This window comes from Lynx rufus, unplaced genomic scaffold (assembly GCF_022079265.1).
Source record: "Lynx rufus isolate CCGP_SWC_20201006 ecotype Redwood Valley unplaced genomic scaffold, mLynRuf1.p SCAF_2, whole genome shotgun sequence".
NCBI classification, from domain to species: Eukaryota; Metazoa; Chordata; class Mammalia; order Carnivora; family Felidae; genus Lynx; species Lynx rufus.
Window position 1 is genome coordinate 116,116,113 of NW_025814834.1, and position 144,179 is coordinate 116,260,291.

At 43.3% G+C, this 144,179-nt stretch overlaps 3 protein-coding genes, 1 long non-coding RNA gene and 1 other non-coding gene across 6 annotated transcripts in view; 1 reads left to right on the plus strand and 4 right to left on the minus strand.

Annotated features, from left to right (window-relative positions):
• Positions 1-3,605: 3,605 nt before the first annotated feature.
• On the minus strand, positions 3,606-73,029 carry SNX27 (sorting nexin 27). The gene is made up of 12 exons (XM_047085468.1): positions 72,540-73,029; positions 45,473-45,704; positions 29,114-29,306; positions 27,469-27,533; positions 25,440-25,544; positions 21,734-21,812; positions 19,990-20,153; positions 17,201-17,290; positions 9,415-9,564; positions 8,986-9,114; positions 8,567-8,626; positions 3,606-7,454 (listed from the first exon to the last, which is right to left on the minus strand). The coding sequence occupies exons 1-12, from the start codon at positions 72,848-72,850 to the stop codon at positions 7,407-7,409; spliced, it is 1,626 nt and encodes a 541-aa protein (XP_046941424.1). The 5' UTR covers positions 72,851-73,029; the 3' UTR covers positions 3,606-7,406.
• A 3,260-nt stretch (positions 73,030-76,289) lies between these two features.
• On the plus strand, positions 76,290-78,454 carry LOC124516089 (uncharacterized). Its single transcript, XR_006962981.1, has 2 exons — positions 76,290-77,194; positions 78,106-78,454. It is a non-coding gene; the product is annotated as an uncharacterized LOC124516089 (long non-coding RNA).
• Positions 78,455-91,956: 13,502 nt separating this feature from the next.
• Positions 91,957-133,770, minus strand: TUFT1 (tuftelin 1). Of its 2 annotated transcripts, XM_047085712.1 has the most exons (13): positions 133,708-133,767; positions 112,619-112,693; positions 112,123-112,224; positions 108,441-108,527; positions 107,810-107,899; positions 106,237-106,302; positions 103,862-103,975; positions 100,173-100,301; positions 99,494-99,588; positions 97,657-97,762; positions 95,296-95,379; positions 94,154-94,254; positions 91,957-93,583 (listed from the first exon to the last, which is right to left on the minus strand). In XM_047085712.1, the coding sequence occupies exons 1-13, from the start codon at positions 133,765-133,767 to the stop codon at positions 93,517-93,519; spliced, it is 1,176 nt and encodes a 391-aa protein (XP_046941668.1). In that variant the 3' UTR covers positions 91,957-93,516. The 2 variants fall into 2 exon arrangements, with proteins under 2 accessions (XP_046941668.1, XP_046941669.1); XM_047085713.1 differs by lacking the exon at positions 112,619-112,693 and having other exon boundaries at positions 133,708-133,770.
• Positions 130,237-130,344, minus strand: LOC124516752 (U6 spliceosomal RNA). Its single transcript, XR_006963156.1, has one exon. It is a non-coding gene; the product is annotated as a U6 spliceosomal RNA (small nuclear RNA).
• A 1,365-nt stretch (positions 133,771-135,135) lies between the features above and the next one.
• The window catches only part of CGN (cingulin), an 18,239-nt gene continuing 9,195 nt past the window's right edge, over positions 135,136-144,179 (minus strand). The window contains exons 10-20 of the mRNA XM_047084301.1: positions 143,621-143,821; positions 143,084-143,290; positions 142,471-142,728; positions 141,355-141,525; positions 139,923-140,084; positions 138,625-138,714; positions 138,091-138,174; positions 137,862-137,980; positions 137,450-137,558; positions 136,898-137,061; positions 135,136-136,587 (exon numbers count right to left, since the gene is read on the minus strand). Of these exons, the coding sequence (XP_046940257.1) occupies positions 136,449-136,587; positions 136,898-137,061; positions 137,450-137,558; positions 137,862-137,980; positions 138,091-138,174; positions 138,625-138,714; positions 139,923-140,084; positions 141,355-141,525; positions 142,471-142,728; positions 143,084-143,290; positions 143,621-143,821 (1,704 nt within the window). The 3' untranslated portion in view covers positions 135,136-136,448. The remainder of the gene's footprint in view (positions 136,588-136,897; positions 137,062-137,449; positions 137,559-137,861; positions 137,981-138,090; positions 138,175-138,624; positions 138,715-139,922; positions 140,085-141,354; positions 141,526-142,470; positions 142,729-143,083; positions 143,291-143,620; positions 143,822-144,179) is intronic.

The window sequence follows — 144,179 nt, forward strand, 5'->3', positions numbered from 1 at the left end:
GTTTATTTTTGAGAGAGAGAAGGCACACAAGCAGGGAAGGGGCAGAGAGGGAGACACAGAATCCGAAGCAGGCTCCAGGCTCTGAGCTGTGGGCATACAGCCAGATGTGGGGCTCGAACCCACGAACGATGAGTCCATGACCTGAGCCGAGGTCAGATGGACACTTAATGGACTGAGCCACCCAGGCACCCCTTCTCCAGGTATTCTGATGGCAAAACATAGGATGCTCAGAGACAGAAAGGAAGCTCTGAACTGTTTCTTGTATAAACAGATTCCTCAGGCATCACATGGGCTTCAGATAGAGTAGGAAGGGTGCACAGGAGGGGTAGTTCTGTTAGCTACTGGAGTTCACTACCACCTCTTCTGAGAAGAGGCTGGCAGTAATAAAATGGGACCATAGAAGAGATAAGAAATGAGGACAATGTGATACCCTAATTCAGACCAAGCAGGATGAAACTCCACTTCTTTGAAAATAATCAAGTTACTGTTCAAACGTTAACGGCAACATAAAGAGGAGGGAGAAGGGAATGAACCTCTTGAGGCAGAAGAGTGGAGCTGACAGGTTAATAGCAGGGATTGGGAGAAGCCTTCCATTTATAGAAATGAAAACAGACATTTAGAAAAATATCCTGAGGTAGGGGGGCTCCAGGGATGGGAGTGTGGCAGGGACAAGCCAGATAATTCCTCCAATGCATCCGTGTGCCCTGGCCATATTTTTAGAGCTTAGAAATGTACAAATGGCAGGCAAGGGGTCTCCCTTTCCCCCACCGCAGACCCTGCACAGCCTGTCCGACCTGCAGGGTGCCCTTTGTCTTTTCATTCTCCAGCTAAAATTTCAAAGCCTTCACAGCCTTGGCTTCTAGTATTTATGACTGCAGGCATTCCCACTCATGACCAAGACTTACGCTCTTCTCCAAGTCTGACAACCTGAGCCAAATGTCTGGTCCTTTGAACATTCTCGTTCTCTGGACCTTATCTTGGTCTACTTCCCTGAGTAATCAGGCAGCTTCCTCTTGCCCCCCACAAATGGAGTCTCCCTCCAATATATTGCATTCATCCGCTCAATGATAAGGACTCCCAGGTGTGTATTTCTAAGTGAACTTTTGTCCTGAACTCAGTCTAGGTACGGCCTTCCTCACAGGCACCACTGTTTACCCTCTCACGCCTCCTAGCCAATCCAACTGCAAAGTCCCACTCGTCCCCTCTCTCAAATCTATTGTTGACCTAGGCACACATGCCTCTCCTCTCCATTGCCACCAAGTCCAGGCCACCCTCGTCCCACCAGCACCCCCTGATATCTTCATCTGTCTTTGCATTTCCCCTTCTATAACCACTGACCTACAAATTCATTCACAGACGGATGTTGAGTACATATTCCACTTTGTTCACCACTGTTTCCCCATCACCCTCAACAGTGCCCAGAACATTGGAAGGTGCTTAACAAATAAGAAGTAACTGCTACAGGGCGCCTGGGTTGCTCAGTCAGTCAAGGGTCCGACTCTTGACTTTGGCTCAGGTCATGATCTTATGGTTTATGAGTTCGAGCCCCAGCCGACAGCCTGACAGCACAAAGCCTGCTTGGGATTCTCTCTCTCCCTATCTCTTTGCCCCCTCCCCAACTCGCACACACATATGCTCTTACTCAAAATAAACTAAGAAGAAAAAAAAAAGTAACTGCTGGACATCTATATACCTAGATTTCTTATCCACGCCTAAATCATAATAGGTCCAAAGCTAAAACATTTTCTCCCTGTTTCAACTCTGAAGTATTTCTATTTTCTAGCCACCACCTAGACATGAAACCTTGGGAGTCTTTTACTCCTGATACATGCAATGTTATTCAATCATAAAAGATTTTACTTCCATAATTTTTTTTTCTCACACCTATGTTCTTCCTTTCAATCAGCACTGACCAACTAATCAGAACAGGGTCTTAATGGATTCTTCTGCATGTATTCTGAAACAGCAATGTTTCTAAACTGCAGCTGATGAAAAAAACCACAAACTACTTTGGCTCTTTTTTTTTTTTTTTTTTTTTTTAATGTAGAACGCTTCATCCTGGCGTCCATGGCTCTCCAAAGCCTCCCCTTCCATCTTATTCCTACACATTCCTGATTTCTAATCAAATGGGACTATTCACTGTTCATCTGGACAGGTTTGATCCTCCCCCTCCCATGGTTTTTCATTCCCAATTATAAACATCAGGCACATATGGGCTCAGTAAAGTTTGCTGAACACCTTATTGAAATCCTGCTCATCCTGGATGATTCACCTCAAACGCCACTTTCTTCATGAAGATTTCCTTAACTGCGCCCCTGCAGAGGTCCCCCCCTTTTCCCAGTCCTTATGGCACTCCCACCTTCCACTGCCGCACACGGTATCATCGGTTCGTCTCTCATTCCTCTGCTGGACTGAAAGCTGACACAGTGGCTCTTGTCTCCTTTGTTCTGCTGCCGTATCAGACACGATGTCCTGCATGTGGCAGGGAGCCAATAAATGTTTGTGGACTTAAGCTTCTGTAATTCAACTCTGCAATTCTATTTCTCTACAGATTCTTTCCTTGTTAAAGAAAACAAATTCTGCATCATCAGGTTCCACAGATTCCAATTATTCAATGCTGATGGCCAAGTGAAGGAGACCCAGAACAAATGTCTCTCCCCAGACTGTCAAAAGAAATGTCGGGGCGCCTGGGTGGCTCAGTCGGTTAAGCGGCCGACTTCGGCTCAGGCCATGATCTCGCGGTCCGTGAGTTCGAGCCCCACGTCGGGCTCTGTGCTGACAGCTCAGAGCCTGGAGCCTGTTTCGGATTCTGTGTCTCCCTCTCTCTGACCCTCCCCTGTTCATGCTCTGTCTCTGTCTCAAAAATAAATAAAAACGTTAAAAAAAAATTTTTTTTAAATAAAAAAAAAAAGAAATGTCAATCTAGTCCTTGCTTTCATGGTCTTCAATCAAGGAGCAAAAACCCCTTCAATCAGGGGTAAAAAAAAATAAAAAATAAAAAGGTTTACAAATATATCCAGCCTAATACCAACGCTGAGATTTTGAGAACAGATTTGGCCTAGGAGCTCATATACAGAGAGGAGGGGGCCAAACAGGCCACAGCACCTGAGATTCCTTGGTAACAACAGAGGACATCCAGGGCTACCCTGTCGGGGCTGTGGGCAGAGGAGGGGCACAACCACCCAGCGTGCCTGTCACTGTGCTGGCACTCATTAGGTCCCAGACCCCAGTTTCCTACCGAACTTGAACAATGAAACAGTGCATCACGTGGCTGGGGCTGGGGACAGTGCCAGGCTCTATTGGCAGAGGCCAACGAGCTCTGTAAGCCTTGCCCGTGGCCCGGGGCCGGCTGGCACAACTAATACAGACACACCTGAGGGAGGAGAAGGCATTTTCATAGGAGTCACTGGAAATGGAACTTTAGGCAAAGGGCCTTCCGGCTTCTCCTCTTCCTGCCTGACTCTATCTCCTGCCCTCATAGGAGGACCAGCCAGGTGTTCCTTCCCATCTTCAGACAGATCTTTCTAACCCCAATCTCAAAGGCCCCTCCTTCACTCCTTCCCACACAACCCAAAGGATTGGTAGTCTAGGAAGGCATAGACTAGTTTCATCAATAAATCAATTTATTTAAAAGAATATGTTACAATTAATTACACTAAGTGACATTACCAAACAATTTTAGAGTGGTTAGCTGTAGAACAAGGAATGAAAGAAACACTGTTAGCCATTATGTGTCTGTGTATTTTCTCTTCACATTTCTTAAATCACAAATAAAAAATACAAGATACTGCAGTGAAAATACAATTAGAGTTTGTCAAATAAATTAAAAGTGTGCATGGCCTGGGGAAAACTGAAGCCCAGCTCACTGGCTTAAAAAGGGGACATGATATAAAACCGGGGTCTAATTTAGCAGCTGGCCAAGTGCCTCCAGCCCACAGCACTGCCCTCTTTGCTCCTGCCCTTCCCCAGAACCCTAAGCACCCCCACACTCGAGATTATTGCTGAGGACTGAGCTGCCGCCCCGGGGTGAAGCCTGGCACGGCGCTGGGGGGCAGAGGGGAGGCAGGCGGGTGGTAGGACTGGAACGCGCGAGTTCCGCCGCTGTCACTCTTCTCTCTCCGAGCACCAGCCACACTGTTCCCCCACCCCTCTTCAAAGGGAAGCTAATGGGACACACTGACTCTGGCAGGGGAATCTAGTGGGGTGCTGGGCTCCAACAGTCCAAATGGTCTCTGAACTGATCCAGCCAGAAAGCACGATGGAGACAAGGGGGGCACAGTAGTCCCTCCAGGTCTGGAGACTTTGGGTCAGCCAGGATACAGACCCCTTGAGGAAAACTGTCTCCTCGGAGCCAGGCTGTAAGGGGGCAAACTCTGAGAGGAGAGAGATGTGTCCCCTCCTGTCAATGCCCTGTACTGCAGCTCCAGGCACTAGGTTTGGAGCTAGAAGGGGATAACCAAAGCTACTAGCCTGGGTGACGACAGGAGAAAACTAGACAGGCCAGGCCTAGGAGCTGCCCTCAGCAGACAGCTGGGCTGAGCTTAGGCAGAGGGCAAGAGGAGGGCAGGAAAATGGAGAGTAGAATAAAAATATAAAGAGCAGAGAGCCCAAAGCATGGCCCAAGGGAACCTTTCTGCAGGGACAGGTTTCTCAGGGCCTGCATTTTTCCCTGATCTATACAAAACTCTGAGCTTTTACCAGAGGATAGAAACTGAGTGGTAGAGGGGAGGACAACAGATCAGGAAGACCCTGCAGGCTCTGCTGGGGCAAAGGAGGGGGGGGAGGGGAGCCCCTCCATTTTCCAGAGACAAACTGCAAAAGAAGACTGGGCAGAGGGCTCCCTGGGCAGAACCCAGGACTGAGAACCATAGCAGGGATTAGGGAGAGGAAGTACAGAACAAGGGTGTGGGGGGGGGGGCGGGGAGGAGTGTCACACCAACACTGCTTCATGCAAAAAAGAGCTTGATCCTACGGAGCCACAGTGACCTCTGCGCGCCGGTCCAAGAGGCCTGCTGTGGGAGGAAGGGGGAAAGGTACTGTTGGCCAGGGGCTCCCTCCTTCCCCGTCCTCACTGCAGCTTTTACTGGTACAGCCAGTAGGGGCTGTTTCTAAACAGATTCTGCCAACAGGCCAACCACCCATGCGTGGCGCCCTTGCCCAGTCTCCAAAGCACCGAGTGCGTGCTCTGCCAAAGGAACAGAGTGGCACCCGCTCCAAGGGGCCTCAGACCCAAGGGCACCCTCCCCCCATCTGACACCTCACACCCAGAGGTCAGCAGTGGGAACATTGCACGGACTCCCAGATTTGTCCATTCATCTCCCAGTCTGAGGGCACAGGGGCAAGCCGCTGCTGTGTTTGCAGTGGGAAAAAGCTGGCACCAAAAGCCTCTTTGGCGTCTTGGAGTGGGGAAACAGATCTCCTTTCTAGGGCCCTCTGGCTCATTATTAAATTCACTTAAGCCAAAAGAAGCTAATTCTGTATCAAAACTTTCAAATCGGGGATCGCTCTCTGCACCTTTAAACATTGAGCATTCCTACGTTCTGCACTGTGATCCCAACTGGGTTTGGAGAAAGGGAGGGAAGACAGATGTCCTGTATGATGGACAACTGTCCTGGGGCAAGCAGCCGCCAGGGTAACAGAGTGAGAAAGGAAAGTGGCCTCACAATGATCTGCAAAATCAAGTCACCAAAACAGAAACTTCAAACCACTCCGCCACTGCTCAGTGGAGTGACTAAACCTGGTACGGTGGCCTCCCAGTTAGAAAAAGCCAAAGATGCCACCCAGTGGAGGTTTTGTGTAGAGAGTGGAGAAGGGAAAAAGAAAAGAAGGCTCGTGGATGTGTTTCAGCAGCATCAGAGTCTGACTTCGAGCTCCCAGTGCAGTATCTACAGAGCCTGCCTGAGAGTGTTGCCCCAGCTGGTGAGCCCGGCCCCCCAGGCCCTGGGGTGCAGCTCTTAGGGCTCAAAATCCCAACATGAGATGCCAGCTGGTAAGCCTGGCCCCCCAGGCCCTGGGTGCAGCTCTTGGGTCTCAAAATCCCAAGGTGAGACGAGGAACTCTTTGAGAGACAGAAAGGCTTTCCTTCAGTCTCCTTTTCATTAGAAGTTAAGATCCAACCCAAACCGACCATATCCCTACTGGTCCTTCCTGGGTCCTCAGCTGGCTTGGATGGGCACTGGTTTGGCTGGCCCAGACCACTGACTAAATTTCCCCAAGGCCTTGGGGACACTGTCAGATTCCTCCCCAACACAGCTGTTTAAGGAAGTCACAGAGAATGTAATGGTTATGGATGGTTACTGGTCAGGAATGGAGTGGGGAAAAGCTTAGGTACACAGGGTATTCCTTCCTTCCTTTCCCCTAAGTCCAATCTTTGTGCCTAAAGGTATTGGCTTTAACTCTGGTCCCTAGTACTCTGCCTGCTTCAGGAGAAATGGGAAATGACAACCATGAAATGTTTCAGGTTCCTGTGGCATCAACCTCCTGAGCCCACCTCTCCCCTCCATTCTAGGTCAGTGGAGAGCACACAAGGGGCCCTCGGGAAGCAAGAAGGAGATGGGGAGTGTGGCTAGAAAGCCGTGCGTGGGAGAGAGCTGGGCCAGGAAAGCTGTCTTGGAATCGAGGACCACACCAAGTCTTCAGACTCTCCCTGCAGATCTGCAAGTCTTGCTGCCCTTGAGAAATACACCTCAGTCTCCTCCCAGCAGCTTCTTGGAAGATAAAGAAACTATGCTCCTTGCTCCTCAGACTCTATGCCAACCCATAAGCCAGAATCTTCACTCAATACAAAAAAGGGGGAAAAAAACCCAAGCAGGTTGTAAACTTTTCGAGTCCTTCATGAGGAGAGGTATTTTCCCAGTAAAATATTTTTTTTTCCTTTTTAAAGTTTGTTTCAAAATAAAGAGAGCAAGAGAGAAGTCATGAATTCTAGTGAAAGGTGTGTAAAAACACAAGCTAAAAAAGGTACTGCCATCAATATGAAATTTAAAAAGAAATATATATATGTATATACGTGCAGCTAATTTGTGTATATATAATTTTTACATACATACATATATATGTCTGAACAGTGCAAATGGATGGAGTTCATAGTTCCAGTTTTAAAAATATAGTACAAGGAGAGTCTGTTGGTGTGAGGCCCAGGTGAGAGGATAAAGACACCTTTGGCGCGTGGTTGGGCTTAATTTCCTGTCTGAACTCAGCTGCTCCCGGTGCAGACCAATCTGTCGTTCTCTACCAGCTCAATTCCAGAGACATGAAACTCAGAGGGATTATTAATAGTATTTAGTTTAGGGCTTTTGAACATAATGACTTTTTTCCTTTTTCTCTTCTTTTGTGTTAATGGTTACTCTGACACAGGAGACGGAAGGGGTGAGAGGATGAGGGTGAAGAGGAGGGGTGAGGGAAGGCTAGGTGGCCACATCCCTCTGCTGTGACCTCGCCATCCGGAAAATGTTCTGAAAGGAAAACAGAAAACAGTCACTGGGAAGCCTGAGGTATCTGCATCTCTCCCCTTCTGGAGGCCAGCCTCAGACAGACACACAGACGCATGGCTGAATGACTCCACCTCACTGGCCTCCACCTCTGCTACAACTTCCCATGTGGAAGCATAGCCTTTTAGACCCAGAGAGGAGCTTAACTATTAATAATCTGGTTCAGCCTTCCCATTTTACAGATGAGAAAAGATGAGAAAACTGAGATCTAGGGGAGGCTCACTTGCCCAACACTGCAGGGAGAAAAAATGCTGGGAGGGAATCGTCGTCTGATTCTCAGAGCCCGGTGTTCTTCCTACTATACCAAGAATATGAATTTCATGTTCTTGACTTTACCTTCTGAACTTCAGAAACATTTTCTTTGAGAATAAGTAACTAATTATTCAGAATCTTCCAAATTCTCCAGCACTGGCATAAGGACAGCAGTAAAGCAATAGTGGAAACCTTCCCACACACATGCATCCCTGGATAGCCCCGACGGGCTGTCAGGAGTCATCTAGTCAGAACAGCTAAAACTGGGGACAGCTGCCCTTCTGGGTCAGGAACAACATAGGCAGTGATTGGATTAAAAAACAAAAACAAAAACCAGGCAGAGGAGGGTCCATGAAGTCACAGGAGGTGGAACAGCCTGCAGCCAACAGCTACCCTCTAGACAGAGGAAGAAGCAGGGCTTTTCTCGTATAGTCTATTCAGCATCCAAAGGCTGGAAGAATAACCAGTCTCTAACTAGTATTCCTAGAAAGACAGATGGAGGTGAGGGTCCCAGATATCTGGCCACAGGCCTATCATTTTAAACAATAAAAGATTGGGGCGCCTGGGTGGCGCAGTCGGTTAAGCGTCCGACTTCAGCCAGGTCACGATCTCGCGGTCCGTGAGTTCGAGCCCCGCGTCAGGCTCTGGGCTGATGGCTCAGAGCCTGGAGCCTGTTTCCGATTCTGTGTCTCCCTCTCTCTCTGCCCCTCCCCCGTTCATGCTGTGTCTCTCTCTGTCCCAAAAATAAATAAACGTTGAAAAAAAAAAAAAAAACACAAAACAATAAAAGATGAAAAGGCCAATTCAAGATTGCTTCGAATTACCTCTTTTCTCCACTTGAGCTCACAGAACACCCTCTCGAAGCATTCGTGCATATAATTAAACTGAAAAACAAAACAAAAAACATAACAAAGACAAGATAGTGACGCTGACTTCTTATGACCCACCAGGCACCACAGGGCCATGCCTCTGAACCCCTGCCCCCAGTCTCCCCACCTTCCCAACCTTGCTGAGCACCACAAGAACCCCTTCACTAGTCTGGGGCCCCTCCTAGTGGCAGCTGTGAGTCAGGCGGGAAGTGAAGCTGCCACTCCCAGTCTGTCCTCAGGACAGCCAGGAAGAACCTGGGGCTCTAAGGCTCAAAGACAACTGCTATGGCTGCAGCCCTCCCCATTTATGCGCTCAGCTGGAGAACATCAAACCCAATATACTTTCCCAAGAGTGCTTCCAGTCTACCACTCACATATGGTGTGAAGATTTTAACCCATCGAGGCTTCTTCTCTCCTCGTGCATACTCGAAGCAGAAGGCCATTCCTTCTTCATCCGTATCCCATCGCTGCATCTCGTCCCATTCAAATGCTATTACCTGGTTCTAAACGACCAAGAACAGAGTGTTAAGTCTGAGAATGCTGGGCACCTGAGCTGAGATGGTTCTGGGCCAGACAGCAGAAGACAAGGGAGTGAGTGTCTGAATCATGTCAATAAGACTGAGGGAAGAATGAGTCCATGTGAGCAGCCAGGAAGGTGAGGATCCTTGTGGACCCAGTGCTGATTTACCTGCCCCATCACCATAGTATGGATTTCATCTCCCCTCCTGACAGGAACGAAACCAGAGTGGGTAAGTGGCAGTGTCCCCAATGCTCCCAGCCCTGGCCCCATGCTGAACTGTCACCTCCAGCTGTCCTTCTTCAGTGCAGGCATGCAGTTTAAAGTGCGTGATGCTGATGGCTGTGATAACGTGCCCCTTCCTCCTGGAGTCACAGGCGCAGTGGGGGAAGATGATTTCATTGTAGCCCTCACAAGTCCTCAGCATGTTGAGATACTGGAAAAAAAAAAAAAAAAAGGTGTGTGTGTCTGTGCGTGTGTGTGTGTGCGTGTGTGTAACAGGGTTACTATGGAACTAAACCACCACGAAGAGCTGCTGGGATGTCACCAGAGAAAGAACAAAGAGAATCCTCTCACCCAGCAACCTGAAGACTCTGGTCTTCACAGCATGACCAGCTCTAAGAAGGGCCAGGACTCCAAGCCTATTCTTTGTTCCACTTCCAGCCCCACCTCCTTTCTCTGCTTCAAAAAGTACACAAACGAAGCCAGAAGAGGTGCTGTGACCAAGACCCGTATGTCGAAAGGTGAACTCACAAGGCTGTTTAGGCTGCCCCTCCTTTCACTAGCATCCAGGAAGGGACTCAAACTGATCTACATGACTGAGTAAAGGGAGCTCATGTCTCCTCACAAATCAAAAGTTACAAGAACCTCAGTGACGAGGAGTAAGCTACCCCCAAATCCCATACTCATAACATGTTTAAGCCAGTCATTTTACAGAAACCCAGAGTCACAGGAGACTTGCTGAAGGTCACAGGTAATAGTAAGTGGCACAGTCAGGATTAGAAGCTAGGTTTAATTTCATGGCCACTGGTCCTTTATCGCCAACTAGGCCCCAAATCAGCACCACCATCCCCTGATCTCCAGTACACACGCCTCCTTAAACATCATGTGGACCAAAATCGAGTGGCATAAATGACCCTCAAAGGTACAATGCTACAAGACTGATTCAGAGAGGACTCTAACTCAGCTCTCTGTCCTTTCTCCTCTACAGTGAAGACTGGCCTCTCTTTCACTCAACTCACTATTTTGAGTTGAGATGGGAGAGTAAAAGATGAGTGGGAAGGAGAGTAGAAGAGAAATAAGGAAAAGATGATTTAAAAAAAAAAAAAAGACACATGGACTCTGAGCCGGTTTCTCCTCAGGGACTGCCTAGGAAATAAGTAAAGAACCTTGAGTCCCTGTACCCATGGCTGCCCAGCACACAGGCCAACAGGGCGCACTAGGAACATGTGGGGAGTGTTGGAGAGAAGACAGAGGCACAGCACCCTAGCTGATTTCAGCTAGATGGGCAGGGAGACTGGAACACATTGGAGGGTCACCTTTTGCCCAAGAAAGAAGAGACCAAGGGACCTAGGTACAAAAAGGGCCCTGGGCAACCGGCAGCTCTAGTACCAATGAATGGCACTAAAGACGGTCACTACTGCCCCAGAGATGGTCTGGGAGGACTTAAGGACCTAGGGAAAAATCACACCACATACTCCCTTTCCTACCTTGTACTTATTTCTGTTTAGGTAAAATAATGGCAACCTTGAAGGAGAAACATTATAAAAGGACAGCAAGAACACAGCGACAGGATCAATTCAGAAGTGCCACAATAACCGACTTGCTTTTTTCTCAGTTCTCCTTCCTTCTATCCCACTCCTCCACCCCCTATCTCATCACCCTTCCTGTACCAGGGAGAAAAGTAGCCACTGCTTGGGCCTGCCAGTGGCACTATGAACAAAAAATATCTCTGGCCAGGGACAGGCAGTGCCACAGAATAGAACTCTTCTAGGGTTGAGACAGGAAGCAGTACGAGGAGTGGTCAGGAGCCTGGGCCCAGACCACCCTGGGCTTGAATCCTGGTTCCACCACTTCCTGACTCTGTCACCTTGGATGAGGCACTTGCACTCCAGCCAAATTACTAACTCCCAGGAGCTCTAGTTTCCTCTTCTATAAAAAGAAAAGAATAACAGCACCTACATCACACAGTTACTTGTGACCATTAAAGTATTTAGCACAGTACTTAGTACATAATTAGGTATTCAATAAAGGATAGCTTAAAAAAATAATTTTAAAGGCTCCATTATCCCTAGCCAGAAGGCTCAACTATTTTCTCTCCAGGGAAAAGCTCATGCGAGTGAGACGGAGGAAACAGGAGTGGTAGAGAGCAGAAGGTTGCTGCAACTGATTAATGGGTACTTGGGGGGCTAAATGGTACTATTCTTCCAAATTCCTTACATACTTGAAATTCTCTACAATAAAATATTAAAGGCAAAGAGAAGAGTCCCTGCATGCCAATGCTCAATCCAAGGCGCCCCCCAACACAGTCATGGGGAAATTTCTGTGTGCTCAACAAGCAGCAGGTACTGCTCAAAGGGGCTCAGGGAGGCGCCTGCGTGGCACAGTAGGTTAAGAGTCTGCCTCTTGATTTCCGCTCAGGTCATGACCTCACAGTGTGTGATACTGAGCCCTGAGTAAGGCTCTCTCTCTCTCTCAAAATAAATAAATAAAATTTAAAAGAAAAGAAAGAAAACAGATTTCAAAATTGCTTAAAAAAAAAAAAAGGGTGCTTAGGACCTCTGCAAACGCTGGAAGGTGTCACGCAGCCTTAAGACTGGTTCTGCTCACGTCCTTTACCAAAAAAGCCTTATGTATAACACATTTCCTGAGAGTTCTCCTCTTTAAGAGGCATCACTACTGCTCTAAAAGTATCTCTGGAGCACCTGGGTGGTTCAGTTGGTTAAGCGTCTGACTTTGGCTCAGGTCATGATCTCACAGTTCGTGAGTTCGAGCCCCGCTTCGGGCTCTGGGCTGACAGCTCAGAGCCTGGAACCTGCTTCAGATTCTGTGTCTCCTTCCCTTTCTCCCTGTCCCTCCCCACTCATGCTCTCTATATCTCTCTCACAAATAAATATTAAAAAAAGTATTTCCGCCTTATTCCTAATGGGGAGCTTGACTTTATTTATTAAAAAGAGAAACATGCAGACAAAGGGAGGGATTAGGAAAAGACACCAGGTGAGGCCTGGTGCTCAGCATACCCTGAACTCTCTGTGACTCTGTAAGTTACTCTGCCTAGGGGCTTCCCCCTGCCATCTGGAAATAAAGGACACTGCTGTCAGCTTCTTTTCCCTGTGACAGCAAAGAACACATGCTTTGAAGCAAGACAGAAACAGGTTCAACTTCTAGTTCCACTTCTGATAAGCAATATGATCTTAGGTAAGAATCGTGATCTCTCAGAATCCACTTCTCCTCTGTAAAGTGGGGATAACACCTGCATGGTTGTTATCAGGAGGAAATGAGAATACACATACTGTGTCTGGCACAGTACCAGGCACAAAGTATGTGCCCCTCTCTCTCACCTTTGAATCAAAACACTGATTATCCCTCCATATTCAAGAATGTAATAGTCCTCGAAAGCAAAAGACCTTCAGAGGACTTCCTTTTTTTTTTTTTACATTTTATTTATTTTTGATAGACAGAGACAGAGCACAAGTGGGGGAGGGGCAGAGAGAGACGGAGACGCAGAATCTGAAGCAGGCTCCAGGCTCGGAGCCGTCAGCACAGAGCCCGACACGGGGCTTGAACTCACAAACCGCGAGATCATGACCTGAGCCAAAGTCAGACGCTCAACCAACTGAGCCACCCAGGCGCCCCCAGAGGACTTCCTAATAGCATTAAGTTCTAAAAATAACCTGAGTGGAATCTGGTGACAAGAGAGAGGTAAAGTCTCATTTGGGAAATATAAGGTTTTTCAAAGATTCTCAGGTCAGGCAGTACTTCTCAGTTTTAGACAAAGTTCTACATTCCTAGATTTGCACAAAGTGTAAAGAGAAGAAATATTTAAATTTTTATATACATCCAAAGGTTGTTTATTTTTTTTTTTTTGAGTTTATTTATTTATTTTGAGAGAGTGTGTGAGCAGGAGAGGGGCAGAGAGAGAGAGGGAACAGTGGAGAATCCTAAGCAGGCTCCACACTGTCAGCACAGAATCTGACGTGGGGCTCAAACTCATAAACCATGAGATCATGACCTGAGCCCGAAACCAAGAGTTGGATGCTTAAGAGCTACCCAGGCGCCCTCTACATACATCCAAAGTTTCTTTTTTTTTTTAATTTTTTTTTAACGTTTATTTATTTTTGAGACAGAGAGGGACAGAGCATGAATGGGGGAGGGGCAGAGAGAGAGGGAGACACAGAATCCGAAACAGGCTCCAGGCTCTGAGCTGTCAGCACAGAGCCCGATGCGGGGCTCGAACTCACAGACCGCGAGATCATGACCTGAGCTGAAGTCGGAGGCTTAACCAACTGAGCCACCCAGGCGCCCCCATCCAAAGTTTCTAAAAGAAGAGTGAATTTTTGTTTTCAACCACATTTATTAAAGTTATATATTTAAAACACAAAATTGTCCTGTCCATTCTCCTTTCTTATTTAAGTTTTGACTGGCTAAATATGTATCCTATACTATCTTCCTTGATCCACGTATCATTTAGATGAGGACCCACATTAGGCCAGAGATGAGGTAAAGTATAGCACAGGACATCTTATAAATGTTCAGTGTTCAGCAAGATAAGTAAATATAGAAACGGGACAATTATTAAAGCAGAGACTCAGTACTTAACAGAATAAATACTTTAGGTTGAGTGGGTTGAGATCCATTCTAGAGAACTCTCTGTTCTCCCAAGCAACCTACTAAGAATCAAACCAGGTCTAAAATTGAAATAAGGGCTTGAAGGGAACCTCAGGAGCCAACTCTCCCAAGCCCCTAGAATAGCGATTCTGAAGCAACTTAAGTTTTAAAATCACCAGGGTGCTTCTGTAAAAATCTTTACAAAGATTCCTAGGTCCTACCCAAGATTTTGGCTTAGTAAATGTGAGATGGGGGTCCAGAAAGCTGCATCTTAAGTAGGTTTCACAAGTGACTCCCATGTAATTGAGGTGAGGACCACACTTTGAAAAACACGGACTTTCACATATATTGCCTTATGTGAAATCTTAATTAAAAGTCATATTGAGAGGGGCGCCTGGGTGGCTCAGTCAGTTAAGCGTCTGACTTCACTCAAGTCATGATCTCATGGTCCATGAGTTCGAGTCCCAAGTTGGGCTCTGTGCCAACAGCTCAGAGCCTGGAGCCTGCTTTGGATTCTGTGTCTCCCTCTCTCTCTCTGCCCCTCCCCTGCTCGCGCTCTGTCTCTGTCTCTCTCTCTCTTAAAAATATATATTTTTTAAAATAAAAAAATTATATTGAGAAACACTAACAGAAATTTTTTTGTCAGTTTAACAATGGTAAATATCAGGCCACTTAAATACAAGAAAAATGTAAGTTATACACATCTACTGTTTGTGTGAGTCAAAAAAAAGAAAAAAAGAAAAAGAAACAAAATCTCTCTTGTATATTATATTCTCAACCATCCAAATTTGAGATTCAATCTACCTTTGTAAATAAGTAGAAAACAAAACCATTTTTTTATCACACTGGGAATGTTTTAAGAATTTTGGGAGTTTTTGTCAAGATTCTACTTGACAGCTGGCAATCTGAACATCCTCATTTTAAAGAAAAGAAACTAAAACTGAGAAGTCTGTTGAATTGTTGGAGGCCTCCCAGTAATTTGGCAACTAACAGTGATTTGGCCTAATCTTAGGCCTATCAACCATATTAAGTTGCTACAGATAATGGAGTCAAGGTGTATGGGCTTGGAAGGGTCCATCTGAGTTGGAAGTTTCAATGTACTGAACATGACCGCTGGCTAGGCTAATGTCTTTGAACACTAATACTTGAATACATTGAATACAATTTAAACTTTTCAAACTCTGGTGGACTTTATATAAAATCTGATTGCAGTATGATGGGGCTAGTACACACTTGTTTGTTGGCACTAGGTTTTTAAGATAATAGAATTCCATTAATGTTTAAGCATATCTTATACTCATTCCAATGACCCAAAAGGAAAACATCAACTGTACTCAGTTCTTAATTGAGTGATAACAAGATACAAACTTGAGTCTAAAAGTAATTTTGTAATAGATTACCATGCTTGTTAAATTCAGATTTTCTATATATTGCCACAGAACAACCCAAATCTACTTATATATTTTTTTAGCACTTTGTACTGTGCCTGGCACACACTCAGTACTCAACAAATATTTTTAGTTGGATACATATATGGAAGTTATTGTGTTTGAAGTACTATATGTACAAAGAAACAATCCCATACTGATAAAAGAAACAATATATATCCCATACTGTCATTATCAGTAGCCCTTATGAAATTACTTTGATTTGCCGCCTTTGGCAAAGGCAAAGAAATATTTCAGAGGCTGATGATCCTTCGGTATTTGGTCCTTTTCGTCAAAGATGCAGAAATGCTGATCAGAATCATGCATTAATATACAGAAGACAATGCCATGATCTTTAAGAACAGGTGGGAATCGAGTTTTAAAAGCCTGTTTCTCACATAGTAAAATTGCCTTTACCAAAATTCTGCCAAGACCTAATTCTATTTAAAAGATTTTTGTGTCTATTCTAGCCTGCTGGGATGCAGAACACTGATAAATGGTTCCCTCATCTCTGGCAGTTTTCTAAGGCAAACAGATTTATTACTTTTTGTCATATAAGTGATAAAATAACTATCTAGACATAAGATTAGGGGCTGAGTTCAATGGCTGACTTGTTTGCATTCTTATTCCAACGTAATTAATTTAGACAGAGAATGTTCCCTCATAAAAAATGCACACAGAGAGGGTACAAAAGAAATTCAAGTGACCTATCAGAATCATCACGAATACAGTAATTGTCTTGTGAGAAACCATGAAAAATTATAATTGGAAAAGTTTCAACTATATGTGAATTTGCAAAGAAAGAAAATTTAAAATGCTATGAGTGAAAGTTTTTGTAAGCAGAGCGTCCCTTACAAAATTTTTTTTGACAATTTCCATCCCTGTATTTATGGCAGGTGCAAATTGAAAAATAATTTTATTTTTTAAGTTTATTTATTTATTTTAAGAGAGGGAGAGAGCACACATGAGTGAGGGAGGGCCAGAGAGAGAGGGAGAGAGAGAACCCCAAGCAGGCTCTGCACTGCCAGTGTGGAGCCCCACATGGGGCTCAAACTCATGAACGGTGAGATCATGACCTAAGCCGAAATCAAGAGGTGGATACTTAACCAACTGAGCCACTCAGGTGCTCCTGAAAATTAATTTTAAAACATTTACTGGGGGAAAACAAAAACAAAAACAAAACATTTAGGTACTACTATAGGCAGCACCCCCTCAGCACTCTGTGATGATGAAAATGTTCTGTATCTGAGCTGTCCCGATATGGTAGGTACTTACTCAACACTTGAAATGAGGCTGGCACATCTGAGGAACTGGATTTTAAATTTTATTTAATTTAAATGAATTTAAAATTAAACTTAAATAGCCACATGATGCTAGTAGCATCTATCAAATCAAACAGCACACATATCACACTGACCAAAGACACTACTGAGCATTTTAAGCAACTGTAGAGAAGGAAGTTGTAAAGACAATTTTGCAATTGCTAAATCACAAATAAAACAATTTCTAATGTTAAAAATCTAAATATCAACTCTTAGAGAATTGATATCTATGAAATGTTTTGTACATCTTTTGTTTTAGAACTTTCTATCAAAAAATAATACTCAGTTATTACTAATAATAAAGCTATATACACATATATAGCAACATATCTTCTCATGTGCTAATGGAGGAACATAATGGGTATGTTACATCTATATCCCCTCCTTTTTTTTTTTTTTAAATCAATTAAGCCACTGACCAGTTGTATTATCTCTCAGAAATAACTGGAACAACAGGTTTAAGAGATATAAGGAGATTATGGGGACATAAACCTACCATGACCATTTTCCTTTGTTCATACAGCTTCTGTAACTGGTAGGACTTTTCCTCTGCTTTGATATAACCTTTTTTCACATCATCAACGGCCTGTCACCAAAACAAGGGCAGGGAAGAAAGGAACATCAAAGTCATTATCAAGCACATTCTTGACAAAAGAGATATAGATTTATTTCAGAATAACTTTTACCCATTTGGACCATCATAATCACCACCAGTGAACTCTGCCACGTGGATATATTTATTAGAATAAGCAGCACTTAAAGAGTGCCCAGTATGTGCTCAAGAACCGTTCTAGGCACAGGAGGGATCTTGTTTCTCATGTTAAGAGATTTAAATTCCACTTAATTTATACAGTGTAAAGATGAGAGAACACTGAAAGATAGTCCATAATTGTTAAAGGTAACAATGAGGTAGCAAAGATGTATGATAGTAAGTGATACATGTAGTCAGGATAGCAGAGCTTTTTGCTAATTGTAGTTATCAGGAAAGCCTTGATTGGACTCCAAAGGTTAGGCGGACAGAATAAACTACAAACAGAAGTCAGGAATGTGTTTGAGCTTAAATACATTCAGGAGACAGATCTGTCTGATTTAAATAAAGGGTATGTGTCAGGGGACAACAAAAGATAATGCTGGATGGGTAGGTTAACAGATTATGAAGGATCCCAGAGAACAGGGACAGGAATTTAAACTTAAGGACAGCAGCACTAAGACTACTGGAGCTAAAATAAGCAATAAAAATGTGTGTTATTTTTAAAAGAAAGATTGATTTGTGTATGAGTGCCAAATGAATCAAGATAAGAAGAGAATGAAATAAGGGAGAATGACAACGTTATAGTGCTTTAAGCATGAAGTGAAACAAGACTGTAAACTAGGGTGGTAGCAACTGGAAGAGAGGAAGTAATAAATCTGAGACCCCATGCGGACAAAAGTCCCCAACAGGACTTGATACAGGCACGAAGGTACCTAGATAAAATACGCTAATTCTAAACTACTCCTGGCTCAGCTATATGAAACGTGCATCCCCTTCCCAACTTCACTCTACCCCAAGAAAAGCTTTTAAAATCCAATAGAAGGGAAAACTCATCTTTGGAAGAAAAAGAAAAAGGAAGGAAAAGAACAAACACAATCATTTGTCCAGGGCACTCGGAATCTAACCTCAGTGTTTTACTACAAGGACAACTTTTGCAGGCACCAGGCAGGGACCCGCTTGAATCTTTACCAGAAGGCTGCTAATTTCCTTAAGGTAGAAATCTATCCCTATATTTAAGGGAAACTATTTGCATAACACAGTGAGTTCAGGGTGCCTGGTGGCTCAGTCAGTTGAGCGTCTGACTCTATTTGGCTAAGGTCATGATCCTGGGGGTTGTGGGATCATGCTCCGTGTCAGGCTCTGCGCTGAGCATGGAGCCTGCTTGGGGTTCTCTCCCTCTCCCCCCGCACCCCGCCCCTCTCCCCTGTTCCCACTCTCTCTCTCAAATAAAAAATAAAAAATAAAAATAAAATAACACAGTGAGTTTAGAGTTAAAGTCAAAAGACTAGTTCAACTTCTACCTCTGTCACCTATGCTTGAGTATGGGTATGGGTATGGTATGTAGCGGGAATGTGGGAGGAAACGTATCTAGAGTCTCATCTTCTATACTAGGAAATCAAGAGATACTGCTTGATTAAAAAATCAAGTAGGAGCAATATAATCAAGTTATAACAGAGAAATGGAAGTAAATATAAAACAAAACCAACAATAACAAACAAAAGCTAAAGGAGGTGAAAATGGTTGCCTAAGGGAGGGGGAGATGAAGACAAACAGGGTAACTAGTATTTTTCACAATAACCTATGTAGAACTATTTGATGCTTTAAACTTTATGTATGCATGATTTTGATGAAAAAAAAATTTTTAACAAACCTGGTTACTTTTTAAAAACGGTGTTTTTTTAACGTTTATTTTTTGAGAGTCAGAGAAAGACAGAGCATGAGTGGGGGAGGGGCAGAGACAGAGGGAGACACAGAATCCGAAGCAGGCTGCAGGCTCTGAGCTGTCAGCACAGAGCCCGACATGTGGCTCAAACTCACAAACCATGAGATCATGATCTGAGCCGAAGTCAGATGCCGACTGAACCACCCAGGGGCCCCTTGATGAAAAGTTTTTTGAAAGGTATATAGCCATATGCTAATTTCCTGTTGTTTAAAAAAACAGTAATAAATTTATTCTTTTTAAAAAAATTTTTTTTATGTTTTACTTTATTTGGGGGGGGAGGGGGAGAGAGAGAGAGAGAGAGAGAGAGAGAGAGAGAGAGAGAGAGAATGAATGTGAAGCAGGCTCCAGGCTCTGAGCTGCCAGCACAGAGCCCAACGCGGGGCTCAAACTCACGAACACTGAGATCATGACCTGAGTCGAAGTCGGAGGCCCAACCGACTGAACCACCAGGCGCCCCAGTAATAAATTTATTCTTAACTCCAGCACATCTTTACTTCTTAAATTTATTTATCTTTTGTTAAATGGGTTAGAATATTTTATTTCTTTTTTATTTTTTAAAGATTTTATTTTTTAAGTAATCTCTACACACAATGTGGGGCTTGAACTCACAATCCCAAGATCAAGAGTCACATGCTATACTATAGACTGAGCCAACCAGGCACCCCGGGATAGAACATTTTAAAAATGTAACTTAACTAAGATCCAGGAGGCAAAGCAGCTTGTCCAAGGATTCACATTGAATTGGCAAATAACTCACTACATACAAGCATAAAAAGCAATCAGGCCTTTCCAGGAAGATCAATTCACCCACCTGATGAAAAAAGTAGGTAACAGCAAGGTCATTGTCATTTAAGAGGATTTCTTCTTCTGTCGTAAAAAGCCACTTTCGAATGGTCAGGCAGGTGCCTGGCACAGCTGATGTGTAATTCTGGACGTAGAGTTTATGAGGAAATTCATTAGGTGCCAGCTTACGTACTGAAGAAAAGACCAAAAAAAAAAAAAAAAAAAAAAAAGGAAGAAAGCTAGAGATTAAAGATATATAAAGAATTTCCCTAGCATAAACTGTGTAAAGCAGACTAAGAATGGCAGGCTATCCTTAACCAGAACATCAGGTTAGATCCATCAAGCAGCCTGCTATGGGACCACAAAATAACCATTTCTCTACCTAAATGTATCCCTTCTAACTATGACTATGGCCAGTTGAGTCTTAAACTGACTGAAATCTATCACCTGTATGACACATCCTTCAGTTAACATGCAGACTGGGCAGACAGCATCTATTCCAAAGTCAATTAAAATATCTTATCTATTATCTGGTAAGTTACAGTGATGTCCACTGAACATCTTTAAAGCAAGCCTCTCCTCTTACCCAGCTATGGAGCAATCAGAGTCTCTCATGTGGCAATTCCCTTGTTTGTTAAGAGCTGAAAGGCTCTCCCCAATCCCCATCCCCAACTCTAAGACATTCATCAAAGTGAAAAATGTCTTCTGAGTAACGTTTCTTCCTCTTCCTAACAATGCACAGGCAGGATAAAACACTATCACATTTAATTTCTATATTGCTTTTCTTAAGAAAGGCTCAGAGTTTTTTCTTCTTTTGATGCTTACTTGACTTCGTAACACTGCAAAAAACAGATTTAATATTTCCCATTTTATTTCTTAACTAAAGCTTAGAAAAAAAGGATAAGATTAGAATCCAAGTGCCCGGTTCCCTAGCAATCCTTTGTAACATTTATATCTGCCTAGTTAGACCATAGGGAGTTGGGAAGATGAAAAATAATAAAAAGATGGCTGCTTCACGGAGAATCAACCTTGTTTTATCTTGACCAGGGATGGCAAGGTCTGATCAATCAATATTATCTATCGTTTCTGGCCTTAGCCCCATGTATATGTGATGTGGAAAAGACCCATAAACTATAGGAAATCTATGTCATTCATAGCAAGCACTCAGACTTCCTCCCTTTTGTGATCTCAATGCAACCAATGTGGCCACCATCACTAGCTTTTATAAAATAACATATGAGAAACTTCCTGCAACATGCAATAAAATTTCCTAGAAAGAGAATGTATATTTATATGGAAACTTAAATATATGCATCAACGCAAAGACTTTTAAGTAATGTATCTTTTTCTGACTCCTGAAAATAAAAAGCTATTCTTAACTATCTACAAAAAGCATAAAGTACACCAAAATAAGTTGTGGCTAGATAGAACACCCCTCTTTTTGGCTATTTCATTGGAATATATTACTTTTGAACCCCTGATTTAAAATAAGTTCATGAAGTATCTGTTTCAGTGCTAGGTATAAGTAAGTTATACTTACAAAAGAGGAAAAAGGATCATCAGTGATCAGACACCTTTCTGACTTGGGCGTAATAAGATTTGCCTGGTCTGCTTGTGGGAGACAGTCCTAATGAGTGTGATCTCCCCTTGCCTTCAAGCTCTTCTTCTCTAAGCAAATAGTTTCAGTCTGACGGCTTCCAGGAGCTTCAGTCTGATAGTATTAGAATAAAATACTCACAAACAAAACTCAGTATTAGCCGACTGACACTTACCAAAGGAATGATTGATCACTTCAAATAAGGCAAAGTAATTCACCGTTGTACTGTCCATGCCAACCTTTGCTGCAATAGCCTATAGGGTAAACAGGATAGATTTGTTTCAGGGTAACTAAATCAGACAAGCTATGGGAAAAGACAGGTATGTGCATGTGCAGGGAGGAGAAGGGAGGAGTTTTGCCATCTCGGCTTCACATGAACTAAATTCATGGTCTATACCTTTTCTTTTTGTATGTATGTGTGCACACACTCATGCATACATATGTATGACATAAAAGGGGGAAAATACCTATATTTGACCGAAATAGATATAATCTCTAAGTATGAGTTTCCATGTCCAATTCAAGCTAATAAGCTATCCTTAAATATCATCTTCTTTCTCTGAAATATGATTTCATCCCACAAAAGTCTTTTTTAACAGCAATTACAAGTAATGTGCTTCACAAGAACAGACCTTAAGAAGAAAATAAATTCTTAAATATCCAGTCTCATACATATAACCTACATTTATATTTATTTATTTGTTTGTTATTTACTTGTTTTCATTCAACCTACATTTCATACAGGCTGTTAACATGCAAAATCTTTATCTTTGGTTCTTGAGCCGAAAAGAGTTTGTCAATTTTGTTCATGTTTCACGAATTGTTCTTATTTATTTTTTGGATGATCCATGCCTCAGGCTGAGGATCTCCATTTCCTAAGAATTACTATCATCGATATCCACATGAAAACAGCAAAATGTTGTGACAACAGAGACATATTAAACAAGTATCAGTCCTCCTCTCTAGGAGCTAATATGACAAAAAGCAATTGAAAGACTCCATGTACAAATAAAACTAAAATTACAAATATCAACAAAACTCAAAAAACACAAAATAGTACCACAATTTCTTTTCAAGATCAATCCCAATATAAATAAGGTATTAATTGAACAAAATACAATTGTGGAATGTCAGTGGCTCAGTAGACCAAGTATAATTATACCATTCTCATTCTCATCCCTGATGACACTATAAACGTTCTAAGTTACCATTCTTTACTGCAGTGAATGGAAACTGAAATGCTCTCTGGGGTTGGAAAATGGTTTATAGCTACAAGTCTCAGTAAGCGGATGAAGAGAAAAGTGCTGCTCCTCACCAAAAGGCCTTGCTAGAGACAATTTGGGGGCGAGAGGGAGAAACAAAGAATACAAAACAAAAACATTAGCAACTTGTAAAATTAACATTTTCCTTGCAATCACTTCACCCTTTTATAATTTCAGAAATACCTTGAATTCTGCACATACCCTTTGCCATGGTATACAGTACATGAGTAAATGTATGGGGAACACATTTTTTGTTTGCTACAAAGGAACAATAAACATTAATATCCAGAAACCTGTTAGTCTCCCTGAAAATCTTGATCACATCAGGATTAAAGACAAAAAGGCCTAGGCCTAAAAGCAATGATTATATCTAGCACCCAGATCATGATCTTTAAATGTAATTTCTCACTGAAAGAAACCAGGACTCCTTGAGGGAAGTGGCTGATTATAGATCTAGGATAGGAAATACACAAAGATGAGGCCAGAACACCTTGTTGTACCAAAAAGCAAGGATGCTATCATAAACAAGTAAGTTGCATCAGAAGAATACAGGAGCAGATATGAAGGAGCTTCCACTGGCCAGAGATGAAACAATCTGAGCATCAAAGATGATACACATGATTGATTAAATAATACTGAATGTCTAAAACCCACAAATACTAAAATAAAATAAAAATAACATAAAATAAAAGTAAAATAAAATAAAATAAAATAAAAATATCTCATTGGATATCATTGGAATCACCAACATCACACTCCAATGCCAACATTACACTCTGAAAACTGGCAATTAAAAAAATTAAATATTTATCCTCTCTTTCCTACAAACTATATTTTAGGATAACTACATACATAGCCTTAGTTGGTAAGGAAAAGTTCTGTATAGAAAAATTCTACCTAACAAATATGAAGAAATGACAGAATTAATGAAATTACTGGTTAAGGCAACAATCATCAGTGTATACACTCATCTGATTACAGGCCAATGGGGAATTTTACAATAGAGAGCCCAGGTTATCACCATCTAAATAAATGCACCGATTAATCTCAGTATCACTAAAAATGGGACAACCAGACAGATACTGTGTACCTCCTGAAAGCAATAGGAAAGATGTATCTCACCAGTTAGGAAGTATTCTTATAAAAAAGCTGAACCTACTCGAGCTCTCTAGACAAAACTTCCATTCATGCAGAATGTAAGGAGATGGACATATTAAATGACACACATAAAAATAAATAGATAAATTCAGAATGTGGGACACTGCACAACACAGACCCAATTTCTGCAACAAACTAATAACATCTAAATAAAAAGGTGGGGAAGGGAAGGGAAGCTGCTTATATTCAAACAAACATAAAAACTGGGGCGACTGGGCGGCTTAGTCAGCTAAACGTCCAACTTCGACTCAGGTCATGATCTCATGGCTCGTGGCTTCGAGCCCCACACTGGGCTCTCTGCTGTCAGCAGGGAGCCTGGAGCCTGCTTCAGATCCTCTGTCTCCCTCTCTCTCTGTCCCTCCCCTGCTCGTGTTCTCTCTCTCTCTCAAAAATAAACATTAAAAACAAAGATAAAAAACAAACCTTGTTTAGATCCAGATTTTAACAAACAATAAAAAATCATTTTTAGACAGCTGGAAATATTGGACTATGGATTTGTTATTAGTTAATGCCAAGGAAATACTGTTAACTTTTTAGGTCTGATAATGGCTTTTGTGTTTATGTAAAAAGAATGCCTTTATTTTTTAGAAATTTATACTGAAATCTATATAGGCCCAATAAAATGGAATTTGCTTTAACATATTTAAACAGGGGCACCTGGGTCGCTCAGTCAGGTAAGCATCCTGACTCTTGATTTCAGCTCAGGTCAAGATCGTGGGTTTGTGGGTTCAAGCCCTGCATTGGGCTCCGTGCTGACAGTGCAGAGCCTGCTTGGGATTCTCTCTCTACCCCTCTCTCTTTGCCGCTCCCCCACTTGTGCATGCTAGCTCTCTCTAAATAAACATTTAAAAAAAATAAAACATTTAAACAAAGGAAAAGAAAAAAAAGATACACGTATAATGCAAATGTGGCAAAATCTTGATGGTTATTAAATATGAATGATGCGTAAATGGAGGTCCACTGTACTGTTCTGTTTATATTAAAGTTTTCTACAATTAAAAAGAAGCAGGGCTGGGGCACCTGAGTGTCTCAGTTAGTTAAGCATCTAACTCTTGACTTAGGCTCAGGTCATGATGATCTCACAGTTCATGAGTTTGAGCCCTGTGTCAGGCTCTGTGTTGAGAGCGCCGAGTTCTAGAGATTCTCTCTCTGCCCTTCCCCCACTGGCACTATCTCTCAAAATAAATAAATAAACTTAAAAAAAAAAGAAAAAGAAAAGAAAGGGGGGGGGCGCTAATTACAACCACTACGACCCAGGATACATACTGTACTTTTCTTTAAAGGAGGGCAAAGTACTTTCACATTAATAACAATATCAATAGTAGTAGCTCACATTTAATAAATTTATTATGTGCCAGATAGCCCAAGCACTTTATTAACTCATTTCATTAACTCATTTCATCCATCCTCCTTAGCTTCATACCATCCAATGTTGAGTCTACTTGTTCAAGTTTAATTTACCTGATACACTTGGTCTGTGGTACTGTTCTTTTTAACCCTGACTGTAACTGTTGTTCCATCTGGTAATGCTACTCTCAGTTCTACGTCGGACACACCATTGTAGTTCTGTGGGAAAAGACACAGAGACATAATTTGTAACTCAGCATATCCTCACTCTCCTTATAACATGCTGACTAAGCAACAATCTAAACATGTGATAGAAAGTTAAGTTCCAACGAAAAGGGGAAAAAGACACCTTAAAGTCAATACATTTTACAAGTCAGAAACCTGACTTCAGGCTGCAGCAAAAGTTAACCTTTAAGATGAACAGGGAGGAAAGAAACATGTTAAAGCCAGTGTGTCCACATTTCAAAATGGAACACTTGTGTGAGGCAGTCTAGGTCAAATACAGATGACATTTTTGGCCTACTTCCAAACATTCAGAACTCACCATTGAGAAAAGAAAACAACTGGAAGTAGTAGTTTTGACAAAAATTTTCTGGTTTTAAATGGTTAGGCATGCTAGATTGGCTCAAGTAGTATAAGTTCCTCCCTGAACTCAGAAGGAATCATGACACCTCTGACAGGAAAAATGGATGAAAGGCAGGAATCTGAGTTAATGTGATGCCTAGTTTTCTTCGAAAGAGTAAACAATTCTTATCCCTTAATTCAGAAGATACTTCTTTCTTATTGCTTTTGATGATTAATACATTCCTCTAGCTTGTAAGTTTGATTAGAGAGAAACTATTGAGGAGCAAGTCCATCTTCGTTTATCATTTGAAAAATGGTGCTATCTATTGTCTAAAACCATCCTAAGCATTAATTATAAGCACTTGTCTGCAAGAAATTTATAACCTAGTTGAGAAAATAAGACATACACATATAAAATAACTAGTAGATAATGCACTATTTAATATAGCAGCATTACACCTTCATTCTTCTATTCAATTAGTATTTATTAATCTATTATACTAATTCTATTCAATTAGTATTCTATACTAATTCTATACTAATATACTAATAATACTAATTCTATACTAATTCTATTCAATTAGTATTTATTATGCTTGACATTATTGTAAGGCACTGGGAATACAAAGATGGCCAAGATTTAGCTCTTGGTCCAGAGCTCTAATGTATAATACCATGGTGACCAGAGTTAACAATACTATAATGTATACTTGAAATTTGCCAGGAGGGTAGATTTTAAGTGCTCTCACCACACACAGGACAGAGGGAGAGAGAGACAGAGAGAGACAGAGAGAGACAGAGAAAGGAAGGAAGGAAGGAAGGAAGGAAGGAAGGAAGGAAGGAAGAAAGAAAAAGAAAGAGAGAAAGAAAGAAAATGGTAACTATGAGGTAATGGATAGGTTCGTTAGCTTGACTGTTGTGATCTTTCACAATGTATACGTACATCAAAACATCAAGTTGTACACCTCAAATATAGATGATTCTTATTTGTCAATTCTAACTCAATAAGGCTAGAAAAAAAGACTTAGCTCTTACCTACCGGTAGTTCACACTGTAGTGAACTAAAAATATAAAGTAATAATTTGATTATATGTACACAAAATGGGAGAATAGGATAGCAACAAGGTGATGATTGAATGGTCTGACTGCAAAGGTTCCTAAACCAAAGACTTGAGGGGCACCTGAGTGGCTCAGTTGAGCGTCCAACTTCAGCTCAGGTCATGATCTCATGGTTTATGAGTTTGAGTCCTGCATCAGGCTCCGTGCTGACAGTGCAGAGCCCACTTTGGATTCTCTGTCTCCCTCTGCCCTTCCCCAATCACGCACGCTCTCCAAAAAAAAAAAAAAAAAAGATAAAGATAAAGAAAAACCAAGGACTTGAGTATCAGGGAAGGCTATGCAAAGAGAAAGTGAACCTAGCGCTAGGTCTTAAAAGATAAGCAGGATACATAAGAAAGGCAACTTGAAAAAAAACAGTCATTGGGGGAATTTACAGCAATTCAACCTATAATTGACATCTTTATCCCCCGCCAGCAAGGAGCCAAGGGGTGAACAGTCACTGTGGGGAGTATTTACCTACCTCATCTGATTCTGATAGGAATTCCTGCATGATGTCACTCTCACCAATGACACGTATTGAGCATACTGTAGAAAACAAAAATTGAATCTGGTATGAGACCCAAAAATGGAGACTTTAAAGTCACAATGTATCAAGGTTTAAGTATAAATCATCAGTAGCAGGCAATGCTGAGGTGGTCATTCCTGATGTATAACACATTAAGGCACAACAAACATTCATATAAATATGAACCACAACAGAGGAAAATTAGGATGTTCAAAGATGTAGCTTGCTAAAAACATTATACATAGCCAAAGGAAGTCATTCAAAATAACACTTCAGTAAATCTAACTTTGCAGTCTCATGTGAACGAAGACCAAGCCAGACAACAGAGCTAGGGTAAGGTCAATCAGGAATAAAGCAAACACAAAACAGAAATACAGAAGGAAAAATGTATACTTGGTCTACCTAGGAACGAGGCCAGTCAGAGAACCATAAGCAGTTAAAAACACTTTGGGAAAAATGGGTAGGTAATTAAGTATTAAGCTCAGCGCATCTTCTCACCTCGCTGACTTAAGCTTCAAAACAACAACCTTTAAAAGGAAGGAAGGAAGGAAGGAAGGAAGGAAGGAAGGAAGGAAGGAAGGAAAGTAGCTAATTGTCTAAATCTAAGAAAGTTAATTTCCTGACACTCTCATGAGGATAATGAGTTATACTGATGACTTCATTTTATTAAAAAAATTTATACCCTTTTTATTTCCCAAGGGCTGTGTTTAGAGGCCATTCCATGTTAGAAAAAAGCTAAAAACAGATGAGGAAGTCTCACTACCTTCTACAGGGGAAACAGTTTTTCTTCAGGGATAAGGCTCTCCACTAAAATTTTAAAAAATTCAACTAGGTCAATTAGTTCTTACACAAGGACACAGAATTAATAAATATCACATAAGACTATTTTTCTATTAAATTAGTATTTTAAAGAGAAGCCTGTTGCACAACTGGCAAATTATATAACTCTATAATGTAGCGAAGCAAGGTCTCTTCTCTGAGCCACAAAATGAACTATCTTATTCCGGAGATCTGGGTCATTTCTCCTTGACTTTCCGATAACCAAATGTTTCAGCATCCACATCCACAAACTCCTGATGTACTATTTGGAAGTCCTGAAATAACAAGTAAAGTTTCAATACTTCCACCTATAACCTGCTTAGATCAAGGGGACTTTAGATATCTACAACTTGGCAAACCTATCCATGGACAACTGTAAGAGGAAAATGGACTTTTCAAGTAGGATATGCCAGTGAACTAAGAGTCATTTCAATAAAAATGTTTTAAATACAGCCCACTTAGTTGCCAAATCAATTCAGCATGTTGATGAGTAGGTCTGTACGTGTTTGCTGGCAAATAACATAACCCAATAAAGGTCCCTAATTCATCAAAAACTAATTATGCATTTTTCTGTTTTTAAGTGCTCAGCAAGTCAATAACATAGGCTATTAATCCTTGTATTGGACATTTCAGTTTTGGCTTCAAAGCTCACATCATTCAACACCAATGGTCATAAATTTGATTTACTTTCACTATTCAGTTTCAGGAAACTTAGCCATGCGGTTTAGGAGTTTAGAATCCAAGTCTACTTAAGGTAGTAGCATTTAATAGGCCAACTTACCTTTTTCTAGATATTCTTCCAACCCCCGACGTCGGGCATCTAATTGCTGTTCTGATAAAGAGAATGGCCACTTCCCTGGAAGTCGGGGAAATGTAAAGTTGGCAAACTCTCTCTTCAGGTTCTGGTGTAGGATAGCAAACTCCCGGTACCGCTTAGAACACAGCTGCCTCCCTGCCATATAAACATTGTATACCTGGTGAGGGGGAAGAACAAAAAAAAAAAAAAAAAAAAAAAAAAAAAAAAAAAAAAAAAAAAGCCTACTTACTACCAATTAAATCACAGAATCATCTAAAGTCAAGCTCAGGCTGATACTGGTGAGGTATATTCTGCTATGCACTTAACAGAGAACATGTTCAAGGTCACTGTCAAGTAAGGCTTACTTTCAATAAGCATGCCAGAAATGATGTGGACAACAGAGTGCTACTCTTTTCAAGTGGCCCATAACCTAATTTTTGCTATTAAAATTACCTCCAACACAGTGTTTTAAATATCTTCAAAGACAATTTTCAGCTTTTAAGGGTGGATCTTTATTTTTAGAAAGTTAAAAGTCATTCAAAGCCAATGGTAAATCTAGTGAATGAATAAGCAAGCAAATTTGGAGAGAGATGGATATACAAAGCGAAGGTGGATTATAAAGCATTGTGACTGATATTTGTGTGTGGTCCAAACTTCTAAAGGAATGTCTAAAAATGATGTAACAGTGGCATTTTGTTAGCAAAAGGTTTCTGTGGCAAAAACTCCTTTCCTGAAGTCAGGTATCCTTAGTTTTGCTCTTCCTTAAAATCGGGTTAACAAAAAGTGGAATAAACGTATTCTAAGGACCATCTTGTAATAACAAAGAGTTAATAATCCTCATGAAGAAACGGTTAGAGATTTTTGTTTATTGTTCATAGATGCCTGTCAAACTTTTAGAACAGGGTGTGGAACATAGCAGGGAGTCAGTAAGTATTTGATGAAGAAATTAATGCATATATGTGAAGTTTCTGAGTATGCACCCACATAAAGGAAAATCTTGAATATGTACCCTCATAAAGTGAAAGAATGTGTAATCCAAAAACATCTAATAATCCAAGTTACCCTGTATTCTCAGAACATATCAAATTAGGCAGAGATGGAAAAAAAGGCCCCAAATCACATTTACTGGTTTTGCAAAAATCATTCTGAATTTTAAATGTGCACAAAACAGATCATCTACACATGGAATCAAGAGTTAATCACTGAGAATGTGTGGGCCAAAGCCTTCCCTTAAAGCTCAAAAAGAATCTTTACCATGCTTCTGTGATTTAGGAAGTATGAGTTAAATGCAAAAATAAAATAATTTACTCATTCAAGACTCCTCTCCCATAACTCTCCAACTATGATTCCTCCCCCAATTAAAGGCAAAATCTCTAATCACTATGAAACAGTCTCCAGGGATGTGTATGATCCTGATCAATGAGCTTTCTTCCTGTGATTATCACTCAAAGTTGTGACTGTCTGTGACGAAGCACATATATTACCAAAGTATTCCCATCACTTCCTCCTGAAGTACAAATGCATAAGAAAACAAGAGTCCCCTTACACAACACCACCTGTTCTCTTTGGAGCAGGCAGTCTTTAAATTTTTTTTTTAATGTTTATTTTTGAGAGAGAGAGAGAGAGAGAGAACATGGGGGGGAGGGGCAGAGAGAGAGAGAGACAGAGACAGAGACAGAGACAGAGAGATGGAAACACAAACTCTGAAGCAGGCTCCAGGCTCTGAGCTGTCAACACAGAGCCCGATACGGGGCTCAAACTCACAAACCATGAGATCATGCCTTGAGCCGAAGTTGGACACTCACCCAACTGAGCCACCCAGGCACCCCTGTAGCAGGCAGTCTTAAGAAGTCTTATTCAGTTTGGTCTTATATACTTCCATCTCAAACTAAACTATCCAAATTTCTCACTAGTATCACCATTCCTTTGCTTAAAAAGCAAGTCCACAATACTATAGGTGATATATATCAGCCTGAATTCCTCATACAATGAAGAAAGGAGGGGAGGTAAAACTAGTTAGTGACACTGCCGGCTCAAAGATCTGCCCCCAAGTCTCTTTCCAAGGAAGAGTACAGTAGGTCCTTGATAACGCACATGAAGACTATGACTGCCTTTCCTCAAAGGTGACCACTTGAGTGATCTCCAGTCCAGTAAAATATTTCCTAGGGTAGAAAGAACTCTAGAGCTTGAGAAGCCTTTGTGATAGTTTCAAAAAGAAATCTGAAAAGTTGATTCAACTTTCAGTTTCTTGATAAAGTGAGAAGAGTTAACATTAAATAGCCTCTCACCTACCTCCCTACCAATCTCTATTTAAATGTGGCATCACAGGAAACAGAAATATAAACAGAATGCCTGACAGTTCTGTAATATTTTAATGCAAGTAGAAATGGCTTCCACAAGAGCCAAAACCACTTTTAAATTAACTGTGCTTAGTAAATGAGAAATATACAAAAAGATCACAACAGGAGCACCTGGGTGGCTCAGTTGGTTAAGCCTCTGACTGGCTCAGGTCATGATCTCACAGTTTGTGGGTTTAATCTCTGCATCGGGCTCTGTGCTGATAGCTCGTAGTCTGGAGCCTGCTTCAGATCCTGTGTCTCCCTCTCTCTGCCCCTCTCCTGCTTGTTCTCTCTTTCAAAAATAAACAAACATTAAAAAAAATTTTTTTTTAAATCACAACAGAGACTGCTTTGTTCTTCATTGGTCCTTAAAATGAACCAAGATCTATTAGTATTCATATTTCCCTGGTTTGGATACACTCATTTGCCCAAAAAATGACCAATTCACTTAGTGCATGCTGAGATCTTCTGCCTAAAACTCATGAATGTCCATGATCCATGAGAAACGCCCAGAGCCTCATTACAAATGAGAAAGTCCATCAAAAAATATATTCTCTGGGGGTGCCTGAGTGGCTCAGTCGGTTAAGCATCTGATTTCAGCTCAGGTCATGATCTCATGGTTTGGGAGTTCGAGCCAACTGTCAGGCTCTGCTGTCAATGTGGAGCCTGCTTTGGATCCTCTATCCCCTTCTCTCTGTGCCCTTCCCTGCGCACATGTCCTCTCTTTCTCTCTCAAAAATAAATAAATGTTGAAAAAAATATATATATATATATTCTCTGGACTTAAAGGAGAACATAATCAAACAGGAACTAAAGATATACATAGGCAGGCCGTGCTTCTAGGATCTTTCCATTTTAATTTAAACCCTAAGACTGGTTGGCTCATAAATGGAATTAGATGAAGTTAATCTAGCTTGTGATAGTACACTGAATTTAATGATCACTGGTCACCTTCTTCTCCAACTGACCATAACCTACAAGACTTCAAGGTGGAATGTTCAGACTGCAAAACCAGTTGTCTGAGAAAACAATTCTTTCTTCCTTTTTTTTTTTTTTTTTGGTTTATACTAGTTTATTTAGGGATTCCATTTTCATTCCTCAATGGACTTTATGTATTTCTTATATTTTTCTTCACTCATTAATTCATCCAATTCTGAAGGATTACTGTTATCTTGATCAGCCAACCATCTTCCTAACAAGATTTGTTGACAAGTCCTGGATTTTCTCTAAGAGCTTCATTAATTTCAGTTACTTCTTCTGATAGAGGAGAATAAGAGTTCACCAGCAGCTTCCACACTGTCCAAAGCACCAAACTCATTTTGTTTGTTCAGTTTGGTCCCAACTTCAGGCAGACTACATTAAACAACATCTCCCAAAGCTTCCTGTGCAAAATTGCTGATTCCCACTGTTCCAACATCATTTCTGTTGTCTGTGAATTCATGCATGGAGAGCAGAGCCCACCCTCAGCCCCAGGACCTGGGCAGGCAGGGCACTGCAGGCATGGATTCCGTGCACACATTACAGGCCTCAGCCCGCATGCTCCACACCACTCATAGCACCATTGAGGGTAACAAGTTTCAGTCCTCTTGAGATAGTCTTTTGTTCAGTAAGAACCCAATACGGAAAAAGGCATGGATTATAGGTGGGGAAAGTGTAAAACTTATCTGATCAGTGATCTTATTTTGTTTCTCTAGATTCTGTAAGTCAAAGTTCCAAAATTCAACTTCAAAATGTCTTCTAAATATGTAAATGCTGAAAATCCATGCTATGCCATTTCTCTCTCCAGCCTCATGATTTAATGCTATGTAATGAATACCAGAAGATGGTAACTGGTAAGTTCTTTTTTCTTTCTTTCTTTCTCTCTTTCTTTTCTTTTCTTTTTTCTTTTCTCTCTTTCTTTTCTTTCCCTCCCTTCTTTCCTTCCTTCCTTCCTTCCTTCCTTCCTTCCTTCCTTCCAAGTAGACTCCATGCACAATGTGGGGCTTGAACTCACAAACCCAAGATGTTGAGTCTTGTGCCCTACTGATTCAGCCAGCCAGCCGCCCTGTAACTGATAAAGTCTTACAATGAGCACAAGCCACTGTGGGAAAGCAATTCTAGTAACATCTGGGTATTCAATAGCAAAACTGAAATCCCAGATATCAGAGATCTTCATTTTGTTGGTTCCTTAACCCTCCCACCTACAGATAAGGCTTTTAAGTGATAACGTCTCAACCTATGTAGGATCTAGATATTAAAAAGTTCTCATTTTTTTCAAACCTTTAGTAAACCGACAGGAATTGTGCTACTGAACAGAGAATCTCCATACATAATCCAAAAGTGAAAAAAAAAAAAAAAAAGTAGAATGATGACATTTTGGCCATGGCAGTATCACTCAAGTTCAGCTTCCGAAAGTCTAGTAGACACTGTCCTGGTTCCTGCCGTTGATCTGGATGAATCTTCAATGTACGTTATGACCAACAAATTGCTTCCAACACCACCCTGCCATTTAATCTTATTTTTAGCTGAAAATTCATCTTAAGAAAACCACATTAGGGGCACCTGGGTGGCTCAGTCAGTTGAGCATCTGACTTTGGCTTAGGTCATGATCTCACGGCTTGTGGGTTCGAGCCCTGCGTTGGGCTCTATGCTGATAATTCAGAGCCTGGAGCCTGCTTCAGATCCTGTGTCTCCCTCTCTCTCTGCCCCTCCCTCCCTCATGCTCTGTCTCTGTCTCTCAAAATTGAATAAACATTTAAAAAAAAATAAAAAAAAAAAAACAAACATTATTGCCATTCATAAGCTGCCTATAAAAGCAAAAGGAGATACAGCACTCTTAGCTGATTTCTGAGTAAAATGGGTGAGATCCTTAACAATGGAACACTGAAATATTTTTCCTAAATGCTGAAGTATTAGGCTCCTTCTTGGGAAGAAAAAAGCATAAAGGCCACAATATGCTCTTAAATAACTTCGGTTTCTTGTGTGTGTATTCTCCCTAACATGGATCATAAATGGTCTCTGTTACTTTTTTTTTTTCTTTATTTGGACCTTGGGTATACAGAACTGGATTAATCATAATCTTTGGTTCACAACATAGTCTCATGGCAAGCTCTTTGGATATTAGTTATTTTTAACCTTGCAAAAAGTAAACTATAAACTAAGACCCTGACACTTATTTCTAACCATAGTCTCTGCCTCCTTCATCCCCTCTCCCTGCTTCCCTGACCCCCAAAATGATCATAATCATGTTCATCATTCCCTCGCTTTTCTTTTTATAGTTTTTTCCTGTATTTATATGTAATACTTAAATTCTTTTTTATTTTAATTTTTAAAGGGCATTTACGTTTTATAAAAAGGTTACCATGCACAGTGAAACCTTCCAGGGCTTATTTTTTCCCTTAGTCTCATCCACAATGTTACACACCTTTGTGGTTTATTCTGCTGTATATAACAGTTGTTTTGCTTTTTATTTATTTTTAATGTTTATTTATTTTTGAGAGGGACAGACAGAGTACGAGCAGGGGAGGAGCAAAGAGAGAGGGAGACACAGAACCTGAAGCAGGCTCCAGGCTCTGACCTGTCAGCACAGAGCCTGATGCAGGGCTTAACCCCACAAACTGTGAGATTGTGACCTGAGCCAAAGTCAGAGGCTTAACCGACCGAGTTACCCACGCACCCCTGTTGTTTTGCTTTTTAAATATCTGTTCTGTTGATGAGCACTTGGGTTGATTCTGGGTTTTTGCTATTGTGAACAAATACTGCTATGAACTTGTACATATGCCCCCTGTTGTACGTATATAAGAGATTCTCCTAGATGTACTCCAAGAGATCATGCCAAACTGTCAGCTAAAGTGGTTACATCAAGTTATACTCCTTTCATAATACATAAAAAAATTCTTTTACTTCTTGCCAATGGGGAATGGGTGGGAAAAGATTTCCTACTGTGGTTCCAATTTACAATTCTCTTAATGTTACATGTAATGATGTCAATCATCTCTTCACGTATTTATTGGCCATGTGAGTGTCCTCTTCTGTAAAAAAACATATTCATATATTTTGTCCAGTGTTGCATTAATTTTTTGTGTTTTTCTCACTGATTTGTAGAGTTCTTTGTATGTTCTTGACATAATCTTTTTCATGTTGTATACACTGTATCTTCTCCTACTGTATCATTTGTTTTGTCACTTTATTAACTTGGTTTTTTTTCTCTTTAATTCTTTTAAAGTTTATTCATTTTGAGAGACAGTGCACATGAGCAGGGGAGGGGCAGAGACAGAGGGAGAGAGAGAATCCTAAGCAAGCTGTGTGCCATCAGCACAGAGCTGGACACGGGCCTTGATCTGATGAACTGTGAGATCATGACCTAAGCCAAAATCAAGAGTTAGATGCTTAACCAAAGTAAGCCACGCAGGTGCCCCCCAAATTTCTCAGTTTTAGAGTCCAATTTATCATTATTTTTATAACCAATGCTTTCTGTGTCTTTTAAACTCTTTGCTATACCCAGGATCAAAAAGCTATTCACCTATACTTTCTACTAAGAACTTTTAATTTTTTCATTTTGTCATTTAAGTCTTAATCCATCTAGAATTGATTTTTCTAAATAGTATGAAATAGGATTCTGTTGGTATGTCTTCTAAAATCAAGAAATAAAATACCCATAAATAAAAATATTCTGCTTTTATAGGATAGTCTGGAAATTTTATGGATGGTCTGGAATTAACCTTCCACTGTAAACACTAGAAACTAGGCAAAACATAGGAAACAACTATTTTTGGACACTGGACAATAGGCAGCTAAGAACTGTGATCCCTGAGAAAAGGAAAACAAACACGATGAGCCCTACCTCAACCTAGGCTTCCTGTCTAGAGGTAACTCCTGAACTACAACTCAGACAGGGGCATCCAAACAATTTGGCAACTTCACGGAGTTGTGGAGACAGAGACTAGAGTTTAGGGAGGCTAAAGCAGCTAGACTTTGCAGAACACAAGAGGAAGGAGCTAAAGAGAGACAGAGCTCTAGAAATCTGCATAGGCTCCCCTTGAATTTTGGCTGAATAGCAATTTGAGGAAAAGAACTATTACCAGGGTGAGTTGTAAAAATAACAATTACCTGAGTCAAAGACCATCTTTAATCATCTGACTTTCCTCCAACCAGAATAGAGAGACCTCCCTTGAATTTCTATAGCAATCAAAAGAACTAAAAAGGGCTATGCTTTAGGAGTAGGGCTAAATTAGTTCTAGAGTAAAAACTACTCTATGCTCACACTAAAAGAGCTTAAAAACAAACCTAAAAAAGAATCAAAGTAATCTATAAGGAACTTAACTGCATGCCAGCAAAAAAAAGAAAGAAAAAAAAAAGAAAAAAAAATTTCAACGTTCTTTAAAGGAATGTAACAAAATCTAACACACAGTAACATTAAATTAACAGTGTACAGGGGGTGCCCGGGTGGCTCAGGATTAAGCGGTCAATTCTTGATTTCAGCTCAGGTCATGATCTCACCTGATGAGTTCCAGCCCCACGTCTGGCTCTGTGCTGACAGTGCAGAGCCTGCTTGGGATTCTCTGTCTCCCTCTCTGTCTGCCCCTCTCTCATTCACAATCTCTTTCTCTCTCTCTTTTTCTCTCTCAAAAATGAATAAACATTAAAAAAAATTAACAGTGTGTGATACCCATCAAAAATTACTAGACATACAAGGAAACATGAAAATTTAACCTGTAAACCAGGAGAGAAATCAGTCAATAGAAACAGACTCAGAAATAACAGAAACAAAAGAAATAGCAAATACATTAAGCAGCTGTAGGATTTAGGAAGGTGCAGGAAGAGTAATCTCATTCCAGACATAAGAGAGCTCCTATGCACATGCAAGTCTTCCCCCTGGGCCTCTTGTGCTCACAAGAAAGACTAGGGACAGGGCAGGAGCCTAGAAATGGTCTACCATAGTAGCCTAGGCATGAGAAAGGTGATTGGCAATTGTTAGGGGACAGACACAATGCTCCACCCACCTCCCCTAGACCTTTCTCTTCTATTAAGCAAAAGCCTTAATCCCTTGGGGGATGGGCAGCAAACCCTTTCATCTGGAGGGCACTGGTGAAGATCCCCTGCTTCTGGGAAAAAAGTAAAAGCAAAAACCCTCCACTCCTGGTGAGAGGCAGGAAACCATCTTAGGCCCAAGTTCCTGATACTAAGTAGAGACTGGCCATAGCTGGGGGAAGGAGAAGAAACTCTTCAAAGACTAACCACAGATACAAGGCAGAGTTTAGTTGTGATAAGGAAGAAGGGTAGAAAAACTAAAAGTCTCACTCCCAAGACATAGGCACAGGGTCTAAGTAGACTGCCTAAGACAGAAGCAGGACCAGATAACAGAGAACCTTATTACAAATCTAGCCTACATAAAAAGCAAGAGTGGTTCACCAGTGGAAGACAGGCAAGAGTATGGAGAGAATTTGTCTGTGGTACAGGCATGCAGGGGTGGCTAAAAGTTGAGAGAGGGAAGAGGAGAACAGTGAGAAAAAACAGAGCCTCTGACCCCAGCCCCCAGTCTAAGCACAAAGCGACTTACTGTTAGAGGGATTTGAACTTTACAGCACAATAAAGGTACCAAAAGCCACAACAACACCCAAATTGAGCTTGACTGGCTCAATCCCCTAACAGAAGAAGATGCCTGCATATTTTCAGATTCAAATACTACTTACCTCAGTCGCTACTGTTCTACACATGATGCTTGGCATATTCAATCACATATTACAGGACAAAAAAGCAAGACATAAAAAACACGTATGTCAAGAGATAAGGTAGTCTCAGAGATATCTAGATGTTAAAACTATCAGACAGGGATCTTAAAATAACTATGATTCAGGGGCGCCTGGGTGGCTCAGTCAGTTGAGCAAATGACTCTTGATTTCAGCCCAGGTCATGATCTCGTGTTTCATGGGTATGAACAGCATGATGGGCTCCACGCTGACAGTACGAGCCTGCTTGGGATTCTCTCTTTCTCCCTCTCTCTCTCTCTCTCTGCCTCTTCCCTGCTCACTCTGTCTCTCTCAAAATGAATAAACAAACTTAAAACAATTTTTTTAATAAAATAACTATGATTTGTATATTAAAAGATCTCATGGAAAATGTACACAGCATGTATAAATAGATGGAGAATTTTAAGGGAAATAATAGAAATAAAAAAAGATGATGCCAGAGATGTAGAATTTCTCTGACAAGCTCATCAGTAGACTGGACACAGCTGAGGAAATAATCAGTGAACTTGCAAATAGGACAATAAAAATAATCTAAAGCAAAACAAAAAAGAAAAACAGAATAGAGCATTCAAAAGCTAAAGGCCAATATCAGTCTAACACACGTGTAATTAGAATCTCAGAAAGACAAAAGAAAAAAAACACAGCTGAAGAAATATTTGATGACATACTGGCTGAGATTTTTTGAAAAATGATAAAAGATATCAAACCATAGCTCTATAAAGTTTAGAAAACTCCAATCACAGGATAAATACCAAAAAATACCTAGTTTTGAAGTTTAAAAACTTTGACAGTAACTAGAAAGGGTTAAAACATTACATAGAGAGGAACAAAAACTGGCAGGCTTCTCACTTCTCTAAGTGACACTTAGTGACACTAAGCAGGCCAAAAGACAGGAATCACATTTTAAAGTATTGAAAGAAAAAACTATCAACCCAGAATTTTATACCAATAAAAATATCTTTCAAACATAAGAATGAAATAAAGACTTCTTCAGACCTACAAAAGCTAAGGGAATTCATTGCCAGCAGATGTGCCCTATAAGAACATTAATGGAAATTCTTCAGGCGGAGGGAATAAGATAGCAGATGGAAACTGAATTTACACAAAGGAACAAAGGACACCAGAAATGGTAAATATGTGGTTAAATATAAAAGAACTCTTTCAATCTCTTTAAACAATCTCTTGATTGTTTAAAACAAAGAAAACAACAAAGTAATATGGAATTTATAACACCTTTAGAAGTAAAATGGGAGATGGAAATGAGATATACTGTTGTAAAATTCTTTCATTATATGAGAAATAATATTGTATTATTTAAAGATAATACTTACAAAGATGTATAGTGTAAAGTGGGAACAACTGCTAAGAAAATAAAACAACAAGGGGTGCCTGGGTGGATCAGTCAGTTAAGTGTCCAACTCTTGCTCTTGGCTCAGGTCATGATCTTGAGGTTCACGAAATTGAGCCCTGCACTGGGCTCTGTGCTGACAGCGCAAGGCCTGCTTGGGAGTCTCTCTCTCTCTCTCTCTCTCTCTCTCTCTCTGTGTGTCCCTCCTCTGCTCGTGCTCTCTCTTAAAATAAACAAATAAACATTAAAAAAAACCCAAATTGGGGCGCCTGGGTGGCTTGGTCGGTTAAGCGTCTGACTTCGGCTCAGGTCATGATCTCACGGTCCATGAGTTCGAGCCCCGCATCAGGTTCTGTGCTGACAGCTCAGAGCCTGGAACCTGTTTCAGATTCTGTGTCTCCCTCTCTCTCTGCCCCTCCCCTGTTCATGCTCTGTCTCTCTCTGTCTCAAAAATAAATAAACGTTAAAAAAAAAAAAAATTACAAAAGAAACCCAAATTATATCTAATAATACAATAATGGAGATAAAACAGGATCATTAAAAAATACTCCATTAATTAAAAAGATGGCAGGAAAGGAGGACAAAAGGAATGAAGAACAGATGAGATACAGTTCATAAAGAATAAGATGATAGATTTAAACCTATTTCAATAATTATACGAAACGTAAGTAGACAACACACTCCAAATAAACGACCAAGATTGCCAAATAAAAAGCAAGACACAAGTATATGCTGTCTATAAGACTTACCTTAAGCACGGCTATATAGATAAGTTAAAAGTAAAAGGATGGAAAAGATATCCAATGAGAACAATAATCAAAGGTGAAGTAGCTATTAGCGGCCATATGTTAATATCAAAGAAAGATTTCAGAACAAAGAATATTACAAGAGATAAAGAGATATTTCACAACATTAAAGGGGCCAATTCATCAAGAAGGCAACAGCTTCATTATATATGAAAAAAACTGATAGAACCGAAGAGTCTCCTATAGACCAACCTTTCCAGTGATAACAACTACAAACTCTGGACCAAATGCAAAAATCAATTACCCGAGAATTCTGAATACTACACTAACTGCAGGCAGATTGCTCCATTAAAATATGGAGCACACCACTGAGAGGGGTGGGGGGAGGTGTCCTGCTTTTAGGGGGCTTTGCCCAGACAGTGGGCATAAGTTACAAAGTAGCCTAACTTAGGCAACTAAAAACTCCAATAGAAACCCTGAAGTCTTCCTGCCTGGAGGAAAGAAAGGATTCTAGGCAACCATGGCCGCCACCAGAAAGAGTAGAGAATTCCAGAAGAGAGAAACACAGAAAAGGATGCCTTAAGTTTGTGAATGAACACCAAGGATCTCATACTAATCCCTCCCTGAATGATACACATGCAGAACAGATTCAAAGTAGTACAGAAAAGCCTGAAAGAATTGAACTGAAACATGAAGTACAACCCACAAGCGGCATAGCTTGTTAATTGCCAGGTAAAACAAAACATCAACATTCCTCAGCGAATATCACAGAACTCAGGGCCTACACAATGCAACATTCACAATATCCAGGATACAATCCAAAATTACTCACTGTACAAAGGAGGAGGATATGACCCATTTTCAAGGGAAAAGACACTAAACAGAAAACAATCTCAAAATAACAAAAATATTGAAATGTTCAGACATAACCAACAGAATACAGAAATAGAACCACATGTTCAATTGATTTTCAACAATAAAGCCAAGGTATTTCAATGGGGAAAAGATATTCCTTTTCAACACAGGCTGCTGGATATCAAATGGGGAAAAAAAAATCTTGACCCTTATATCATTTAGTATTGATACGAGAATCAACTCAGAACGGGTCCCAGACCTAAACATAAGAGCGAAAACTATGATGCAGCCATTTTGGAGAAAAGTCTGGCATTTCCTCAAAAGGTTAAACATAAGAGTTACCATATGACCCAGTAATTCCATTTCTACGTAATATCCAAGAGAAATGAAAACACATATCCACATCAAAAATTGTACATACATGCTCAAAACAGCATTATTCATAACAGTCAAAAAGTAGAAATAACCCAAATGTCCATCAGTTGAAGAACAGATAAATTAAATGTGGTATATCCAGACAATGGAATATTACTTGGTTGATACACGCTACAACATGGATAAACCCTGAGAACACATATGATTTCATTTACATGGAATGTCCAGAAGAGGCAAATCCATAGAGACAGAAAATAGATTAGTAGAGAGCAGATGGGAGGTTTGGAGGAGGTGGCTAAAAGGTACAGTGTTTCTTTCTGAGGTGAGGAAAACATTCTAAAATTGTGGTGATGGCTGCACTACTCTGTTGATCATACTAAGAACCACTGAATTATATACACCTAAGGTATACAACTGCTGGTATATGAATCATACCTCAATAAAGTTATTACAAAAACAGAGAGCTAAAACTATAAAATTTTTTCAAGAAAACATAAAAGATTTGTATCCTTGGGTTAGGCAGGTTTCTTACAACACGACCCATAAATGAAAAAGATAAACTGGACTTCAAAAAAATTTAAAACCTCTGTTCTTTGAAAGACACTATTAAAAATAAAATAAAAAGGCCAGCCACAGCCTGGGAGAAATATTTCACAAAATATCTATCTGATAAAGGACTCCAAATACATAAAGAACTCAACAACAAAATAGGACAATCCAAGTTTTAAAATGGGGGAAAAAAGTTGAACTCTTCACCAGTAAAAATATAAGAATGGCCACTAAATACATGAAAATAAAGCTTTCATCATGAGTCTTTAGGCAAATGCAATTAAAACCAGACGGAGAGGGGTGCCTGGGTCGCTCAGTTGGTTGAGTGTCCGACTTCAGCTCAGGTCATGATCTCATGGTTCATGAGTTCGAGCCCCACGTCAGGCTCTGTGCTGACAGCTCAGAGCCTGGAGCCTGCTTCAGATTCTGTGTCTCCCTCTCTCTCTGCCCCTCCCCCACTCACACTCTGTCTCTCTCAAAAATAAATAACCATTAAAAAACAATTTAAAAAAAAAAAGTGGGAATGCAAGCTGGTGCAGCCACTCTGGAAACCAGTGTGGAGGTTCCTCAAAAAATTAAAAATAGAACTACCCTACGACCCAGCAATTGCACTACTAGGCATTTATCCAGGGGATACAGGTGTGCTGTTTCGAAGGGACACATGCACCCCCATGTTTATAGCAGCACTATCGACAATAGCCAAAGTATGGAAAGAGCCCAAATGTCCACTGATGGATGAATGGATAAAGAGAATGTGGTATATATATACAATGGAGTATTACTCAGCAATCAAAAAGAATGAAATCTTGCCATTTGAAACTACATGGATGGGACTGGAGGGTATTATGCTAAGTGAAATTAGTCAGAGAAAGACAAAAATCATATGACTTAACTCATATGACGACTTTTAAGAGACAAAACAGATGAACATAAGGGAAGGGAAACAAAAATAATATAAAAACAGGGAGGGGGACAAAACAGAAGAGACTCATAAATAGGGAGAACAAACTGAGGGTTACGGGAAGGGTTGTGGAGGGGGGTGGGCTAAATGGGTAAAGGACACTAAGAAATCTACTCCTGAAATCATTGTTGCACTATATGCTAACGAATTTGGATGTAAATTTAAAAAAATAAATAAAAATTAAAAAAAAATAAATACAGTATTAAAAAAACAAAAAGACGAAGATACCACTACAATGCCTAGAATTTTAAAAACCGATAATACCAAGCATTAGAGAGATTATAGAGCAACTGGAACTCTCCACTGCAAATGAGAATATGCAAAAATGGTACAGCCTCTTTGGAGAACAGTTTGACTATAAGGTTAAACTTTTACCATATGACCCTGCAATTCCACTTATAGCTACTCAAGAGAAATGAAAACATGTATCTACCTAAAGCCCTGTATATTAATGTTATTTCATGGCAGCTTTAATCATAATAGCCCCAAACTGGAAGCAACCCAAACGTGCATCAACAAGTCACTGGATAAACAAACTGCAATGAAGTTATCCAATTAAAAAGTAATTGCAATTAAAAGAAACAAACTACTGACATACACAACAACTATAAATCTTAAAAGCACTACACTAAATGAACAATGCCAGACACAAAAAGCTACTTATATGATCCTATTGATTTGACATCCTAGAAATGGCAAAATAGAGTAACAGAAAGATGATCAGTGGTCAACAGGGGTAGTGCTACAGGGAAAGGGCTAACTATAAAAGGTCACAAGAGAAGTTTCTGGGTGGTGAAAGTATTCTTCTATCTTGATTGTGACAGTGGTGATTATAAAACTATGTACATTTACCCAAACTCATGAAACTGGACATGTTAATGCAGGTAAATTGCGCTCAATAATGTTGATTTTCTTAAAAGGGACAATCAGTTTCACTCCTTTTCTAAAAGGGACAATCAGTTTCATTCCTTTTCTAAAGACTACAAAGGTTCTCAAGATCCCAGGTAATTCCCAAAAGGTCTCAACATCCATTGTGCTCTAATTTTAGGACCTGACCTTGATTTCTACTCTTTACATGCCTTATGACTGAATGGATAGCACCTCTGAAATACGAAACTCTAAACTGTGTACATGGCTCTGAGAATCCATAGACCAGGCCAACCTAGACTGTGTTCTGTACTACCATCACCAGCTAAATTACAGATGCAGTTGAACATTGTTTGATCCTTCTGAATTTTTCTGGCTTACTTGCTTGCTTTTCTCATCTCCTCACTAAAAAGAATTTACCACAAGTGTCCTGTAGCTCATTCCTATACAGGGAACAAATCTCAGTTTCAGAGACAGCAACTTGAGTCAGCAGTTCAGCTTGAAACATGTGTAGTCTATTTGTCAATGTCTAACAGAACCCACTGCACTTTCTACAAAGAATAATCAATTTCTCATTATATCAACACTCCCTAAATAATCAAAGGCAAATAAAGCATACCGCAATCAAGAGAAAAAGTAAGTAGATTGGGCTATCAACAGCAACTGGGTTTTGAGGAACAAGCAAAGGCACTCAGAAAAGGGGCGGGCACCCAGAACTCAAGGTGGGCTTTCCCACACATCTACAACAGGAACGGACTGGAAATGTAATAGAGCAGTTCATGGGAACTGTATTCAGAGTATAATTAGGACCTTGGGAAAAACCCACATTAATCATTCACACGGACATCTCCAAAGAAAATGAAAAAGAACAAGATGTGGAGAGAAGAGTAGGGCACTTGCAGGTTCTGATGTGGACAAACTCTGTATTACCAAAATGTTTCGGAAGACACCACCTTTTAAAATTAATCTTGGGGGCGCCTGGGTGGCGCAGTCGGTTAAGCGTCCGACTTCAGCCAGGTCACGATCTCGCGGTCCGGGAGTTCGAGCCCCGCGTCAGGCTCTGGGCTGATGGCTCAGAGCCTGGAGCCTGTTTCCGATTCTGTGTCTCCCTCTCTATCTGCCCCTCCCCCGTTCATGCTCTGTCTCTCTCTGTCAAAAAATAAATAAACATTGAAAAAAAAAAAAATTTTTAAATTAATCTTGCTCTACAGCTCAGCAGAGTCAATAGTAAGTGAGAGACTGCTAGTAGCAAAGAGATACAGCAACTAATAAAAGAACAAACAAAACCAACTCACACGTGTTTACAACCAGAATACAAATACAAATTTAAAACTGTCTGGAAATAAAATGGAATACACTTAAGCAGAAAGAGAAATCTTCTTCATTACTGTAGTTCACCTCCTGCAAAAAAAATCACAGTCAGTGTCTTTTATTTATGTGTGAACCCATCTTCCTGGTAGGCAAACTGACCTAGGTTGAGGTGATTGCATCTAGTGCTCTAGTATAAATCATAAATGATAAGCCTGGGGGAAACAAAAGCTAGATGTTTTGAGGACTGAGTTGGGCTGACACTCACCACAAACTTCTCACCATTCTGCTCCACATGTTTGTATGTGGGGACCGATATGGGCACAGCTTGCTTTTCTGTGTAATCATAAAATGATTGTCCCAACGAGTCTTCACTGGGATCTAGGTTATCTGCCTCATGTGGAGGCACAGACAACACTGTCAAGATCAATTCCTTCTCGCCTGCTCGGATCAGGTCCACCACCTGCTTGTGTGTCGCCCCCTCAACATTCACGCCGTTCCTAAGGGGAAAAAGGGAAAAAGACAATCCCATAAATAAGAAGGGTCCAAACACCTTGTATCTCCACCCTCCTACCCCACTCCAGTGTCATGCAGTATGAACCATAAAAACAAAATTAATTTGGCTCCAGAAAGGCTGTTTATATTTTTATAGATCATAATGTGAAGAACTGTTTGTAAACTCACAGCAGGGAGAACAAAATGGAAACGTTGGAGAGGACCTGACCCTCCAACCCAGAATCCCACACTTCGTTTCAAGAAAGCACACGGGAAAGAGGGCACAAAGCTTTCAAAGCTAATTTCCTCACCCTAACCAAGCATGTATACTATGCCGTCAAAGTAGCTTTTAACAATCCTGCCATTTGAACTGTACTTAATCCTTTTTAAACCTTCTGAAATTTCTGTTATCAGAAAGTTTTTACAAAATGTATTCCTTTAATTTGTAAAGACTCAAAAAGGATGACTTAAGATAATTTATATATGTGTATCTGATTTCACCCCATATCTTCAAATCATTCAACTTAACTTTCCTTTATACTGAGTTTCATCACCTTGAGAGTTAAATGGTATAGATATTCATACACACTAGTCTCGTTTTTAAAAAGGCAAGGGGATGGGGCGCCTAGGTGGCTCAGTTGGTTAAGTGTCCAACTCTTGATTTTGGCTCAGGTCATGATCTCACAGTTCATGAGATCAAGCCCCATGTCAGGTTCTGCGCTGACAGCATATAGCCTTCCTGGGGTTCTCTCTCCCTGTTTTTCTGCCCCTCCCCTGCTTTCACATACTCACTCTCTCAAAGTAAAAAAAAAAAAAAAAATTTTAATAAAAAAATTTTAAAAAGACAAGGAGATAACTAAATTTTCATTATCTTAACTAACTTCTTTGTCCTCCCAATCATGTCAATTAATCTCTCTTAGCATTCTATCTTCTTTCTGTGCTATCTCACTTAAAACTCTGTGTAACCAGTTCAAGATAAAAAAAAAAATGTACATCTAAAGTTATATAGGGGCGCCTGGGTGGCTCAGTCGGTTAAGCGTCCGACTTCGGCTCAGGTCATGATCTTGTGGTCTGTGGGCTCATGCCCTGCACCGGGCTCTGTGCTGACAGCTCAGAGCCTGGAGCCTGTTTCGGATTCTGTGTCTTCCTCTCTCTCTGACCCTCCCCCGTTCATGCTCTGTCTCTCTCTGTCTCAAAAATAAATAAACGTTAAATAAATAAATAAATAAATAAATAAATAAATAAAATAAAGTTATACAGTAAATCAACCTACTCATTCTCCTCCCTGTTTCACTGTACATAAAAAGGCTGCAACTAGGAAAAGTACAAGGTTTGGAAGAACAATAATTTTGTCAAAAAAGATGCTGAGTCTCACAAAACTCACTCAGCAAACTGAAGTACCTTCCCACAATGCTGACCCTGCCTGCCATCTCAGCGAAAACCACTAGGCAGCTAGCTGACCAAAGGTTCCCTCCATGGTTATCCCATGAGAGTTAGGAAACACACACACCTGGCCTTTAGTCAATTTGATAAAAGCTTATGTACCCTTTAGAGTTAAGCTCTTTTTCAGTTACAAACCATTAGGATTTTTCCTTCCTGAAAATGATGCTAAGTTTAGTAACAAGCCTTCCACAAATGTTTCAGTCACTGGAATTGTCTCTGTCAGACTCTGGTATCTGAAACATCCATTTACATAAACAGAAAAGGCAGGAGGTCATCCAGCTAAAGCTCTTTCCTTTTGGGTTAACAACCTAGTCAGTAAATCAGCACGCTAGACATTTCACAACCTAAAGTCTAACTTATACACACAAAAATTCAATAATTTTACAATTGGCTACCTGTAGAAGAAAATAAAAGCACCCTCACCACTGATTGGGAACTGGGGCTTCTAAAATTTGAATCAGGTCAAACTAGTAATCAGGAAAAAGTGATCAACTCTGATCACAGAACCAGATGGTAAAACAGAGAGAAAATAGGCATTGAAGCTAGATCTACATGGGTTCAAATCCTGACCCTGCCTTTAGTACTGGCACTGGTCTTAACTAAGTCATCTAATCTTTCTTAGCATTGATTTCTGCATCTGTAAAGTGGGGACGATAATAAGTCCCAAACAAGGTTATTGTGAGGATTGATGTAATGAAACATGTAACCTGCTGGGAACACCACCTGAACACTCGCATTAGAAGTACTGTGTAGATGCCCGTTACAAAGAAATTCTGGTTGAAGAAGAAATGGAAACTAAAGTTGGGGATTGCCAAAGGATTTCATCTAAATCTTAGCCTTATACAATCAAAAAGAATGAAATCTTGCCATTTGCAACTACGTGGATGGAACTGGAGGGTATTATGCTAAGTGAAATTAGTCAGAGAAAGACAAATATCATATGACTTCACTCATATAAGGACTTTAAGAAACAAAACAGATGAACATAAAGGAAGGGAAACAAAAATAATATAAAAACAGGAACGGGGACAAAACATAAGAGACTCTTAAATATGGAGACAAACACAGGGTTCCTGGAGGGGCTGTGGGAGGGCGGATGGGCTAAATGGGTAAGGGGCGTTCAGGAATCTACTCCTGAAATCACTGTTGCACTATATGCTAACTAATTTGGATATAAATTTTTTTTAATAAAATGATAAATAAATAGATAAAAATAAAATTAAATCTTAGCCTTATTAATAGTTCTGAGAAAATGTTTTGCTGGTAGAAGAAAAATAAAATTGAAAAAGCAAAAGTTAGAAATCAACAGAAAACTTCATTTACCCCTGTGAGTCTTAGCTTACTTATGAACAACCTTAATTTTTATTGTTGTTATTTTGTTTTTTAAGTTTATTTATTTGTTTTGAGAAAGAGGGAGAGTGTGCATGTATGGGGGAGGGGCAGAGAGAGAGGGAGGGAGAGAGGGAGAGACAGTCCCAAGCAGGTTCCGCACAGACAGCATGGAGCCTGATATGGGGCTCAAACTCACAAAGCAGGAGATCTTGACCTGGGCCAAAATCAAGAGTCAGACACTTAACCAACTGAGTCACCCAAGTGACTTAATTTTTTTAACAAAGTGGGAAAAACTCACATTTTAGAGGCCGAATAAAACATTTTAGATACTAAAACAAGATTTTTATGTTAGTAAAATCAATCTTATGAGATGCACATCTATGAAAAAACGTTTAACAGCTCTGCTCAAATCTTATTTTCAGCTCCCTCATTTTTTTTCTTTAAAGGATCTTTAACCTGGGGTATAGTTGTCAATAGACTTTGGGGGTTATATAGCATTATATAGACTATAGCATTTGTATGAAAAACTGTATTTGTGTGCATATATGCATTTTTTCCAGAGGAAAGGCTTCAAAAGGGACCAATGTGACCTCCAGAAAGGTTAAGAACTACTGTTCTCAACACACACTTCCTCCACCCATTGAGTTTTCGAGTTAGAATGCACTGTTCCCAGGGTCACTCGCAAAAGCAAGCCCAAAAGTCATCAAAGAAACTGAAGTAAGGCTTATTTCAGGAGCCAGAGAACTTGCCTATTTTCACTTCTTTATCAGAAAGACCAAGCTTCAAATTGGCTACCATCCCAAAAACCTCTTTAAAAATAAATTAAAAAATAAAGACAGGAACAAACTACCGGTCTCACATTCTAAACACACTTGCTGGAAACCAATTTGACAATAAATTTCATATATTGAAAAAAAATAAAAAAATAAATAAATAAACACACTTGCTAATGTTTATTTGGTTCAACTATAGAAAGAATGCTATACATTCTGCAATTTAATACAAGGCTGGAAATTCCTTCATTCTTCAGAGAATGAAATGAAGTTAGTAAAAAATGCTAGACAACTAATTTCAAAAAGGGCCCTCTGTCAAGAATTAAGAGAGCTTTACAATCATAAAAATGTTTACATGACATCCTCTTTTCCACTAGAATTCCTCTATAACTAAACTCAAATTAAGTGTGGCCCAATTTGGACAATTCTAAAGACATAAATAAATGCAAACAATAAATTCTGCAATAAAGGGAATTTATAGCAGTAGACTTCTGGTTCAAAGCATGGGTTTTAGAGTCAGACAGACTTGGGTTTGGTACCACTTGTACCATTTAACAGATGAGAAATTAGGTAAGTTATTCAATTTCACTAAACCTCAGTTTCCTAATTCATAAAATGGCACTAATAATACCTATAGCTAACAGAGTGAGAACCAAAATGGGATAAAGCCTTAGAACATGGTAACCATTCGGTAAATGATAGCTATTGATTGGGGCGCCTGGGTGGCTCAGTTGGTTAAGTGTCCAACTTCAGCTGAGGTCATGATCTCATCGTCCGAGAGTTCAAGCCCCGCATCGGGCTCCATGCTGATAGCTCAGAGCCTGGAGCCTGATTCAGATTCTGTGTCTCCCTCTTTCTCTGGCCCTCCCCATTCATGCTCCGTCTCAAAAAAATAAACATTAAAAAAAAATAAAAAATAAATAAATGATAGCTATTTATATGATAGTATTTGTGTCAGTTGGGTAAACAGGTTAGTAGCATGTTAGCCTCCTGATGACACAACCCTTTCCACCGCCAATTTCCCTCGCCTTTCTTCTTCTTGTCTTTATAACATGATCTATGGGCACCTGCATGGTTCAGTGGTAGAGTGTCTGACTTTGGCACAGGTCATGATCTAGCAGTTCTTGAGTTCAAGCCCTGCATCAGGTTCGCTGCTGTCAGCACAGAGCTTGCTGTATCAGAGAGATCCTCTGTCTCCCTCTCTCTCTGCCCCTGCCCTGCTTGAGCTCTCTAAAAAATAAACAAACATTAAAAAAAAAAACTATTATAGCATAATTCAGCTGGAATTCATTTGAAAATAAATGACTCAGTTCTCAACCTATGCTGATGGGGATCACAAGAAGGGTATCATTTTCGTAAGACCACTGCATCAGAGAACCACCTAGTGCTACACCATGCAGAAATAACTCTGCCCAATAGGATCTTACTCATGTATGTTCTTCCAGAAAGAAAGGGAATGGCTTAAACACACTATCAAAACATTTTCATCAGATAATGATTAAACAAATACAGCTAAATGTTAATTATAAAATCTAGGTGGCACAAATGCAGAGGTATGCACTGTTCATTTCCTTCAACTTTTCTGTATGTCTGAAATTTTTCATAATAGGTGAGGAAACAAAAGGCTACCAAAAATCTCCCAACAATCCAAATAAGACCAAATTTTGTTTTCTTAGGTAACTAGGTGATACCCAAAATTTCCTTTGTGTTTTCAGCACTATAAAGATATACCTAATAATTTTATTTTTTTATGTTTTTTTTATTTTATTTTTGAGAGAGACAGAGCACAAGTGGGGGAGGGGCAGAGTGAGAGAGAGAGAGAGAGAGAGAGAGAGAGAGAGAGAGAGACAAAAATCCAAAGCAGGCTCCAGGCTCCAAGCTGTCAGCAAAGAGCCCAACATGGGGCTCAAACTCACAAACTGTGAGATCATGACCTGAGTTGAAGTCGGTGCTTAACCAACAGAACCACCCAGGCGCCCCAATTACACAAAGGTTTTTAAACAACCTCCCTATTTTCTCTACAATATATCTTCTAGGAAACTGGGTGAAGGCTCACAAGTTGGAGAAAAACAGACTCTTGACACATGAGATGAGGGACACTGCTTTGACTTTTCACTGCTTAATTGCCCAGTTAGTGGGTACAGCAATACTAGACACTTAGACTATAAAAGCAAGGAACTATTCTACTGAAATCTGAGTATCTGTCCTTTCTAATTTTGCAGTTCAGTCATTTGGCTTAGATTGGCTACTTTTCTTTCTTCCTTTTCTTTTTTAAATTTATTTATTTATTTTGAGAGAGACAGAGAAAGAGAGCAGGAAAGGGGGGGGAGGGAGAGAGAGAGAGAGAGAGAGAGAGAGAGAGAGAGAGAGAGAGAAAGAATCCCAAGCAGTCTCAGTGCTGTCAGTGCAGAGCTGGATGCAGGGCTCACAACTGTGAGATCATGACCTGAGTCAAAGTCAAGTCAGATGCTTCACTGACTGGACCACCCAGGCGCCCATCTTTTTTTTCTTTCTTTCTTTCTTTTTCTTTTTTTATGAGCAAGCTCCAATGTGGGGCTGGAACTTATAACCCTGTGATCATGAGTCACATGCTCCACCAACTGAGCCAGCCAGGCATCCCAGATTGGCCCCTTTTCGTCGAACTCTGCCTTCTTACTATCTTACTTAGGCAAACAATCAAGCCAGAAAATATTTTTATTGACTAATAATCTTAACACTCATGCTGTACTTTGCCTTTAAACTCTTGAGATAAGAGATTCAAACATGCATAAGCCATGAACATAGCCACAGGAAGTGTAGCTTGGATATGTCTACACAAAATTACTTTTCTGGACGACTAAACACCAAGAAATTTTTGGAATTCTGTTTCAGAAATAATAACATTTTCATCTTACATTTTATTGTAATTTATTTATCCTAATTTATTGATAAGAAAAGAGAAGTATAATTAGAGAAAAGTAAATGATCAAAGGCTTCTAAAATGTTTGAGCCTTGGGGCACCTGGGTGGCTCAGTAGGTTAAGCATCCGACTTTGGCTCAGGTCATGATCTCGCGCTCCATGGGTTCCAGCCCCGCGTCGGGCTCTGTGCTGACAGCTCAGAGCCTGGAGCCTACTTCGGATTCTGTGTCTCCCTCTCTCTCTGGCCCTCCCCCGTTCATGCTCTGTCTCTCTCTGTCTCAAAAATAAATAAACGTTAAAAAAATAATAAAATAAATACATAAATAAAATGTTTGAGCCTTTTCTGTTTTCTTTTTTATTTCAGAGAGAGAAAGAATGCGAGCTGGGGAGAGGAGCAAAGAGGGAGAGAGAGAGAATCTTAAGCAGGAGCCCAATGTGGGGCTTGATCCACGAACCTGGGATCGTGACTTAAGCAGAAATCAAGAGTCAGATGCTCAACTGACTGAGCCACCCAAATGCCCCGAGCTTTTTCTAACTGTAAATCTTGTCAACAACTTAAAAAGTGCAAAATTATCATCGCAATTACTTTTAATGTTAACTTACATGGAAAATGAGATGATGACTATGTAAATAGGTAAAAATGCTTTTGAAAGTAATTTCACTGGTAATATGCACTAAAGTTATAAAAATGTTCACATTTTTTTCAACTAAAATGGCATTATGAAAATTTATCCTAAGGAAAACATCAAAACAAGAGCTCCAAGAGGGAAAGAACTTCACCGTGGCATGTAGACCACTCTCAAGTCTATGTTGAAAGAAAAAATGAAGTAACCCTAAACAAAGAAAAAGGTTGTTTCCAAATTTGTTCTTATAAAAAGTCAACAATAGAGGGATGAATGATTAAGAAAATTAAAGCACAAATTGAATATAAAACAGTTATTTAAAATTGTACATATGAAGAAAATAATCTGGAAACATGTTTGACCTGATGTTAAAAAGTGGATTATAAAACGCAACTTCTAAAAGGTAACATAGGGGCGCCTGGGTGGCTCAGTCGGTTGAGCGTCCAACTTCAGCTCAGGTCACGATCTCCCGGTTTGTGAGTTCGAGCCCCGCGTCAGGCTCTGGGCTGATGGCTTGGAGCCTGCTTCCGATTCTGTGTCTCCCTCTCTCTCTCTGCCCCTCCCCCATTCATGTTCAGTCTCCCTCTCTCTCAAAAATAAATAAACATTAAAAAAATTTAAAAAATAAAATAAAACAAATAAAATAAAAGGTAACATAGAAGAAAATCTAGGGTATGGCAAAGAGATTTTAATACAACAATAAAAACATGATCTATGAAAGAAAAAATTGCTAGGCTGACCTTTACTAAAATTAAAAACTTTTGGGGCATCTGGGTGGCTCAGGCAGTTAAGTGTCTGACTTTCGCTCAGGTCATGATCTCATCGTTCACAAGTTTGAGCCCCATGTCAGGCTCTATGCTGACAGCTCAGAGCCTGGAACCTGCTTCAGATTCTGTCTCCCTCTCTCTCTCTGCCCTCCCCGACTCGCACTCTGTCTCTCTCTCTTTCTCTCTCAAAAATAAATATTAAAAACAATTAAAACTTTTGTTCTGTGAAAAATACTGCTAAGAGACTGAAAAACAAGCCACAGCATGGAAAAAAATATATGGAAAATGCATATCTGAAAAAGGACTCATATCCAAAATACAGAAAGAACTCTTAACAACAAAAAAAACAACCCTAATAAAAATTGGGCAAAAGATATGAACAGAAACCTCACCAAAGAAGATACACATAGGGCAAGTAAGAGTATGAAAAGTTGGGGCGCCTTAACTCTTTTATATACAACAGTCGGTAGAGCATACGACTCTTGATCTCTGGGTTGTGAGTTCAAGCCCCACACTGGGTGAAGAGATTACTTAAGAAAAAAAAAAAACTTTAAAAAATATGAAAAATTCATCATTAGTGAATTGCAAATCAAAACAAGGTACCACTACACACCTATGTGAATAACTAAAATCCAAAAAACTAATGATACAAAATGCTGGTGAGGATGTGATACAAGAGCAACTCATGTTTGGTGAGAATGCAAAACAGTATGGGCACTCTGGAAGACATACTGACCAGATTCTTAAAAAGCTAAACATAGTGTTAACCATAAGATCCAGCATTCACACTACCAGGTGTTCACCCAACTGAGTTGAAAGCTTATATTTACACAAAAAAACTGATGAGTGTTTTTACCAGCTTTATTCATAATTGCCAAAAACTGAAAGCAACCAAGATATCTTTTATAAGGGAATGGATAAAAAAACTGTGGTACATGTAGACAATGGAATATTATTCAGCTATAAAATGAAATGAGCTATCAAGTCACAGAAAGACATGGTGTGGGAGGACAGATCTTAAATGCATATTGCTAAGGGAAAGAAGCCAATCTGAAAAGGCTATATACTTTTAGTAATTATTTAATTGTATATATATATATGTATACACACACACACACACACACACACACACACACACACACACACACACATATATATGACTCCAATTATATGACATTCTGGAAAACCCAAGATCAGTATGTTGCCAAGGGCTTAGAGGGAGGGGAAGGATGAATAAGTGCAGGGGATTTTCAGGGCAGTAAAACTATTTTGTATGACACTGTAACAGCACATGACATTATGCATTTGTCAAAAACTATGGAACTTTACAACACAAAGAGTAAACCTTACTGTATGCATTTTTTTTTTTTTTTGCAGAAATCAACTAATAGGGTGGGAGAATCCCAAACTGTGACAAGAGAATCTAACTGTATTTCAAATAGATTTCAAACAACCTCACCGAAGGGGATAGGTAATGAATGAATTCTGTAAGATAAAGACAAAAAAGGGACTGCACATTAAGTACTACACTCTAGTCAATACAACTGCTTCCCAGGGTTAACAATTGCTATCCATATATACTGGAGTTGAGCAATTAAGTAAATGAACGGTGAATGTGGGGAGCCAAACTTCTTATTGTTGAAGTGGAAATGTACAGATCTGCAAGAGGAGGGTAACAAAAGATCCATATGGAAATGGAGTAAAGCTAGAGACATCGATAAGAACTCATGTTTAACTTAATATAAAGATGATTACATATAGAAATATTTATAGACACGTGTATACACAAGAGTTAATGTACACACACTTTTTTTTTTTTTTTTTTTGCTTTCAGCTGGGAGGAAAAAAGAAGCTACATCCAGTAGCAACGACAACACCTATCACCCTGCTCTTGGTTTCTAACACCATCCCCCAATAAAAAGAACTAGGACTCCTTGGAGAAATGGTTGATTCAGGACTGAGGCAAGAAATACACAAGATGAGCTCAGAGCTCATCTTCTGTAATAACAGAGAGTAAAGAAACAGTAAAGTAAAGTAAAGTAGTACTCAAAAACAAAACAAAAAACGCTGCACATTAATGGGGGTATGGCAGGGTATGGCAAAAGTGTAAAAGAGCCAACTGAAAGAGCTATCCACGGTCAAAGCTGGAACAATTAGAAGGACAAAATAGAGCAGCACTGGATTATATAATCCATATTATATAAAATAAGTATCCAGGAGCCCATAATGATATAAATGACTGAATAAATTAATACATGGGGGAGAACAGACATCCTTCTCCTATGCAGAAGAATTCTAAATAAATTATATAGATACTATACTATAAAGGAGGGAAGCATCACCCCCCCTCAAGTGTAGACTGCACATAGTGTGACTCCTATCCAAAGGGTACAGTAGAGGAGGGAAATGAGAATAACCTTACAATGAGAATAACGTTACAGTATAGAAACCTGACAAACACAATTTTGGCCAGATGATCAATATCACAAATCATAATGATAGTATGTACTCTTAATGTGAACTGATGAAAAATGGCACTTTACCTCTGTAATATTCTTCACCCAGAAACCAAAACCCCAGTCTAATCTTGGAAAAAGGAAAGGAAAGGAAAGGAAAGGAAAGGAAAGGAAAGGAAAGGAAAGGAAAGGAAAGGAAAGGAAAGGAAAGGAAAGGAAAGGAAAGGAAATTCAGGCAAATTCCAACAGTCAGGCATCCTATAATATACCTCACCAATACTCCTCAAAACTGTCAAGGTCATCAGAAACAGAAAACAGAAATTGTTGCAGCTAAAAGGAGCCTAAAAAGACACGATGACTAAATATAATGTGGGATCCTGGAACAGAAAGACATTAGGTAAAAACTAAAGAAATAATAATAAACTATGAGCTCCAGTTAGCAATAACATATCAACATTGGATCATTAATTTAAACAAGTGGACCGGGGTGCCTGGGTGGCTCAGTCGGTTAAGCGTCCGAATTCAGCTCAGGTCACGATCTCACAGACCGTGAGTTCGAGCCCCGCGTCGGGCTCTGGGCTGATGGCTCAGAGCCTGGAGCCTGCTTCTGATTCTGTGTCTCCCTCTCTCTCTGCCCCTCCCCCATTCATGCTCTGTCTCTCTCTGTCCCCAAAATAAATAAACGTTAAAAAAAATTTTTTTTAAACAAGTGGACCATACTCATGTAAAATGTTCATAAAAGGAGAAACTAGGGGCGCCTGGGTGGCTCAGTCGGTTAAGCGGCCGACTTCAGCTCAGGTCATGATCTTGCGGTCTGTGAGGGCTGTGAGTTCGAGCCCCGCGTCAGGATCTGTGCTGACAGCTCAGAGCCTGGAGCCTGTTTCAGATTCTGTGTCTCCCTCTCTCTGACCCTCCCCTGTTCATGCTCTGTCTCTCTCTGTCCCAAAAATAAATAAAAACGTTGAAATAAATAAATAAATAAATAAATAAATAAATAAATAAATGTTATAAAAAAAATTAAAAAAAAAAGGAGAAACTATATGGTGGAGGTGGGGGAAGGATGATATAAGGGAAATGTCTGTTTGATTTTTCTGTAAATCAAACTGTCTGGAAAATAAAGTATTAATTTTTAAAATGAGATTACAAATTGTATGTAATGGTATGATTACCGCATAAATACATAAATGCATAAATAAAAGACAGATAAAATACCAAAAGTAGATACGTTAGTATGATAAGATGACGGGAATTTTTTTTCTTTTCTTTAATCTCTAAATTTTCTCTAACCTATTTACAATCCTTTTATAATTTAAAGAATCAATTTTATACCACCACATACCTATTAGAATGACCAAAATCCAGACAGACCACTAACAGCACCAAATGATGGCAAGGATATGTATTAAGAAAAACACTCCTTCATTGTTGGTGGGAATGCAAAATGGCACAGCCACTTTGGAAGACAGTTTGGCAGTTTCTTACAAAACTAATATACTCTTACCACCTGATTTAGCAATTGTGCTCCTTGGTATTTACCTAAAGGAGTTGAAAATTTATGGGGCGCCTGGGTGGCTCAGTCGGTTAAGCATCCAACTTTGGCTGAGATCATGATCTCATGGTTTCGTGGGTTCGAGCCCTGTGTCCGGCTCTGAGCTGACAGCTCAGAGCCTGCAGCCTGCTTCAGATTCTGTGTTTCCCTCTCTCTCTCTGTCCCTCCCCCGCTCTCATGCTCTGTCTCTGTCTTTCAAAAATAAATAATAAGAAAAGGTTTAAAAAATTTTTTAAAAAAAGAAAATTTATGTCTACACAAAAACCTATAAACAGATGTTTACAGAAGTTTTATTCATAATTACCAAAAACTGAGAAACAACCAAATATCCTTCAGTAGAGGAATGGATAAACCCAGACAATGGAATATTAAAGTTTATTTTTGAAAGACAGAGAGCATGAGCCGGGGAGGGACAGAGAGAGAGGGAGAGAGAGAATCCCAAACAGGCTCCATGCTGTCAGTGCAGAGCCCAACACAAGGCTCAAACTCACAAACTGTGAGATTATGACCTGGGCCAAAACCAAGAGTCGGACACTTAGCCAACTGAGCCACCCAGGTGCCTCCCCGCACAATGGAATATTATTCAGTACTAGAAAGAAATGAACGTCAAGCCATGAAAAGATATGAAGGAAACTTAAATGTATATTACTAAGTGAAAGAAGACAGCCTAAAAAGGCTAAACACTTTATGATTCCAACTATGTGACATTCTGGAAGAGGCAAAACTATGGAGAAAGGTAAAAAGGTCAGTAGTCACTAGGGCTCAGGGGAAGAGAGGAATGAATAAGCAGAGCATAGAGGATTTTTAGGCAGTGAAACTACTCTGTGTACTATAATGGTGGATACAGGTCATTAAAATTTGTCCAAACCCAAAGAATGTACAATACCAAGGATGTACTAAGGTAAACTATGGCCTCTGGGTGACAATGATGTATCAATGTAGGTTCATCAATTATAATAAATGAGCCCCTGTGATGGGGGATGTTTATAATGGGGGAGGCTATACATGTATGGGGTAGGAGGTATATAGAAGTCTCTGAATCTGTTCCAGTTTTGCTGTGAAACTAAAACTACTTTAAAACAGAAAAACAACTAAATGTTTTAAATTTTAAAAATCAAGAACGAAATCTCAAAAAAATATATGCAAAAGTGGATCTGACCTTAGATGTCAAACACTGAAATTCCAGATCAGAAGACTAGAACTCTATCATGACTCCTTAGTAAATAATTCAATAACAAGATGGAGTGTGCTATTCTATTTCTGTCATGAAAATCAAACCAAGATATGAAATCTTCAAGTCAAAAAAAATGCTACACTTTAGGGGTGCCTGGTTGGGTCATTCAGTACAGCATGCAACTCTTCATCTTGGGGTTGTAAGTCTGGGCCCCACATTGGGCGTAAAGATTACTTAAAAAAGTAATGATTTTAAAAAGCTAGAAAAAAAAATGCCACAGCTTAAAAAGAGTTAAACAGTATTTTATTTCCACTTAGGAAGCTAGATTCACAAAATAATTTCAAGAGTCCCTATTTCTTTCCCTGTCCATCAATTAGAAAAACAAAAACAAAAACTATCTTTCCTCTCCTCAGTTAGGATTTAACGTAACCATTTTCCAGCCTGAACAACCGCTGAATATAACTGAGCAGAAAACTACATCAGGGTCTCAAAATTACAATCAATTTGCTTTTTCTTCTTGATTTTTAAGAGCATTATCATGTAATGTAATAATTCTGACAAATTATTTGTTACTAGGAAAAGAAAATATTAAAAGTAAAATGTCTGGACTCAAACTATAGCCAAAAACAAAAAAAGCAAAAAACAAACAAACAAAAAACCTCACCATGGGGAGCCTGGGTGGCTCAGTCATATGAGTATCCGACTACTGATTTCAGCTCAGGTCATGATCTCATGGTTCATGGGATCGAGACCCTTGTTGGGCTCCATAATGGCAGCAGGGAGCCTGCTTGGGATTCTCTCTCTCCCTGTCTCTCTTGTTCTAAGCTTATCTTCGGTTAATGAGGGGAAAAAACAAAAAATGTCAACTACGTGTAAACCAAATTAAATGATTTCCAGCATTCTATGCAAAGCCCTAGCTCACAAATTCCTTGGTGTATTAAGTATCAAAAGCAAAATTCAGTATTTATACCAACATTTTAAAGCACTTATACCCAGGAATTTTAACACTGGGCAAAAGAGAGTATTAATAACAATAAAATATGGCTCTGACAAAGTTGAGAAACAGAGAAGTGTGTCAATCACGTCTGATCTTCCCAAAGAGAGAAAAAAATAATAAGTACCTTGTCAAATAAGCTGCTTATCATCAACTGGACTCTTCACCCTTAGCTGGGTGTTCTATTCACAGAGAATACTGCCCGAGGCAGGAAAAGTACAAATAAGGCACACATGTATTTCAACCTTAATACCTCCTGCCAGAAGTAATAAGGGCTTATTACTTGGGACGAAGTAACAGATTCCTCAAACTTTCTAATTCAAGGCAATTCAGTATACAAATATTACCTATGCAAGTAGATTTATTTTTGAAAAAGGCTTTAAGATATTTTTTAAATAAGTATAAAATTACAATCAAGCTATTCGAAAAAAGCTCATTGTTATTCAATAATTACATGTAAGGTCTATGTAACCACTAGTCCCCAAGAATATAAACAAACTTGTTCATTTCCCTCCTTAACAGAACCCCAGTCTTATTTTAAAACAGCCTTCCAGAGGAAAAAAAAAAAAAGAGAGAGAGGTTAGAGTGGGAGAGAGACAAAGCATAAGAGACTCTTAAAAACTGAGAATAAACTGAGGGCTGATGGGGGGTAGGAGGGAGGGGAGGGTGGGTGATGGGCATTGAAGAGGGCATTTTTTGGGATGAGCACTGGGTGTTGTATGGAAACCAATTTGACAATAAATTTCATATATGTAAAAAAAATTTAAAAATAAAAATAAAACAGCCTTCCAGGGGTGCCTGGGTGGGTGGCTCAGTCAGTCAAGCGTCCAACTTCAGCTCAGGTCATGATCTCACGGTTTCTGAGTTCGAGCCCCGTGTGGGGCTCTCCGCTGTCAGTGCAGAGCCCGCTTTAGATCCTTTGTCTCCCTCTCTCCACTCCTCCTCCACCCTCTCTCTCTTAAAAATAAATAACATAAAAAAAAAAAAAAAAACCCAGGGGTGCCTGGGTGGCTTAGTCGGTTGAGAGTCCGACTTCGGCTCAGGTCATGATCTCGTGGTCTGTGAGTTCAAGCCCCGCGTCGGGTTCTGTGCTGACAGCTCAGAACCTGGAGCCTGCTTCGGATTTTGTGTCTCCCTCTCTCTCTCTCTGACCCTCCCCCCATTCATGCTCTGTCTCTCTCTGTCTCAAAAATAAATAAAACATTAAAAAAAAAAAACCAAAAAACCCAACCTCCTATATTTAAATCATTTAGGCTATAGACCTGTGTTCTAGGTTGCTAAGACACACCTAGTTTATATCTGTTGTCCTGGAATAACTAAGTCCTCTTTCATTTTCAAGTGCCTTGGTTTGGGTGATAAATTACATAATCCTTATAGTTTTAGTACATTTTGTCTGGGAGACTTCTGCTAAAATGCACAAGGTTCCTGGGCACTTGCATTTACTAATTTAGATAACTAAGGGCAGAAAAGTACCTAGGGGGATTTAAGGATAATTGTTCATCCCACTGGCAGACTAGAAGAGGAGAGGAAGGTTGAGACTTCAGGTCAACTGGGCTTAAGAAATGACCTGAGGCTTCTGTCCTTCCTCCCCTGCCAACCCCAGTCCAGGCAGGTACCATCTTTATTTCCTTGGCCCTCCCAAGGTTTACTCCAACAACAAACTGTTAATCTTCCCATTCCCCACCATACCATAAATTTCCTAAAGGCAAGGACTACATGTTATTCAGCTTTCTATCCGTGTCTAATCCCGTGTTCATCAGGTAGGAAGCGCTCATTAAAATTTTTCCCTGAATGAATGAAAAAAAATCATTAAGGCTAGCACAAAAAACATTCAATAATGGTTTTCCTCCATGCACTCCTGATTTTTAACTTTTACATTGGTTTCAGTGTTCAGGGGGAAGTACTAAAACCATTATGCAAGCTCTACATTTTTCAAGTTTTAGTATTAGTGATCATTTTGTTTTCTATTATAGGAGGTAATAAAAATAATGTTTAAGAGTAAAATATGGCATTCAATTATGTAAGCAATTTCAAAGTGGGGCTATGTTTTCTTTTATTCAAATATGTTGAAAATAAAAGTAACTAAATTGTTTTTATTAATTTTTTAAAATATAAACACTGACTCCAAGGATAGCAAATGAAGTTAGAAGGAGTAAGAAATAAACATGCTGACATTTAAAAAGCAAGTCTATATTTCATGTGAATTCTGGGAATAATCTATTGTAATTACACTGTTTCATCTCATGAAAACTAAATGCACCACACTTGGTATGAAAAAATTTAAGCACAATAGGTTCCTTCACATGACAGATATGAATTACCAATAAGGTATTAAAGAAAGTTCTGATACTAAAACTATATACAACATTGACTTATTTTGATAGGATTTTGTTTTTAAATTTTTGTCTTTAAACATATGATCAACAAGTAGCAACTCATGGTTCTCTTGAAATGTAAGGCTGGATGTGAAAATGGGTTACTTCTTTATGCTGTGGGATGATGAATGTTAGGGGTAAGAAAGCTACTAGTTTCTTTAGCCTGACAGCCTCCTCAGTACACTATTGCTGAGAACTTCTCCCTCAGTTATACACCAGAAAACAAACATAATTAGTCCTAAATCATTTCCAACACCAACTCAAGAGTTTGAGATCTGCTATATTTTGAACCACTGCCTACATGGCAAATTTAAATGCCACACCCAGATGTTTTTAATTTGGTATACTGATCACAATGAAAGTTAATTAAAGAATAAAATCCACCAGCTTTATCAACAACCTTAGTTTGCAAGTGACATAAATTACAAAAGATGGAATCTTAATTTTTTTAAGTTCTATTTCACGACTATTTCTGGATTACTACATAATGTGTTTTAAAGCATGACTCCACATGACTCCTCCTGTGATCTGTTCTAGGGTAACAGCCTGCACCCTGAATCCCAATACTTATCTCCTAAATATTCAATTACTCTCAAGAGGTACTATACATGAGTGCACCAACAAAAGTGTAAATCTATCACTACTGGGGAAAAAAAAAGGCTCAAAATACCTTCACCTATGACAGCCTTTAAAAATTAGTAACAACAACAACATTTAGTTATTAAAAGATATACTTTTGAAGGGATATAGCCCTTTAGCAGTCAAATAACACTCTTTAATTCAAATTAATTGTGGGCAATGTCTTTTGGAAGCTGAGGAACACAGACTACAGCTTCTGTAAACTGTGGTCTATTTCAACACATTGAACAAGAAGAAAGGTACAGTAAGACCTTTTCTAATCAGCAACATAAAGGACAACTGGGTATGGCAGGGAAATCTAAAGTAATCTATCAACACATAACTCGTAAAAGTGTCACACTTACTTAGATTCAAAATACCAGCTATAGAACAAAAGTCATTGCTGTTTCCAAGTAAAGACAGATGCAGGTTACATCTTTAGAAAACAGATCCAAAAAGTAGTTTTTAACCCTACCAAAAAACTGGGTTAAAAAAATTCCAGTAACCCATGGTGCATTCAGTAAACAAACTACACACTTTATAAGTTACAAACTTTATAGATGATTAAACTGATCAGCAAAAGAAGTAGAAGCTTCCAAAACTTTCACATTTTCCAAGATCACCAAAAATTAATTTAATCAATCTCCCATTTAAAAAAAAATTTTTTTAACATGTATTTATTTTTGAGAGACAGAGCATGAGTGGGGGAGGGGCAGAGAGAGAGGGAGACACAGAATCTGAAGTAGGCTCCAGGCTCTGAGCTGTCAGCACAGAGCCCAAGACTGGGCTCAAACTCATGAACGGTGAGATCATGACCTGAGCCGAAGTCGGACCCTTAACCGACTGAGCCACCCAGGCACTTCAATCTCCCAATTTTTAAAACATGCTAAATGAACAAACTAGACAGACCTAAAAATATAAAAGTACCGCGGTCCTGACCGGGCAGCAGGGAGATAACTTCCTGGTTTGTCCTGAATGGTTGTCTAGGAGTAATCAGTTGCTTGAGCACAGCTGGGAGAATATCCACAAGCAGCTGACTCTCTGCAGACACTCTGTAGTTTTCCAAAGAGAAGTAAACTAATTACTTGTGTTTCAAGTCCACAGAATACATAGATCTGTCAGTCTAGCTTTGCTCTGAGGTCTGACGGCTTGAGCAAAAATAAATCATTCAAGAGATGCTTTCATAACAACGGAAGTTCGTGGAAGGAAGTACACATAAGAATACTCAAATACAGTTCCTTACTCTGCAACTTTAATACCTTGTAGACAGGTGTATTTTCTCAACTATCTCAACCCTTACTTGGTTAGCAGGGAACACTGAGTAATAAACAAGAGACTACACACATACTACCTAGCATGTGGCTAATACAATACCACACAATTTAATCCTGAAGTACCCCTCGCATTACTGAGAGAAAGCAAAAAGACACTTTTTAAGTGTCTCTGTAGGGGCACCTACATGGCTCAGTAGGTTAAACGTATGACTCTTAACGTTGGCTCAGGTTATTATCTCCCTCGTTTGCGAGTTTGAGCCCCGTGTCAGGCTCCTCCAGAGACAGTGAGGAGTCTGCTTGGGATTCTTTCTCTCTTCCTCTCTCTCTACCCCTTCCCCACCTGCTTAAAAAAAAAAAAAAAAAAGGTCTTTGTATGAATTTTCATTCTGAAGGCAGACAACGGGTAAAACCTTTGTATTATGTTAAGTTGCCTGTCTGTCTTCAGTCTCCTCAACTCCCAACAATATGCTATAGACAGAAACAAAAGATTTAAATTAAAGGAGGTATCTTCAAACACCATAAGCAGGGCAGAGCACACTGGACCTCCAGCATATAACGATCACTTATCAACTATAAACATAACAGTATGTATACTCACTTAACACTTGAAAGAGAAGTGGATATTCAAGAAGCTAGATTGTGAGGTAAAACACACAAAATAAAGGCAACCAGCTCCTCATCAGCTGTTCCCAGCTCTGGGTGTTAAGAGCTTAGTCGTTCTTTGTTCCCTTCTTTATATAGTACAAGACAGCCCAAGAGACTAGATGCTCTGAAATTCTTCTAATTCTAATAGTGATTTTCCTCTTTGGCCTTGGAAAAGTTAGTCAACCTCTTCAGGTAAATAATTAAATAAAAAGTAAATTCACAGGGAGTCCTAAATATTAACACACATATTATATTCTGATCTCAAAAACAGAACAGAATCCAAATTTGGTAGCATTGCATTCAAAGCCCTTTTTATTTTTAAATTTTTTCTTAATGTCTATTCACTTTTGAGATGGAGAGAGACAGAGGGGGAGGGGCAGAGAGAGAGGGAGACACAGAATCCCAAGTAGGCTCCAGGCTCTGAGCGGTCAGCACAGAGCCTGATGCAAGATCCTGACCTATGATGAAGTCAGCCACTTAACTGCTTAACCACCGACTGAGCCACCCAGGCACCCCTCAGAGCCCTTTTTAAATATTTACTAGAGAAAGAGAAAAAACACACACGCAGGGGAGGGAGGCAGAGAGAGAGGGAGACAGAGAATCCCAAGCAGGCTCCCCACCGTCAGCACCTGACTTGGGGCTCCAACTCATGAACCACAAGACCATGATCCGAGCGGGAATCAAGAGTGAGACGCTCAACTGACTGAGCCATCCAGGTACCCCAAAGCCCTTTTTGATCTAACTTCAAGCACAACTGTCTACACATAAACAGCAACTTTAGATTCCTTGTTATCCTAAGAACTTTTCATATCTTCCTCCCTTTGGTCACACAGTTTCCTCAGCCTATGAAATCCTTCCCCCTTTTCTGCCTACTGAAATTATACTTGTCCTTCAATCGCCATTTAAGTGCCTTAAATTGACCTATCTACCCACCAATCATTTCAAGCATATTCACTTTCCCCTTTAAACTACCATTGTATTTTTCCTTTATCTCCATTAATTCATTTTGATTTACACACAGTAAATTGTTTATATATGTACCTTCTCTGCTACAGGGAATGCAGGGACTGTGACTCGTACAAGCCTAACGGTAATTTACACATAGTTTGTGCTTAATTATGGAACCAGACTGAACATGAGGTGATATCAGTAGGCCAACATCAGAAAAGTGATGCCCAAATTACTGTTTTTCGAACAATGGACCATAACCTAATAGTCATGAAATTCATGACTATTCATTCACCATCAGCATTCAAAAAACAAAAAATTCCAAAATACTGAACAGACTAAAAACTGTCAGGAGGCATGATACCAGTAAATACAGTTTAGTGAAACTTGTTTCACATGGATTTTTTTTTGTATTTATATTGGATTCTAATATAAAATGTATTTCTTACAGAGAGTTGAAAGTTTTTAAATATATATATAATGTTCATTTTTGAAAGAGAGAGAGAGAGACAGAACATGAGAGGGGGAGGAGCAGAGAGAGGAGGAGATACAGAATCTGAAGCAGGTTCCAGACTCTGAGCTTCAGCACAGAGCCCAACACGGGGCCAGAATCTACGAACCGTGAGATCATGACCTGAGCCAAAGTCAGATGCTTAACTGACTGAGCCACCCAGGCCACCCCAAGAGAATTGCAAGTTTTTAAGAAATATTTTAAAACTGTGCATTAAGTATCCAAATCTTGCTTTTGGCTCTCGTCATGATCTCACAGTCCGTGGGTTCATGCATAGCCTGCTAGGGATTCTCTCCCCATCTCTCTGCCCCTCGCCCCACCCCCTTTCTCTCAAGATAAATGAACAAACTTAAACTGCCTATATATTTTTTTCCACACGTGGAGCTGGAGTCATACCACCCATACATAGGTTTTTTTTTTTTTTTTACAGGACTGCTAGAGCAGCACAGAAATCATCTACACAGCAGATAGTCAAAGAGAACGATTCTAAATGCCTCTAACCTAACCCACCACAATATCCAGTGTCAGAAATGCCACCATCTACTGAATAAATTCACCACAGATCATGCTCCCAAAGCACCGTGCAGTGATCAAAAATTGTAAGTGTCTGCTTGTCAAGTGACCCTTTTGCTTATCCTAAGAATCACTCCCAACAGAACTTATCTTAAAAAATAATTATCCTTGAGAGCATGGTAACAAACCCTCACCTGGAACAAACTAGTCAGTGGGTGCTGACTGAACCCTTCTTCACAATCATTTATATGACCTAGACACATCTTCATGTTACTAAACAACAGGTTTGTTCCTGGTAATGGCAATGTTGTGGAAGTGATTTCCAAGGGGAAGCTAATGGTATTTTCAAATTTAGTTTTATTTGTTTGCTACCTCAACTACCTAGGGAATTAAAAGCGTTTCCTGGGACTGCAATTACGATTATGTCAGGCTCTCCTCACTGATAACCAATAAAGATAGCAACAAACAAGGGCAAAGAATAACCACTTTGTTCCCCTGTCACCCATTCAATTTTACAACCAGAGAGATGGTAAATAAAGATATAAGACAGTTATATTTTGTAATAATAGAACCAAAGCTCAAGCTAATATCCAAGTTTATAAGGATGTGACTGAATTTTAAGTGACTATTTAGTCAAGAATAGTTGACTACTAAGAGTCAAAAATAGCTCAGAAAACAGGGACACCTTGGTGGCTCAGTCTTTTAAGCAGCCAAAACTCTTATAATTTCAGCTCAGGTCATGATCTCACAGTTGTGAGATCCAGCCCTAAGCTGGGTTCCACACTGAGCACGGAGCCTGCTTGGGATTGTCTCTCTCTCTCTCTCTCTCTCTCTCTCTCTGACCCTCCCCCACTCACGCTTGCTCTCAACATAAACTTAAAAAAAAAAAAAGTTAGAAAAATAGCTGAGAAAACAAAGAAATGGAAAATATACCAGATTTAAAATCCAAAGACCTGGGTTTAATTCTGGTTAACATCCATTAGTGCAACACCCAGTTTCCTCTCATAAAAAAGGGACAAATAATGCTCATACATTCATTCAGCAAGTATTTATTGAATAATACCCTCTACGTGCCATTATGTTGGCTAGGGAAACAACATAGATGAACACAGTCCCCAACCTCAAGGAATTTGTATTTTCCCTATCTCACAAGGCTATTGTTAAGATAAAATGTAAACACACTATGCAAACACACTACATGAAGTGCAAAGTGATATAATGATTTTATTAACTTGTTTTACCTCTTCATCACCCATCTTTACTACAACATTTAGAAAGATTCAATAAAGTCTAGATGAGCAGATGTAATAGTCCACTATCTTACTTAACTGATTTTCTAAGGGCTGGAATTCAGGAGCCTAACAAATCACCATTAGTACAGTCTTTGTTCATAACTCTCAGTATAATCACGAAAATAAAATGAAACGAGAATTCAAGGCCTAGAACCTGTAGTGTCATCCAGGTCTGGGCTGGGTATGTGGGTTGTATTACCCACACCTGTCTGGCAAAGGGAGTAAAAAATAAACACTTCTAGGCCCCATGCAAGACCTACTGAATCATACAAAACCCTTAAAGGGTGAGCCCAAGAATCTACACTTTTGACAAGCACACCTAGTGATTCCTATGCTCACTAAAGCTCAAGAATCACTACCACAAAATTTTCTTTTGATTAATAACCATGATTTCAAACACTATTTCCAAAATCTATCTGGAAACTCTGGGCCAAATAGAAGTCAGCTACAAACGAGAAAGCAGTTCCTGGGAAGGTACTTAGCAGTCAACATTAAATGACTCACACTTAACTCATAAAAATACTTCTTTTTTTTTTTTTTTTTTTTTTTTTTTTTTAAATTTTTTTTTTTAACGTTTATTTATTTTTGAGACAGAGAGAGACAGAGCATGAACGGGGGAGGGGCAGAGAGAGAGGGAGACACAGAATCAGAAACAGGCTCCAGGCTCTGAGCCATCAGCCCAGAGCCTGACGCGGGGCTCGAACTCCCGGACCGCGAGATCGTGACCTGGCTGAAGTCGGCCGCTTAACCAACTGCGCCACCCAGGCGCCCCTCATAAAAATACTTCTTGTGGCACCAACCTCTTTTTAATCCAAACTTTCACATAAAATGAAGCCCCACTCACCAAAAAAAAAAAAAAAAAAAAAAAAAAAAAAAAAAAGGAAAAAGAATGCCCATGAGATATCCCTAAATTATTAAAATTAACTCCAAATAAACAAATTTATATAGATACATATAACTTCAATTTTCTTTCTTTTTTTTTTTTTTTTTTTTTTTTGAGAGAGAGAGAGAAGGGGAGGGGTAGAGGGAGCAGGAGAGAGAGAGAATTTTACGCAAGCTCCACACCCAGTGTGGAGCCCTATTCAGGGCTTGATCCCACCCAGGACCCTAGGATCAGGAGTTGGATGCTCAACAAACCTAGCCACCCAGGCCCCGCTATAGCTTCAATTTTTCTTATGGTTTAACTTTAACAAGGGGAAGGTGATGGGAATATTATCTTGTAGCTATCAAGAGGGAAGGCATATACTCTACCCGGCATGAATATAATCATGATTTTGAATGCGTGCAAACCAATCTTTATCTTATTAAAGAGCACACTACCCAAATACCAAACTAGCCAAAAGACAAATATGATTCCTCAAAAATATGATGGTACCACAACCATATCCACTGTATGTTTAAACTCTCCTAAGGTCACCTCCAAGAAATCAGTCAGGAGTCCTTAGACTCCTACTTTAACCTTAAGAAAATTAACCTGAAATCAAATGTTACTTCACATACTATATAATTAGTGCAAAGATATATTTATTTTGGTTCTATTTATTCAAAGTATCCCTCCAGGTATACAGAGATCAAAGGGAAAACATTCAATATATGCTACACTGGGAAAAATTACAAGGTGGAGACTAACATTGCTAGTAGAAATCTTACCATCTGCAATAAAATTTAGAGCCCAGAGGGCTTGTTCATACTCTAGTACCAAAGAAATTGATGTTCTTCCTTTTGTCCAAGACTTTCGTCCCTTAAATCTCAAAGTTGCACTCTTTTTTCACACCTCACACCTCTATCAGTTGTCCAAACAACTGCAACATATGAAAACTGGAATAATCTGTACAGAAGGAAAACATCTAAAATAGGGACAAATCTCAAACAGCAATTATCAAGGTCCAGACATGCACCTATGACTTCTTACAAACTATGTCTACACAGTAATAATCTACCTGTGCCTAATCCTGACCCCACTTGGCACTTCATCAACATGCAAAACTCTCCTGGGACAACAGAGAAGTTAACTTAAGGAACTTGGATGGGAGACAAGAGAAAAGCTCTAAGGAGTGCTGACTAAAGAATGCTTTATGAAAATTAGCATCAACCTAACCAAAAGCAAAACAAGTAGCAGGCACATATACCCCTCAAGAATCATATCTGTTCGACCTCTGATTTCTTCCTCTCACGTGAAAACCTAAGGAGATAATGGAGACTTTGGAGAAGGGAAGAGACTCTAGAACTGAGGTCTCAGAGAACTTGCTAACTTGCTTGACTCTCTGTTGCAACTATCACCATTTCCACTCCAGTAGCAGAGAAACTTCACAGAATTTGGAAATCAAAATAGTTGGAAGGTGAGAAACCACTGCCAGTAAGACGTCTGATCACCACCGCCTTCCAAAGAAAGGTTCTCTAAACAAAGAGGATTATTTTACCCTGCCCACTTTGTCTCTTTTAAGACAAAGTTCTCCAGTCACCACCAGAATGTGCGAAAATTCAATGTTTTCTCCCTAGAAGGAGGGATGGGCCTGGACTGGAACATGGGCCTGAGGCAAGTCCTTGTACTTGTCCTAGCAGATCTGAGGTCTCCCAGTACCTAATTTAGATCTAGACTCTGCCGCAGAATCATAATAAAGGCAAAAAGCTACTATGTTAGTTCACATATATATACACATATATGTTTGAAATGGTTGATCACGTTAGCTGTAGTCTTCCTCAGTTATTTTCATTTAGTTCCTTTAGCTCTTATAAAGAGTAAATGATTTAGAACTTTATCAGAAATTTACAATTTTAAATAAAGACTTCAATTTTAAATTTAAAAATAAACAAACAGCTGGATCCAAAGTTAACTTCCAAAGGGAAAGGAAAATGACAATTCCAAGAGCTTCTACCAGAAGGAAACATCAGCCACAGATTTTGAGTCATCTAGAAAGAATTAGATGCCCAGGTATAAAGCAAAAGGTCACTACTGCATTCTCTATCTGAAGGCGCAGGAGCCTGAGGATTAAGAATGTATTGCCAGAGAATAAGAAAAGAGCATACCAGACACTGATGAAAAAAGAGAGCATAAACGGAAAGTTTAATAGCTCCAAACACTTACTCTAGTGAGCCGCTCTTTCTTCAGAAGAGGAAACAGAATGAGTGGATACCGTAGAGTAAGAATGTCCAGGATAAGGGCAAGGGGCATAAGGTGGGGTGGATAAGGGGTGGATTCCTCTTTGGTCCAGATCTTCAAGATACTAACCTCTTTGAAACTCTGACCAAGCAAACCTACCATTTTACTAGAGGAGAGGCTGGAGGTTGTGGAAATTAGAAAAAACATTTATAAAAAATGAGAAAGACTTCATGAGGGCAAACCCAAGCCCTGAGGGAGAGGGCAAAAGTCTGAAAATCAAACAAGGTTCAGTAAAAAGGCGAGAGATCCAGGACTGAGGACTGCTGAGGAGAATGTTGATAATGAGAGCGTAAACCCCCCCACCAGTCCACCCGCAATCACCAAACGAATTTTTTTAATACAAAGTACAAAGTACAAAGCCACAACACCTGGATAAAAGGGTGGAGCGGGTCTGCGCGGAAACTGCAAGAAAGGCGGCATCCGGCTGGAGCTTTATAGGGATGCGGTGGGGAAGCGAGGATGGAGTGTGAGGGGGGAGGGGCTGCAGCAGGGAAGAGGATGGGTTGCAGCAGCAGAAGGGGCCTAAAAAGAGAAGGGAAAGCAGCCTGGAGGAGGGAAAGAACAGGATAAAGTCAAGCGCGGGATCACAAGAGGATAGAGCAGGAGAGAGGATGGAAAGACATGCCAGGGAAAAGGGAGGAGGCTGGAGACGCCAGAGAGGGGCATAGTTTGGGGAAGTGAGAAGGAAGGAGAGCTTCACCGTAAACTGACTTTTAGTAGGAGCATGGAGCGAGCAGGAGTGAAGACGGGGAGCCAGAACAGGGACTCTCCGAGGGATGTAGTGATGGGAGACTCTAGATTCAAAATCCTGGTGTAATACGGAAAAGAAACGACCGTGTCCAAGACACCCTCCCCCACAACCACAACCAAAACAAGGGCGTGCGAGCCAGGGTCAGAAAAAGAGATACACTCTAAGGAGCGTGCATCCAAGAGGGAGGGGAGGAACCAAAAGGGTATCTAAGGAAAGAAAAAGGAGTGCAGCGGAAGGGTGCTGTTCCCAGGGGAAAAGTGGGAGCCGACCAGAGGTCCCGCCTACTTGGTCTAGGGGACAGAGGGGAGGTCCACAGGGGCGGCCGGCAGTAGTGGAGAACAAGAAACTATGATGCTGGAAAACTTGGGGAGGACACGACAGGGGCCGGGTCAGAAAAGGAGACGCTGTCAGCGAGGGGCAGAAAGCAGCATGCTCAGGGGGGAAGCAAAAGAGCAGAAAAGAAGGCGAAAGAATGGGGGCAGGGGTAAAGCGGCGGGGGCGCAAGGACGTAAGCTAGTTACAGGGAGGGAGGCGGGGGTCGCGGAAACCCAGGGTGCGGGGAGATGAAAGGGTCAACTCCCATGGAGGTGCGGGGCCTGAGGGGGACCGGGTCGCGAAGGCCGGTTCAGGGTCTGGGGGAGGGGGGGTGCGGCCTGAGGGCGACAGGAGTAGAGGGAGATGCAGGGACTGGCGGAGGAGACGGGGCGGGGCGGGGTGGGGCGGCGGGCAGCCCAGATACTCACACCTCCAGGATGCGGTCCCCCTTGCGCACCCCGGCCCGGTCGGCCGCCCCCCCGGGCAGCACGGCGCTGACATGCTGCAGCGGCGCGTACAGCTCCCCGTTGATGCTCCGCAGTTGCCCGCCCTCGCTCACTTGGCCCCGCACGTTGAAGCCGTAGCCGGACTCGGACTTGACGATGCGCACGACCCGCGGGCCGCCGCCTCCCCCGCCGCCGTTCCCCGCGCAGTGGAGCCCAGAGCCCCCACCGCCGCCGCCACCTCCGTTCCTGTGAGGGGCTGAGGGGTGAATCCCTTCCCCGTCCTCGTCCGCCATCTTGCGAGCGAGCGAGCCGTACCCCCGCCCCCCTACGCCTCCACTCCCTCCCCGCGCGCGCTCGCCCTTCTCGGCAGCCGCGCGACCCCCGGAGCGCGCGCCCGCTCCGCCGCCCGCGGAACCCGAGTCGGCCACAGAGCTGCCGGGGGAGGTAAAGGGGAGGCCGGGGGCGGAGGGAAAACGGACGGTTGGTATCCGTGGAGCCTCCTGGGAGTTGTAGTTTTTGGACGGTGGGGGCGGGGGAGGGCGCCGGGCCCCGGCGGAGGTTATGTGACGCAGTTGGGGAACAAAGCCTGCCGGGAGTTGTAGTTTGAACAGCTAACCCAGCGCCGAGTCGGGCATACTGATTGAGCTCATCACGTGGAACGAGTTTTTTTCTTCTTTCCTTTCGTAACTCCGTTCGTAGTCTTTAAAGCAATAATTTTAGGATAAATTGACGTTTGTGATTCAACAGACTTAAGTTACAGTCTTAAATGATAATAGTTCATTTGTTCAGTACCTTTTGTGTTCCCATACGTTAGTTTATTCCATGGCCCCAACAAACTTGTGAGCTGACTGGATCATGAATTCATTTGTCTGTTTCACTTATTAGGAAGCTGAACCGTAGAGAGCCCAAAGTCACCCAGCTATTAGGTAACAGGAACTAAGGCCCGGTTTTTCGCAACTTTTTTTTCATGTATTGCAACTACATAAAAACTATGCCCCAACTGTACAAAAAGCATATGTGGAGGAAACATGTCTCAGCGATTTAGAACTGGATATCAGAGGGGCCAAGTAATAATTTAAGTTGGGCAATGATTTTTAAGTTACTTTATTTATTTTTTTTTAATTTTTTTTAATGTTTATTTATTTTTGAGACTGAGAGAGACAGAGCACGAATGGGGGAGGGGCAGAGAGAGAGGGAGACACAGAATCGGAAGCAGGCTCCAGGCTCTGAGCCATCAACCCAGAGCCCGATGCGGGGCTCGAACTCACCGACCGTGAGATCGTGACCTGAGCCGAAGTCGGACGCCCAACCGACTGAGCCACCCAGGCGCCCCTGAAGTTACTTTAATTTCAAATTTATTTTGTTTCTTCCAACAGCACAGTAGGATTCTTTGCCAATGGCAGCAGTTGATGTTTTTTGGCAAACTACCCAAACGCAAACTCAGTGTGCAGAATGCCAGGCAAAGGCAAGTAAAAACAGTAAGAGCAAAAATAATGAAAATAGCTTACTTAAGCAATTAGTACTCAAGACTTGTATTTGATTTTATGGTACTGATGGGCTAATGAGTTGGTCTGTTACTGTTTCGTGGATGCTGACAAAAGTCCCAGAATCCCTGGGTGGGAGACAACGGGACTGTTATGACGCAGGAAGTAACATGAACTTCAGCACGTTTGTGTCAATTCCTCTTCCCCCAAGTCTATGGGAGTGACACCAATGGCTCAGATGAATGCTGTGCATTTGTTTGGTGGATTTACACCACAGCTGAGAAACACTGAGCTTGGGGAACCTGCCATTTTATAGGGAAGCAGTGAGCAAACCTGTTCTTTGTGCTGGAGGGAGACATTACTTCATTCCTTAAAGTTGCTCATTATAAACACAACCCTGGGGAATGATCCTGGTAAAGAGCAGTCAGAGTCTTGAATTTTTGGCATACCCAGGAAGATGGGTAGAAGCATGACAGACTCCTGAAGGCCTGTCTCTCAACATTACCGTGTGTCAAACACTTCTAAGTGCTTTACATCTATAATCTCATTTAATCTTCACAACCCTGTAATGTGCCCTATTTATAGATGAATAAATAGGCAGAGAGAGGCCACAAAGCTAATGAACAATCCAGGAGAGGGGCACCTGGGTGGCTCCGTCAGTTGGGTGTTGACTCTTGATTTCAGCTCAGGTCATGATCTCATGGTTGGTGGGATCAAGCCCCACGTCAGGCTCCATGCTGACATGTGGAACCTGCTTGGGATTCTCTTTCTCCCCCCTCCCCACCCTTCTCCCACTCGTCGTCTCTCTCTCTCTCTCAAAAATAAATGAATAAACTTAAAAAAAAAGACAATCCAAGAGAAGCGACAGGAATGCATAGTTAAAAAAAAAAAACAGTAAAAGTTAACTTGCAGAGAGAGATCTGATGACTCATAAAGCAACAGGTGGGCACCTGGGTGGCTCAGTTGTTTAAGTGTCCAACTTTGGCTGGAGTCATGATCTCCTGGTTGGTGGGTTTGAGCCCCACGTCAGGCTCTGTGCTGACAGTTCAGAGCCTGGAGCCTCCTTCTGTGTCTCCCTCTCTCTCTGCCCCTTCCTCTTCCTCTCCCTCTCTCTCTCTCAAAAATAAGTAAACATTAAAAAAGATTAAAAAAAAAAAAAAAAAGCAACAGGCAACCCCCTGAAAGAATTTGTGGACTATGTACAGGTTTCCAGTAGTTGCTCAGGATGTGGGGGAGGGGAATAGTGGAATAATTAAGACATTGCAAAACTGTGGGATAAGGATTCAGTTATTAGAACATAAAAGTTAGGGGTGCCTGGGTGGCTCAGTCTGTTGAGCATCCGACTTTGGCTCACGTCATGATCTTGTGGCCTGTGAGTTCGAGCCCTGCATGGAGCTCTGTGCTGACAGCTCGGAGCCTGGAGTCTGTTTCAGATTCTGTGTCTCCCTGTCTCTCTGACCCTCCTCCGTTCATGATCTGTCTCTCTCTGTCTCAAAAAATAAATAAACGTTAAAAAAAAATTTTTTTTAAAAAACATAAAAGTTAGTATGACCTTATTTTATAACCAAGCTAATGAAGAAGAGTGCCAATAGTTACACAACTATTACAGCAACACAGCATTACAAAGCTGCCATGTTGTGATTAGAGAGTTCTAGACTCTCTAATAGTGGCTAGGGATACAAAGATAAGTCAGATGGTATCTAAACTCCATGAAGGGCAATATGACATGGCGAAACTCACAAATGCACACACGCTTTGATCTGGCAAGTCCACTTCTAGGAATTCATTCTAAGGTCCAACTTCTACATGTGTGAAGTGACATTTTTGTGAAGATAGCCTTTGCAGTATTATCTGTATTTGCAAAAGACTGGAAATAACCTAATGTTTATGTGTTAACTTAGGATACAACCACAATGGAAAATTGAAAACTGTAAATACAGAATAAGGAAGCTCCTTAGGTACTGAAATGATCTGGTGGATACAGTACATAAGTGGAAACAAGGTACAGCACAGCCTGTAGAACATGACACCATTTTGGTATAAAAGGGGCATCATAGGTATGTTTTCATCTGTGGAAGTATTTGTATCTCTGGAAGTATTCACCAGAAACTGCTAATATTGATTGCCTCTGGGGAAGGGGACTGGGCAGCTGTGGTGGGGACAGGGGTTGGAGGGAAACTTTTCATTATATAGTTTTTTGTAGCTTTGGAATTTTTAGATGAATGTGTTGCCTATTCAAAAAATAAATACATAAAATATGTAGAAAGGATGAGATTGGAAGAAAAGGTGATCAGAACATCAAAATAAGAAACGAAGACACCATTACTCCTCTCAAGAACTCACTATGTAGCAAGAGAGACAGCTAAAGAAGAAATTACAACACTGGCCTTGGGTCTCTGGAGTAATGAGAGCTGTGATACAGAGACGTGCACTGCTGGCAAGAGTGCCCATAGGAGCAGGGCCTTCAAAAGGGAACCGCTAAACTGAGTAATCATGGGTAAGAAGGGTTAGTAAGGCAGAGAAGGATGGTGTGGAAGGGCACTTCTGACCGGGGGAACAGTGCGTTCAAACAGAGATTTGAAAGAGCAGGGTGCAGAGTGAAAGCCACCGGCAGTTCGGTAGGACTGCGGCCGAGGGGACGGGGCAGGTGGGCCAGAATAAAGGGAGGTATTCAGATATTGATCATCGTGTCCAAGAGTTCGAACTTCATTCCCAAGTATTTAAGGGGCCTCTGAATACTTTTAAGCAGAGCAGACATATTACTATATTTGTGTTTCAGAATGTTCATCCTGCAGGAAGCGTGAACAAAACGAGGTCGTATCGACTGAGAAGTTGGTGGCGTGATTCCCGCGAGAATTGACGAGATCGAGTCTTGGGCAAGGGTGGTGGGAGGAGGCCCCCGGGGCGGAAGGCACTTGGCTCCCCTCCGAGCCCCTCTGTGAGGGCGGGGCAGGAAAGAATGGCCTAAGAGCCTTGACTTGGCGGTGTGATTGCCCAAGACCGAGGGAAGAGGAAGAGGCCAGCGGGGAGGACAAGAAATTCAGTTCCGGGTGTGGATTGGAGGGGTTTGGGGGAGATCCAGGCAGGATGGATGACTAATTGAGTGGACACGTGAATCGCGCTGGGGAAGGGGTCTGGCCGGAGCATGGATTGGTGAGCGTGGGCGCCAGGTGGTAGGGGGTGGTGGATGATGCACCAAAACAGAGCGGGTAACAAAGTGAGAAGGGTGCCAAGTCCGAAACCTGGAATGGTGCCCCCTCTAGCCGGTCAGGAGACTTAAAGAGGAAAGAGACCTGGTGACGGACTGAGAAAGAGGATTCCCAGAGCGGGGGACGGGGGTTAGGGGGCTAAGAGAGAGTGGGGTCTTGGAACTCACCGAAGCTGCCTTTGGAAATGGGACCCAGACCGTTTGCAGAGCACTTCCAACCCAAGAGCTTACGTGGTCCTCCCAATAGCAAGGTAAATAGAAGTACCTACTGGAAACCAGGCTCAGCTAACCAGCAGGCCCCACTATAAACTGCTAGTTGATAGCAGTACTGAACCCAGATTTTCTGACACCATGGCCAGGACTCTCTTCACTACCCAGCTTTCTTTTGGTTAAAGAAAAAAAAAGTTCCTCCTACCCTTTATGATGTACAAAGTCAGCAGGTTCTCCCAACCTGCTGGTTCTCCCCAACCCCACCTTCAAACCTTTGCTTGTGTATAGTCCTTTGATCCTAGATAGCCCACCTCTTTTCCTCTTTGCTGGTCTAAATTCTACTCCTTCAAGCTCTTGCTTAAATCCCTCTGTAAAGCCCCCCCTGAGGATTCCAATTCACTCTGACTTCTCTTTTTTTTTAGATTCCTGTGGCAAATACACCTTCCAGTGACATCTCACACACACACACACACACACACACACACACACACACACACACCTTCCAGTGAGTCACACACTTGTATAATCTCCCATTGCCCGGGGGGGGGGGGGGCAGGACTTGTGGCTTGCTTTTAGGCAATAGAACATGACAAAGGTGATGTGTGTCACTCCTATGATGACAGTTACATTATATAACACTTCTTAGGAGACTGGGGTCAGAGAGTCTCCTGCTGGCTCTGAGGAAGAAAGCTGCCATGTTGTGATTTGCTTATGGAGAAGACCCATGGCAGGGAGCAGCAGGGGCCTCTGGGAGCTGAGACTCGCCCCTAGCTGACAGCAAGAAAACAGGACCCTCAGTCCGGTGTCTGGAAGAAATTCTGCCAATGCCTGCATCAGCTTGGGAGAAGATCCTGGGCTCCAGTAAGAAACAGAGCCACGCCAGCATCTTGACTGCAGGCTTGTGAGACGCCACAGGGGACTTGGCTAAGTTGAACCCAGACTCCTCACCCACAAAAACTATGAAATAACAAATGTGTGTTGTTTTAAGCTGCCAAGTTTGTGGTCATTTGTTATGTGGCAGGTAACAAACATAGCTCCTATTGCATTATCGTGTGTCCCTCCGTTCAGACCATAATAATTTAATGTCTAGTCTAGCTTTACCTTTCCAATCTGAACAGAAGCTTCTTGAAAACAAGGAACCTGTCACACGTGACTTGTGTTCTCAGAGGGTAGGAGAGTGAAAGGCACAAGAGAAAGTATTGATGGAATCTTAGTCCAGGAAAGAACCATAAAGTGGCTGATAACGTGTGCTGCGTAGGTATGTGGTGGGGCAAAATGAGGAATGTGTGGGAAACACGTAAACTGATAACTGGATAGTTATCATTAGATATATTAATAAATACCACATCTAGCCCCATTCCCTCATTTTGAGGATGAAGGAATAGCTCCCTCCACTACCACCCTCCAAAAAAAGAAATAGACCCAGCAAAGTACCATGACTTGTCAAAGTCACTCAGCAGTTCTGAGGCCAGAACTCACTGCTCAGAAAAAATATTAAATGGGTTAAATGAGGCACTAAGGCAACCCATGAATTCACAGGTTGAAGAAAACAAAAAGAAGGCCCTTTTTCTTAGACCCTTTCCCTCATTCTGACTCTCCTCCTATTTTTCCTGTACTTTTTCCATGAAGACCACATGAAAAATTACTTTTTTGGTAAATTGAGTAACTGATTTGCAATAGTTGATCATATATACAGACTAGAGGGTTTCTTCAAGATTCCTTTAGTTGCAAAGGACAGAAACTCAGTTCAAACCAGCTTAAGCCACAAAGAGAATCGATTGGTTCACGTAACTAAGGATGACACTGGGTATCCCTGTTAACCGTAGCTGCATAACAAATCATCCCAAAACTTAGTGGCACGAAACCATCATTTTATTATGCTCACAGACCCTGCAGGTCAGGAATGCAGATAGAACACATAGAGATGACTGGTCTCAGTCCCGTGGTGCCTAGGGCTTCCGCTGAGAAGCCTTGAAAGCTAGGGTGATTTGAGGGCAGAGGTCATCTAGGAATGTCTTAGTCCTGGCAACAGAGGCTAGCTGTCTGCTGGGACTTCAGCTTTTGGCCTGACTCCCATACATGGCCTCTTCATGAGGCTTCTTCAAGCATGGTGAAGGTTACCAGGACCTTTCTTCTAGTCCTCTTTCAGTACAACTGGCTCTCCCCACATCTGTGCCAAGAGCCTTTGAGACAAGGAGGCAGAGAGGAAGACTCGGAGCCAGTGAGTCACATGAGCACTTAGCACCAGCAGGTGCTGGCAGCTCTCACAAAGTCTATTTACTGACAACACATATCTACTAATATTAACTAATCCCTCAGATGTTTGCAAATGAGGCAAAGCTGTGAGGAGCTGTGCGGAGAAGCGGCAGCTGGGCATCCAACCCCAACACCCATTCGTGGAGGGCCACATCTTCCACCGGAAGCTACCAAAGCCCAACCCCATGTCCAATCCCTGGAGCTGAGCAGTTCTGTTACATAGACTTGAAACCCGGAGTCTCTGTTCATATTTAACCTACTCACTTCAGTCTTCTCCAAAAAACACAAAGTATGAAGATCTTCAACAGAGAGCACCCACCATACCCTTAAATTCATGTCCCAGAGACGTGATCAGACAATTTTCTCCTTATGTGTAATCTTCCATAACTAAAATAAATTCTGGGCAAATGGCCTCCATCAAGCTGTGAATGCTGTGTGCCCTCCAAAGCACAAACATTGAACATTAGCCATCAGTCCTCTTCATTTAGCTCCTGAAACCAGGCAAGTGCTCCACAGCTCCCTTCAGGGACAGCTCAATCCCTACCGTCACTCCTCCATGGCCCTGAGGGTGGGGGCAACAAGAAATTGAAGCACCAGCTCTATTGCCAGTAGGTAAGCAAGATTATCTTTCTATATAAAGTTCATATCCTTAAGTCTTGGTTCTTGGTATTCTAGAACTTTTGCAAGACTATAATCTAATGGGAACTGGCTTCTCAAGGAATCAAGGTCTATTATGTAATTGAAAGGCCCTTGGGCACGTCATCTGGACCCTATGGGCTTTTGTGATGATCTGGAGTGTGATTATTGCTGATTGGAACTCTGGAGGGGATGGGCCAGTGCCAGTGCCCAGCACACCTCACCTCACTGGGCTTCCTCTCCTTTCCACACCTTAAGGCACCCAGTCTGGTGCTTTTCATGCAATAGACACATGGTAATTTGGGCTATTTTCCCCTCTCAAAACAAAACAAAACAGTGTTGGCTTTTCAGAAACTTCCAGAACCAATTCTTTCCTGAGTAAGGGCTTGCTAAACATGAGCAAAAGAAACGGACACTTCTCAAGTAGCTCTAGGAAATACTACTGGTCTAACACACGAGCCTTACAAATGAGTTTTTAAAATCGCCTTTTAGCCTGCCAAACTTCCTACCAGCCTGTAAAATGCTCCCGGCTCTTCTCAAAGCTCTGTCTCTGATGATGTGAGCTGTAGGCAATTTAAAGGAGGACAGCGATACATTTTCAATTTTTCATAAAATATTTACTTTCCTAGAATCCAATTTCTTTTTTAGGCTTGGTCTTTTATCTTTTTGGTGCTAGACTTAATTTGCAACACCGCTGCCTCGTCTCATCCCAACCTGGCTGGCAGCCCTTTGCTAAAGAAGTGAGTTTGGCATTCACAGCAGGAAAACTTCAGGGCCCCAGGCGAGGTTGGAGGAGAAAGCCTGCTTCTCTTCCTGTGGGCCTCCGCCCCCTGCCCCTCGCCCCTGACGTGGCCACCTGCCCAGGTGCTCAAGGCCCTGCTGCTGCCCTCTGGTGGCCGCAACCTAGGGTGCGGCGGGACCTCCCCTTGGCAAACAAAAAATCCTCTAATTTTCAGGTTAGCCAGCTGAGTAAATATGCTCTGAAGGCATTCCCCACAAGACCCAGGTCATTTAAAAAAATTTTTTTAATGTTTATTTTTGAGAGAGCATGTGTGCCCACGCTGAGTGCGGGAGGGGCAGGGAGAGAAGGAGACAGAGATTCTGAAGCGAGCTCTGGGCTGTCAGTGCAAAGGTGGCCGTGGGGCTCGAACCCATGAACAGGGAGACCATGACCTGAGCTGGAGTCAGATGCTCAACCAACTGAGCCATCCAAGCACCCCAGACTCATGTCATTTTAGAGCTGGAAGGGACCCTAGTTCAGCCACCAGTTTTTATGTTTTTTTTTAAGAGAAGGACCCCCAAAATGAGAGAGATTCCATCATTTAGCCAAGGACACATCCTAGTGAGAAAAGTAGCTTGGAATGGGACCTCCATCCTCACTGGAAGACAAGGAGGGAAGAGGAAGTTTTAGACACAATGATACTGAAGAGTTGCAGACTTGGGGAGCCACCTTTGGGCCTTGACTTCCTTACTTGTAAAGTGAGGAAGTGCTATGCCTTCTGTGGTTTCTTTTAGCAGTGCTAGTTTATGATTGTCTGTTTGCCTCTTGGCCCAAAATATCTGGTGGGACTAACGTACTGGGAGCGACTTGAGGGCAGAGTCTGTATCTCTGTTCATCCCTAAAGCTTAACTCTATACTTTTGACATATTAGATGCTCAAAAATATTTGCTAACAATAATTAGCATATTCAGTACCTGCTGTGTACCAGACACATTACATGTGATCCTTCCGTATGGCCTTGTGCTGACCACCGCCACACCCGTGAGGTTATAAAGCACCACACTAAGCACAAGAGCCATGGGATCAGATCGTCTATGACCACCTCCTGGTTCTACACTTCCTATCTATGCATCCTTACTCTCCATGTATCCATTTCCTCATCTGTAAAGTGGGATTTAAATGGTAGTGCACACTGTAAGCACTCAGCAAATGTTATTAGGTAGACATTATCATCTTGATTTTATGGATGAGTAAACTAAAGCTAGGAGAGGTTAAATAACTTTTCCAAGCCAGCATGGCCAATAAGTGACAGATCTAAGATTATAAGCAAGACCCAAAGCCCATGCTGAGTGTAGGCTCCATGCTACACTAGTCGCTTCTGACTAACCCAACATAAGAACAAATGAATGAATGAAATTATTCATTGTTGGTGGCAGTGCTAATAGTTGGTACTTGACTTTTCCACGGGGACTATTCCATGAGGACATGAGTATTAGTATTCAGGATGTGCCTCCTCCTTACTCCCTGGAAACAACTAAGACAGAAGATGAAAACAATTTAACAAAACAAAACAAAAGTAAAGGGCTCTCTTCAGCACAGAGGCAAATACGGGTTTCTTCTAAAGCAGTGAGGACTTCGTGAGCATGTACTATGTGGCAGTGGTAGGACCAGGCATTGTGGGGACTGGAGATACCTCTGACCTTTAAAAGCCTGCAGTCTAGTTGGGGAAACAAACCCAAGTCTGGATTATAATTTGTTTCTAATGTTCATTTATTTTTGAGAGAAACAAAGACAGAATGCGAGTGGGTTATGGGCAGAGAGGGAGACACAGAATCTGAAGCCGGCTCCAGGCTCTGAGCTGTCAGCACAGAGCCGGATGCGGGGCTCGAACTCACGAGCCATGAGATCATGACCTGAGCCGAAGTTGGACACTCAACTGACTGAGCCACCCAGGCACCCTGCAAAGTCTGGATTATAATGTTTATGCCCCAAAATGGGGTAATACAGATTATTTGTGTTGAGTTCAGAAAGGGAACACACAGCCCAGGCTTGAGAATTCTGGGAAGCCCTCCTGGAAGGCTTGAAGCACGAGCGACTTTCCTTGATGTTATCTTTGATTCCTTTCTATGTCCTGTGTTCATTTGGTCAGTCACCAAGACATAACCATTCTTTCCAAACTGATTCATACCAGTCCCTTACTTTTCGGTTCCGTGGCCACTACCCCAGGTCAGTTTCTCATTACTTCATGTCCGGAGGTGCCCTAACAGTCAGCTAACCTGTCTCTTTGCTGCCAGCCTTTACCTTTTCAATCTGCATCATCCACCTCTTTGGGATTAGCCTTCATTCCAGCTTCCCTTTAACCAGTATTTTTTGAGCATCTACTGGGCCAGGTACCACTCCTCTATGCACTAGGGATTTGGTGTTGAACCAGACACACAAGAAGATCCCTGCCCCCCAAGAACCTACATGCTAGTTTAAAAAAAAAACAAACTCCATTGGAGAACTGTTGCTGTCAAGATTAGAGTCCACCAGACCCACCCTATTTCCCCCTGCCTCCCCTCCCCACTACTTTCCAGGAGGACTTTTCAGCTGCACTCACCAACCCCCACACAGGCTGATTATTTCCAACTCGGGCTTTCTTCTCGCCCTTTCTCCTGTGCCTGCTTCTAACCCAAATACTGCCCCACCTCTTCTCTCACAGCACTACTCACCTCTCTCAGGTGAGCATCCACATGTTGTTTTCCCCCCACCCACCTGACAGGACTGTAAGCTTCTGGAGGCCACAGTTCTGTTCTGGATTTGTCCGTTCTGATCTCCCTTAGCACCTGGCACAGTACAGTGCAAATAATAGGGGTTTTTTTTTCTTCCTCCTCCTCTTCTTCCTTTTTAATTCCTAACAGTAAAAACTGACATCTATAAAGCACTTTACAAAGTGTTTTCATGTAGGGCGCCTGGGTGGCTCAGTCGGTTAAGCATCCAACTTCGGCTCAGGTCATGATCAGGTTTGTGAGTTCGAGCCCTGTGTCATGCTCTGGGCTGACAGCTCAGAGCCTGGAGCCCGCTTCAGATTCTGTGTCTCCCTCTGTCTGCTCCTCCACTGCTTGCACTCTGTCTCTCGCATTGTCTCAAAAATAAATAAACATTAAAAAAACGTGTTTTCATGTACATCTTCTATAAACTGCACAATATCATTGTATCAATTATCAGTCAACATCAAATGGGTTACTAGGTCAAAAGAGAAAGGCATTCTAGGTGACAGAAATAACACCAACAGATGTACAAGGACAGGAATGGTCCCAGCCTGAGCAGAAGGCAGTATGGGAACCAGCCTTGCTGGAGAGAAAAGAACAAACACATAGGAAACTTGGAAAATGAAGGGTCAAGGTAACAAAAACCAAACAAAAACAAATCACACGGCACTAGCATGGTAAGTGGTTCAAGGTATTTATTTCTAGTCTTTTTAGAAACATTTTTTTTTCTTTTGCAAAGCTGTAGGAAGTGTCCATATAATTTTGTGTCCTACTTTTTGTCACTTAACATTCTAAGCACTGCTCCCTGATGTGACATCGTCTTCGTAAAGGCCATTTGTAGTGAATGCATAATGTTCTAGGGTAGCTGTGTCCTCACGTCCTTAACCTGTCTCTGCTGTTGGACGTGTCGTTTCCCATTTAACACTGTTACGAGAAGCACCGCAACACAACTCTTGTGCAGAGAGAAGAAATAGAATGAGTCGTCTTTAGTGACACCCCAAAGTACCCTATGAGCACTCACCTGAGCTTTTGGTCACCTGAGCCAGAAAGGACTGATCCTTTATTGCTTAAGCCAGTTGAACTTGCAAACCGTATTGTCATTCCACCCACCATGCTGGTCTAGCTCACTGCTGTCACCAACCCGAATCCCCGGTCCAAGGCTCCGTGCCTTACACACAGTAGGAGCTTAATAAATACACATATGGGGGCATCTGGGTGGTTCAAACAACCGACTCTTGATTTCAGTTCAGGTCATTGTGAATTCAAGTCCTAGGCCTGACAGCGCAGAGCCTGCTTGGGATTCTCTTTCTCCCTCTCACTCTGCCCCTCCCCTGCTCTCTCTCTCAAAATAAATAAATAAGCATTTAAAAATACATACATACGGGGGCGCCTGGGTGGCTCAGTCGGTTAAGCAACCAACTTCAGCTCAGGTCACCATCTCACGGTTCGTGAGTTCAAGCCCTGCATCGGGCTCTTTGCTGTCGGTACAGAGCCTGCTTCAGATACTCTGTCTCCCTTCCTCTCCTCCCCTCCCCTGCCCACGTTCTTTCTCTTTCTCAAAAATAAAAAATTTTGGGGGGTGCCTGGGTGGCTCAGCCTGGGTGGTTGAGTGACCAACTTTGGCTCAGGTCATGGTCTCATGGTTTGTGGGTTCGGGCTCTGCCTCGGGCTCTGTGCTGACAGCTCAGAGCCTGGAGCCTGCTTCAGATTCTGTGTCTTCTTTTCTCTCTGCCCCTCCCTCTGCTTGCAATCTGCCTCTCTCTCAAAAATAAATAAACATCAACAAATAAATAACATTTTAAGTTTTACATTTCTGTGAATTAAATTTTTTGAGGTACAACTGACATATTCCTTCATGACCTATAGTACTAAAATTCTAAATTGATCTCTCAGAGTTGATATTAAATTATATTTTTTCTACTTTTTTTTTTTTAATTTACATCCAAATTAGCATATAGTGCAACAATGATTTCAGGAGTAGATTCCTTAGTGCCCCTTACCCATTTAGCCCATCCCCCCTCCCACACCCCTTCCAGTGACCCTCTGTTTGTTCTCCATATTTATGAGTCTCTTATGTTTTGTCCCCCTCCCTGTTTTTATATCCTTTTTGTTTCCCTTCCCTTATGTTCATCTGTTTCATCTTTTCAAGTCTTCATATGAGTGAAGTCATATGATATTTGTCTTTCTCTAATTTCGCTTAGCATAATACCCTTCAGTTCTATCCATGTAGTTGCAAATGTTTCTAGTTTTTCTGAAGTCAACTTATGATTTTTAATTCACTTGGAATTTAATTTAGGTGTACTGTTTAAGGATAGAATCCTTCCACCCCAAATTTTAACCAGCCATTCAAATGCCTTTCTCCCCATAGTCCTTTTTTGGGGGGGTGGGGGGTAGGGGAGAGGGGAGAGTGGCAGAGGGAGAGAAAGAGAGAGAGAGAATCTTAAATTTTTTAAAAGATGTTTATTTGTCTTTGAGAGATAAAGACAGAGTGTGAGCATGGGAGGGGCAGAGAGAGAGGGAGACACAGAATCTGAAGCAGGCTCCAGGCTCTGAGCTGTCAGCACAGAGCCCAACCTGGGGCTCGAACTCACGAACCACGATATCATGACCTGAGCCGAAGTCAGATGCTCAACTGACTAAGCCACTCAGGTGCCCCGAGAGTGAGAGAGAGAATCTTAAGCTCCACGCTCAGCATGGAGCCCAACACGGGGCTCAATCCCATGACCCTGGGATTATGACCTGAGCCGAAATCAAGAGTGGGGAGGCTCAATCGACTGAGCCACCCAGGCACCCCTCCCCATTGTCCTTTTTTTTTAAAAAATTTTTTTTAATGTTTATTTATTTTTGAGAGAGACAGAGATGAATGCGAGTGGGTTAGGGGCAGAGGGAGAGGGAGACACAGGATCCAAAGCAGGCTCCAGGCTCTGAGCTGTCAGCACAGAGCCCGACGCGGGGCCTGAACCCACAAGCTGTGAGATCATGACCTGAGCCAAGGATGCTCAACCGACTGAGCCACCCAGGTGCTCCCTGCCCCCACATTGTCCTTTTTAAATGCTAAATAAAATTGGGTCTGTTTTCACCTAGCCAGTCTGCTAAATTGATGTACAAGCTGTATCATGATTTACTATCTGCCAAGGCTAATCCTCCTCCCAATCAACCACTGTCTTCAATGTTTTCTTTACTATCTCCCCTGTTTACTCTTCTAGATAAATTTTAAAATAATTATATCCAATTCTAAAAGGACTCTATTGGGATTTTCACTGTAATTACACAAAGCCCAAAATTAAATTAAGAAAGAATTGACATCTTTACAGTTTTACTTTTGCCATCTGGGGAGGTTTTTCTTCATTGACTTTTCCTGTATTTCTCTACAAAATTTGGTCATTGTCCTCACGTCGATCATTGACATTTCCAAATAAGGTGATTCCTAGGTATATTATATTTCAGGGTGTTTTCCAAACAGGCTATTACCGGTGTCTGCGGGGAAACTTGCCGACTGGACCTAACAATCCAGTCGACTCTCTCCTTGTCAATGCATTCTTTCTGTTCCTTGGCTGTCTCCCCCCAAAGCCACCCACAGATTTGAGCTCTGCCCTTTGGGGCCAGATGGAGAACTGCCCCTCCTCCCATGGAACACATGTTCATCTCTGGAGACTGTCCTGTTTCCCATCATCCGTTTTTTTTTTGTTGTTTTTTTTTGTTTGTTTGTTTTTGGGGTTTTTTTTGTTTTTGTTTTTGTTTTTTTGGTCCTGCTGAATAACCCCAGCTGGTAAGATGAAACTAGTATTGGGGAAAGATTCCAATGATGGTGGTAAGGAGGATGGGCTTGGGGTAGATTAGACTATAAGGTAGGGGAGCAGCAGGCACTGGCTTCTGCAGCAATCCAGACTTCAAGACTGGCTGAGACAAGGTTGTGGACACAGAAGGGGAAAGTCTGAGGGATTTTTCACATGAGGAAACATCAGGACATGTTGGCCACTGGACACAAGAGACAAATGGAAAGAAGGGTCAAGATGGCTTTAAAGTCTCTAGCCTGAATCACTGAAGAGAGGGACTCTCTTTACAAAGAGAAAGTGAATAGGGGAGAGATTTTGGAAGGGAGTCTATTTCTGTCCTCCTGACCCTGAGATTACAATATATCCAAGGAAAGAGGTCTGTCCTATATACCAGTTGTGAGGTGTGTGTGTATATATATGTATATATACACACACATACATATATACATACACACACACACATACTCACAGTTCCTGGCACAGAGTTCCTAAAATGCTTATAGTGTCCTAAGTGATAAGAGCATCGGAACATTTCTTGTTCTAAAATTTGTCTTGGGCCCTGGTTCCTAATGCAGAGCTCCTGAAACCTTTGTGAATTCCTAAGTGATGAGAGCATCAGGAACATCTTTGGTCCTAGTGAGGCAACTCTGGGCAGGCCCCTGGATGAGGCGAGAGCCTGGAAATGGAGTAAAGAATTGACCGTGCCTATGTGGGAAAACCTCCATGAAATCTCACCAGCATGGGGTTCCACGAGCTCCCAGGCTGGCAAACGCATGCACACCTGGAGGGTGATGCACCCCAGCTCCATGGGGACAGACGCTTCTGCAGTCAGGACCTTCCCAGACCTCACCCTAGGTATCTCTTCATCATCTGCATCCTTTATCATGTCCTGTAATCAACTGGTAAACTTAAATGTTTCCCTGAGTTCTGTGATCCACTCTAGCAAATTAATCAAAGCCAAGGAAAGGGTTGTGGGAACCTCCAATTTGTATCCAAGTCAGACAGAAGTCGTGGGAGCCTGGGGGCCTGCTACTTGTGATTGGCATCTGAAGTTGGGGGCAGGCTTGTGGACGGAGCTTTTACCCTGAGGGATCTGATGCTATCTCCAGGTAGGTGGTGTCAGAAGGGAGTTAAATTGCAGGACACCCAGCTGGTGTCCTCAGTGGCTTGGTGTGGGGAAAATCTCACACTTTTGGTGACCAGTAGCATCAGAAGTGAGGTGTCCTGTTTGAGCAGTAGAGTGGAAAGACAGATGGAAAACTGAGTTGTTTCTAAACAGCAGTGTTTTTCAAATTTGTCCCCCCACAACAGTATGTTTTACGTAGGCCAACTCACATAAACAGAGAGAGACACAGTGCCCAGAATACCAATGACAGGAAGGAAAGGCCTAGGCATGTAAGCAGCACTGAACGGGTAGATAAGTGGTGAGCATTGGTTTTTCACCCCTCCGCTGGCTGAGATCCTGTGGTCTATGATTTGGCAACTAACCCCTTGTCAGGAAATTAATTATCCTGTCACCATCTAGCCTCAGTCCCATGTCCCAGAAGGCTCCAGGGGAAGACAGATTCCAGTAGAAAGGCCACACACATTTTAGAGTTCAAAAAAGTCTCACCGCCAACCTGCAGAGCGCATGGAGCTAGAAATGACTCACCTGTAAAAAAACATCTCCTTTGTCCTTAGCCTGGAGGAAGAGGGTCTAGAGAATATTTAGGTCTCCAACTTTGAGTTTCAAGGCCATGGTGCTTAGAACTGGGGCAGGGAAGCGAGGACACAATTTCTCCTTATAAAGCCAGAGTGCTAAATCGAAGCATGGAAAAGAGGCCAAGGGCTCTGGGCTAACATCTGCTGTTGGGTCAGAGCCTGAACAAGCTCAGACCCAAGCCCCGGCACGTGTGGCTCTGAGGGATGAGGGAGCCCAGGGGACTAGTAGAGGCCCCACACAAAACAGCAATACATACTGAAGAGTTCACTGAAGAGGAAAAGCTGTTTTGGAACCCCAAGGGACATTGCCCTCCTCAGTCAAATTAAGTTGCTTTAAGCCATATCATAGCAGAGCATCTTTCCAGGGTAAATCTTAGAACATTTCATAGTGAAAGATTCAATTTTTTAAAAAATGTTTATTATTTATTCTTGAGAGAGAGAATGAGAGATGGAGTGCAAGCAGGGGAGGGGGAGAGAGAGAGGGAGACACAGAATCCGAAGCAGGCTCCAGGCTCTGAGCTGTCTGTCAGCACAGAGCCCGACACGTGGCTCGAACTCAAGAACTACGAGATCATGACCTGAGCTGAAGTCGGACACTCAACCGACTGAGCCACCCAGGCACCCCAAAAGATTTAAAAGATTAAATAGAGATGAAAATGTGCCAATCAACTTTCCGCTTTAGAAATTTAGTTTTAGGGGTGTGTGGGTTGCTCATCAGTTAAGTGTCCAACTCTTGATTTCGGCTCAGGTCAGTGATCTCAAGGTTCGTGAGTTTGAGCTCCCCATTGGGCTCTGCTCTGACATCATGGAGCCTGCTCAGGATTCTGTCTCCCTCCTTCTCCAAGTAAACTTAAAAAATAAACTTCATGAAAAAAAAAAAGAAATTCAGTTATTAAAGTTGCCGTGGGCAGGGGGATGGGGGAAATACGTGATGGGGATTAAGGAGGGCACTTGTTCTGATGAGTACCGGGTGATGTATGGAAGTGTTGAATCACTGTATTGTACACTGAAACTATTATTATATTGTATGTTAACTGGAATTTCAATAAAACTATAACTAACTAAATATTTAAAGAGTTGCCATGCACCTCGTGGTTGAAATACCATGTCCCTCTCAGACTTTTCTGTTTGCATTAGGGGACACGTGAAGAGACGCAGGAACAGTGGCCCTTTTCGGGAGGCAAGGAGTGCTTCTACGACCTTCCTTTCCCACGTTGGGGCCGACGCTGCAGGTCTGCAGGGAGCTGGCTGCCGCTGGCTGCGTGTCCAGGCGGCTCTTAGCACCCAGCTCAAAGAAACAGGCCTTCGTGGCAAAGGTCCCGGGCAGGCAGACTCCATCTTCCCTCCACAAAACATTCAAGCAGCACAGAGCTGCCTTACAAGTGACATAACAGGCAGAAATCAGGAGCAGCTTGTTCACCACGCCCTTCTTCAGGCTCCAGTCCCTGCTCTCCACTGAAAAGGTCGCCAAGATAGAAATGACATTTCCCTCCACTACTTCCTCTTCCCATAGACCCTCCTTAGTCTTTGGAACAAGCCCCTGCTCCTTTCAGAGATGATACCACTAGACCGTGGCAAATACACAGCAGGGGCACGTTTCTGCCCTGGTTCTAGTCTCCAGACCACTTCATTATCTCCAACCCAAGTCTCCGCTCATCCCACCAAGCCTTCGAGGCCTGGGTTGAGAGCCTCCCTTTCCTGTATGGCAGTACACTCACTCCTGCCTTCCAGCCTTGCGAGTCTTGGCGCCATAAGCAGCCCCACCCTGCTTCTACCCTCTTCATATTCTGTGAACAAGCACAGTCTAGCTATACCCATGCCAAGCAAGGCTGCCAAAGATAGACGAGAGCCCTGGGCTGCCAGAAGACAAACCCAGGTCTGGAATGGAAGGCTTCCAACGCATTCTGAAACCTGGAGTGTGAATTAGCTGACGAGCAGAAAGGGGAAGGACAGTCCGAAGAAAAAAAATTTCCATTCTTTCCATTAAAGGAGAAAGGAAAGCTAGAAGGAAGTGGCCAGGGGTAAAGGGGGCTGTATTTCCAGTTTTTTTGGTCTAGAAAAGATTCATGTAAATTTAGCTATGCCCCGGGGCGGGGGGGGGGGGTGGGGGGGGTTGTACATTCAACGGAATTCTTAGCATAAAGGAAAAAAAAAAAAAAAAGATCACCGCACTAATTGAATGAGAGAGAGCCCAGAGCAAGCCAGAAACGAGACCCTTGAACAGCTGCAGTCAGCATTTCCAGAGTGCCTGCTATTTCTGCAAAGGACCTAGAGTTGCTCCCATTTCCTCCAGTGCTGGTTGGTGAATCTCTAAGTAATGACAGGGCCTCTGCCGTAACCACTTCTTCTCCAGTCAAGGAGGAAACACACTGGCCAAGCTTAGGGGGTCCCACCAGGCCACCACCCCAGACAGGGTCAAAGTTAGGGGCCACTTCCAATAATGAAGACCCAGACCATGAAACGGAGCTGCTTAAGGGGGACATTCTAACTCCTCTGAATGCCACAAAGTCCTTCAGTGTTTGGATTGTCTGCACCACACCTTCCAGATGTGACAGCGGGGTGCCCATCTTTCACAGACACTAAAACCATCCTCTTTCTTCCTCCCAGAAAAGTGTTGGGGGGGGGTGGGGAACAGACCAGCAGCTCAAAGAGACACATTAACATATTTTATTCAATTCGCCATACAAAGAATATGCCACAGGAAAAAAAAACATCAGAACTGGAAGGGCCCTTGGAGTCCATCTGATCTGAGCCCCCCTGGTTTTACAAATGAGGAAAGTGAACGCATAACACCTGGACAGCGCTGGTACACCAGCCCAGTCCTGATACACAGAAACACACACAAGTTCCTGTATGACAGTACACTCACTCCTGCCTGAGCCCAGTCCTGATACACAGAAACACACACAAGTTCAGCCTTCTGGCTTTGAGCCAGCTAGAACCCCAAGACTTGATCCATGTTTATCTTTAATGTTTCTGTGCCCTATAGTACCACATCCTGATACTTATCTCCTTCTTGAGGCTGCAGGAAGAGCCTTAAAATTTGGTGAGGGTCAGGGTCATTCAGAGCCAGGAAAACCGACCAATTGTGGAGCAGAGGGTGCAGAGGGTTTAGGGGAAGAATTTAATCCCTTACCCAAAGAGTTCGGATCACCCTTTCTCCCAAACGGCATACACTAAGACTCCAATGCCTCAGGGCAAATTTGCTTGCCTTTCTGAGGTTCAAATCACGTTTCCAGGAAGAAGGGAAAGAAGCAGGTAGAAGAAAAAGAGGAAAAGATTTAATTCTGAAATTAACAAGTCCAGAGGGAACACATTTTTTTCCCCAGCGTGGAACAAATCCAAACACCGCAAGAGAAGGCTGTAAAACTCTGGTATTAAATCAATTGTGAGATGTAAAGGAAAAACACCAATAACTTAGCAAAATAAATACAACAAGAGTTTCGCTGAGATTGATGTAACCCAGTGAAAACAGTTTTTAGGCTCCTGAGTCAAGAAGACTGAGGTCTACCTGGCACTGCGTCTTAGGGGAAAACCCTAAGACATGCTGGGAACCTTCCCAGCAGACAGAAGTCACTTGCAACTATCTGTGGCCCTACAGAATCTTTACACTAAAAGTTATTCCCGGAATGTACATTTCCTTCTCCCAGGAAGACAAGGCTGGCCAAAGCTGAGGCTCACTGACTCTGCCCAGGCCTTGACAGGTCACCTGTGTCTATCCGTAGGAGGCCCGGGTCAGCAGTGGAACAAGTAGAAAAACAAACAATGTGTTGCTAAGAATGGATCTGTGTTTGCAGAGGGAACTTCATTCCCCCAGGACACCCTCCAGTCGCTGTGGACATCTGTGCCTCCAGCTTGTAGGGCTGAGGCAAATCTTGTCACCTCCCCTGACTCTGGGGCAGCTGAACTCCAGTCTACAAGAGAAGGGAGGTTCTGCTACAGAGAAATAATACTACAGGGATAAGGATACTGCCCTGGACCTTGCCGGCAGGAGAGCATCCTCCAAAGGGTTGCAGTGTCCCCAGGAGGTGCTCATCCTTTGTCCACCCAGCATCCAGGGGTCAGGAGTTTAGAAACAGTGGGACACATGAACCCCAAGCCTCGAGTGCAGCCAGGGATCAGTCAGGAAGTCAAAGTTGGGGCTAACGGCCTACAGGGGTGGTGGGCTTCTCCGCAGGCAAGAGGCAGCAGCAACAGCGGCATCTGGCTCCTTCCGCTCATGTTTCCACCACTCGGATAAGAGGCATGGGCTTATTAGGGCTGGGGGGCTTGGATATCCTCATGCTGAAAGAAAGTGGGAAACGCTGAGTGCTTCATGTTGCCTGCCCTGCACACAGCCACCCCCCACATTCGCCTCTAGGGTTCCACACTCCAGTGTTGGCTGATCTCTTGGTTCTAATGCCTTGAACCACTGACCGTCAGCACCGTCTAAGAAAAGATGAGGAGAGCGGAAGTACTGCTTGGGGGCGGGGCGATAAGAAAACAAGGAGCAGTTACACAGCTGAGAGGTGGGGACAGCTGTGGTTCTGGTTTTTTTCAAAGTGTGTGATCTTTTTGTGAATCTCTTGGAAACAGAAGTCCCTCTCCCTAGAAGTAATGTACTCATTATACACTCATGACTTTTACAAACAATTTCAGGGGGTCCATTCACATCTAGAGGCTGTTCATGGGCCTCCTTGGGGTTGTGCTATCAGGCTCTCCGCTGATCTGGGTGGAGAATGGCTCTGGTGGAGAACAGGTGAAATTAGAGACCAAGAGCCTAAGATGGATTCACAAAAGCCTCTCCCTGGCCTCAGCACTGCCCTCACTTGCCTCACTTCCTCCCTGGGCCCCACTGCGTGCATGCCCACTCACCTGCCCAGGCTCTCCGTCTTGGCCCAGGTCTGGGTGCTGAAGTTGCCATGACTGACCTGTTTTTCTATCAGGTGTTCCATCCGGTCATGCATCTCTAAATTCTGTAATACGAGTTGTGCAGTCAGCGTTGGCCATTTTCTGGCTTGTCACGTGTGACATTTAACTAGATCATTATGCTCTCCCCACCTGTTTGTGCTACTGTCACAGCCACCCTGACCCTGCGTGCCACCACCGGCGTGCCCTCTCCCCCCTCACCCCCCATTTTCACCACTCCGGATCACCCTCATCCTGCTGTTCTTGATCCTACCTCCCTCCTTCAAGAACTGTGTGCAACACTGATCGTCCCCTGCTGTCCTTCGTATACATTTCCTGTATATCATTTCTTGTAGCCACTTGAGATATTTACTTGCCTTTTGTTGACATGCATTTATATAAGATATTCTTGGGTCTTTGTTTTTTCACTATTGAAGTATAGTTGACACACAAGGCTACCTTAGTTTTAGGTGTAAAACACAGTGACTCCACAACTCTACCCGCTACATTATACTCATCATACAATGTTATTACAGTAACACTGACTATACTCCTTATACTATAAGGTCTTTTTTTTTTTTTTTTTAAACATATTTTATCTCTAAATTTAGAGTGCGAATTCTGGAGATAAACAACCCAGGCTCCCAGGTTTTTTTATATCTCCACTGCAAAGGACCTTCACACAGTGCCTGAAAAGCAATCTTCAGGTAGTCTGCAGGCAGGAAGGGTTCTGAGGAAAGGCGGAAATTAGACTAAGAACTTATGAGCGGATCAAGACCATCACCTTAGGCATGGAGAAGACCCCTCCTACGGAAAGCCCCCTGCTTCACAGCCCAGCTCTGTCAGCTCCTTTGCTCAGCTCATGGCGCGGGGCTCACACCGTGATGACGCGCCCCTCTGGAGTAGGGACAGGTCTTACCGGTGTGACTCCCTGAAGGTTCTCAGAAAACACTCGACTTGGCTGAACTGAACATCAACGGCCATCCCAGATACTCACTTCCGAGCAGGCAGCCAGACAGGATGAAGACCCCTCCAGAATCTCTCCCTCCCTAGGTACAGTCCTGTCTTCAAGAGCCTGCTCCCTTCCCAGGGCTGCTCAGGGCACACACCTCTGCTTCCAGGTAGGCGATTTTCTCCTTGAGCTCCTGGATGGTGCTGTCCTTTGACTGGACCACAGCTTTTGAATTCTGGAGCTGCAAAGATGTGGGGGACCATGGGGCTCATTTTGAAATGACTCAGTACAGGGGCACCTGGGTGGCGCAGTCGGTTAAGCGTCCGACTTCAGCCAGGTCACGATCTCGCGGTCCGTGAGTTCGAGCCCCGCGTCGGGCTCTGGGCTGATGGCTCGGAGCCTGGAGCCTGCTTCCGATTCTGTGTCTCCCTCTCTGTCTGCCCCTCCCCCGTTCATGCTCTGTCTCTCTCTGTCCCAAAAATAAATAAACGTTGAAAAAAAAAAAAAATTAAAAAAAAAAAAAAGAAATGACTCAGTACAGGGGTGCCTGGGTGGCTCAGTCGGTTAAGCGGCCGACTTCGGCTCAGGTCATGATCTCGTGGTCCATGAGTTCGAGTCCCGCGTCGGGCTCTGTGCTGACAGCTCAGAGCCTGGAGCCTGTTTCGGATTCTGTGTCTCCCTCTCTCTGACCCTCCCCCATTCATGCTCTGTCTCTGTCTCAAAAATAAATAAACGTTAAAAAAAAAATGTTTTTGAAATGACTCAGTACACACTCATCAAACTTCTCCCTGCTACTGGGGAGCCAGCAGAGACATAAGGCAGTCTTTTGCACCTCTCCCATGACTTGTTTAGCTTGCTTGCTTGCTTTCTTTCTTTCTTTCTCTCTTTCTTCCTTTCTTCCTTCCTTCCTTTCTCTCTCTCTCTCTTTCTTTTTTTCTTTCTTAATGTTTATTTTATTTTATTTTTTTTTTTTATTTTTTTTTTTTCAACGTTTATTTTTTATTTTTGGGACAGAGAGAGACAGAGCATGAACGGGGGAGGGGCAGAGAGAGAGGGAGACACAGAATCGGAAACAGGCTCCAGGCTCTGAGCCATCAGCCCAGAGCCTGACGCGGGGCTCGAACTCACGGACCGCAAGATCGTGACCTGGCTGAAGTCGGACGCTTAACCGACTGCGCCACCCAGGCGCCCCAATGTTTATTTTATTTTTGAGAGAGAGAGAGAGCACAAGCTGGGGAGGGGCAGAGGGAGAGGGGAACAGAGAATCTGAAGCAGGCTTGGCACTGACAGCAGACAGCCAATGTGGGGCTCGAACTTGTGAACTGCAAGACCATGACCCGAGCTGAATTCGGACACTTAACCAACTGAGCCACCTAGGCGCCACTTGCTTTTCTATAAAAGCCTCATTTCAGTCAATATTGAGCTCTTGATTATCCCAGGTGTGTGTGTGTGTGGGGGGGTGGTGGTGGTGAGGAGAACACCACTCTGATGATCCCAAATCATAAATGGCTCAAAACCCATTCCATTTGATGTTGGGAAATACAAATTACTTATTCATTCAAGAAATATTCGGGGGCGCCTGGGTGACTCAGTCGGTTGAGCCTCTAACTCTGGATTTTAGCTCAGGTCTTGATCTCAGGGCTGTGAGTTCAAGCCCTGTGTTGGGCTCTGTGCTGGGCATGAAGCCTACTTAAAAAAAAACAATTGTCGAGGCCTTACTGTGTGACAGGCTCTGTCCTAGACACTGGGAAGGAGTAATGAACTAACCAGAAAAATCCTGGCCCTAATGGAGCCGACATGCAGCAAATTCATCCTCCCAGTTAGGGGGTTTTAAGTTCTCAAAACAATTCCACAAAACGGCACATCCTTTTTTTTTTTTTTTTTTAATTATAATTTTTTTTTAATGTTTATTTATTTTTGAGAGTGACAGAGACAGAATGCGAGTAGGTTGGGGCAGAGAGAGGGAGGCACAGAATCTGAAGCAGGCTGCAAGCTGTCAGCACAGAGCCTGACGTGGAGCTCAAGTGCACGAGCTGTGAGATCATGACATGAGCCAAAGTCGGACGCTCAACAGACTGAGCCACCCAGGTGCCCCGCAAAATGGCACATCCTGACTGTGCTACCCTAAAGCTCAGGTAGGGGAAGGCAGAAAATCTGCCATGAGGTACAAAGGTTAATAATCCACACACAGATAAGTGAGTATATTGTGACTTAATTATTCATTTACCAGCACTCTTCAAGGTGTACAAGTGACAAGCCTCTTCCTTTTTTCCCCATTGGAAAGCAGAAGGCAAATGACCAAAACCAAAGGGGAAAGATGGGAGAAAAGCGAATCCCAATCATTCAAACCTTGTAATTGGTAGCCGTAAATGTTTTATGGGACATGTAGGAATATAAATCAAGCTCCCCAGGAGAATGAACAGCAAAAGTGTGGATGTGACAGGAAACCGGGATTGGGTTCCATGTGGTGACCTTCCAAGGGGGCAGCTGAAGCCGCAGAAGACCAGACCCTGCTTACCTGCTCTATCATCTGCCGGACTTTCCGCTGCTGGCTCTTGAGCATATCATCTAAGTGGTGGATCTTCTCCCGCAAGCCGGCCACTTCCTTTTCCAGGTTAGCCGCCCTGGGGATCAAGACCAGGAAGCTGAGGCAGAGGGAAAAGATGCTTTCTCTCTACCCAGGCACAGGGACAACCTCAGGCTTGGGGGCTTCCATGAACTGGGTTCCCTCTGCCCAACTCCCTGGTGCTCTGCCATGAGGACAAGGTGCAGGGACACCTTGGAAGGGCACAGCAGAGGCGCCACTACAGATCAGCTAGGAAGCTCAGCAAGGGGAGGTTACACAGGAAAGCTCCAGACGGCACAACTAGAACCGACAGGTAGATGTCCAGGGAAGCAGTCCTTATGACAACACAGGATGGACTTGCTCAGCATGAAAGCTGCCAGAAAGTGGACTGCCTCAGGTGTGAGGAGCTCCTCATTCCTGGAAAGATTCAGGTGGGAGCTGTATGTTCCTAAATCTCCTGATTCCCAGACATTGCTGTTTCCTCTGCCTCTTCTAAACTGGCCCAAGATCCCGAGGTCAGGTGACCGGGCAGGGTGTCTAGGAGTTCAGGCCTCTGAGGGTGGGGGGGGGGGGGTACCATACAATCCGAGCCCCCTCACATCCTCCCTTTGCCTCAAACAATCTGAGCCACCCTCAGCTCTCCAGTGCCCTATTTTTCAGGTTCTTTTTATTGAGAAAATCAGCCTTTATGATGCATAGCTATCGTTGCCATTCCCAAGCCTCTGTTTTGGATTATCTGGGTCTTTTTTGTTTTTCCTGCTGCTTCCTCTCAATTGCCTGCCCACGAGCACCACTGAGAAAGACGGAGTGCTGAGTAATTTAAAACAATTCTATGAAATCGAGCCCAAAGGAGGCTACAATAAAACGTCTGCAATTTTCCATGCCCAGACTAGTAAACCTAGAGGTTATTCCTCCAGGTTAGAAAAGATGATGTCCCCAGCTGACTGAGGGGCCCAAGAAGGCAAGGATCATGTCTTAACAGACATGGAACACCTTAGAAGGCCTTGCAGGTGATGGCTGTTGAACTTAAAAAGATCTAACTTATACCATGGAGAATAGACCCCATATGCTGGTGTTAACTTTGATTTATCATTTGAGATCTTATTTATTAATTGCCAGCAGCATAAAGAGTTTCCAAATTCTTAAATGTCCAGAATGACCCAAACTTTGCCCTGTAGGTTTCAATAGTCTGGGGCCTCTGATCCCCTGTGATCAGAGGGAATTTGTAAAACCCTCTAACTTGGAGTGGAAGGGATCCCAGAGATCCCCTACATGCCGCTGCTGACAGGTGGGTCTCAGTTTGAGCTTCAAGTGACAGGACGTTCAGCATCTTTTCATGAGGCTGCTCATTGTATCTCTCAATGAAATGACGAGTGAGGAAGTTACTTGATTTTACCCTCAAATAATTTACCGTTGTTCTCCGTTCTGGGGGGAGGGAACTGTGGTGCCATAATACCACATCTATACCCCGTGTGAAAAGTGGTGGAATAACGTGCCACGGCGAACAGCAGGTGTTTTACCAGCTTACTTGACCTTGGCTCTGACACCATGAAAGCATTTTCTTTAGTTCCTACTCCACAGAAAATGAACTCCCCAGAGATGGCAGCCTCCCAAACAGTATCTCCCTGGGTGGGGCCCCATCCCGAGCAGCCACATGGTGAGTCACAGCTGGAAGATCTGACATCAGCACTAGCTTCCTCCCCAGGTCTGGCCACCATGGGAGCTGCAGGCAGCATGGCCCGCCCTCCTCTCCCTGCACCCCAGCTTCACAGTGAACAAGGGCCCTTACTTTTCTCGTTCTGTTTGGCAGTCAGTGTTCTTGATCTGCAGTTCCTCCAAGGCCGTCTCCCCCTCCCTAACCTTCACCAGTAAGGCCTGATGCTCCTGGACGGGTCAAAGGGAAGAAAATCTAGGATGAGGACGCGAAAGCGGTTTCTGTGTTTGGGGTGAGAGGGGCCCGAGGGCTCGAGCTCAGTCCCTGCCGGGCCTGGACAGCTGCCAAAGAGCAGCAGGCCAAGCTGGTTTGATGGGGTGCCCTCCCCTGTCAGGGATAACCCTTCCCACCCTCAGCACACAGAAACTTCCCAGCCTCACCCAGCTACCCGGACAGAGAGCCCAGCCTTGCGTTATCAGGCCCACCTGCTGGCTCTGGCTACTGGTCCCTGGGAAACCAGGCCCAGCAGTTCCTTCACAACAGTCTTCAAAAGCCCATACAGGGCAGCTGTACAACAACCCGACTGAAATGGAAACGGGTTCAGCTCTTGTTAGGGAGGGCTGAGCTGAGCTAAGAGGAAGACCTCTTGTTCCTTAAAGGCGAAAAGGTTCTCGAAGGTATTTGCTGAGGAAACCGTGAAGTGTGCTTTTCTGGAGCTGGTCAGAAAAGGAGACTGCAGCCATCTCAGTGAGTCCCGGGGCCCCCACTCCCCAGCGCGGGAGTCAGGCCCTGAAGGTGAGACTCCCACAGTCACCTCCTGCACGCCCAGCAAGCGCTTCTGGAGCTCTCCAGCCTCTGCCTCCTTCTGCTGCACTCTGTCCTCTGCTCTCTGAAGGGCCACTCGACTCTGTTCTGCTTCTCTCTGGCACTGGCTGAGTGTGACCTAAGACAGGACAGGGATAGGTGAAGGGGGCGGAGGACAACAAGCAAACATGGGTAAAACACCTCAGGAGAGACCCCGGGACCCTGCGCACAGTGAGAGGAGAAGGGAGGCAACTCTCTCTTTCCCATTCGAGATTCTAGGATGACTTGGGAAACTAGCAGGGTATCTCCGTTTCCAGGGCTCACCGGCACAGGACTGATTGGGCACTACTTTAGAGTCACACCTGGAACCCAAAAGCACTTTCTGGATGGAGGACTTCTTCGACACCCCCACCAGTCCTCCAGTGCCACCCAAGCTTAACCCCGTGCCACGGCTTTCCTACAAATGCAAACGCAAAGAATCTGGGGGCGCACACCTTGCACATCCTTCCTTCGGTGTCCCCACTCTTCCTCCCATCAAGCAATCCTGCAGCCTGCATATAAAGGACAATGTAGCACCTGGAAGGGCAACTAGTAAGCACCAGAGAGAACTGCTCTTTAGCACAGATGATAAGCCAGTTTGGGAGGGACAGAGGCAGAATTTGAGAAGGAAAGTAAAGGAAGAACTTGCCTCCCGTCCTCCACATGCCAACTACAGGTCTTAGCTTAGACGCCCTTTCTTCCAGAAGCCTTCACACCCAGGCAAGGGGTCCTTCCCCTGTGTGCCTTTCTTTCTTGTAGCACCGAGTGGATTTGGCCCAGTCACTCGTGTGCACCCCCCAGTGGGCCACTAGCAGGGAACTGGAGCACCATTCCACTTCCAGAGCTCAGCACAGCACCTGGCACACAGTCACTGCTCAATGACATCGTGAGTGGAACTGATATCCATCTGTCCAACCCTCTCCTGTTGCAACTGAAAGCCAACCGATCTCCCCGGGGTACACAGCTAGGGAATGACGGAGCCAGTGCTAGAACAGTGACCTCATCATCCATTTCAATTCCTCCCAGCTACCCCACACTGACTCCCTAGTCACTTAGTGAAAAAGAATCCCCATAACCTCTCAAAGAGGCAGCCCTGGGGAAACAGAACACTTAAAGTAGGCAGTTTGTCCGACTCCTCCCAAAGTCAGAATCGGGGAAGAGACATGTGGTGGACGCATCCAAGCCACACACCAGCCCTGTCCAGAGCAAACCCACTGCAAACCCTGACAGCAAGCTGCTAGTAGAGCAGAAAACCCACACTTATGGGCACGTTGTATTCACAGTAAGTGGCAATCTTGCCCCTTGCTGATCCCTGGTTCAGAAAAGTAGATTGGAGAGTCGAGTTTACCAGCAAAGATGAGAAAATCCTCCAGATGTCCCATATTAGCCTGGAACAGGCCAGCCCCACAGGCAAGAACATGGAAACAAAACCTCTCCTATCTGTACACAACACTGCACCCAGGCTGATGTGCACTCAGAGCAGGGCATAGAGGGCCAGGCCCTGACCCTCACACTCTGCTGTAGGATCACACTCTCCTCTGCCACATCTGTCCCTGTTGCTCCAGTCAGCACTTCCCTGAAGGACCCTCTTAGTCGTAAGATGGGGTGCCAACCTACCCCGGTGGTGGGAACAACCCAGGCAGGTGCTATGGACCAAGGGCAGCCCTTTCTAAGAAACTGTGGGCAGGGGGCTACAGCTGTCAGGACCTTCTAGCCTCAGGCTTTTACTCAAGACACTTCTTCATTCAAGCTTTGAAACCCAGAGCTAACAGACCCTTCCATGTATGGCCAAGACCAACAAGTACTTCACAAGGCCTCTCAATGTAGAAATTTCTTTCCAAAATCCACAGTCTGGTCAGCGTTACAGCCTCAACATCCCCTTCCTCCTATAGTGAATAGCTGGTCACCAAACTGATACATCATCAGCCAAATTACCCAAATTGTGGAATCTGAAATCGATGCAGCAAACTCCTTTACTGCACAACCACTGTATTCTGAGACCAAACTAATCTCAGTATTACACTAAGTCCCAACTATTTAGGATAGGAAAACTCACTAAATGGATCACTAAGAAAAATATAGGTTATATTTCTAAAAACCTTCAAAACAGTAAACAGACTTACATATCTTACCTCACTCAATCCACACACCACACTTGTGAAGTATATTCCATGACCCTTTTTACAAAAGTTGGAACCAATACTTAGAGAGGTCAAATTAATGGCTCAAATAATTGATCATCTCTAAAGGCGAGTGATCATTCCCTGTGCTTTCTTCCTCCCCCTCAATATCTCTCTCAAAAATTCTCTTAGTCCCATGAAAGAGAAGCATTCAGGCTGGGCTTCCTCCTACCACCAGCTCCTGGCATACCTGGGCAGGGCATAATCCTATCATTACATATTTATGATACAGAAATACTTTACATGTGGATGAACAATAGCAGATAACTAACAGATGGTTAATCTTACATAGAAGCCTAGTGTTTGCCCAGTGTACCTCATTTTATATTCAAAGAATTTTCTGTAAAGTATGGAAGACCTCACACACTTTTATTTATTTTTTATTTATTATTATTATTTGTTTTTGAGAGACAGCACATGCAGGAGAGGGGCAAAGAGAGAGGGAGAGAGCGAGCACACATAGGAGAGGGGCAAAGAGAGAGAGCGCATGCAGGAGAGGGGCAAAGAGAGAGGGAGAGAGAAAGAGAGCACACGCAGGAGAGGGGCAAAGAGAGAGAGCGCACGCAGGAAAGGGGCAAAGAGAGAGGGAGAGAGAGAGAGAACACACAAGAGAGGGGGAGAGGGGGAGACGGGGAGAGGAGGAGAGGGGGGGAGAGAGAGAGAGAGAGAGAGAGAGAGAGAGAGAGCGCGCACGCAGGACAGGGGAAGAGAGAGAGGGAGAGAGAATCTTACACAGGCTCCATGCTCAGCACAGAGCCCGATGCGGGGCTCGATCTCACCACTGTAAGACTGTGACCTGAGCCAAAATCAAGAGTTGGATGCTTAATTGGTTGAGCCACCCAGGTGCCCCTTCTCACGCTTTCTGTAGTGGAGGACTTTCACTCTCTACAGACCTTGGTACTTTTTAAATCTTCCATCATAATAATTCAGTATTACTTTTGTAACAATAACTAAGATACTCATTCAAGATCGCAAAGTTCTTCAAAGTAAAGTCAAGACTTGACTTCAAGTCCTCTGACTCCATGGGCACAGATCTTTCTACAACCGCACTGCTCCATCCACTCACCCAGTCCACACTTAAGAAGTGCCTACCACCTTACGCCAGGCATTATGCCAGACATGGGGATGCAGGGTAACCTTGACAGCAAAGTCCTTGCCTGCATGGTGCCCAGAGCCCAGTAATTCTTGTTGTGGTATTCAGAGAAATGACTGAGCTTCCTGCTATCCCGAACCAGCACCACCACCCAACTTCACCAGAGAACCAGTGCTGATCTTCAAACTATGGCCTAGCCTTGAACAGCAAAAACTCTAAGTGTCCAGGAATGGGAAAAGCAGACAGGAAAGTGCCCAGGCCTCAAAGCCCAGCCTTTCCAATTGATGGCACCTGGCCAAGAAGACATGAAGTCCGTGCTAAGTCACTGGCATCTGTATCTGGCAGCCCAGCCCTTGGGGCACTTTCTCCCCCAATCCCAAATCTCACCTCAAAAGCCACACGGTCTGACTGGTGCTGCCGCTCGGCCTCCTGCAGCTTGACAAGCAGGTCCCGCACGGTCTTCCTCAGGCTCTCGACATCTTCATTTATATAGGTGTCTGCCTACAGTCAGAACAGGGAAGAGAAGGTGAAGCCACTGTGTTTGTGTAGGAGAAGGTCCCCCACAACACATACTTGGGCCCTCTTGTTCAGACCACCCTCTCATATCACTCAAGGGGACAGCTAGTCTTAGGCACCCAGGAGCGACTAGTTAATCACACAAAAATGCTCTCTCTTCATATTCCAAGGAACTCAACTAGCCTCAAGTCATCTGAGGATTTTAGGACACACTCAATAATTTTTATGCATGTATCAACTCATTAATGGGTATCCTCACATGTGTGCCCTGTTTCCGTGAGACCAGAGCTCTCTGAGAGCAGGGACCACGTTCCCCTTTAGACTACAGCATCCCAAGGCAGGGACAGTGCCACACCCATCACGAGGGGCACTTCCCAAAGGCACATCTTTGTCTTTGCATCTGGCTCAGGGTTATCTGGCTATAGGGTTACTGATGAATGAGCAAAAGCACCCAACGAGTCCAGGAATCTCATTCAATGTGGAAAAAGGTGTCTTCATTGAGGTTACTGTGAGTCTCTCCCCAGACACACCCAGTTGTGGGTTGGTGGTTAGCACTGAGCTGGCATGTGGGGTCTTGCCCCCACCTCTGCCGCACAGGCACCAGACACTTCAGTTACCAGCTCCCAGCAAGTCTGACAGAAAAATCTCTCCCTGCCTCACATAGTGGGAAGCAGCAACACCTTTAAACCAGAGCACGGAGCTTGCAGCTGGGAGGACGGTGCCAGGGTCCCAGTAGCTGCGCTATCACTGAGTCCAGACCACGCCCTGCCTTACAGGCTGCCTCAAAACTATGATAATATCCGCTGGGCTTAGAGCTTGTGAGAAGACAGAGTTGAACAAACAGCACCAGGTGTTATTGTAACGTGGTGCCAGAAGCACATTTGCCAAATATGGTAATTCAGGAGAAGGGAAAAAAATCCAAACTGCACATCTAAAGTGAGTAGTTAGGATCATCACAACATGCCAAAACCTAGCCGTGAAGTTACCCAGCCACCTCCCCTCTATCTGTACCTAAGCTGCTGGGCAGGTGAGAACGATTTCAAAGGCTCCTGGAAGCATAACTACTACGTGTTTATTTCAGATGGCGTTCTTAGAAGACTATTTAATGACATGGAAAATTTTCAGTGTGGTATGAACAGAAAAAAGGTAGTTATTAGAACTTGTAGAAGTTAGAAACACACTAGATTTAAGCATAGCAATGTGGATAGACCCCAGGAACATGGTGTTGGCTAAAAAGGGAAAAGATAAAATATAGCACAAATTCATTATGAAAATTGAAAACACACTTATAGGCATAGTGAAATCATACATTGAATATATTAGAGTTGGGGAGGGGAGAGGCAAAAACAAAACAAACAGTAAATCCAGTGAGAGGTCTTTACTAGATCAGAGATGATAATGTACCCTGGATTTTAAGAGATTACTTTAAAAATATAAAATCTTTAAAAAAGCAAGAAAGAAAAATACACTGGAACATTGGTACTCAGGTTTGGCTAAATATTAGAATCACTTGAAGGGTTTTTTTTTTTTCTTTAATTTTTAAGTACTCTCCATACTCAATGTGGGGCTCGAACTCACAACTCTGAGATCAAAAGTTACACGCCCCTACCCACTGAACCAGACAGGCACCCCCTGAAGAGATTTTTAAAGTCCTGCCGACCAGCCCACATCTCAGATCAATTAAATTACAGTCTCTAGGTCTGGCACCAGGCTTGTCTCCTTTAAAACTCCCAAGGCTGGGGCACGTGGGTGGCTCAGTCGGTTAAGGGTCCAACTTTGGCTGAGGTCATGATCTTGCGGTTTGTGAGTTGGAGTGAGCCCTATATCGGGCTCTCTGCTGTCAGCGTGGGGCCAGCTCTGGATCCTCTGTCCCCGCCCTCCCAGCCCCTCCTCCACTCATTCATTCTCTCTCTCTCTCAAATTAAATAAATAAACTTAATTAAAAAAATTTTAAAAAGCTTCCAAGCCTATTTCAATTGGTAGTGAAGGCTAAGGGCACTGCTCTAAAGGGATCCACCTACTTCAATCCATTCACAGTGGATCCTTTGAAGGAAAAAGATTGGAGAAGGAGGATTTGGGTTTGTATGTTTCTCCATTGTTTGAATTTTTACAGCAAATGATACTCTTCTATTTAGTAAGACAGAAAGAACAATAATAAAGATAATAAAGAGATCAGGGAGGACGATACCCTGCCTCCTGGCAAAGACATAGTTACCACTGCTTTCCCCGTTACCTACCTTACTTACCTCAGGTGGGCTGCTATACAGTGTTGTGGGGCTTGGATTTAATCCATTTGGCTTTTCCAGCACCACCTGTTCAAAGAAAAATAAAATCGGTAGTTAACACAGCCCAAACAACGAACTTCGAAACATTAATTTCCTAAGATCTCATTCTTAGGAAAAAAAGAAAGAGGTGGGAAAAGAGAGAAAGAAGGAAGAAGAGGAGGAAGAGGTGATGGAGAAAGAGGAAGAAGAAAAGGAAAGAAAGAGAAACAGAAGGCAGCAAGTGAAAAAAAAAAGACTTCAAGTGCTGGGTGGGAAATGGAGAGGAGAGGTAAGGCGTGGAGAATGTGTATGGCCGTGGCGGGGGTGGGGGGCAGTGCTGAAGGGAGGCCCAGGCTAAAAGCTTTCAGCCCAATGGAAAACATGCAGGCTGACTCCCAGAAGCCCAGGGGATACAAGCAGCTGCCTGCCACCAACAAAGAGTCTGCCTTGCCCCTTGGGGATCCTGACAAGGTTTGACAAAGCATAAAGCAAAAGGTGAAGCGGCTTTTGCTGCAATTCTTTCCAACCCAAAGCCTGATTATTCATCATACGACCACTGGTCTGTGCAAACAAGGGCCCTGGACTTTGGGGCCGGTCTCTGAGCAGATCAGATTCCTCAGCCACCTGGCAAAGCACCTCCCAGCAGCCAGATGGGAGCTCGGGTGGGGAAAGTCCTACCTTCAGCCACAGCAAAGTGAATTAGGGGGAATCGCCACACAAGCCTAGTAAGGGCTCACGCCAAAGAGGAACCTTGCTGCCACTAGCTGCTGAATCCCTGTTTCCCTCAGGGGAACGAGGGCAGGGGCTACTAGAGAAAGACAACTCCCCCCCCCCCCCACCCCCGACTCCAGCCAAGTGCAAGTGAAGGAGATACAACTCTGAATCTAAAGGAGGACAAAGGTGAAATGGAAGAGACTGTTCTCCCCTGAGGACCCTTCCAGCCTCCAATTTTAGAAAAGCTGAAAAGCAGGATCCCAGGCTTATCCGTCCATCCCAAGAAGTACTCTTCAGTAGGTTCGCTATGACATTTACTGGTGACCTTCTGCATCCCAGATACAGGGGTGGGGGTGAACCCTAACCTCAAGGAGCTTCTGATGCCGGGGCAAAGACAGCTACTGACACAAATAATGGACCAGGACCGAGATTTCCAATTCACAGCCCGGGTGTTACCCCAATTACGCAAGACCAACTATGAGAAGTTTGGATTTACAGGTACTGTCTGCTTTATAAGACTGTACTCCAAAAATACTGATCCCAGAATCCTTACAGAGAAGAGGTTTTGCCAATAACGGTCATTTTGTTCACATGAATTCCACTTTTAGGCAGTGTGTGGGAACAAGTGTACCTTATACCTAGGCTGACCCATGTCAATGCCAGTGCCCATCTGCTGGAGAGCCCCAGTAAGGCTGGGAGTGCTCCGAGAAGCCAGCACTGCCTGTACGCCCTCCTTTTCTGGCAGCGGTGGGAGATTCGGCACCCACAGCATGACTGGCAAAGGGGACTGCCCGGCACAACCTCCTCAGTGAGGACCCAACCACTGACCATTTCCTATTACCTGTATCTCCTGTCCTTGGAGAGAGTCTCCTGGATCTCTGTCAAGCTTGCTACTTATGTCCTCCCGCAGCTTCTGTAGGCAGTTCCGGGCCTGGGAAGGGATGGCAAGAACCCTTAGCTCTGGGACAAGGAAAGAGAGTGGCCTGACTCACCCAGCTTTGTGCCCATCCCTGACCCATACTCCTGTGAGCCAAGCTCTGGCTGGGGGAAGGAGGGATCCCAGGCAAGTGGGGCTGCAGCACAGTCCCTCCTACACGAGCAGGAAACAAAACCCCGTCCCGCTGGAGCTAACACTCTTGCTGCAGAGACACACGACACAAAGGGCAAACAAGTGGAACATGTAATATGTTACATGGTGACAAGTGCCAAGGAGCAGCTGAGGCCAGGGAGAGGGTCAAGAAAAGTTAGGGAAAAGAGACTGTCAGCTTTAGAGAGGAGGCTGGGGTACAATGGGTACAGAGGACACGTGGGAGTTAATAAATACTTGCTGATTCATGGATTGGTTGAGTAACAGGAGGGTCAGAAATGATACCTGACTCAATGGGGGACAGTGGCAGATGGGAGAAGACCAGACCCCACAAAAGGAGGGAGCCAAAAAAATGTGAGCTTCCCACCAAGGGAGAGGTGCCCACCTCCTGGATATACTGCACCTCACTCTTCAGCTGGTTGATGTTTTTCTCGTGGATCATCTTATCTCCAGCCCTCCCCTTCAGGTACACCTTCAACAAGGAGAACAACACTACTGATTAAGAAAGCTCCTTATAAGTTAATTCCACCTAGGCAGGCTCATCCACTGGTAAAGGTAAAACACTACTGCCTTCTGGGTGGCACTTGGAGGATTCAGATCAGAAGGCTTAGAACTAGCTAGGCTTGCTCTTTGACCTATCAAATCTACTCCTGGAACTTTATCCTAATGAAATAAATTTAGCCAAACTGATATAAGCACTCACACGTACATGTAAATTCATGCAAAGGGGGTTGTAACAAGGGATTTACACATTTTTCTCTATACATGCTTGAATCTTTGTGTTCACACATGTAAACTTGCTCTCTCTCTCAAACTAAACTTTAAAAAAAAGCTTAAAAATATTTATTACCTGTATTATAAAACACATACACAATTTAGTAACAGATGTTCAGTAAAATATTCTTTATAACTGCAAAAATGAAATAGGCATAATGTCCAACAATGAGGGATTACTTACATAAATTATGGTATGTCTATAACAGAACACTGTGCAGTCATGAGAATACCAGACACTTACATTTATGGACACAGAAGATTTATAAACCAACATTAAAGTGTAGGGGGACAAGCAAATTGTAGAATAGAGGGTATATAATATGATTTAACTTTTGAAAAAATACATATGTGTAGGAAAATGTTTGAGAGGATACACGATAAAGTATTAAAAACAATGATTACATTGACAGAATTATAGGGTAGCTTTGCTTTCTTTAAGGGCCATGAAATGACTTTGAATAAGAAACAGAAATTAAAGGCATCTGGATTGAAAAGAAAGAGGAAAAATCACCATTTGCAGAAGTGATCATGTATATAAAAATACCCTAAGGAGTCCACTAAAAAATTATCAGAGATTATAGCAAGGTTGTAGGATATAAGATCAATATACAAAAAATAGTTGTATTTCTATACATTAGCAATGAACAATCCAAAATGAAATATAAAAACAATTCTATTTACAAGAGCAACGAAAAGGAAAAACACTTAGAAATTAACAAAGTTTAAGACTTGAATTCTGAAAATTACAGAACATTGTTAAAAAAATGAACAAACATCCCATTTTCATGGATTGGAAGACTTAATATTGTTAAGACAGCAATACTCCCCAAATCAATCTACAGATTCAACACAATTCCTACCAAATCCATGCTAGCTTCTTTGCAGAAACTGACAAACTGATCTTAAAATTCATATGGAAATACAAAGGACCTGAGTCCCTAAAACATTCTTGAAATATAAATCTCAACAGTATAGTAACAAAATGTTAACAAAAATAACAAAGCTACAGCCAGTAATCAAGACAGTGTAGAACTGGCATAAGGAGAGACACATAATTCAATGGAATACAAATGAGAGTCCAGAAACAATAATACAATAAAAATACACTAAACTAATTTTTGACAGGGTGCCAAGACAATTCAATGGGGGGAAAAAACAGTCTTTTCAACAAATGATGTTGCTATAAATGGATATCCACATGTAAAAGAATGAAACTGGATGCCTTCCTTATACCATACACAAAAATTAGCCCAAAATGGATCATAGACCTATCTGTAAGAGCTAAAACTATAACTCTTTGAAGAAAATATAGAAATACATCTTTGTGACCTTGGGCTAGGCAAAACCTTCTTAGATAAGACACTAGAAGGACAACAAAAGAAAAATATATATAAATTGGATTTCATCAAATTAAGAACTTTTGTTTCAAAGGACACCGTTTAGAAAGTAAAAAACAAAATACAGAAAGGACAAAATTTTGTAAAATATTTCCAAATCATATATCTAATATGGGTCTAATTACTATCCAGAACCTATAAGGAACCCTTATATCTCAAAAATTAAAATCATCTTTGGGGCGCCTGGGTGGCGCAGTCGGTTAAGCGTCCGACTTCAGCCAGGTCACGATCTCGCGGTCCGTGAGTTCGAGCCCCGCGTCGGGCTCTGGGCTGATGGCTCAGAGCCTGGAGCCTGTTTCCGATTCTGTGTCTCCCTCTCTCTGCCCCTCCCCCGTTCATGCTCTGTCTCTCTCTGTCCCAAAAATAAATAAATGTTGAAAAAAAAAATTTTTTTTTAAAAATTAAAATCATCTTTTTGGTAAATTTAATTAATCATCAAGAGTAATTCTTTTGGGGTGCCTGGGTGGTTCAGTCAGTTAAGCACCTGACTTTGGCTGAGGTCATAATCTCTCTGTTCATGGGTTCAAGCCCCACATCAGGCTCTGTGCTGACAGCTCAGAGCCTGGAGGCTGTTTGGGATTCTGTGTCTCCCTCTTTCTCTGCCTCTCCCCACCCCTCTCAAAAAAAAAATAAACATTAAAAAAATTTTTTTTAAAGAAGAGTAATTCTTTTAGACTATTTACTGCTATTTTAAAATTCAAATATAGGGGCACCTGGGTGGCTCAGTGAGTTGAGCATCTGACTTCAGCTCAGGTCATGATCTCACGGTTCATGAGTTTGAGCCCCACAGGGGGCTAGCTATTGTCGGCGCAGAACCCTCTCACTCTACCCCTCCCCTGCTTGCACTCTGTCTCAAAAATAAATAAACATTGGGGCGCCTGGGTGGCTCAGCTGGTTGAGCATCCAACTTCAGCTCAGGTCATGATCTCACGGTTTGTGAGTTCGAGCCCTGCGTCGGGTCGGGCTCTGTGCTGACAGCTCAGAGCCTGGAGCCTGCTTTAGATTCTGTCTCCTTCTCTCTCTGCCCCTCCCACTTGTGCTCTGTCTCTCAAAAATAAATAAATGTAAAAAAAAAAAAAACTTAAATAAACAAATAAACATTATTTATTTATTTATTTTTTAGTTTCAAATACAACAAAAATAACGCCGTGGAGAAAGTGTGGTGACATTCATCCGTTATACCTACGTGTAAACTCTCAAAACACAATTGAATTGAGCCTGATGCGAGGCTCAATCTCACAAACCATGAGATCATTACCTAAGGTGAAATCAGGAGTTGGATGCTTAACAGACTGACCCACCCAGGCACCCCTCAAAGAGCTTTAAAAAAGAAATAATGACGGGCGCCTGGGTGGCTCAGTCGGTTAAGCGTCCGACTTTGGCTCAGGTCATGATCTCGCGGTCTGTGGGTTCAAGCTCCGCGTCGGGCTCTGTGCTGACAGCTCAGAGCCTGGAGCCTGTTTCAGATTCTGTGTCTCCCTCTTTCTCTGACCCTCCCCTGTTCATGCTCTCTCTCTCTGTATCAAAAATAAATAAATGTTAAAAAAAAGAAATAATGAACATTCTTTTATTTAAAAAAAGCTCCATAAACACACCTCCCACCTGACTCCACAACCTCCAGCAGCTAAATATGGCCAGTGGGATAGGCACCTAGGAAGATCACCACATCCATTTTCATGCCCGGGTCTGGACTGCACCAAAGTCACTACAGACTGACTGTGGTCTCCTGGTGTTAATTAAGATCTTTTCAGGAAATGACCAGGAACTCGCATTACAGGTCTGGTTCTTCCAAGTCAAACCACAATGTCCCTGTGGCAAAGTCAGCTGCCGCCTGTCACATGCCTGTAAGGAGAAAGAGGGGAGGGAGGAAGAGTGGAGGTGAGCAGAGTTTACCTTAATGATCTCCTCGTGTCCATCATTGGACTTCACCAGTTCTGAGGCCAACGAATGGCTGGTTGAGCGGCCAGACACCATGGCAAAAGTCCTCCTACCCGCCTGTCAAAGAGAAAGAGAGAGAGAAATGGCTCTGAAATCATGACAAGCCCAGAACTTCTTCTGTCCCTTGACCAATGCAGAACACCTGCTCCTCGAAAGATTTAAAGGGTTAGTCTGATTTTCCCTCCAAAAACTCATTTCAACCTCTACCAGAAGCCACACAGCAGCAACACCGGACAGGGAAAATTAGCAGAAACTGCAGGTTAGTTTTACTTTTAGTGGGACCTCCCCACCCCCAAAGCAGTGCACAAGGCTGAGGTCAGGGGGTGTGTCTGATAGGAAGTGACCCTGAGCAGCAGCAGGGATGGCTCCAGACAGCACTGTAAGGAGTCAGCAGCAAGGAGGGAGAACTGGCTGAGGGGAAGAGGCCTCACCCCACCAGAAACCTCGATACCTTCTCGGCTATGTGTTCAAGTTCATCTCCTGTCAGTTCACTCTGTAGAGTCAGCCTTAGAATGTCCACGCTCCCCTAATAATGACAATGACAGCAACAATCACCCCTTACCTTTACAGTCCACTACCGGTACCAGTGCACTTTTGCCAGTCCTGTGGGGTGGTCCTTATTATCATCATTTAACAGATAAGAAAAGCTGACGTCTGAAAAGGTGACATTAGCTTGCCCAGTATCAGTCATTCCTGGGTGGCAGAAAGTCTCAGGATCCTCTGACAGTGCTCTTTACACCACACCAGAGACTATTGCTCTGTGTAGCTCTAGAGGGGCTAGCCACCTTGGTCCTTACATTACAGGAAGCACATTACGTGGATTCCCCTCTCCCCAGCTTTGAAGAGGGGGATGCCCTCATCCCCATTGTAGGGTTCCTGCACCTGACAGGCAACCAGGAGTTACTGATGCACTTCACAAGACTGGGATATCCTTCCTGAACCAAACTATAGGACAGTACTTGAATCCAAACCCCTAGTTCTCTAAGGCATACAGAAAATATCCAAATGAAAGAAGGCCTAATTAGATGAGCCTAATTTCAAAGGAAGAAGCACATTTTCTTTCCTAACTCAAAGAAGGTTTAAAAAACACACTGTGAGGGGCACCTGGGTGGCTCAGTCGGTTGAGCGTCCGACTTCGGCTCTGGTCATGATCTCACAGTTCATGGGTTTGAGCCCTGCATCGGGCTCTGTGCTGACAGCTCAGAGTCTGGAGCCTACTTTGGATTCTGTGTCTCCCCCTCTCTCTGCTCCTCTCCCACTCGTGCTCTGTCCCTCTCCCACTTGTGCTCTCTCTCGCTCTCAAAAATAAACATAAAAAAAATTTTTTTAATTAAAAAAAATACACTGTGACACACACACACACACACACACACACACACACACACACACATCGGAGAAAATAAAACACATTGAGGGGGAAATCATATGGTAAAAGGAAAAAGTGGGGCTGGAGATTTGGAGAGATAACAACATTGAGGGAAGGTAAGCAGGGCAGAGAGGACCAAACCCTGCCAATAACCTGTGTTATGTGTAGAGTTGGACAAGAGGTTTAGGTACGCTGGGCCTCTGGCTTGCACCAGAAAAATAATGGGTTGTACTAAGTATCTCTAAGTCTCCTTCCAGCTTTAACACTATGAGAGCATAAAAAGGGAATATGTGCTTCTCCCAGGCAATGAAGGGAAGATGGATGCTGAACTACCCAAGGACAAAAGTGACCTTGAGGTACAGGAGTATAAATGCCATCTTACCCTTAACAGGTTTTAAGGAACCCTCCTAATATTCCAAATGGCTGTTGGAAGGAGCAGGGAGAAAAGAATGTGTCCCACCCAGGGAGTTGTGAGAAGGTTCTCTGGGAAGGGAACAGTCCTTCCTAAATAAGGAAAAGAACTTGGTGGAAAAGAAATCAGTCTCTGTGGTCAGATACTTAACTCTCAAAGACCGCACTGTAAAATGGCAACATTACCATCCGACATGGGGGCTTTTTGTTGAAGATCAACGGAAAGTGTCTGGAGGTCTCTGCCACATAAAAGAGAGGTACTCAGATATTAGCCTCCTCCCACTTCTTGGAATGAACCCAAATTTGGGACAGGTGGAAGACACTCCCACATGGCCCTTCACCCTCCCTAACTCTGGCAATGTAGCTGGTTTTACAAAACACTCAATTCCTACCAAATACAAGAGAGATCCTCAGTTGGGGGGGGGGGGACGTTCAGGCCCTCCAGAGTCTGGGTCAACTCACTTCTGTTACTGCCTCTCATTGCTCCCTGTCCAATACCTCCCAGGCTTTCCCACCTTTGCCTTACATGTCCTTAATGTCCTTAAATGTCCTTAAATGCCTTAAATGTCCTTTCTTCCCATTGGGCATCTTTAAGGCCCTCAAAAGTTCACATTCAAATGCCATATTTGTGACACGTCCCTACATCCTGTGGGAAACATACCCTCACCTCCTTGAGCTCCCTTGGCATCACAGGGCCTCCTATGGCACCTGCCTCTCAGCTACTTATGTTCCACGAGGAATTGCCCTTTCTGTTAACTCACATGGGCTGCTGTGTGACACAGCCCTCTACCCGGGTTAAGTATTTTCTGAACAAATACGAGTGCTCCATGATATCTAGTTCAAGAGAACATTACACCAGAAGGAAGAGGAAAGGATTTCAAAATAGCCAGAGCGGCTGCCAACTCTTCTCCCCAGGACACAGACGTGCACTTTGGTTAAAACAACATCCTTCCATACCTGGAGGCAGTTGGGGAAAGCTGGGGCATCCCTCAGCCAAAATAAAGGAGTTATCAGCCAATGAAGATCATCAAGTCTAGTTTATTATATGGACCCAGGCATTCTAATTGGAAGAGCATGGACAACCAGGCTAGATCGGGGCAATGAGGGATCATCTCATCCATACATGTCATCAGAATCCCAGATGGACAGGAAAAAGTGGGAAATTTGCAAAAGGACTAAAAAAAATAATGTCTGAAAACTTTCCAAATTTTACAAAAGACATAAATCCAGAGATTCAAGGAGCAAATCCCAAATAGGATAAACCCCCAAATCATGCCAAAACACATAATTAAATGTCTGATAACTAAAAACAAAGAAAAACATCTTTTCACATCAGAGAAAAATGACAAGTTACCTATATGGGGGAAGCACTTTCATTAAACAGCAGATTTTTCATCAGAAGCTAGGAAGGCCAGGAGGAAATGGCACATTATTTTCAAGTGCTGAAAAAAACCTCTTAATCAATAATCCTATGACCAAAAAACATTCTCCTTCAGGAATAAGGGGGTAAATTAAGATGTCCTCATGTAAAGAAAAACTAAGAATTTCTTACCAATACAGCTACATTAAAAAGGCTGTAAAAGATCTTTAAACAGAAAGGAAACAATATGAAAGGAACCTTAGAACATTAGAAAGATAGAAACAACATGGATAGAGATACCTGGGTGGCTCACTCAGTTAAACTTCTGACTCTTGATCTTAGCTGAGATCATGATCTTGGCTCAGATCATGATCTAATGGTTTGTGAGCTCCACACTGAAGCATGGAGCCTGTTTGGGATTCTCTCTCTCCCTCTCCCTTGCTCGTGTGTGCACATGCTCTCTCTCTCTCTCTCTCTCTCTCAAAATAAATAAATAAACTTTTAAAAAAAAGAAACAACATGGAAAACAAAAATATTGATAAATACATTAGGCTTTCTCTTTACTCTTGGGTAATCTAAAGTATGTTTGGTGGTTGAAGCTAAAATTAGAACACTGCCTGATTTGGTTCTAAGTATACACAGAGGAAAGTATGTATGTACGTATGTATGTATGTATGTATGTATTTATTTATTTTTGAGAGAGAGAGAGAGAGAAAGAGACAGAGACACCACGTGCACAAGTGGGGTAGGGGCAAAGTAAGAGGGAGACACAGAATCTGAAGCAGGCTCCAGGCTCTGAGCTGTTAGAGCAGAGTCCAATGTGGGGCTCAAACTCACTAACTATGAGCTCATGACCTGGGCCGGAGTCAGACAGTTAACCAACTGAGCCACCAGGTGCCCCGGAAATATTTAATTATATTATGAATGGGAGAGGATAAAGGGATGTAAAGGAAGGTAAGGTGTCTATATTTCATTCAAACTGGTAAAATGACAACACCAGTAGACCATGATAAGTTATATTTATACAAATGTAATACCTGGAGCAATCACTAAAAATCTATACAAAGGGATGACATTCAAAAAACCAAATGAATCAAAATGGAATCCTAAAAGGCTTTCAAGTAACCCACAGGAAGGGAGAGAAAAATAAAACAGATTAATGAAAAATAGAGAACAAAAACTAAAAATAAAATGGCAGACTTACCAATAATTGCATTAAATGTAAGTGGTCTAAATATACCAATTAAAAAACAGAGATTGGCAGAGTTGATTAAAGAACATGAATCGGGGTGCCTGAGTGGCTCAGTCAGTTGAGCGTCTGACTCTTGATTTTGGTTCAGGTCATGGTATCAAGCCCCACGTCAGGCTCTGGGTGGGCCATGGAGCCTGCTTAACATTCTCTCTCTCACTCCCTCTGCCCCTGTACCTTACTCATGTGTTCTCTCTCAAAAAAAAAAGTGAAAAAAAAATCCATGAATCAATACATACTGTCTACAAGAAACATATTTAAACATAACCATATAGGTAAGTTAAAAGTAAAAGGATGGGAAAAGGTATATTATACAAACATTAATTAAAGGAAAGCAAAAGTGGCTATATTAATATCAGATAAAGTAAACTTCAGAGCAAAGATAATTACCAGAGGTATTATATTACCAGATATATTACCAGATAGATATTATATTACCAGAGAGAGATATTATATCATGTAAAAGTGTCAATCCACAAAGAAGACATAGCAACCCCAAATGGATATACACCAACAACAAAGCTGCAAAATATGTGAAGCAAAAACTAAAGAGCTGAGGGTGCCTGGCTGGCTCAGTCAGAATAATGTGCAACTCTTGATCTCGGGGTTGTGAGTTTGAGCCCCACATTAGGTGTAGAGATTACTTAAAAATAAAATCTTATTTTAAAAAAAAACCCAAAGAACTGAAAGGAGAAATACACAAATACACAACTAAATATATTTTTAAATTTTTATTATTTTTTTTCATTTGAGAGAGAGAGAGAGTGAGAGCGAGCATGCATAAGCAGAGGAGAGGGGCAGAGAGGGAGAGAGAATCCCAAGCAGGCTCCATGCTCAGCTCGGAGCCCAACATGGGGCTTGATCCCACAACCCTGGGATCATGACTTGAGCGGAAATCAAGAGTCGAACACTCAACCAACTGAGCCACCACCCAGGCATTCCCCTTTCTTTTTTTTTTTTTTTTTAACAAACCCACAATTATACTTGGAGACTTCTTCAACACCTATCTCTGAGAAATTAATAAAACTAGACAAAAATCTAACAGGATCTAATCAACAGTTATGGAACACTCCCCTCAATAGCAGAGTATACATTCTTTGCATGTACCTATAGAACATAAAGATAGACAATAATTTGGGCCATAAAACAAACCAACAAACTTGAAAGAACTGAAATCATTTAGAGCATGTTATCTGACCACAATGAAATCAAATGAGAAATAATAGAAAGAGGGGTGCTTGGGGGGCTCAGTTGGTTGAGTATCTGACTTCAGCTCAGGTTATGATCTGACAGTTCATGAGCTTGAAGCCCCCACTCAGCTCACTGCTGTCAGCACAGAGCCCACTTCAGATCTTCTGTTCCCCCCTCCCTGCCCCTCCCCCACTTGCACGCATGTGCACTCTCTCTGTCAAAACTAAATAAAACATTTTTAAAAAAAGAGAAATAACAGAAAGATAAAAGGAAAATTTCTAAACACTAAGAAGCTAAACAACATGAAGAGCTGGTTCTTTGAAAAGATCATTGAAATTGATAAACCTCTAGCATGATATCAAAAGCATGAGGTAATACTATGAAAAACACTACAAACAACTCTACAAACAACACCATAAACAACTCTATGAACACTATGAACAACTCTATGAACAACATTATGAATAACTCTATGAACAACACCATGAACACTATGAACAACTCTATGAACACTATGCCAACTCTATGAACAAGACTGCAAACAACACAATGAACAACACTAAAACAACTATGAACATAAATTTGACAATTTAGACAAAATGGCCCAATTCCTCAAAAAACACAAACTACCACAAATTACCTAATATAAAATAGGTAATATGAATAGCCTTGTAACTTTAAAGAAATTAAATTCATCATTTTAAATTTTTTAGAGAATTTTTTTTAACGTTTATTTATTATTGAGAGACAGAGCATGAGCAGGGGAGGGGCTGAGAGAGAGGGAGACACAGAATCCAAAGTAGGCCCCAGGCTCTGAACTGTCAGCACAGAGCCCAATGCAGGGCTCAAACTCACAAACCGTGAGATCATGACCTGAGCCGAAGTCGGACGGTTAACCGACTGAGCCACCTAGGTGCCCCTTTTTTTAATTTTTTTAAAAAAAGACATACCTAGACCCAGGTGCTTCCACTAGAGAATTCTACCAAATATGTAAAAAATTAGCACTAATTCTACATAATCTCTTTTCACATTAAAAAAGACTTTATTAAAAATGTATTTATTCAGAGAGAGAGAGTGTGCAAGTGTGTGTGAGAATGAGAGGGGCAGAGAGAGACAGAGAGAGAGAGAGAGAGAGAGAGAGAGAGAGAGAGAGAGAGAGAGAATCCCCAGCAGGGTCCACACCACCAGTGCACAGCCTGATATGAGGCTCAATCCCCTGAACCGTGAGATCATGACCTGAGCCAAAATCAAGAGTTGGATGCTCAACAGACTGAGCCACACAGGCGCCCATAATCTCAACCAGAAAACAGAAGAGGAGAAAACCCTTTCCAATTCAGTTCATGAAGCTGGTCTTACTCTGGTGCCAAAACCAGACAAAGACCATTTTATTATTATGTGTTTGTTTCTTTGTTTTATTTAGTTTGAGAGAGACACAGAATGAGCATGTGAGCAGGGGAAAAGGATGGAAGGGGGGATAGAGGAAGAGGGAGAGAGAGGGAGAGGGGAGGGAAGGGGAGAGAGAGGGGGAGGGAGGGAGAGAGAGATAGAGAGAGAGAGAGAGAGAGAGAGAATCTCAAGCAGGTTCCACACGGAGCGACACAGGGCTAGATCCCACGACCCTGGGATCATGACCTGAGCCAAAATCGAGTCGGACACTCAACTGACTGAGTCACCCAGGTGGCCCAACAAAATTTTTTTTTTAAAGACAGAAAAGAAAACACTACAGACTAATATCTCTCATGAACATAAAAGATTCTATTTTCTTTTCTTTTTTTAATGTTTATTTACTTTTGAGAGAGAGAGAGAGAGAAACAGTGTGAGTGGGCAAGGGGCAGATTCTTTTTCCCTTTAATATTTCATCTTTAATTTCCATCACACTAAACAGTCTTCAAAATTGGCTTTTAATGGCCACCAGTACTCCATTGAATAGATTAAACTAATTAAACTTAGGTATTCAACCTAAGCCCCTTTCCCTGCCCTCCCTTTTGTAGATTACTGTCAAATTCTCTTTTTATTTCTTATATATTTATTTTTGTATTTTAGAAAATATATTTATTTTGACAGAATGAGATGATATACAACAGTGCCCAGATCACCCCCAAATTTACTGCCTGGTCCATGACCCCTCAAGCCCAACTGACTTTCTCTCTTCTTTGCAGAAAAAGAATCGTATTTGGAACAGTTAGACCTGGGCTCAAACACTGACTCTGGTTTTTATTTGTTGTGTGTATTGATTTATTCTCCCTTAGCCTTAGTGTATTCATTGGTAAGATGGACAGTATGATGCTTAAGTGAAAACACAGTGACTAAAACATGTAGATACACAAAAGTGTCAGTTCCTCAAAATTTGACATAATGCTCCTCTTCAAAATATTTTCCGTAAGCATAGGCTTATAAGTTAAAGTACAACTTCTACCTTGCGCTGTATACAAGTATCAGTTTCAAGTGGATTGCAGATTTAAATGTAAAGAGCAAAACTAAAATTTTGCAAAGGCAAACCTTTTTAATTTCAATGTTTATTTCTTTTTGAGAGTGAGAGAGACACAGAATAAGAGGATATCCAAATGGTCAATAAACATATGAAAAGGGTTCTGTCTCATCAGTCATCATCAATGAAGAATTAGGAATTAAAATCACAAGGCAATAATACTACAAAATACCCATCAGAATGACTACAAATGAAAATAAAAAATAAACATTGGGGGCTATGGAACAGAACTCTTATACACTGATGGCAGGATTGCTCATTACCATAATCTCTTTGGAAATATCTACCAAAGATGAACATTTGCAAACCCTATAATTCCTAGTTATCTACCCAACAGGAATGCATACCTATGTTCCCCCCACCACCCACCCAAAAAAATTCTCATAAAAAAATGATGCTAGAATGTTCACAGTAGCATTTTTCATAGTAGCCCCAAATTAGAAATTATCCAAATGTTCAAGAATACAATGGATAGGGGCACCTAGCTCAGTTGTAGGGCATGCAACTTTTTTTTTTCTTTTGAGAGAGAGAGAGTGAGACAGCATGTGAAAGCAAGGGAGCAGGGGAGGGGCAGAGGGAGAGAGAGAATCTTAAGCAGGGTCCAGGCTCAGCACAGAGCCTGATACACATAGGGCTTCACGGTGGGGGGTAGGGGGTGGGGACTCGATCTCATGACTGAAAGATCATGACCTGAGCTGAAATCAAGAGTAAGCCACTCAGGCACCCCAGGGCACGCAACTGTTAATCTCAGGGTCGTGAGTTTGGGCCCCATGAAGGTATAGAGATTATAAACATACATATATAAAACCACATTTTATTTTTAAGATTTTATTTATTTTTATTTTTTTGAGGGGGGGCAGGCAGAGAGAAAGGGAGAGAGAACCTCAAGCAGGCTCCATGCTCAGCACAGAGCCTGAGGTGAAGCTTGATCCCACGACCCTGGAATCATGACCTGAGCAAAAAATCAAGAGTTGGATGCTTAATTGACTGAGCCACCCAGGCGCCCCTAAAGATTTTAAAGTAATCTTTACACCCAAAGTGGGGCCAGAACTCACAACCCCGAGATCAAGAGTCACATGCTTTTCTGATGAAGCCGGCCAGGCACCCTTAAAACCACATTTAAAAAAAAAAAAAGTAGAATGGACAAATTAATTGTGGTATAGTCATGCAATGGAACAGTATATAGCCATGAAAAAGAATGAACTACTGTACATGCAACATGGATAAATGTCCCAGAAATGTTAAGCAAAAGAATTCCAACACAAAATGTGTTCCACTTATAAATGATTCCACTTATATAAAAAGTATCAAAACAAGCAAACCTAATATATGCTTTAGAAGTCTCAGTAGTGGTTACCCCCAAAGGATGGGGGTAGGTAACAACTAGAAGGGGGAAATGACTAGAAGCAGGAGCTTCTGTGGTGCTGGTAATGATTTGTTTCTTGATCTGAATGCGTGATAGAGGAATGTGTCCAGTTTGTGAAATTACTTGACTGTACATTTATGATCTATGTACTTTTCTATATATATGTCATCATTAAATAAAATCTTTAAAAGGAATTAAAACTCCTCATGGTATTAATTCCCCTCAGCATTAGGCCTATCATTATCTATACCACATAACATGTGGACATCGCCCACTATCCTACCTGTACCCTACACTCTAATTATCCCAAACTTTCCTGATCCAGTTGTACCCAAATCTACATCTCTTTTGTTGACGAGTCTTCCAATGTAATACATGTTTCACCACCCCATAAACGCACATGTTGTTTTCTCTTTCCAGGTCCCTTCCCTTCCCTTTCCTCTTTGGAGAATTCCCAGCCCGGGCATCCTTTCTCTAAGGGTTTTACCCCAGCACTCCTCAGTCAGAGCCTCTCCCTGCACCCACTACACCCTATACTACACTATAACACTGACCTCATTTCTTTATAACTACTTATTTATGCAACTTCCCCAGTAAAATCATAAGCTCCTTGAAGACATGGCTAGCTTATTTAGCACAGTGCCTGGATTAGAGTAGGTTCTCAAAAAATACACACTGAGGAGTGCCTGGGTGGCTCAGTCAGTTAAGCATCGACTCTTGAGTTTAGCTCAGGTCATGATCTCACAGTTTATGAGTTTGAGTCCATCGGGCCCTGTGCTGATAGCACAGAGCCTGCTTGAGATTCAATGTGGCCAGTCCAAATAGAGATGTTCTGTACAAAGACACAGTACAAAAAGATCAAATAATTTCTTTTTATGCTGATCACTTGTTGGAAGGATAGCCTTTGCCTATACTGGGCTAGACAAAATCTATTATTCGAAAAAATTTTTAATGTAAAATTTAAAAATACAGGTAAGATGCTCAACCTCACCAGTAATCAGGGAAATGTAAGTTAAAACAATGAGTTAGAGACACCTAGTCGGCTTAATTGATTAAGGACTGACTTCGGCTCAGGTCATGATCTCTCGGTTTGTGAGGTGGAGCCCCCAGTCGGGCTCTGTGCTGACAGCTCAGAAACTGGAGCCTGCTTCTGATTCTGTGTCTCCTCCTCTCTCTGCCCCTCCCCTGCTTGCCCTCTGTTTCTCTCTGTCTCTCAGAAATAAACATTTAAAAAAAAATTTTTAAAACAAACAAACAAAACAATGAGTTATCTTTGGAGAGAATTTCATTACTCACATATTTAAGAAGGGTGAGAGGAAGCATGCAGAGGTATTGTTCATGCCAGCATTGTTTGTAATGGCTAACCACTGACAACAGCCCAGATGGTCCACTGATAAGAACATGGATGAATAAACTCTGGCGTATTAGAACAATGAACTAGTATTCAGTTGTGAAAATAACTGAACTACAGCTTCATGCATCGACATGAATGAATGATGCATGACTCTCCAAATTAATGTAAGTTTAAAATTAAGCTACAGAAGGAGCACCTGACTGGCTCAGTCGGAGGAGCACAGGAGTCTTGATGTTAGAGTCGTGGGTTCAAGCCCCACACTGGGTGTAGATACTTAAATAAACAAACAAACAAACAAACAAACAAACTTAAGGGATGCCTGGGTGGCTCAGTTGGTTAAGCACCGATTCTTGATTTCGGCTCAGGTCATGATTTCACGGTTAATGAGATTGAGCCCTGTGACGGGCTCGGAGCTGACAGCATGGAGGCTGCTTGGGATTCTGTCTCCCTCTCTCTCTGTCCCTCCCCTGCTCTCGCTTTCTCTCTGTCTCTCTCTCTCACAATTAATTAATTAAAAAATAAACTTAAAAAAAAAAAACTATAGAACACAGACAATACCATGAATGTAAAGTTCAGAACATGCCAAGCCAAGCACTATATCACTTGTGCATGTGGTAAAAGTATAACAAAAAGCAAGGAAATAAACACAAAATTCAAGACAGTGATCACCTCTGTGAAGGAAGCAGAGGGTTATGAACTAGGAGGGATCCCAGGGGCTTCAGAAAGATCAGTAATGTTCTATTTCTTAAACTGAGAGTTCAGTGCACAGCTGTCCATTTTATTGCTTATGCTTTAAAACTTCCCATACATACAAGCCTTCTTTCTTGCTTTTCATAAAGCAATGTACTTTTCTTCATGTAAATCCTGCAGAAATATCATATTTAGACCAACAGATTGGCAAATAGTAAAGATTCTGATAATATCCAGGATTGGTAAGGGTGCAGAGAAAAAGAGTAATCTCATATATTGTTAGAGTGTAAGTTTATACAAGTATTTTTGGGAGTTAATTTGGCAATATTAATGAAAAGTGTTTGTATATTTTGTAAACCCTTTGACCCAGTAATGCCACTTTTAGGAATATGCTCTATGAGGGACACCTGGGTGGCTCACTTGGTTAAGTGTCCGACTCTTAATTTTGGCTTAGGTCATGATTTTACAGTTCATGAGATCAAGTCCCAAGTCAGGCTCCCTCACTGACATCCCAGAGCCTGCTTGCGATTCTCTCTCTTCGTTCTCTGCCCTTCTCTCTCTCTCTCTCTCTCTCTCTCTCTCTCCCTCTCTCCCCCTCCTTCTCCCCCCCCCATCAATAAACAAACATTTTAAAAAAAGGAATATGTTCTATGAAAATCCACACACATTTGTCCCAAGAGATATGTGTAAAACTGTTGACTATGATACTGTTTACAAATAGTTACAAACTGGAAATTGCATAAGTACCCTCTAGTAGAAAAGTATGGATAAAGTATCATCCATACTCCGGAATACTACACTGCTGACAAATAAACTTCTATGAACTGACAGAAAATGATCTTCAAGATAGCACAGAAAAAAAGCAAGTCACCAATTCATTAAAAAAAATGACTTATTTATTTAACTACATAATATGTACATTCACAGTAATTGCCAATTCCTATATATAACAATTACTATGTACTGAGCCCTACTGGGCTCTGTTCGAAGGGCTTTATATATACTAACTCATGTAATCCTCACTATAAAACTAGATGGTAAATATTATTATCAACATTCTCCTTTTATGGATGAGAAAACTGAAGCACAGACATTAAGTATCTTGCCTAAGGCCATATACCTCATAAGGGACAGAGCCAGGATCCAAACCCAGGCCCTGTGGCTCTAGAGTCCTTGCTCCCAACCACCATGCCACAGAGCATTTCCAGAATACAAGTACATGGGAAAAGCACTGCACTTATACACGTTAAACGAGAGACGGACAGGGGAGTAAAGGGACCTTCAGTCCATACTTGCACAGTGTTTTAAACTTTAGCAACAAAAATGTATTTGTGCAGCACCAGTCTCATATGTAAATGAAGAGAAGGCAAGAAAAAGTGCTAAACTTGGAGTTGGAGGTGGGGTCTGAGTCCAACTGACACCTATTAATCCTTGAGCAAATCACTTTATCTCTCAGGGCCTCAGTTTTCTATCTGCAAAATAGGAGTGATAATAACCTACCCTGCCTACGCTTAAGGCAGGGTAGGAAGATATGTAAGATAGCGTGAAAGTGCTTTTCAAACCATAAATCACTTCACAAAAGTGAGACAGCATTACTTTTCTGAGGAGCCCCGGGGAGGGTGGGGGAGCCCAATTGTCTAAATGAAGCCCGTGAACAAATCTAGATTTCTCTCTGGCACCTCAAGCCCCCAGAACCAGAGAATCCAGTCTGCAAGGCCACGAACCTCAACCCACAGCCCCAGCCCAGAGGCCAGGAGGAAAACCCGGCCCTTCTCTGGCGCCTTTGGTTGTCTTCTGGAGCCAGAGTAATCTCAGGGCTGTGAGGAAGTTCCGGGGAGCTGGAGGAATGCCCCAAAATGTTTAGCAGGGTAGTCCCACTGGGGACTCCCTGAAAGTCACGACAGAAGTAGAGCCTTCTTCTCTAGAGAAAAAGAAACAGCTAATCACAAGGTAAGCAGCCTCTAACCTCATAAACATTCTTGGGGAGAAGCCCAGCCACCTCCAAATTACAGGCAGCCTCTCACCTCTGTTCAAACAAATCTCCAGCTGTGAGTCACTCCTCAGTGCGGGGAGGGGATAAACACATAGCTGAGGGGTTAGAGATCAAGACACTGGGGAGAAATGATAGGGAGATAGAGAGGGAGGCCCCAGAGGTTCTCACACTCCAGGCTCCTGTGGAAAGGGGCAGATTTGTCCAAGATCTGTGGATGTATAGGAAAATAAGCTTCCCCTGCTCCCACTCCCCAGGCTGCTCTGGCGGCCACGAGAGATGGGTGGCAGGTGAGGGTCAGGGTCTTTCCAGGAGGAAGTAAGCACAGTGGAGATCATCCCTGAGCTGGAAACCAGCATCCTCAATACGTCTGCACTCTATAAACCACTCCCCCATCACCTGGTCCTTCAGTCCTGTCCCCTCTCCCACCTGAAATGTATGTGGTCTCTCAAACCACTGCAGGTTTGAACCTCAGGGTTCCCCTCTGAGAAATGGGAATAGCCAGCCACTTAAACACGGGTTCCCAAGAGGCCAGGACAAGGAAAGACCCGAAATGTCAAAGAGGGCCAGATGGGGGTGGTTGGGGCCTCCCCTCTCTTGGCTGAGGCTCCCAAGCCCCTCCACTAAGAGGTATGTGGCAGCCTTGGTCCTGCCTTCTACAGGGCTCTCAAGCCCAGAAATGGCCTTCTGTTGAGTATGACACAAAGAATTATTCTCGCTCCTCCCCACAGATTAGCCAACAAAACAGGTGTCTGCCTTTTGTCTGGCTACCTGCCCAGAGGCATGGGCTGGACAAGCACTATGCAGAGGGCTGATGGGGTGATTGGGAGGTGAAACAAGAAAAAGGATTTAGGGTGGTACCCTAAACAGGGCAGCCCTTCTCATCACCCGGACACCCGGCACAGGGAACCACTGGGGCCTAAGAGGCCTAACAGTGAGTGTGTACAGGAGGGAGGTGGGCTCCTGAATGCCCAACTCTGAAGGAGATACCCTTTTGCTGAGCCAGTCTCTTTTCAGGAAACCCACTAGGGGCTCAGCCAGCCTGGAACGAAGGGGCAGTTCCTCAGCGCCCCCTCCCCTCACTTTTCATTTTGTCATTTTTTTGCTTTTGTGCCCCCAGATCCTAGAAGACCATTTCCTTTTTCTTCCTTCATCTACCCATCCCCATCGTACCCTATATTTCTTCTCCTCTTCCTGCCTCTGCTGGCCAGGCTTAAATCTAGGCCACCAGCCTCCTTGGCACATACCTCTTCCCCTAACTAAACCTCCCCACCCCGAGGAAACAAAGGTATTTCACAACTCTGCATTGTGACCCAAAGAGGCATGTACCATAATTACCAGCAGGCGGGGAAGCTCATCTCACATTCTCTGAGCACATGTGTCTGGAACCGAAACCATCTGGGTGAACACCCCACCTCCCACCCCAGAAAAATATGGGCAAACGCCGGCGCTAAATGCAGGTGATTGGGTAAGCCTCCTATCCCAGATCCCCTGGTAGAGCTCAGAATTCCCCAAATTCCTGGCAGGCTTGGAGACGTGAGCTATAGTGCTCTGGAAAGTAAGAATCTGGCAATGAATGGGGAGTTGGAATGGCGTGAGGAGGAATTTACAGGCTGAGATTGGGCCAGGTGTCAGGAGTGGAAGCAACAGGCAGCCACCAAACTTGAAAGGTTCCTCTGCCCGGGAGCTTCTTCCCCACCCTGGTGTCAGAGAGACAGGGTCTTCACCATTTTAGACTTTATTCATTCCTTTGGAGTAAGCATCAATGACTCCAGTGGAATCCTCTTTCAAAATGCAAATATTCTGACCCAGCAATTCCACTCCTAGGTATGTCTCTCCAAGAGAATTTAAAATATATTTACTTACAAAAATTTGTAAGTAAATTGTTCACAACAGCATTAGTCATCATAGACAAAAAGCAGAAACTACCCAAATGTCTACCAACATTTATCCATGAAGAACATATCTGAAAATATATCCATACAAGGGAATATTATTCAGCTATAAAAAGGAATGAGGGGCACCTGGGTAGCTCAGTCGGTTGAGTGTCTGACTTTGGCCCAGGTCATGATCCTGTACTTTGTGGGTTCAAGCCCCGCATCAGGCTCTGTGCTGACAGCTCAGAGCCTAGAGCCTGGAGCCCGCTTCGGATTCTGTGTCTCCCTCTCTCTATGCCCCTCCCCCACTCTGTCTCTCTCTCTCTCCCCAAAATAAATAAACAGTAAAAAAAAATTATTAAAAAAAAAAAGGAATGAAGTACGGATTCATGTTAAACATGGATCGACCATAAAAACATCATGCTAATTGAAAGAAGCCAGTCACAAAGGATCACATATTATATGATTACATTTACATAAAATACCTACAACAGGAAATCTCAGACAAAGAAAGGAGACTAGAGCTGAAGGGGTTGGGAGAGAATGGAGAGTGACTGCTAATGGATCAGGATTTCTTTATAGGTAAAGAGAATGTTCTAAAATTGTGTTGATGACTGTATAACTCAGTAAATATACGAAAAGCCACTGAATTGTACATTTTAAATAGGTTATTTGTGCAGTCCATGAGTTATACCTAATTAAAGTGGTTACAGAAAAATTAGGCCCATAGTAAGCCTTCAATAAATCACAACTTTAGTTTAAAAAAAAAAATTTTTTTTTAAAGGAATGGAGCTCAGGAAAGACTTTGGTATTAAACTAACTCAGCTTCTGAGATCCTAAATTAGGCATAACACCTAGTCCAGGGTAAAGACAAAGGTTCAGACGGTAGGCGATGAAAAAATTCCAAATCCACCCAGGCATTGAGAGAAACTCTCTAGCCAAGATTGATCAAGACAAAAAAATTAGAGAAGATGAAAATAATACGAATATTCTAAGGAAGGGTAACACTGATAGATTACTTAAAATCCTCTTACCAAGGGGCCCAGAGCATCATAGGACACCAGCTGCCTGAGCCATGAGTCAGAAAAAGAAGGAGGAGGAAAGGGACCTAGAGCAGGATGCCAAGATACAAACGCTGACCATCACTCGTCTAAAACCTGTCCTAGCTGAGATGGTGCTAGCAAAGGTTACTCTGGGTAAGAGAGTAGTTACACTACTACAGGCCCCTTCACATCCTTAAGACCCTCCACTGGTACAAGAAAGGGGAAAGGAACAGATAAGAATAAATATTAACATAATGAGAAGGAGCAAACCTTGACCAGACCAGAGAGTTCTCAGACTCTCCCTCCATCCCTTGGGCAGGGGTCTCATGAGAGGCTAATACAGTCTCCTCTAAGCCATTAAGTAGATCAAGCAGAAAATAACAGCCAACATCTGAGCACTTACCATGTGCCAGGCCTTGTGCTTAATGTTTCACATGCATTATCTTATTTAATCCTTATAACAACCTAATGAAGAGGGTGAAATTATTATCCCCACTTTACAGATGAAGAAACCAAGATGCAAGAGATTAAGTAATTTACCGAAGTGATCTTGGGCAAAACAAACATCAAAGCCCTGACTCCAGCCCACTATAGGGTCAGATTCCCAGGACCAGGCTCTTAACCACAATGCTATTAACAGAAATCATAGTTTAGCCAAAAATTGTTCTGTAAATACACTGGGAGGATGGGAGAAGGGAAAGGGAACGTGTAAGGAGTGGGAGCATAAACTTTTCTAGAATTCCTACACCAGGAAGTCAACAGACGTCTAAAACTGACAAATCAAGAAGTATCACTATAAGCATATTATTTAGAAACAAGGGGGGTAAACCCCAACAAAAGAGGTAAGAGTTGAAAGTGGCTACTTCCATGGGGCAGGGCTTGGGGTAGGAACCTGCCTGCTATGTTCTTTTAAAAAGCCTTTTGATATTATTAGATCTTTTAGAAATCATGAACATATATTCCTTTGATTGAAAAATGATTTAAAAAGAAAAAGAAAGAAACCGAGATCATTCGAACCGAAGTCCAATGTAGTGAACATCTGCTGTTTTTTTGTTTTTTAATCTTTTTTTTTTTTTTGAGAGAGAGAGAGACAGAGTGTGAGCAGGGGAGGAGCTGAGGGGAGGGAGACACAGAATCAGAAGCAGGCTCCAGGCCCTGAGCTGTCAGCACAGAGCCCGACGCGGGGCCCAGACTCACAAACCGTGAGATCATGACCTGAGCCGAAGTCAGATGCTTAACCGACTGAGCCACCCAGGCGCCCCTGAACATCTGCTGCTTTTGCCACACAGTTTCCATCCTCCTCTACTGATAAGAGCACTTGGGCTTTGCTTTGGAGAACCTCTCTCCTTTCCTGGGTAAGCTGGTGCACCTGTCCGTCAAGGACCTCCACAATGCCCTGGCCAAGGCAGGTGAGGGGCCAATGATGCCCTCTCCTTGGGATCTTGGGTACTACTGCAAAAAGGTCTGGAGCCAATTCACCCACCTGTAGAAACCCTCCATTAGTTCCTTCCACTTATACAGACCCGGAGTCACACTTTTTTTTTTTAACTGAAGTACAGTTGACACACAATGTTCTATTAGTTTCAGGTGTACAACGTAGTGATTTGACAACTCCATATAATATGCTGTGCTCACCACAGTGTGGCTACCATGTGTCACCATACAATGCTATTATAACACCACCACACACAGGGAACACTTCACCAATTTGCGTGTCACACTCGCACAGGGGCCATGCTCATCTTCTCTGTAGTGTACCAATTTTAGTACATATGCTGCCAATGTGGACAGCCTTGGTTCACATTTTTTTAATGTTTATTTTTGAGAGAGAGAGCAGGGGAGGGGCAGAGAGAGAGGGAGACACGGAATCCGAAGCAGGCTCCAGGCTCTGAGCTGTCCGCACAGGACTGGCATGGGGCTTGAACTCGCCAACTGTGAGATCATGACCTGAACCAAAGTCAGACGCTTAACCAACTGAGCCACCCAGGTGCCCCTGGCTCACACTTTTTAAGCTTTCCCTTAATTTCTGTGAGCTGCCCATTTCCTTCTAATAAATTCCTCTTCTGCTTAAGTTAGCTGGATAGTCTCTGTTGCTTACAACCAAAGGAACTTAATGCGAATGTCTAATAAAAATGTCTGAGGTTTGTTTGTGCTTCTCCTTGCCAGCATAACTCACTACAGTGGCTTGCAAGCTTCTCTGACCTAAAACAAATTTTACCTGAAGATCTAATAAGCAGACACATACATATATATATAATGTGTATACATACATATAACTGAAACTAAACTTTTGCCAAAAATGTCCACTGTAACACTGTGATAGCACTAATTCTATTTCTTTTTCTTAAAGGACCTTATTTAGTTTAGAGAATTTTTAGATTTACAACAAAATCAGCCAGAACATACAGAGATTTTTCATATACCCCCTGCCCCAACATATGCATAGCTTTCTCCATTATCTATATCATTCACTGGAATGGTACTTTTTTTTTTTTTAAACCAAGGATGAACCTACACTGACACAACATAATCACCAAAAGTCCATCTTCCCCTCAGGGCTCACTCAAGTAAAGTGAATGCCGTACATTCTGTGGGTTAGGACAAAAGGATAAAGACTCCTATCACAGAGTTTTTTCACTGCCCCCCAAAAATCCTCTGTGCTCTATTCATCTCCCCTCTATGCCCAAAACTCCTGGCAACCACTGATTTTTTTGTTGTTGTTGTCTCCACAGTTTTGCCTGTTCCAGAATGTCATCTAATTGGAATCTACTTATTTGCTAATGCTCGGGTCCAACCCCCTAAGTTGATTTCAGGCCTACTGGTCATAGTGGCGATCTGCAGTTTGAAAACCACTGGCTCACTGCACCTGCTCCATCTGCCTCCAACAACAACAATCCAGAGTGCATTAGCCATGCTTCCATGTCCAAGTGTGATGCACCGAGGCACACAGCCTGGCTGGTCGGGAAACACCAACAGAGTCCCAGGGTCCTGACTCCCACTAGGACACACTAGTTGGTTAAGTTGTCTACACTGCTGACACAAGGAGACACATCATTCATTTATATACTTATCCACTCACTTTGCACATGCACTGAGCACTCACTCGATGGTGTGAACATACACTACAGCCTCCTGGTGACTGTCCAGAGCAGTAAATTCTATCTTCAGGCTGGCTCAGAGGAGAGGAATCCCAAGACAAAGCCTGTCCCCGACTGATTGTTTACTACTGCCTCCCCCTCCGTAAGAGCTCAGGAATGTCTCCAAGAACAGATACAGGCAATGGTCATTTCATTCACACCTTTGAAGTAAAATACCTCTCAAGTCCAGCCTAGGAAAAAAGAATAAAGGGAATTTCTGTCTCCCCTTGTTCTAGAAGTCTCTGATTAGCCTCAAACTAATCCATGGCTGGAAACTGACTGAATTCCTTGCTCACTATTTTCCTACTGACTCTTTCTACCCCTCGAGGCAAGCAAGAAAATATCAAAGGACAAAAGAATATGTCAAAATCATTCTAAACAGTACCAACATCTTGGTCTTAAAATCTTTCTGGATCTCTTTTTCACAGCAAGCAAAAAGAAGCCCAGCACACTCCTTTCCTTTATTTTCCTCATACTCTTTCTCCCTGCCTCAACCATTCCAAAACAGTGAGCAAGAGAATGGAGTAGGACTTGGGGCTGACACAATAGATGGATTTCTTCCCTATCTCTTGAGTTCCATAGCTGGGGGAGTAAGAAACTACAGAAAATGAGGGACTGGGCTTGGGCAGTAGCCAGAACTGAAATATGGCAGAAATACTAACGGACTGGACAGAAACGGAGAGGGGACTGGGAACACAACTGACGGTCTGTACTTGAGATGAGAAACTACTCTAGGGAATTGTTCTGTGAGGAAGAGCCATAATCCAGGGGCCTTAGCTCCCCAGGGGGCATGCTGGGAGTGGAAGGGAGCAAGGGAAACAGATACAGAGTGGAGGGAGGAGGAATGGAGGGATACAAACTCCCCATCACCTCGGCTCCATTTCACTCTCACCCACAATAGCTTGAAAAATGGATGGAACAGTACACACCCGTTCTGGGTCAAGTTCCCTAGCAAAGCCTAGAAACATTCAGACACAAGTTACCCTCCTCGGTCAGTGAAGAGGGAAAATCATATGGTCACCCGAGTGAGGAGAAGAATAGGGACCGGGAGCCAAGGGAGTGAGGGCAGCAAGGCAGATGTGTTAGCCCTGGGGAACCCCCCTCTCTCCCCCACCCTCACTTCTCCGGAAGCCCTCGCGTGGGTCACGACCCTTCCCTTCTCAGCCTAGGTTCTAGCATCTCCCTCATTCCGGAGCCTGGAAGCTGGACACGTAAACAACGTGAATAAAACAGTCCCAGGAAGCCACCGATCGGCCGATGGGGGAGGGAAGCCAGGAGAACTGCTAGGGGAAGGAGAAATCCGAGCCGAGAGGTGACCCCCAAGCGGAGAGCCCTAATTCCCTCCAGCGAAAGGTGGCGTTCCGGGCCAATCTCGGCGTGCCTGGCGTCCTACCACCCCACCCCGTCCAAGCCCTGGGCTGCACTCTGTCTTCTTACGACCACCAAAGCACCAGTAAATTCTGTGAAGGGCTTCTGAGGCCATCAGGACCCACAGAAAAGCCTGAGGCCCTCGTCGGGGACCCAGCCAGAACCCACAGAAAAACCTAAGCCCCTCGTCGGGGACCCAACCAGGACCCACAGAAAAGCCTGAGCCCCTCGTTGGAGACCCAACCAGGACCCACAGAAATGCCTGAGCCCCTCGTCGGGGACCCAGAGTCCCAAGAGCGCAGGGATCTTGTCCCGGGAGCTCATTTCTCCTCCCACCCAGTCCACCGCCCGCAGGACGCCCGAGTAGCGCGCCCTGGAAAGCCGCGCGGAGTCGCCGGCAGGAGCCGCAGTGTCCTCCTAGAGGGCAGGTACGCCCCGAGTCTCCGAACAGCCTTCCTCCCGCAAGCCCTCGCGGACCCCCGCTGCCCGCCACCAGACGGCAGAAAAAAAGAGGGAGGAGCGCGGCGAGGAGCCGACGGCCCCCAGCCGGCCCCAGGTGATGTCAGCGAACTCCGCGCGGGGCACGGGAGGGGCGGGACTGGGAAGCGAGGATACCGGGCGGGGGAGGCGGCGTGGCCGCTCCGTCTTACCGCGGTCTGCCCCTCTGGGTGCACGTCCACCAGGGTACACCAGTTCCGCGTCCCGTTCATCTTACTCCCGCGGCGGTAGCAGCGCGGACACCCACCCCCCGCCCCGCGGTCCGGCTCCTACTAGGCAGGCGCGCGCGGAACCGTTCCCCTGTATAGGCGCGTCGGGGGCGGGGACTGCTAGTTGGTTACGCCCCCAAGATGCCGTTTGCCAATGAGAGTGAGCTAAAGAGCAGGGTGGGCGTTACCGAGAAGCACTGGGACACGCCCACCGGCCCTCGCTTAGATTTACATAAAGGTGGGGCTTGGAGGCTACCTGAGGCTGCTTGACTGAAATTTTGTCCAGCGTTGCGTGGCTGTACCTCAAACATGCATTAGTCTTGCACTTCTCTCCTTTCAACTCCAAGGTCAGTGTTGGTAAAAGAGAATCACCCTGTCTGCCCCTCAGAGGATAGTTGGGGAAAAAACTTCCCTTACACTCTCCTCTCCCCATATATAAGGCTACCTTAGTGTAGCTGAGCAAACCTTTCCTCCATCACCGTAGAAATGCAGGCACCAAAGGCCAACTCACTCAGACTGGCCTAAGCCAGTCTGGCAGGTGCCCTGCCCTGGCAGGAGGCCCAGGCCAAAGTCAAAGCCAGCTTGGCTCTGGGTGGGGCTTGTTTTGTAGAAGCTATTATACTAAAGCTGCCCTTATATGGTCTGCAAAGGCGGGACACGTTGCCTTTAAAAGGGTTTTGTATTCTTGAGAAACGATGAACCTCAACTTCTCCAGTGGCATTTGCTCCCAAAGCCCAGACTAGCATTTTAAGGACCTAGAGGAGAGGATGGACAAGGATGGGGTCTCTTCCAGCCCAGCTTCTCTCTTCAGGTTGGCAGCTCCCCTGGGCTGTGGTCCACATGGAAAGCACGCGGGAGGTCTGACCCACTCAATACCCCTGAATTTGGCAACAGGCTCTGATGAACAGCTAGGTCCCTCTTCAAGGCAACACAAAAGCAGGAATGACAGAAACTTTGCTACCTCCCAGGTAGGGACTGAGTCCCATACCAGGTGGAAAGGGATGAGTGACTTTGTACCTGGGAGGTGAATGGTGGGGATATCCCTGGGCCCCAAGGGAATAAAACCCAATTCTAGTCTGTCTCTTTTAACCTTCAGAGATGGCATTTATTGGCCTTCTATTCCCAGAAGATTGTTTAGGAGAGAATGGAGGTGCTAGAAACATAGGTTCCCTGGGTTCCATCTGACCTGTTGTAAAGGCCTCTAAAAAGTGAGGTAAAGAAAACCCCAGCTTCAGCCTCTAAATTCTAAAATTAAAATGGTTTCTTCATAAAACAGACCTCCAAATAAGCCAGGAAAAAGAATGAGAAGTCAAGGATTTTGGTATAGATATATCATTTTAATATTTAATTTAAAATAAAATCAAGGCTGGATTCATTTGGGGGAAAATATCTAATTTGCAGAATAGAAGTTTTGGGTTTTTTTTTAATCGTGAAATTATAACTCATTAGTGAAAACAGCCTTCTCCCTCCCCCAGGCTCCTTACAGAGCCTGCTTAGGAAATAAGAGAGGTGAATCATCTCCCTTACCTCTTCCCCACCAGGGCTGGGCTCTCCCCAGGACCCAAGGGAGGAATAAATCCTCCATTGCCTCTTCTCATTTCTACCAAGAGTCAGTCTTTAGCCCTAGGCAGGAAGCCCTGTATCAGGTTCAAGCTCCTGAGATAATGAGGGTCCCTTGGTTCCCTACTAAGGTTGGGCACATCTGGGTCAGAGAAACCACAAGGAAGACCTTTGCTTTTCAGACTCATGTAGGCAGTTATCAGGGTTCCCAGATGCAACCCCCTTATGAACACATGCATAGTCACAGAGGGAGAGGAGGAAAGACGGAAACCCTGAGCAGAACCAAGCCCCACCACCTTATCATGGCCCTACCAAAGTCCCTCCCCCAGGGCAGCTCTCTAGACCATTCACTGGGGCAGCAGGAAAGGCTGAGGGCCCTGTTTGGGGAAAGGTTGGCCCTTGGAGAGGTATGAATGTGTGGGTATAGAAGGCAAGAAGAACATCCTTATCTCCTCACCCTGGCTAAGGCACCAAAAGGAAAGAAGGAAGGTAGGAATGGTGAAGATGGGAGGGGAGAACAGATCCCTTGGATCCACTGGCTTAGGAAAGACAAAATACATGAGAGTGGAGAGAGGTGGGGACTACCATATAGGTCCCACGACTGTGCAAAGAGAAGCATCCAAGAACTGGGTAGAGCCACACTAGTGTGTACATTACCCATAATGTTCCTTCCACCCTGCTCCAGAGTTGGAGGAAAACATGTTGCAGGGGTCGAGGGAGCAGAACTGCAAAAGGTATTTTTCCCTGAGCCTGAAGGTTAAGGGCTAAAGAAATAAAGCTTTATATACATGGCAACATCTATTCCTTCCTATCCTGCTCAATCCTCTTCAGTCCATATGCTGACCATCCTGTTGCTATGAGGGAGAAGAGGGAGGTCGGCACTTAAAGGAAGGGCTCAGTTGGCCTAAAATACCCACTACTCCAGAGGAGAGGGAAAGCCCATGCACCAGCTTAGTGCTAATGCCTTTTTTATCAGCATCACTCACACCCCTCCCAGTCTTAGGGCTGAATAATTGGGTGTCCCCCTCTCTCCCCACAGGAATGAGGAATCCGAGGCTTAGCAGGGCAGAGCAGGATGGCAGGGCAGGCCTCAAGTGTGGTTTCTGGTCCCCTGTGGACCCAAGCTAACAGGAACTGGTCTGCAGGTTGCTCTCCGTGAGCAGTGATGCAATGGAGGATGGGTCGTAGACACTGTCAAATTCCTCATCTGAACTCAGCCCTTCATGCTGGGTTGACTCAGCAGCTGACCGGGAGGCTTTGCGCCTGAGTCAGAGAGAAGAATACTTGTAAGGGAGGGAGACAAAGATTGAGACAGCCACACTTACCATGCTAAGGAAATTCCCAGTTGTTCTAAGGCCTCTAGGTACTCACGAGATCGCCCACCAATCTGAGATCTGGGGAGATGGGATATAGACCAGGGGCTTGGATAGTAAAGAATAATCATACAGGCTTCCAGCCAGGAAGGAGTGACTGCCAAGTACCACCTCAGGGATCCTCCTCCCTATCCAGGAGACCCCATTCCCTTCCTGCACCACGACCCCGATTGAGCGGGGGTCAGAAAAGCAGCCATTACCAGGAGTCCTTCTCGAGGGTTTTGATCCGGGCTTGGAGCTGTTCGTTGGCCTCATGCTGCTCCTCCAGCTCACGCTGGGCCTTCTTCCTCAGGCCATCGAGTCGCTCAATTTCCTCTTCTGCTTCATCCACCTGCCGCTTCAAAGCCTTCACCCTCAGGCTTAGCTGGACAGGATACCAAGTCCCCACATTAGAAAAGCATCTGCTGCTACCGTGGGCTGGGACCCTCCCCTGTAGCAATTTTGACAAGGGATCATTGCCCTAGAAAAATGTTATGGCCATGGGCAAGTTCCCTAACTTTACAGGTTTGTTTGGGGGGATTAAATGAGTTCATACATGTAGAACACTTAGAAAGAGAACCTAGCACATCACAGGCACTCGATGCATGTGCTACTGTGACTGCTCTGATCCAATCCCTCCAGTCTCATCTCCACCCTTATACAAGGAGAGTCGAAGCTGGGAAGACCTCTGAGATAGGTCCTCCCCTGGCCTTCAAGCAAATGCTCCATACATGCTTGCCATATGGTTGCTTGGCCCTGGCTGCCATCCTTACCTGGTCCTTCTGGTCATTGACATGCTGCCGCTCGTCATCAATTTGAATGGACAGCTCTTTAACCCTCCGCTCCAGTTTTCGGTTGGTAGACTGCAAAGCTGTCTTCTCCCTAAGAGGGTGTGGAAGGGGGTGTCTATGGCTGTCGCCATTTCTAAAGGAACACCTGCTTGGCCCCCTCTGGCCTTCGTGAGCTCTTCTCAGTCACATCACACTGGAAAGGATCCAGGGCAGATCCAAAGAACCAGGAGAGAAGAGGTCATTCATATTTCAGAAGGCCTGCAACTCTCTTGCTCTTTACCAAGGAAAAAAGTTCCCCCTAAAGATCAGGCCAGGTTGGCCATGTCTGAAGTGCAAGATGGAGGGAACCTCAGAGGAGAAAAGCCCAGAAGGAGAGAAGAAGGGCTCACGTCACCTCTCTTCAGCTTGTAGCCGCTCCTGCAACTCCCGATTCTGGGACTCAAGATGAGAGAGGCTGGCATTGGGCTTCTGGAAGCCTTCTGAGCTAGCCAACCGGCTCTTCAAGTCCTTGTTCTAAAAAGGGCAGAAAATCTTCACAGTCACATTCCACTTCCAACCCCTCCTATGGCCATTTCACCTGCCTCCTGGGGTCTGTCCCCAAGACTCCCTACTTCCCAGCTCACCTGTCTCTCCAGGGAGATTTTGTCACACTCCAGGTCCTGTCGAGCTGACCTCTCCTGCATGAGCTCTGTCCTCAGCTGGTCCACCTGGTGGGGAGGGGTGAGAGGAGCCAGATTTGGGGAGCGCTCACAATGAACTAGGCAGCTGAACCACATGAGGCAGAGTAAACTGCAGGATGCTCTCTGAATCCCCATTATTCTCAGGCGACTAAAAAAATCAGCCTTTTCATATGGGACGAGCCACAGAATTTAAACAGGGCCTCCTCCATCACACCAGGAATTAGCATTCCTTCTGAATGGAAGTAGCCTGGATTCAGGGCAGAGTAATCCCAGGCCACCAGGATTCCTTCTTCCACTCAAATCCCTGGATTCTTTCCACTCGTCCTGAAGCAGAGGAGACCCTGAAGTAGCACCAGCCATGCACAGATTCCGCAGCCAGAATTCTCCTCCCACATGGGAGGGTGGAGGTGTTTTTGAGAGGGCCGAGAGGTTCTGTAGTCAGGGATGGATGCAGGGGACGGGTAAGGAAGGGCTTACCTGGTCCCGGCCACGATTCATGCGTTCCGTCAGTAGCTCCACAGTGCTCCTCTCCTCATCTAACTCTGCTTCCAGCCGAGAGACTTTTTCCTGTGGCAGAGGAGCAACAGGTTCTTTCTGCCCCACTTCTGGACACCAGAATACCAAACCCAACCAGGACCCTCTCAAGGCCCCGCCTCCACAGACCTGTCTCACATGTCCCCATAAGCAGCTGGTCCTTGCCCCTGCCCAGAGCCACCATAGAGCTAGCACCCTCTGCTGACCAGGCATGGCATCAAGGGAAAGAGGGAGAGGGCACCTGCTCTAGCCTTGGTCCCCTGGCAAGATGACAAACCCCAGAATCTATTCCTCACTGGGGTAGCCCTGTTTCCCTAATGGGAAAGCAGACAGAAAGCAAAGTGCCCGAGCCAACGCTGGGATGGAGAGAGTCAGAAACCAAAGTGCCAGGGTACAGACTAAGGAAGCAAGCTCAAGCCAGGCAGTCCCATGTAGATACTAAGGGTATGGTCTCTGGAGCCAAACTGCCTGGGTCTGAAAATCAGATTCCTAGCAGAGGGGCCATGGCTAAGTTGCTTACCCTCTCTATGTGTCAGCTTCCTTCAACAATAAAATGGAGAAAACAAGACCACCTATCCCACAGGATTATTTATCCTCAAGATTAAATAAGTCTGAAGTGCCCAGCACATAGCATAATATGTGTTTGCTGCTGTTACTGTCTTGTTATTATTATTATTGCCAAATATGGCAACCTGAAGAGCACTATTGCCTCTAAAGAGGAGCCACTGCTATCCTCCAGCCAACTGCTGCCATGCAGATAACTCAGGATCAGAAGCTCGCTGCTACAGAATTTTCCAAACGTATAAACGAAGCCAGAGCTTTTATGTGACGTGTACATTTCTAAACACTGGCAATTAATTCAAAGCCATTTAAAACACTGCAGTCAGGAGCATCGGACTGGCTCGCTCAGAGAGCATGCAACTCTTGATCTCAGGAGTTGGGAGGTGGAGCCCCACACTGGGTGTAGAGACCCCTTAGAAACAAAAAAAAAATATTAAAAAAAAATTATCTTTAAAAATGTTTAACAACAACAACAACAACAACAACAAAAGAAAACACGAAAGGAAACAAAATGAATACCACCACGGTCAAACTCCATCAGCAGTGGGCTACCAGCTTTCGATCCCTAGCATAGAAAGGGGGCTTGGCTTGTCCCGGCTCCTTTCCCCACAGAAGTCCCAGCTATGCCAGGATCTGGACACCCCTCCCCTACCCCCCCCCCCCCACTCCCATGTCATTACCTCAAGACCCTTGAGTTGCCGGGTCCTGTCATCCTGGGAGCGCTTTTTGTTCTCCGCCTCCTGCTCCAGCCCCTGCAGTTTCTGGGCCAGCAGCTCCTTGTCCAGCTGGGCCGTGTCACGGTCAGCCTGGGATGCCTGCAGGGCCTGCCGCAGCCTCTGAGTCTGGACAGAAGGAAAAATGGAACAGCCCAGAGAAGTTAGGTGGGGACTCGGGGGTGGGAGCAGTCCGCCCCTGCGGAGAGAAATGTTTCATCACTGATGTTCTTTAGAACCGCCAGAGCAGGTGATAATCAAAAGCAGGCTGACTTTTAGTTTGTTTTCTTTTCTTTGAAGATCTGGTGGGTTTTATTCAACCATTCAGGGATCCGGGCAACATCCTATCTAGCCGGCAGAAAAGAGCTCCTGGTCCATTTTCTTTATTGTTTTAACGCCCTACAGAAGTTAGAATCACCTAAGTGGTTTTTAGAAAACTCATCCTGGGTCCTGGCCCTAGGGGTTATGATTTAAGTGATACAAGCTGCAGCTTGGGTATTAGGATTTTAGGTATTTTAACAAAAGAGGTTTAATGTCATGACAAAACACAAGTTTATAATACATTGTTACTGTAAAAGATTGTGAAGCATTAAAACTAGCAATCATATTTACATTTTTTTTTAAGGTTTATCTATTCTTGAGAGAAAGAGAGCACAAGTGGGGGAGGGGCAGAGAGAGAGGGAGACACAGAATCCCAAGTAGGCTGCAGGCTCTGAGCTGTCAGCATACAGCCCAACACAGGCCTTGAACTCCCGAACTGCGAGATCATGACCTGAGCTGGTCAGACGCTCAACCAACTGAGCCACCGAGGCACCCCTACAACTAGCAATCATATTTAAAGCATCTACTGTACGTCAAACATGCCTCTATATTGATACCATACTTCCACTAACATTGCAGTGTGGAAATTTTTTGGTACTGGGATCTTTTTTTTTTAATCTCCCCAGGTGATTCTAATGTGCAGCAGTTTAAATATTGCTCTACAGGGGCGCCCAGGGGGCTCAGCAGTCAGAGAGGCCGACTCTTGATCTCAGCTCAGGTCATGATCCCAGGGTTGTAGGATGGAGCCCCGCGTTGGACTCCTCACTGAGCCTGGAGCCTGCTTGAGATTCTCTCTCTCTTCCCTGCCCCATCCCCCACTCACACTCTCTCTCACCCTGTTTCTCTCTAAAATAAAAAAAATTAAAGTTAAAAAAAAGTCACTGCTCTACAGACAAGGCACCTCCTATCATTATCGGTACCTAGAGTGGACAACTCCCTACCTCACTATGTCACTCTAAGTGGTTAGACCTAAACCGGGGTCCCAGGATCCCTTGGCCCCAGGTTTAGTTAAGAGGCAATGACCTGCAAACCAAGGACATTGGGAGAGTTCCCACCCTCCTGCCATTTCTGCCCCTACCTCGTCCTGAAGCCGGCTCAGCCCCCCAGAGCTCTTCTCAGCCTCACTGGCCCACTCCTTGGCCTGGCGCTGGGCATCTGCCACCTCCCGCCGGGCCTTCTCCTTGTAATCCTCCAGCTGGGCCTGGAGCTGCTGCAGGGCCTGCTTAGAGTCATTTCCAATCTGCTCCAGCTGAGATGCAAAGAAAACAGCCTTTCAGCACTGCACCTCTGTCCCTTCTCTGGGCCCAGACACCCCAGACCCTCCTTCCTGCCGAAGCTGGGCCCTAGGTCCCTAGTATGGCTAGTAGTAATATACAGATTGCCTGGCTTCAAATCCTGGCTCTACCACTTACTAGCTGTGTGACCACAGCTCATTTTCTCTGGGTCTCAGTTCCCCATCTGTAAAATGGGAAAATAATAGTACCTACATCACAAAGTTGATGTAGAATTATGATAGCTAATTACGTAAAGTACTTACAACAGTGTCTGACACAGAGTAAACCTAATTGACCATATTTCAACAAACCCAAGAGGCCAATGATTACAAGATGTACGACTAAGAAAGAAAAATCTGCCACTTGAACTGTAACATTCCATCAAAATTATACAATGCAAATCAACTTCAGAGTACATTTTAGAGCTGACGAAACATATTAGGTGTTTGCTCTAGCTTTACAAAGATATTAGGAGAGAACCTTACCTGAAAAAAAGTTATTTATTTCTTTTTTTTCCTTCTTCCTTGCCCTCCCCCGGATATAAAATCCCACCCACGAAAATTCCTGTATTTTGGTCTTAAAGACATCTAGGGAGGGATTATAGAGCTTTCCTTTCCCTACCCCAAATAGAAAATTCTACTAATGAAGATTGTTACGTTCAGGTCTTAAAGATATCTCAGGGAGAATCCCAGGAGACATTCTCCAAGGATCAAGACCACAATGAAATGGGACATAGAGGGGAGGTCAAGGGCACAGAGAAAGAGTAAAAAGGACACCCTCTCTGAAGATTTGGCCTTGGCCTCCCCAGCAATGAACTTGAGGAAAGCAAAAACCACACATTCTGACCTCCTCCCCCGCTCAGGCAAGCTTCTGAAAGAGCTGCGCCTCTTCCTAAGAGCCCAGGCCACCCCGCGCCACACCTCCTTGTTCAGCTGGCACACAGTCTTATCCAGCAGGCGCTTCTGTTCCTCCAGCTCAGCCTTGCCCCGCCGGAGCGCCTCCCGCTGCTTCCCCTCCTCCTCCAAGGCCCGTTTCAGGGCCTGCTGCTCCTGCCCCAGGCGGGCCAGCCCCCGCTGGGCCTCCTCCAGCCGGGCCTCCAGTGCCCGCTTGGCAGCTGCCAGGCTCCCCTCCTCCTCCTGAGCTGTGTTCAGGGCCTCCTCAAGCCGCTTTTTCTCTGCCTGGGAGAGGGAAAGCCATTTGGAGAGTAGATAGGAGGGAAGAAAAAGAGGTTTATGAAAAAGGTGGGCAATGCAAACGGGCTCAGAGGAACCAGCAAAGGAATTAAGACACAGAGGACAAGCACAGGGTGAGAGATAAGAGACAAAAATACCAGTACAAAGGCCAAGACATTCATAACAAAGCACACTCCAGAAAATAAACCTAACTTTAACAGAGGGTTGTTGGGAAGGCAAAAACCAGCACACTCGGGGCAAAAGAAAACTGGTAGCTGAGGATTTTGCTAGGGAATGTTTAGCCAGGGGTGAGGGGAGAGAGGGCCAGGAGGAAGCCGCCAAGGTGGGCAGAAGCACTGACCTCTAGCCGCTGCACCCGGTCGCGAAGCCTCGCCTCCGCCACTTCCCCACCCTCCGCCAAGCCTCGGGCCTCCTTCAGCTGCTGCTCCAGACCCAAGATGCGCCGTCGGAATTCGTCATTTTCCTCCTGGGTCTCCCGAAGCGTCGTTTCCACTGCTGCCTGCCGCTGCCCCAGCACCTCCACCTCTGCCTCTGCTGCCTTCTGAGCCTGCGGCCAGTTGGGGGAGTGGCAGCTCAGACCCCAGGGCTCAAGGCCACTGACCACCACCAAGAAAGCCACCCCAAAGAGAGCCCACAAGAGCCAGATTTCAACAGTGGTAGTGCTCCCTGAGAACCCCACCCCTACGGAGACGTGGTGCGTGCCATCAGGTGCAGCCCTGCCTCCCCCTGCCAACCCCTGGCTGCTTTTCACCGCACACTTATGACCAAGGATCTGGTCTGTACATACCCAGGGTAGGTAATTTCCTCGCCCTCTGGCTCCTCAGCCCTCCAGACCCCTCAGCCTCCACCTCCTAAGCCCTGTGCCCACTCCCCTTGCCTTGGAAGCCTCTTCACAGTCCTGTCTCAGCTGCTGGAGGGTCTTTTGCAGCTGGAGGTTCTGCTGTTCCAGTTCCCGGCCTCGATCAACCTCAACCCTCAGCTGTTTCTCCAACTCCCGCTCCCGGTGACGCCCAGCCACCTCCTGGCTTTGCTGTTCTTCCCTCAGCTCCTTAAGTTCCTGCTGTGTCCGGCGCAGCTCCTAGAAGGGAAGGGGAACGGTGACAGGGCAGAGAGAGCCACCCTTGGATAGGACACTGTGTAGCAACCAGGACCCTCATACATTGCTGGGGGAACGTAAGACGGTGTGGCCGCTTGGCCGAGTGGCTTGGCGGTTTCTCAAAAAGTTGACCCATTAATTCCATTCTTAGGTATATATCCAAGAGCACTGAAAACATTTTTTGGGAAAACATGTTATATGAATGTTCATAGCAGCATTATTTCATGAGAGCTAAAAATATAGAAATGACCCAAATGTCCATCGATTGGCAAACAGATAAACAAAATGTGGTATATCCACATAGAATATTATTCAGCCATAAAAAGTAATGAAGTACTGA

Bases quoted from the DNA above. Each gene is read 5' to 3' on its own strand.
- TUFT1 (XM_047085712.1), bottom strand. From the start codon at position 133,767: ATGAACGGGACGCGGAACTGGTGTACCCTGGTGGACGTGCACCCAGAG. The intron at 108,528-112,122 runs GTAAACTCTGCT...TCCTTGTTGAAG, and splicing joins GACACGAGGAGATCATTAAG to GTGTACCTGAAGGGGAGGGC. The intron at 100,302-103,861 runs GTGAGATTTGGG...GTCCTGTCTTAG, and splicing joins CAGACCGTGTGGCTTTTGAG to GTCACACTCAGCCAGTGCCA.
- SNX27 (XM_047085468.1), bottom strand. From the start codon at position 72,850: ATGGCGGACGAGGACGGGGAAGGGATTCACCCCTCAGCCCCTCACAGG. The intron at 29,307-45,472 runs GTGAGTGTCAGC...CCCCCTCACCAG, and splicing joins AGAATGGTGAGAAGTTTGTG to GTATACAATGTTTATATGGC. The intron at 27,534-29,113 runs GTAAGTTGGCCT...TGTTTTCTACAG, and splicing joins GGAAGAATATCTAGAAAAAG to TATGCTCAATACGTGTCATT.